The following is a 144,179-nucleotide window of genomic DNA, read 5'->3' as shown; positions in this document are numbered from 1 at the left end:
ATCGGAATAGAGAACAGGGAAAATCCTCCACCAATTGATATGAAAAATGAAACAAAATTCAGATTTCCTTTCTGGGAGTGAACTACACTGACTGCCTACACTGACTTGTCTGGCTAACACTAAGCAGAGAAAACTTCCATACTCTAATTTCTTATGTCTATCAAATTACTTGTGACCCCTGGCATTCAGCACAGTAGTATATATTACCATTATTATGTGCTAAGAGGCATAAAATCAGCTACAGGATGTGAAAGCTGATAGGAAAGGGACGTATTTGAAGTTAGGGATGTACAGAAACTATTGACTCACTCCCGGTTCAAGATAACAATTATGCAACTTTTAAACTTCAGGTCATGGTGCAGGAAAGTGAAAAATTGCATGATGAGACATTTGAATAAAATATCACTAATTAATGGTTTTACAGCTAACTCCAATAAATGGATTCTCATATACAACTAGTCTTAGCTTGACAAACATTACAAATATCACTAGTTTACACTCGCACAAAACTTCCTTGGATCAGTGGCAACCGCAAAGGGTTAATGAAAAAAATAAGTTAATTCTGATTTCATTTTATAGTGGAAGAGTGCTTATTTTCCTAGTTTGCAAACATAGCATAGATTTTGAAGACAGAAACATACCATGCCCAATTTTCTTTGGGGTAAATAAGGCTTTCTCCAAAATGTCAGTGGATTTTAGATCAACAAGTAAATGTATCTCCATCCTCAAATATAGTTCAACATGGAACACTTCATCCATTATGGTTATTTTCCGATGTATTTTAATTTTGACATTTTACCAGGCATTAGCACTGTATTCAATGTATTGAAAGCACTGGTACTTGCCTCTAAGATACTTTCATTTCGTTGCTTAACCACTCACACACCAGGGAAAAACACCTGAAGTTCTATTCAAAGATAGAGTCACACAGACCTTTTCAGTACCTTCTTCATGCTTTGTTATTGTTGCCCATCTTGGCAATTCTTAATTGTGGTTAGATGGAAGAAAATGTTAAAGAAATAGCCTTGAGATAAATGTCATCCTGCTCCCGCAGCAATAATTCTGAACAGATGTGTGAATCAAAACTTGGAATACTGGTGTGCAAACTGCTCAGAGAGAGATTCTCTAAACTCTGCTAGATTTCTGAAAACACTCTGGTGCTGCCTGCTTTGCAGATTAAAAGCCTAGATGTGGTGTGTAATTGCCAATTTATACTTGTTTAATCAGAAAGAGTGGCTAGTTTGGATAGCAGTTTGGAGACAGTTTTGAAAATTTGGTTAACCAAACTTAACCCACCTGATGAACATGTTCGCCCATCACTAATACTGTACTATACACACAGTTATACTTGAGCAAATTAAATCTGTATTTAGCTGCCCAGCTTTATGTCATATGTTCATACACAGATTTTTAAAATGATTTTAAAAACAAGCCTATTGTCTTGGTCATTTTTTTTAAGTAGTTATAGTAGCTCAATCTCCCCCTTGCTGCAATTCTGGGGGCCTATATGTTTTTCACTCTGTAGCCTACATAGGAATGTGGCACATTCTATTGGCATGCCTTCATGCATATACAAATAGTGAGGTAGGTTACATTTCTGTTTGAATATGAATGCTAAAGCAGGACAAGTTTTGTTCAGAAAATTTGCACAGATATTCTAAATGTCAGAAATACCGGAAAAGCATGACTTTTATTAACCTTTCTTAAGCAGCTTAAGTGAAGATTAACATGCCTTGTTTCAGTCTCTGATTTGAAAATGTGTTGTAATAAGGATTTAGCCCATGGAATTAATACCAGAAGATTATCTAGAAAAAAGCGCAAGCTTTTTACCCCTAGCATCAAATGACTCCTTAAAATAAAAATTAAGACTTTAAATGGATCATTGTGCTCATTTCTTTTTGCTTTCTGCTTTTTAGCAGAGATACTATAGAAAAACTGTTCTTCCACAAAACTTTGAAATCAGATAAAAGCAGAAGAAGCTGAAGTCATTAGGTTCTGTGATGCTCAATCACAGAATGTTCAACATTCAGAACTGGAGCTTTTGGAGATAGCTTTATTTGAAATGCTAAGCTTCTGGATGTTTTTCTGACCCAAAATCTTAGTGAAGTTTGAAACACCACTACATTCTGAAAAAAAAAAATGAATAATTGCTGCACAGCTCAACTAAAACTAACAGACATGCTGCTGATGGCTTCAGAACCACACCATCCCCGTTAGCAGCAATTTTTAGTTTCCTGATCTACCTTTTCTGTTATCCCTGAGCAATCAGCATAAATTGGAAGAGGCAAACTGCGCTCTGGTTATTTTGTTGCTGTATCAGCAGAATTTTTTACTATATATACAAACATTGAGATTAGACAGGCAAGTAAGATGCAGAAAAATGTATGTAAGAATTTGGAAGAAATAAAATAGAATAAAATAAAGGATTGGCCTTAGAGGTAACACAAAATTATTCTGTGAATTTGATTTTTTTTTCAAATTCAGATGATTTTGAAAATCATCTAATTCTATGATCTATCAAAAATTCTAAGATCTTAACCAAAAATAATGTTAAGAGTGATCGATTATAGATTAGTATAGGTTAGTAATAGATTAATACTACAAATTTTACCTTTGACTCTGCCAAAGTCATTGGCACCAGTAACGCTCCACAAAGTGCAGTGGATGATGCCAACTTTGAATGTGAAAATTTTGTGATATATTCTGTAGAGGGATCTACAGAGGCCCTTCATCACCACAGAACAAATGCTTGAACTGATATTTTACTCCTGGCATCCTAAATACATGCTCTTAGCATGGTATCACTAAAACTTTGAACTTAATCAGATTATAAAAATAAGCTACTATTGTATTGTTCTATTGTATTTTTAACATATTGAGTAACTATTATTGTTTACAGGCTTTTATTTTAAATAAATTAACCAAGCATTTGCAATTTTTAGTATGTCCATCTAGCACAGTAAAGTACATTTAAACTTGAAATTCTGTACTAAATTCTAAAAATCCATTTTTCCCATTTTTTTATATAAACAACATAAAAATAACTTAAATCTTTTGTGAACTATAGGAGACAAATAGTATATAGAATAATCATAGTCCAGTGAATAACTCCTTCTGCAATGACTTTGCTGGTACATTATCTTTTCAGCTTCAGGAACAATTCAACATTACAAAATAATCTAAAAAAATCAAGCAAAAATAACAAAGACATAAAAAACACGGCACAGATGGACCATCTTTCACAGAGAAAGTTGTTTCTTTTTTATCTCTCTAGCACCCTGTTTTATTTAAATCTCATCTTTTCATCTCAATCTCAGACAATCTTCTATATGGCTGAGTCTTGCAGGTGCATCCTATAAAACACCCTCTAAAGCGTTTTGTAGTCAGTTAACATGTTCAGTTTTTACAATTACTATTTTAGGATCAAGCTGTGGCAGCTGGAGCTTTGTAGAAAAGCCAGTGTTTGCACTAATGAAAAAAATCTAAACCAATGAGAAATTGAATTGATTACTGCAGACAATTCAGTCAAATAGGACAAAGAGCTATACTTTCAGGGTACCCATTTAACTGGTGATACAATGAAGGCCATACACAGATTTTGATTTCTGTTAACACTGATTCGTCAGGGTGACTTGAGACAATTCATTTCACTCTGTTCTGCACTTGTGAGATTAGTATACTTGACTATTACCACAAAATTAAATTACTGTCCTTTCACATTGAAATTATTGATCAGCATACTTTACATCCAAGATTCCAACCTATAAAATTTTTAAAGATTCAAGATGCAAATATTGTATTATAAAACATAATACAGGTACTATATATGATATAAAATATATAATATGCATTAACATAGATATAATACATATTATATATTTTATACATATTATATATACATATATGCACATATATACATATACATAATATATACATATATATATGCATATACGTAATATACACACTGTAGGCCTTCACTGAACATGTGAACATTATTTATCGCCACCCTGTGATACTGTTTCCAGTGTAAATGAACACCTTCAAAGCAAAAAGTTAGGAGGAAATAAAAACAAGGTAAACAAAAGCAAAGCGAAGAACCAGAGCAGCGTGCCTCTTGTGTGCAAAGACTTCCACAATTTAGTGATGGCTTCACTGAATCTTAGAAAGTATGTGTTTATTTAACATCAGCAGGTTGTTTTTCCCAAAATATTAGAATTAAGATTTTAATCCATGCTTCTACAGGAAACACAATTTAGTTTTATTGAAAACTGTATTTAGATGTTGGGACTGCTAATAAACCCTCTGTAGTAACTGATTTTTTTAGAGTGCTAGAACTGCAAAGTGCTTGGATTAGACCACGTTTTAGCTCCTACACTGGACAAATTTTTAGAGGCACTAAGTAAGGCATTTTAGGTGGCTAGAGGAACATAGAGTAGCTTGTGTCTTGCTTGCACTTCAGTTAAAATCTCACATTCCCTTCTAGGAAAGAGCTTTCCTCAAGGAAGGAATCCTTGAGTTATTTCTCAGAACACTGAGCGTTTGCTGCTCCAACTCGAATCTCCCCTCAGACTGGAAAAGGCTATAGGATGCATGTGCTGGACTTCTCTTAGGTATGAGATATGCTAGTATGTTACACACGTAGCAATTAAACACATTGGACTCTGCAGAGGCTAGTGCTGTTGGGTAGTGTGATCTGGATTTAGCACAATGAGATGGCTTGCTTTTCTTTTTGTGAACCTCTTTGAGAAGTGATGGGTGACTGAACTTCTGCTATACAGAAGTTCAAGATCTTTTAATTATGGTCCTTTTCAATAAATGTAATATTCCGTACCGCAAATTTGTGTCTCCTAAAAGTTTCTTGCAGACAACACACTATACTCTGAAGAAAAAGTATTGCCTCTACCAAATTAGGGTACAAGTTTCATAGCTTCAGAAGTTGTGGGTTTCACAAACTCTTCAGAAATCATTCTTACTGCTACATAACACAATAATTGAGATCAGATGAACCACATCAGCTAACGTTCCCTCCTAAAGTAAAGGAAGCTGTTGGCAGGATATTGCAAAGAAACAACCCTGGAATTTACTAATTTGAAATTTTCCAGCTTTGAAATTCCAGCTTTAGAATTTATATATTCCATTGTTTTTGCTGAAACACAAAGGCCTTACTTGGTGACATAGGATGCAGAGAAGGCAGAGTTGCTAAATGCCTTCTTTGCTTTTGTCTTTACTGCTAAGGCTAGTCCCCACGAACTACAAAGCCTGGACACAAGACAGATAACAAGGAGAGAAGAAGACTTTTCTCTGGTCAAACAAGATTGGGTTAGCGATTATTTAGGCAAACTGGATACCCATAGGGTCTATGGGCCCAGATGGGATGCACCCAAGAGTGCTGAGGGAACTGGCGAGGTTATTGCTCAGCTGCTCTCCACCATCTTCAAGAGGTCATGGAGAGCGTGGGAGGTGCCTGAGGACTGGAAGAAACCAACGTGCCACTCCAGTCTTCAAATAGGGCAAGAGAGAGGAGCTGGTCAGCCTCACCTCCATCCCTGGAAAGGTGATGGGGGAGCTAAACCTAGAGAACATCTCTAGGCAGGTGAAGGAAAAAAATGTGATCAAGAGTAGTCAGCATGGATTCAGCAGGGGCAAGTCATGTTTGATGAACCTGATAGCCTTCTACGATGAGATGACTGTTTGGATGGACTATGAGAAGGCTATGAGAGGAATACCTTGACTCCAGCAAGGCTTTTGACACAGTCTCCCACAACAGCCTCATGGGGAAGCTCCGGAAGTGTGGACTGCACAAGTGGACAGTGATGTGGATTGAGAACTGGCTGCATGGCAAAGCTCAGAGTGTGGTGATAAATGGGACCAAGTCTAGTTGGAGGCCTGTGCACAGTGGCATCCCTCAGGGGTCAGTATTGGGCCCAGTGCTGTTCAACTTGTTCATCAATGACTTGCACGAGGGCACAGAGTCCTCCCTCAGCAAGTTTGCAGATGACACCCAACTGGGAGAAGTGGCCGGCACTCCAGAGGGCTGTGCTGCCATTCAGAGAGACCTAGACAGGATGGAGAGTTGGGCAGAGAGGAACCTCGGGAGGTTCAGCAAGGACAAGTGCAGGGTCCTGCACCTGGGGAGGAATAACGCCAGGCACCAGTACACGCTGGGAACTGACTTTCTGGGGAGCAGCTCTGTGAAGAGGGATTTGGGAGTCCTGGTTGCCAACGAGCTGCTGGAGCAGGGGGTTGGACTAGATGATCTCTAGAGGTCCATTCCAACCTCAACCATTCTGTGAGTCTGTGAGTCTGTGAAGTTAACCAGGAGGTAGCAATGTGCCCTTGTGGCCAAGAAGGCCAATGGGATCCCGGCCTGCATGAGGAGGAGCGTTGCCAGCAGGTCGAGGGAGGGGATCCTGCCCCTCTGCTCAGCTCTGGTGAGGCCGCACCTGGAGTATTGGGTGCCGTTCTGGGCTCCCCAGGACAAGAGGTACTTGCAGATTCTAGAGAGGGTCCAGCATAGAGTGACAAAGATGATTAAGGGACTGGTGCATTTGTCAATGGGCCTGCCGGGCCTGTTTAGCCTGGAGAGTATTCGGAGGGGATCTGACCAATATATATGAGTACCTGAGAGGAGAATATAGGGAGGATGGGGCCAAACTCTTCTCGGTGGTGGCCAGTGACAGGATGAGGGGTAATGGGTACAAACTGAAACACTGGAAGTTCCATCTCCATGCGAAGAAGGACTTCTTGAGTGTGAGGGTGACAGAGCCCTGGAACAGGCTGCCCAGAGAGGCTGTGGAGTCTCCTTCTCTGGAGATCTTCCAAACCCGCCTGGATGCCACCCTGTGCCACATGCTCTAGGTGTCCCTGCTGGAGCAGGGGGGTTGGACTAGATGATCTCTAGAGGTCCCTTGCAACCTCAACCACTCTGTGATTCTGTGATATTGCATATCTCTCTGTGGGGCAGGCCTCTTTGAGAGAAATGGTGGATATTTGGATCTAACAGTTCAACAATTTTTTTTTCTTACTGTATGATTTTATTTGGGGATACTAAATCTAGCCACTGCAAAGTCTCATTAAAATTATATGTATATATAAAATTTGTTAACTCAGTGTAGCAAAGTGAAATGAATGCATGTATGAATCAGTGAGGAAAAAAAACTGTTCATACGTTCATGTTTATGCAGAAGACAGCACAGCTTATAAAGTCATATAGCATATTAACTTTTGGTTTGCTCTAAAGCAGTTATTCCTTGCCTCCAGCTCCTGAATTTACTACAGCTGCCAAACACTCTCAAACTTCTCAGTCTCAATCCCAGCACAGAAGAAACTGCAGCACTGGCAGATCAGATTTCACATCAATATTTTATTGGGATGCTTGCCAAGGCCTTATAAAAAGCATAATTACAGGCGAGACTGTTGCAAGCTGATGCTACAAATACCCTCCCCTTCTGTCTAGGCAACTAATATAATACAAGTGCTATGAGATATGAAATCTGCACCGATTTAATCCTATTTTCATTTTCATTTAACTAGCAAATTGTGGAAAGCTCCAGGTATTACTGGGGCTACTGACACTCTACTAATCAGCACAAAACCATTTGATTTATTAGATAAATTACCCATTTAGATGGGTAATTTATGCAGCTAATAAAGCAAAATGTTCTCTACAGGAAGCTATTTCTGCTGCAAACCTGTTACCTGAAACATCTACAGAGACTCTGCATTTAACCTTGTCTTTGTGTTTCCTTCTTTCTTCGCCTATTTCTTTTGCAAGGCACTGGAATGATCAATTCAAAATGTGTCTACAAAAAGATCGCTTATCTATTTACCCCCACTAAGTCATTACTGTTCCTAAACTATTTAAGTGTGCTTCATATTATATGCTATCTATATTATGCACCTATACAAGTGAATAAGCACATTATATACTTTGGTAGCAGCCTAATACCCCTGCAACTTAAGAAAACAGACAGAAACTATGATCTGACTATATTTTTTCACTTACTAATTGAAGGTGTACATTTTTTTCAGGTGCAATCAGCCATAAAGATCCAATTTTAACAGCTGAAGCTGTATGGATGATGAACAGTGACTTGTTAATGGAGAAAGGTACAACTGAAAGCAGGCCCAGCTGTTATCTTCAAGGCTACTTGACAATATAATACTCATCTGATTCTAAGGTGAAAGAAAAAAATAATTCTCTCCAAGCCAAAATGTACTACAGTTAAAATAGGCAAAAATATCCACAATTATTTTTTAGATCATTCATTAGGGCTATGAAGCAGCTGGTCAAAATAACCATATTACCGTTAATCTTGAAACACATTTTAGGGGAAGAATATGTCCCTGTCTACTTCCTGCCCATTTCATTATTTAACTTCTGCAAATAGGCACATGACTCCCTTTTACTAAAAACCTTCGACACCAGCATTGGATGTGAAGTGTTCAGTCAGACATAGTGCTAACTATAAAGGAGACAACTGAACACTGTTCACCTAAATATTGCTGGAACTGGCCCTCTGCGCATACTTGTTTACAGCTCTTTAAATTACCATCACCAAGGACTTTTCAAGGGCCATAGGAATATTATACACCTTCAATACTGCAGTTCCTTCACAGTATTGCTAGTAGTGGGGAGAGGTCTTCGTGCTTTCTCATTCAACCATGGAAAGCAAATATTCATCTATTTGAAAGGAAATACAGTGTTGTTACACACATAAAAGTATCTATAACATATTTACATGTATGTGTATATTTTATATAGATGGATAGATAGATAGCCACATATATATGTTCCTGAAATTTGGAAGCAAATAAATGTAGAAAATATTTCTTACACTAGGGTGAAAATGTCCAGGTGATTTAGGGAAGTAATTACTCTGCCATAGATAATTAAACCCCAAACTCCAGTGAACACATTCAACTTCCATTCCTTCCAAAGTGAGTTTTGAGCAGACGTCAAGGAAGGATGAGGTTCCAGAGATTCCATTCATACTGCTACATTGTCTCACACTAATGCTGCAAAACCGGATTTTTGAAGCAAAAACATATACTCTGGAATTAAGTAAATCTAACTTTTCTTGCTTAACAGCTACAGCTAATGATAAGTATACTTGCTTTAGAAGACTTTTAGGTGGCTTTCATTTGTAAGAGTTCAATGCCCCTATGCAGCAGGGCATGATGGCTATGCACCACTTAAGTAAAAATAATAATAATAATGTACTCTTTGTACACACAAAATTAATTGAAAGGAAATATGAATTTCAACTCCAGGGTTATGGTGATGTTCTGATCCACAGAAATTATATTCAAATAGTCTATGCAAGTACATGACCTTGATATGAAACTGCTGACTCACAATTGCATGACTCCCATTTTATTCAGAGCATGAAATGTATAGTCTAGAATTTATTATGCCCAATTTCAGCTACAATTCTCTTGCTGTTGCCTTGCCTTCAACTCCTTTTTTCTAAACAATTAAATGTTTAGAAAGCGTGTTTACAGCTCACCTATTATTGGTGGAGTTTGAGTAATGCTGAAGTGCTTCTCAAGTACTTTTCTTTATGGAGGCAAATGTGTGTGAGTTTGATCTTGCTGAATAGGAAGGACACATTTGCAGTTTCACAATTGCAAAGTCTGCTTGCAGTTCCAGAAATCCTTCTATTTAAGTGCACAATAAACCTAGCAACAGTGGGTACAGATTGGCTTTTAGCATGGGCATGACCTGTAATTGGCTTTCTTTGCCCCTGTGTTTATCACACACTGCCTCTGCTCCAGCAGCTGAGGGTTGTCACTGTCCTGACAGACACTCCACTCTCAATGCTGGGCTACAGCACCATTCAACCCTGGGACAAAGGGTTAAGGAAGGAGGTCATATCGAAGTCTTACCTGGTTTTGTGCTGTCTACTCAAGTGCATACTACTCATACTGAGTATCTTAGACGATGTCTGCATACATGAAAAGAGTGGTGAAGAACTGAAGTGAAAGCATGTGGTGGAGTCGCTATCCCCAGCAGTGTTCAAGAAATGTGTAGATGAGGCATTTAAGGACATGGTTTAGCAGACAGATGTTGAAGGGTTTACAGTTGGACCTGATAATCTTAAAGGTCTTTTCCAACCATAATGATTATATGATTCTATGATATGTGCATGATCATTCTTTTTACATATCTTTTGCTTATGGTAATGGAGGCAGCAACACGGCTATGAGATCTTCCTATTCAATAAGAGGTAAATTTATATTTCCTTTTCTACTGTGAATTTATAGCTTTCTCTAGTGGCAGGAAATGCTAGGAATCACAGATTTTCTGTCAATCAGAAGCTTAAGAGCTGCTTCAGGGCTCATTTCAGACTGGCAGCTCCATGCTACATGGGTAAATGGAGGACTCTGAAGGACTCTGATTATGTCCACTGAGTGTTCCCACGCTACAAAACATGGCAAATGTTATTGCATGGGCTATGAAGCTGGCTTTACATCATTACATTTTATGCCATTTTATGCACTTTTATGAACTAACACCAGGTGAAATTGTGTTTATTCAAGCTAATGTCAAATAGCTAGTCACAAAATTATCAAATAATAAATAAATAAACAAAATAAAACAATTTAAACCTGAGAAGACACTTTCTATGCCAAACGAATTGAATAAGTGTAGATACTAATTTCATTTTAAATATATGGATGTACATTTTAGAGTTTGCACAATATTTCTTAATTATGGTATTTGATTGACAGAGAAGAAAATCACAGTACTTACTTAATAGAAGATGAAAAATCCAGTTCATATTTTATTTACACAGTGACATACAGGTAGGCCCATTTTGGAGGTACTAAATGATGGTTCATGTTTTGAAAGATGTGGAAGGGAAAGAACTGAGAAAAAGACATTTTATCAAGGAATCTGCAGCCAGCTTTACAGTGGACTAGAATTACTGTTACTCAGATTTGAGATGAAAAGATGGAAATGTTTAAAGAAAAATGTGAAAATCAGCTGCTTGCAATACTTTCTAATTACTGCATTATTAATGCATTACTACTGTTAGATTACTTAAGAAAAAAAGCTTATTGAAAATTATCAGTGTCCCATCTAGAACAGCTGAGATGATGTTGGAAAGTAAGTCTTTCCCCTGAGCACACTCAAGATGAGGAAGCAATGGACAGATGAAGTGTGGAAAAGAAGCTATTTTAGTGATGGCTATTATTTCTGATGCCTTTGACTGTGTCAGGCTTTCAAATACCGGTATGGTGGACATTATGTATTTTAGAACAGCAGAAGCATGAGGAAAGCTCACTAGGCTGCTCTTGGGATTTCTCAGGAAGGCTCCACGGATTAGAAAATAAGAGAAGGGAAGGGAAGGGAAAGGAAGGGAAGGGAAGGATAGAGAAAGGAAGGGAAGGGAAGGGAAGGGAAGGGAAGGGAAGGGAAGGGAAGGGAAGGATACAGAAAGGAAGGGAACAGAAGGGAAGGGAAGGGAAGGATAGAGAAAGGAAGGGAAGGGAAGGGAAGGGGAGGGAAGGGAAGGGAAGGGAAGGGAAGGGAAGGGAAGGATAGAGAAAGGAAGGGAAGGATAGAGAAAGGAAGGGAAGGGAAGGGAAGGGAAGGGAAGGGAAGGGAAGGGAAGGGAAGGGAAGGATAGAGAAAGGAAGGGAAGGGAAGGGAAGGGAAGGGAAGGGAAGGGAAGGGAAGGGAAGGGAAGGGAAGGGAAGGGAAGGGAAGGGGAGAAACAAAACATAGGAGACTCAGGAAAAAAGGGGACTTCACTGAAAGAAACTGTAATGTTTTCCAAAGAACGAGGTCAGATCATCTTTCTCTTCTAATTTTTGTAGTAACTACCATCCCTATATTTACTCCACCCTTCCAATAAGTAAGATATTTCTTCTCTGTCTTGCTTTATTATAGTCTTAGTTTTCCGCGGATGTCCAAGGGACACAATAAAAACAAAATGAGGAAAAAAGGTGGAGGAGGATCGAGAACTTCTACAAAGTGTACCAAAGTGTTTGCCTTGCCTTATAGTATAAGAGAAAAATATAAGAAGGGAAAAAATGAGTTAAGGCATTCTGGATTTTCATCTTTCCAGATGCTGTTTGATATTTCTGCCACCTTATACAGCATGCTTGAGCTGAACCTGGCTATTCAAATCTCGCATTAGGAAATTTAATGTTGTTATGAAATTTTAAAATAAAATTAGATCCATGAATAAAATGCACAGCCTATACCATTGTGAATAAGCTGAAAACTAATCAAGAACACCATTCAGGCCACTTCTTCTGTGACAGAAGTAATAGATTACCAAAAAGTGTCTTACAGCATTGGCAAGCAACTGCTTCTCACACAGCAAGTACCCTCATGCTACAAGTATAACCCAACTTACTAGCCAGAGATTAGTGCATTAGGTCTCCAAATACCAAAGAAAACATTATTTGTAAGAAAGAAAAGAGTTGCATTAATATGTAGTGGTTCCTTTTAATCATTAACTTTACGGTAACTCCTAGTTTACTTCAGATGGACTTCTTTTGAATAAATCTTGTCATCTGTCGATTTCTGAATTTATATGGGTGTCAGTTCCATTTTACAAAGCATCTAGCTGAGTACAGTCTCATTGTTTTGAGCCTTAAGGCTTTAGTACTTTGCCTCATTTAAGCTTCTAGGTCTAGGAAGCAAATTAGCATAGTAATCCAGATAAATGCTAATTCGTGCTGAACTGCAATCCAAAAAGCTTTCCATAATACTCCACAATCAAATTCCTAAATAACAAGGATGCATGGGCTGCCAGAGTTCTTTGCACATGCTGCCAGATCTCTTAACACACAGTTTTTAGCCTACTTGGGATTTAAAGCTATATTCATACCATTTGAGTCTATTTATAAGAAAATCAAAATTGCCTTCTCTCATGGAAGGGAAGTACCACAGGATTATATTTTATTATAATTACTTGATTTAGTGGTTCCTTGATTTTCCAATCTTCAAAAGCACACTTACATATACCATTCTGTGGTTAATGTTTAGACCATCTTCTGGGCAGCTGCTTTCTGAAAAAGTTAGCCTAAGCCTTTCAGTTTCTTAGGCAAGATGACAATGAGCAGCATGTAAAGTGCACGTGAACTAAGGTGTGAAAGACTCTCGGCAACTAAGTCCACAGGAAAATCTGAAGAATAGAAAAAAATTATTCATGGAAAACCTTGTTCATGAAGAAAAATACATATTGCACTATCCTTGTTACACTAGAAATATTCTTACACAACAAAGAGCTGTTTTCTTCTGGTATGTTACAATCATTATTCATAATTCAGTTTAAAAAAAGAAGGTGTATCTTCCAAATTATTGACACCACTGCCTTTCATCTTTTCTCCTGGGTCTCCTCTTTTCTCCTTCAACCAAACTGAAGCACAAAGGATTTCCTTATTAGTATGTCAGACACAGCTCATTTATAGGAGTAATAGGGGTGTGTTCTTAAAGCATAGGACTAAGGATCCTGGCATCAGGCCCTGTCTATGCAACCTTTGGTAAATCACTTCTTTCATTTTGTCTCAGTACCCATCTCCATAAAATGTGGACAGCAATACAGCACTCTAGCTGAATATAAAACTTTCTCTGAGTGCTCTGTAGCATATGGAAAAGCTTGTTCTAGCAAGAATATTTTAAAAACAGAAATGCTTTATCAGTTGAGGCATTACAAGTATTTGATTCAAAATAAGGGATTTCATACTACAATATGAAAAAAGGGTACCTTAGTTTCATTTACAGTGTTCATTTTTCCAATGAGGAAAAAGGTATCTGTAAATAGTATGAAAGAGCTAATTTTTAGGGGGTCCAAATGGAAAAACCAAATCCCTCATATTATCTGATTTAGTACAGACATGAGAGTATTAACAAATGCGTGTTTTGGGGGAGTATTGACAGAAGAAGGCCCCCAAAGAGGGAAACTGACAGAGACAGATGGCTCAGCATGCATCATTTTGAAAAAAAAAAAAAAAAAAGGACTGCAAAAACAAACTAAACGAGATCTTTTGAGGTATATTTATTTATTTACTTTGTGCTCATAGTAGATTTGCAGCACTGTTGGGTCTCCTATCACTAATCACAGTGATTAATTTCTGTACTATTACAGTTCTCAGTAAAAGAAGCACCCTAAAAACAAATAGCTATTTGTTAAGTGTATGTTTGAGAGTATGTAATATTGTAATGAATGTTGCATGTAAGCGACATGACTATTACATTCTTTTTCATACACATTAGTGCCATGTGCTTTTAGCATAATGCTGTGCAGAACTTTGTCAAGAATATTCTTTAAATTTACTTTTTTTTACTTCATGTTTAATCATTCAGAACCATTAGGTTTGAGAGATGCCACTTCTAGTTCTTCAAAGACTAGTCTTAACACAGATATCATTTATTGTATTCATTAGTAAACTTGATATAAGAAATTGCATTGTTCTAAAAAAATGCAGCCAACATATGAAATTAAATGGGGATTTTGCCTTTTTTTTTCAACAAACATATTTCTTTCATTTATATTCATCCCAACAAACTCTGGAGAAGGTATCTTATAAATGAAATTTGACATTCACTAAGTGTAATCTTTTCAAAATAATTCCCCAAAAGAGTACAAGGGTTTTCCAGTTGTTTGTAGATAACTTCTGAGAGACAGGAACGTTTCTGCAAGTGGCCTGCGCAAAACTTACATGAAAGTTTTTCAAACAGAGGCATTCTGTCCTGAGGTGATCTTACTGAGACTTAAGAAAAATCCTTTCTGATTTTGCTGTTTGCTTCTGGTATGAATAACTTTTAAATGCCATTAAATTTCATATGTTGGCTGCATTTTTTTAGAACAATGCAATTTCTTATATCAAGTTTACTAATTATGTATCAGACTAATCACTGCGCTCGTCCTGGTATTGGATAAAACCTGGTCCTTATTCTGCTTTCTCTTATTATGATTTTGCATTCATCTATTTCCATTTCATTTCCAGCAGTTCTTATGAAATTTATCACATTTCCTCCAACCGAGTAGGATCACAGTTGGACTTTATGTCTGAAAAGTGTTGCTTAATTTAGAACATAGTTTTGAATGGGATATGCATATTACGTTTTGTTCGATATAATGATGAAACTCATTAATATATTTTTAACCAAAGATTACTACAAAAGTGGAAAAACTTGTTCAGCCTGTCCCTACCTTCTGTTTATTAGCTCAAGGACTTAATTAGTCAAGCATTCCAGGATGGTACCCAACAGCAAAGACAAATGCCCTGCTGGGAGCTTGGTGAGAGAACTGGAAGATGTTTCAGGTTTTATCGCATGTATCTCACTGGTTTGTCCCCGTAGAAATGAAGTCATCAAAAAGGACCAAAAACACAGTCCTGACAGGCAGATCAGATAACTGGCAAATTTAAGTGAATTTCATCTCCTTAAGCACAGGCACTCAACCCCTTGCTGCTTTTAAAAAGAAATGATTTATGGGAACAGCTCCACAGCTTTTTTCTTATCTTTGTGGATTAAAATTGCTCTGAAATTTGAGGTGCACAGCTGTTCCCCTCTCACTCCTTCCTCCATTTCTCCCTCCTACAACTCCTACATCTCAGCAGACCAGCTCCACTAGAAATAGTGCCTAAGAAAATAGAAACAAAGAAACAGCACTCAGAGCAAAATATGTTACACTAGAGATGGACTGCATGTTAACCTAAAAGTCAATGGCAAAGCCAAGCGATCTGTATGGTTGTCATTGAATTCAGTGCAATGGGAGGGATAAAAATCATCTGTGTCCAGTGTCTTCTGCCTTAAAATGAAAACTGTTAGTGAGTCGCGGGACAAAAAGGTTATCTGATGTCAGCTGTGATAACCTGTGCTTACAAGGGTCTTATTGGATTAGCAAGACATCAACACATCAGACAGAAGCCTTAGGGTCTGGAACCAGTTGTGTGTGGAGAGCAGAAGCTGCTGGGAAGTGACTGCACCGTGCAGGGCCTGGGAGTGCGATACCTCCTCTGAAACCAATTTAAGTGCATGCTTCATATTTCCTTATACTCATATTTCATGCTTGTTTATATTAAGTTCAAAACTGTAAGCAAGATGAACGATAATAAGAGCTCTAAGGATGGAGACTTTCCGGGCAATCTGTTCAAGCATTTGACTGCTCTTACAGTAATTTATTTTTTCTTATGTTTATAAATTTACTTGGTGTTTCAGTTCTTGCCCATTGCTGGCTGGGGAGCCCACCACTGGACACAGCACTTCCATTCCTTTGTGAATGGACCTTCTGAGAAGTCCATAGTGCAAATATTACATTTGTATTACATTAGAACTAGCATACATCAAAAAGTTGCGCTTTTGCTTCATTTGTCCTTGGAAACATTGGTTGAGACCAGCTAAGCATGTTTTCATCGTTTCTGCCATGCTTGCTGAATGTACTGATTAAAATATTTATAAAAAAAAATTAAAAATTACAGAATTGATTAAAACTCACTGCACTGTTTTTTAGAATGACTTTTTTTTTTTTCTGCTGCTGTGGTTTTGTTCTTATTGCAGAGAACATCTGCATTTTGACAGCCTTTCTTATTAGCACCTCTTTTTGTAGGGCTGTGTTTCAGAGAAGAATTTGTACAGGAAAGGCCACTTTTATCCACACTATACACTGGAACACTTATTTTTGGTAGTAACTGTTTGAGGACTGTATTGAATTATTTTTACCAAATTTTGGGGAATGCATAGCCATAGCTTTTAATCACTGCCTTGACTTCCTTGCTTTACAAAGCTAAGGAAAAACAACCAAAAGAGATGTTACTCTATGCAATTAATTCACACTTTTACTGATCATGCTCTGTTCCATCACATGCCAATGGCTTTTACCTACATATCTTAAAGTTGAATAGGCTAACCCAGCACTGTCAAAACAGCTGATCTGTATCAGCATAGCATGCTATATTTTTTTTAGCTTGTTTGATCTGACTGCTTTTTCCTTCATATAATAAGCAACTGAGTGATTCTGTTTAGCTAAAGAGAAAATAAATTATTTCACCCAATACATAAAATGATGAACAATCCTTATAAGCTTATTGCCTGGGTCCTAAATCTGCAAATGTACATATTAGAAGAAAGTAAGCTGTCATATCTACATATTTCCCAATCTCTCATTGATTTTACATCAAGGCAAGGAAGAAGATTTGCAGAGAAAAGTTTGCATGCATAATACTATTTAGAAGTCCTTGGTCTTTCTCTTCTAAAATTATAGATGACCATTACCATTCAATTGCAGAAATCATGATTTCAAGAAAAGCATTTTGTCCTTCTTTCCCTCTCTTCTTTCTTTTTCATCAGGCCACTTCCTTGAAATGAAGTGAAAAAGAATTCCCAGTGGAGCACCAAAAAGTGAATTGAGGTATGGTTCTCACAGAGGGCCTGCATACCTCTTAAATATATCAGAGAATTAGCTTGTCTTTCTTTTTCTTCTTCCTCCTTAAAGTGTTTTGAAACGACTAATACATTACCAAGAAGCGGCTTCTTACATCTCCCGCAGACTAATTCCCCCGGGCTCCCATTATGTCCGCAACCCAAAACGATCAGTTAACAGTGCATGTTAGTGGTAGCCAGGCGTGAGAGCAGCACCGAGAGAAGGGAAAGTAATATTTCTGTGCCTTGCCTCCCTTCTCTCTTAGTAGCATGTCAAACATAATTATGCTGCTGTCATCTGCACCTACGCGACAGGATTTTAGTTATGATATCTTGGCTGGCATGCAGCAGCTGCTGACAGGCTCCTGTGACCCTGTTCCAAGCAGCCCGTCTCCGCGGATGACAGGACCCTGGCTTCGATGCAAGATTAACCTCCCTTGGCTCACAGGATGCTCCCACACGGAAGGGATAAAACGCTAGAGGAAGGTGGGTCACCTTGCGGCCTTCTAGTTGCAGGTAACCAGTGAAATCATCTAACAGATAGGTGTTCACAATTCAAATTATCCTCTGTCTCCCTCTATTCTTTCCTCATATTTCAGATAGAAAAGGACTGAAAAAATCATCATATTTTAAAATATTTTAATGTCTTCTGAGAGACAAAAAATAGATTTTCACCAAGGCAATGCTGTCTGCATAAAATAATTTCCCCGTTGGTTTTCTAATTTCGTTTTGGTTTTCTAATTAAGTTATAAATTCATTCAGATAGGTTAAGGAGCCACAGGCCTTTCCCAATGCTTCAAGAAAAGTATTTTCATCCTTGAATATTTCTTTTTGTGGTTGGACAGAAACTTTGGTGCTTAATTGAGTAACAACTTCTGAAGTTTTAAAGAGACTGGCTGATTTTGCAAGTCACACACTTAAACATGGGATAACTTCGCCTTTAAGATTTGTGAATATTTGTCTTGCTTTTACAGATGGCATGTTCATTTCTGATAAGCAGCTTTCAGTAAAACAATAAGAATTTGATTCAATCATTTTCCATACTTATCTTCTGAAAACCGGAAAACTTTTAAAAATATCTCTAAGGTTCAGTGATACATGACAAGCTACCTTTTAGAGGACACGGTTTATACTATGTTCAGTGGCCTGCAAGTTTGCCACATAGCATAAATTGAGGAAAAATAAGATCCCTGGGAATGTCTCAAACCTAAAATTACACACGAGGTCAAGAAAACACACCTGACAGAAAGCCTGTATAAGAGTTGCACTTGAAATACTTACAGCTCACCTCAGATCAGTATGCAGGAGGCTGAAAAGCAGTTAGGACATCAGATAACAGAAAGTTCATGCTGGATGAGATCAGAAGCACGTTCTGAGCTAGTGTTTCAAGCTTATCAGAGTTGAATAACTGTCCCTGGAGAAGTTATTGACACTAATTCATGGCAATTAGGGAACCGTAGACAGCAGCGGGTCAGATTTTCTTTGGCAAGGTCATTATGCAAGAGTATAAAATACCAAAAATAAATATTGTACAGAGACATATGATGGCACAGCATGGAAGTTTTGCAAGCATGACTAGGAAAAGCCCACAAGAATTCCCAAGTATAAAGTCATGATCAGACTGTGTCATATGCAGACAAATTCAGACATGGTTTAAAATACATTAGAATTAGTAATATTATCTTGCATAACGCTCTGAGTACGCACGCTCTGCGTACACATGAATAGTACTTCACTCAAAAGATTGAAATATCATAAGATGTCTAATCCTTCCTTAACACAGCTTTAAACAGCATTTAGTAAGTGTAAGTTGCAAATATAAAGGTTACTTTGGCTAATTCAATCCACAGGCTGGATCACTGTACTTTCGCGGTAGCTCTCACATTGCAAGTAAAGGAAGAAATACTTTCTGTCATTGTTTTGAAATATTATAGGGCTTATAACAATGGGAACCTGATATCCTTAGTTTTCTCATAATAAAAATTAATAAATATTAATAATAATAGAGCACTCAAGGGGACTGATTAATGTGCTTATTACAGATGAAGTTGCAAAACACTTATGACTGAATTAGAAACCCTACATAAAGGGCAAAGACTCATTAAGAGTCTCATACATAATCATGGAAGGAGAAAGCTTGGAAAAAATTTAGATTGAAACCTGGAGGTGGAGCAGGTTGCTTCCAGTCACTTAAAGGAAACTGGAAACTATAAAAGTAAACTCCAAAGTTGAAGCTTGCTCTTCAGGGGGACAGAATTGGTAGGGTGGCTAAAACTTGAAGACCATAAAAATGGGAGATAAGAAGGGCTCGGCAACACTATGACCATTGAAAAGATGGCCAGGTAGTAGTGGGGTTACAGTTTAATCTCAAGGAAAAATAATGGCACTTTGGAAAATATTGATAATTGACAGTAAATAGTCTTCTTCTTTACAGGCAAAACTAGCCTTCACTAAATATAGGTTTTCCTCCTCTCTTCCAGGCAAAATAAACTCAAAATACCCATAGCTTACTGCCTTAATTATTTTGATGTGCTGCTGACATTAACAGTGGTCCACATCCTACAGCAAGACACTGACAAGCTTCATAGCTAATGCCATAGCTATAGAAATGAGTTTAGCTGGAATAAGCCTGCCAGCCCAGTCAAAAAAGAGATGCATGATAAATAATGGACTTATACACACACATGCAAAATTAGCTTCTTGATAACTTCCAGCTCATTTACATAATTCTTAAAAGTTAACTGGGCTAAAGATACACAGGAGTAAGGTTACACACTGCTATCTTTCCTTGCTATGTTTAAGGAGTTCTTGGTAGGCATGCTAACCTCACTTTCTCTCTCACTTGATGCTGCTTTAGATGCATTAGGAAATGATTTGTCAGAACAATTTTTTTTTCAATGAATTGGATGGGTAACTGTTAAAAGAGTAAGTTTGGGGATAGCAGACCTGATAAGAAGGTGTTATTTCTCAGTGTAAATGTTTCCTCTGGATTTCCCTCATTGGTTCACACTCATACTTGCTCACTGGAATTGTCTTGTTTTATTTTGTTCTTGTAAAACAACATAAACTTCTATATTTGTATTAGCATGATATAAGGAACCTCTTTCCAGAATACTCTTTGTCTAACACAGAACATGACCTATTTTTGAATGAACGCTGCTTGTAAAGTTCCTATCACCTTTGCTGCTGAAATCTTTTAAAAACTGTTCTCAGCATTGCAGTTAGTTGTTGCATAGCTGAGAATGCATGTCATTATCATACTAAACATAGCAAAATTTACTAAAACAAAAAAACTTTTATCACAGACCTACTTGCTTATTTCTTCTATGTTGTAAAACACATCCATTTTTTAATTTGCAACTCATTCCTACTGTAAATTAAATGAAAGTAGATAGTGAGAGCCAAGATTATGTTAATAGGACAGAAAATAAATAGGACAGAAATGATAAACTTGATTTTGTAATGTTTCAGTTCCTTAACAAAACCTTTTCTGAACAATTCTGAAATATTTATTATATTTTTGTCTATACTATTTTTGTCTATAAAAGTGACAAAATATAATAACGCACAGTATTAATCCAAACAAAAATAAGCCATTCTTATAATACAATAAGCTCCTGACTCTTCCAAATCATTGCAATTCTAGTATCTGGCAAAGTACTTATCCTTTAAAATGCCCGTGATTCCCCCCTTATTTTCTGAGATTTTTTTATTATCTTGGTCCAGATATGAAAACCACAAAACAATTCCAGTCCTGTATTCTTGAGAGATTCAAGATTCTGGTTTCTCTTTAGAAGAAACAAACAAACAACCACAAAAAACCCACCACTACCACCACCAACAACAAAAAGATGAAATAAGTAAACTATATCTTAGTCTTGAAATATAAAATATTGATGATATCCTATGCACCCGATCTTCCTACCATTATTTTTTCGATAACTTCTGCTTGGAAGAAATATAGGTGTTTTTTCCTCTTTCTATTCACTGTTAAATTAGCAGCAAGCTTAGTAACAGTCACCCAGCCCAACCCACCCCATTTTTTTTTTCTGTTAAATAAAGTGGGGTTGTCAGTGCTGCTATCTTGACGCTGGGTTTCTGCGTGTTCTCCATAAATCATATACTGCAGATTTACCATCATAACCCAACTTTTCCTTCACCCTCTCTCCTTCTTCTCTTCTTGCTCTCTCCTTCTATATCTGTTGAGACTATCGATTCGTTTATATCTATCATGTGTATTTTACTATGGGAATACATCATTTATATGGGAATAACTATATACTTCAGGTGAGTATCTTTTATGGTCAGGATAAGAATGACATTGGCAATTAATAATAAATTATAAATTAAATTTGGCTCAAGTATTATAAAATATGCCAAAGCTCTGGAGAATATATTTTTTTTCTCTCAGAGTTCTTATCATCAATGAAGTTAAATAAAGAACACTCTTAAGAATTACTCAAAGCTATCATTTTAGGCTAACAAAAGGAGAGCTGGTGTATTCAAAATGAAAGTTTGTGAGAAAACAGGAGGAATTTCAAACATAAACTGAAAGAGCAGATTTTGATTTACCTAAACATAAAAATGATAAATCATCTACTCATCTCATATTTCCCAGCTAAGAAAACCAGAAGATTCAGGATGTTTTTAAGAGATCTCATTTCTGGTCCTACAACCAGATCTGCTGAAATAAATTTGTTTTCACAGTGTTATCAGAAGCAATGTGGGTTCATTTTTTCTGAAGGTATTATTCCTTCTGTGATATCTATTTCAGTATTTCAATCTTGAAAATCAAGATTACCTCTGTAATCCTGTATTTATGTTGGATATCTAGTGGATATCTAGTGTGCTATATGAGATCAATATTTATCTATCTTTCTGTGCATTGGCGTCAATTAAGAAAAATGTTCCACTGAAGTCTGTTCTGACCGCCAATTTTTTAAAAAGTTCAGCAGAAAACTGAAAATTAAACAGAGACAGAGTCTAAACTGTCCTTACCTGACCATGAATGTTTTGTATCTGTCATGTGAGAAAAAGATTTAGTCTTTATGTCTGTAAATCTTTCTTAAAGCAGCAGTAAAAACAAAGATTCTACCTGACTAGACGTTTAACCATGGGATTTACTGAGCTCTTGATACAGTAAGTCTTGTAAGGTGGAATCCAGTGCTTTTCAATGTTAGAACGTTTGGGGTGGGTGCTGAGAGTCAGGATCCCAATGTTACAATCCCAATTGTATAGCTGGAAAGGTCATGCTTTCTCTTTCCACCAAAAAGTAAAGTGCACACAATATGGGAGAGAAACTACAAGCAAATTAGGACAAAATTCTTGTAAGCAAGATTAATTTAACATGCTAAATCTATGTATCTTAATCTGTATTTTTAAGGTTTCATTGTTTGCTATTGTTTGTAATCACTTAGAGATAGAATGTCAAAATAAGCTTGAAATGTCTGGTTCTAGTTGATTTAAGACAACTCCTAAATATTATTTAAACATGGTGTTTCACATTTAATAAGAAACATATTCTGTTTCCTTAAAACACACAAAGAATAAAAAATAAAACGTGTTAAGTAGAACAACAGAGCCCCTCCATTTTACCTACACACAGCTTGCTAAGCAGAGAGCTGAAAATAGCTAGAGCTGAGAGGGAAAAAAAATTGAAGAGTATTTTAACAGTGAAGTAAAAACCACAACTAATGACTTCAGGAGACAGGAGCTAGGTGGACAAGCAAAGCATTACAGTTTTAAATATATGATATTTGGCTTCACCTCCCAAGTAAGAGGGTTGGCGCTGATTCAAATAGGCTGGTCTGGCATGCCTGTGCCTCTGAAAGGGACCACACTGCCTGATGGAAACGACCACAAAAGCCACAGAAAATGCACAGTCTTCCAAGGACAACAAGAAGGCAACCAGGCCGGCAATTAGCCTGTGCCAGAGCTCAGCCTTGGCAAAGCCAAGGCAGGCATCAGAAATAGCTTGTTCTTCCATGGGACGGATGGACCCACCTGACCAGCATATGGGATGAAACAAAAGAGTCCTCGAATAACTTTGAAAACAGCAAACATTTTGAGAATAGACCACCTCCTTCTATTGCACTAGTATAACAAATGCTGTAGGAGGTATACACATAACTCTATGTCTTGAACGTTTTTACGGTGTTCATCAAAACCTAAGACAGCTGTCTGACACATCTTTGAATGTGAAACATAAGGCAGAGCATGGATTTTTATGTCTATTCAGTCTGTATCCTGGCAGCTCTTTTGCCATACATACAATCCACTTTTTCATCTTACTGGTTGCCAAACAACTCATATTTTAAGCATTTTCCCCTGCGTTGTGTGATAAACTGCACTGTAGGCTGGATTTCTTTGTTGTAGATATCTCTGGAGCCTACAGGCACTGTGGCTTCCATAAATATCTGTTTTAAAATACTGCTTTTCCCATTTCAATGTGAGTTTTCTTACTCTTCTCTTGTCTTGCCATTTCAGTCTAATAATTTAGGAGGAAAAAAAAGAACAACTGTTGATAAAACAAATGATGAGGAAGAATTGAGAGTTTTAATATTTTAATGTTGTTGCACCCGAATCTGACTGACATGTTTTCCATATCAAACAAAAGGCGAACGTCAGTGGTATTCACTGTAGAAAAACTGGGTTTGGTGTATGAGCAGATATAGAGCTTAAATTACAGACTAATCATTTTTAACCTCTGTGTTACATAAAATGAAACTAAGAAGATGATATACAGGATGGCCTTATCAAACCTAACGCAAAACACACCACTACCAGCAGCATGAAGCCTCTTTTTAATTCAGTTACATCCTTCTCCCATAACATCCTCATTGACAAGTTGATGAAGCACAGACTAGACAAGTGGACAATGAGGAGAACTGAAAACTGTCTGAACTGCCAGGCTTAAAGTGGTGTCTTCAGTGGTGAAAAGGCCAGATGGAGACCAGTCATTAGCGGTGTCCTGAAGCCAATACTGTTTAACACCCTAAAGCTGGATGACTGGGCAAAGTGCACCCTTGACACATTTTCAAATGATACAAAACTCGGAGGGACAATGGATAGACAAGATGGCTGCACGTCCATGAGGGACCATGGAAAGCTAAAGAAATAGGCAGAAAGGACCATCATGAGGTTCCACAAAGAGAACTGCAAGGTCCTGTGCTGGGGGGTGAATAACTCTGCTGTCAGGAAAAGCTGGGAGAAGACTAGCTGAAGAGTGTCTTTGCAGAGAAGGCCTTGAAGTTCCTGGTGGGCAAAAGTTGGTCATGAGCCAGCAATGTTCCCTCATGGCAAAGAAGACCACCAGCCTCCTGGGCTTCTTTAGGCATGGTACTGGGCAACCCATTCTACTTGATTTTTCTTTGAGCGTTTTTGCATCTGTCAATATCTGCAACATACTAATATCCACATTAACAAATGGCAGCATGAGTCTGATGCCACAACAAACATTCTTGACTGATGCCAGACAAAGGAACGATGTAGTCTTTAATTATGATAAAAACCTCCATTTTTTTTTCTGCATTACACTAGTCACCATCAGTACAAGCTTCATCTATGGGTGACTGAGATAAAAGATTGTTAAAATACACTCAGGTGTAGTTTTGACCCTTGATATAATGAATGTGGAATTCTATTAAGAATAATAAATTTTGTCCCCAGATGACTACTGCAGAATACAGTATTCTTAATCTTTTCTAAAGGAATTTTGAAATGTCAGTGTGAACAGGGCTACAAAAGAAGGTTGCAGGAACATAGTCTATAAACAGCCAAATAAAGTCTAGAAAGACTGTAAGTTAGACTGTAAACTCTAGAAAGACTGTAAGTAAGAAAGACTGTATGGTATAGTTACTTCTATGGTATAACATCCATTTCCCTGGATGTTCCCAATCTGTACTGAGCCAATTTTCGATCATGTTTCCTTATGAACAAATCCTCATTCTAAACGATATGCTTAATAATTAACTTTTGCACTTTATCCTTCATACAGTGTCATTTTTGTCATTCCAATATCTCACCCATACTTTAGAGATGCATCCTTAACTAACTTTAAAAGATGAACAGCAACAACAGCAATAACAGCAATACAGTTTTCCACTGAACTTTGTCTAGCTTCACTAACTATTTCTGCAAGTGCAGCTTAAGGTGCATTGAAGAAACTTGATTTCCAGATGGTAGAAAACCACACTTCGCAAGGAGAAAAACAGAAAGAAATCCCAAGCACAAAAAACCACTGTCTTACAGCTGGACAACCAAAACTGAATATATCAAAGGCACTAGTCACTTTTGAAAGTGCCGAAACAATTCTGCCCTCTGTCTGCAACCACCGTCTGGAAATATCTGCTCTTGTCTTCATTGTCCAGCTTGCCATATGTGGCAATTTGATGAGCATATCTGGAGCTCTACATACCATTAGAAGCTTTTTTTTTTTTCCTTTGCCTGTAAGTCCCATGCTCATCACTGCTAAACTTTATGGGAGAGTGAAAATACAAGAGAAGAAACAGGCAAGCTCTGAGGTCATCAGCCCCCATTTCCATACCTAATTAAACCATTACTTGGTACAAAGACACTTTTTGTTTGTTTGTTTTTTCATTTTTAAAACTGGCATAGACTGTGGATCACACGAATAGTCACCGAAGTTCAAAGGAATGGCAAGACATATTTATTTTAATCAGAGAATTCCAAGGCAGATGCACACTGGAAAAGCTATATGCAATTTGTGATTCTCAGAGTTTTAAAATTAGGGCCAAAATTTCTTGAAGAGGTAATAAAGGATGAGTCAGAGAGATGCTCCAATGGCCCATTACTGTACTCACATATAATAGCATTCCCTTTCAGAGAAGTGCCAAATTCAAAACAAAGAACAGCTTTGCAGAAGAAAAACTAGCTCACTTTACTTGGTTGAAGCCAAAACTCCACGATGGATCACTATGATTAATGTAAAGAACGTGGAAGTAGGGAAAACATGCTGGTTTTAGTTTTAGTGTAAAAATAAGGATCACAAAAATGCACATTTACAGAAATGTTTCCAGTCTCCTACTTTTGCATAAAATTTATTCTCACCTGACAAATTCTGTCAGTCATAGGTTTATTCATATAAATTACTGGCTTCTGGAGCTGTGAAAAATACAAAGTTCACCTGGCCAAGCTATCTTTTGAGAAAATGTAGCTTCTGCTTCTGACAAAAGTTCAGCATATGTCAACAGAATTTGCTCCCAACTTCATAGAAGTATTGAATATACATGAGGGCTATATTTTTTTTCTGCTAGTTAAGTTAGCTTTAGCCACTTCAAATAACAAACTTCAGCCCAAGCTGATGCATATTTTGATAAATTTGGTTTTTATATGGGTTTTTGCTATAGATGTTCAAGGATTGCTTGCTTGTTTTTAATATGAATTTAGACTAGTGATCTCCATTTCACGTTCTTCTGTCCCTGTCTATCAGTCCATCACTACAACAAGGAGTTCTGGATTTCTAGTGTGAGCACATCTCCTTTACAAGGTTTCACAGGAGCTATACTTAACCTTCTCACCCTTGAATCACTACCATGAATATATGGTATACCTGAAATCAACTGCATTTTCCTCACTCTGCACCAGTTAGGTTTTACGTAGCAAATCCACAAAGTTTATTTGATCTTATTTTATCTTGTCTTTTAAAAGCTGGAAATAAGCATAGGTAGACTCCAAGCTGAGTCTATGTGCATGAGTGCAGCTGTGCAGCTATGTTTATTTCTGGATATAAATGAGAGTGTGTGTACGTGTGTGCGCACGCGCAACAGATTTAATAGAAAGAGTATGAAACAGCACCCCTTAGTGTCCATTTGCATCAGTTGCAAAAAAAAGTGTACATAAAAAACCTCAAAAGCAGATTTGAATCAATCAAAGCCTCTGAAACCAGTTTTCCTTTGACATGAACAAAATCGTATATTAAAATAGTAAAATGGTAGAGAAGCACAAACTCTTAAGTTATAAAATCAGAGCTGGATAACATAAAAAACACAGCTATAAACTTTTATTCACCAGTAAGGTTAATGATGTACTCTGATGTAATGATATCAAATAGCTTTTATTCTAAAAACTCTGACTGATTCAGGATGCAAAAAACAAATATATGGACAGAGTTATATTAAAGAAAAAAAAAACCAAAAGTACAAAAAGTCTTTCTATTTCTGAGGAGAAACAGAGTCAAGTTTCCTCTTTCACAATTACACAATCAATGTGGTCTGAGATACTGCAAAAAAAAAAAAGATAGATTCAAACAGATTTTCAGTGCTTCTACAGCACCTCTGCTTTCAAAAAATGTTATATTTTAATCAGCTATCTTTTTCAAATGATTGAGCATCTTAAAAAGTACTAATCCTATAAGTAGTCTCTAAACCAAAGACCTGTCACTAAAACCACATCACGAGAACTATTGTTGAACCTCAGATATAGGTATATAGTACGATCACCTCTAACCTTAATTGATACGATATGGACTGTAAAATTACATGTTCAGAGATCTTCTCAGTATTTCAATAAACTTAAGAACATATTTTTTACTCTCCAAATTTACTACTCACAGTTAGATGATTGTACCACCTATATAGAAAGGTTGTTGTTGTGTGTCTAAGCCTCATGGTCAGGGCAAAAAGTCAGACCGCATTGCCTCTGTGGCCTACAGAAAATCTCATAATTTCTGAGCTCTTGGCATGAACATTGGCTAGAAGTCAAAGTAAAGATAAAAAGAGGGCAATCTGAAGAATCATCCTCCAAAATATAATTAAAAAATATTTTCCTCATTCCCAGGCAGTAGCATATTTCTCTCCCAGATTTAAAAACTCATTTAATGAGTATCCAAAACAGCATTTGTTGACACTACATTTCACAAACAGATTATTAATGCTAGATTTTTGTTGAATGTGTTTTGGCTTTTTAATCTTCTTCTTACTTGACAAACTACTAGATAAAAAGGAGGTTTCTTCAGCTTCTAAATTAAGTTTTTCTTTTTTTCAATTAGATTTAATTAATAATTTAAATTAATTTGCTTTGAATTTATGTAGAGAAACTGGATAAAAAAAATTGAAAACCATGATGACTAAAATCATGTTGAAAGCACACCTCTATTACACGTATATTCTGATGGGGAGGAGTCTAGATAGCTAATAGTTAGAAGTTCCCAAACAGCTGTTGTAACTTCACTTATATCCCAAGGCTTTCAAAAACGAACACCTAAAATTAGACCTGTAATCCTATCTCGTGGGGAGTGTGATCAAATCTTCAGAAGCAATGGCTTCCCCTTGATCTTCCACTGCCTTCAGTTTGCTTCCGTGGGCAATGACCAGCTTTCAGGGTCTATCCACTATACTTGCACTTGCAAACTGAAATTAGAAACAGAGGTATGCTTCCATGTCTAGGAATGAAGGGAGGTACTACTGCTAAAATGAGGCAGCTATATATCTTATTGTTACTTTAATAGTTAAATGACTTATGCTGCAGAAGCAAAGACTTATAGATGCAGCATACCATCATAGTGCATCTTTTGTTTGCACTTGAAAATACACAGTTTTGCAATCCTGAACAATTTGGAGCATTCAAAACCCTAATTAAGTCAACTTTAAAAAGAAATATCCATGAAATATGGTGTGACGGTCATTTTAAAAGTGTTTTTTTGCCAGCATCTACAAACATTTACGTGTTGTGATTAATGGGTTCTGATTACCTACCTTCAGCATGAATTATTTAAATCCTTAAACTGTGTTGTGTGGCTCCATGTCATTTCTAAATTTGCCCAGGATGTATATCATTAGGATACAAGGATTTATTCTTTCTCATTCAAGGTGAAATCTGAACCCTAGGTAGTTGATATCCGCATTAGTTAAAACATTTTATACTTGACATATTTTATGTATGAAGAAGGAAAGGCAGTTGAGACACTTAAGGTTCATGACAATGCAAAATGGTGATATTTTTGGCCTTTGGTATTTAGTGAATAATTCTCCTACAATGTTTGCTCAGCAAAGTTGCTATTTAGAGTCAGACATGGTAACAGATTTTACCTCCGTTGATATCAAACAGTTAAATCATCTACTCAAAATGTAAGATATAAGAACAATGTAGTGAATCTGTCCAGAGTGACACAATTCTCCAAAAGAAAGAGAAGATACGAGCTAATGTGAATACTATCAGCTGCTTGACAATGATTGATTTACTTTTAGTGAAATCGAGTCACAGATTCAAAATATGTCCATGTTGTTTATCTTGCATTACGTAAATAATTCAGTTGTCCTTTGCTAACAAATGGTGTGTAGGTTTTTAAGTCACTGTACATTTTATAACAGCATGTTAACATTTCCAAAGGAAAAAAAGTATGTCATATAAAACAACAGAAATCAGTGAATATATGAAGAATATTTAAAGTAAAGTAAAAAATAAAGAACACTGGGCATTCCCAGGCATGAAATAAATGTTTGAACACATATGATAATATACACAGAAAGAAGAATAAAAACATGACACTACTATGAAGATGTGTTGTGGATCTTCAGTTTCAAAAACATGCTAAGCAGTAACTTGGCTAAGGAAAATAAGAATCTACATTAAACAGACAAAGGAAAAAAGGCCTTTCATCCACAACTGCTTTGAACTTAGACATTACACACCTGCATGATCTTACCTCACTACATGTGTTCTTTTACATCTGCTCTTATACATTACTGTCAGAATACTGATGTGCGTCCCAGATATTTAACCTCTGCTTTACTGGTCATTTTCATAACTTTACCAGTTGTACCATATTTTGCTTAAACTTACAGCATCCTAGGTGACCTCCAGAGGTCCCTTCCAACCTCTACTGTTCTGTGTGATTCTGTGACCCTTTAGTGGAGGACCATATGATCTGTACTAGCAGATCTAAGACCTAAGTATATGTCAGGGTAAAAATACTTTTGTCACAATTTCTAGGTGTATATTTCCATTCTAATGGAAAACACTCTGAGTAGCCAAATTAAAAAAAAAAAAAAAAGAATTTCAAAATAATTATAAGTGTGACGCTGGGTTTGCTAATTTTGCTTTCTTATAAATCTTGTATAGTAATAAGCAGAATCTGGAAAATACTTGAGAAAGCAGCCTAAACACCAAACACCTACCACAAACCACCATCCATCCTCCACCTTTTGTTAGCAAGTTCACACAAGAAAAAAACAAGCAAACAAATAAACAAAATTCTTCAAATTTAACACAGACATTTAAGAACTAGTAGACAAAACCTCCACCTCCTAATTCTTGACATAATGACAAACTGCTTAGACATTGGAAGTAGTTACCAAATTTATATCTTCTTGAAAGCTACCTTTTACCCTGGGAGGCCAATATAATATATTGTGTGCCTCAGTTATGATGTCTTTCAGTATATGCGAATAATGGTGTAAATGGGTTTAAGAGAATTAGCATCAGCATGCCTTGAGATGTTAAGAAGTGGCAGATGTGATCTCTTCACAGTTCTTGCAAAAAAGACATCAATCCTCTTAGCAAGACATGTAGAAGGGGATTGCAACATAATGTATGGTTTGGATCACATTCTTGCTTTAACAAATGGACAACTTCTCACTGCCTCAAAATGTATTCTTCATTGAGTGCTTTTATGACCCTATCAAAATGTTCCGTTTTTCTAATATGGCCCATTAAGAGATAGTCATACTGGCAAAAAACTGATAGTGGAGCCTGATTAATTGAGAAAAGAAAGAAAAATAGGTGAAGTAGTGCCTTTTTGTGCCTGAATGTTTTTACAGTCTCACATCACTATTTCTAGAAAGTATAACCTATCATTACCTGTTTTTCTTCATAACTCCTGGAAATATTTATTTTAAAATTCTACCCTATACATTGAGAGCTATACAGAGTCTCCTCCAGGCTGAAAAATGTGTGCATTTAGATGCTAAATTTTTATTAAAAATAAAGTTTATTAATCTAGACCCCTTTAAAAATATAACAGTATTAAGAGAATGCTACTTTAATTAGCTCTCTTTCTTTTCCCTTCTTTTTCTATCAGATCTGCAATTGTCCAAATCTCTGAAGAGAATGTTTTAAATTGTATTTTTAAGAATATAAATATTCACAGAGAAAAGAGAAGAATTAACTAGTGAAGAATTTGTCATTTCTTTTGAGATTGTCCAGAATTTAAATCACGGTCATTCAGCCAGCAGTTCTTACTCCCATATTTGTTTTATTGAAAAAACAGGATGTGCTGACCTCTACTTTTTTAAAGAATGCAGGAGGATGAGCATTTGCCAACTGGAGGCATGGGTGTGCATGTCACTTTCTGCATGGTCACTTCTTCTGGGGAAAAATTTTACCATCAGGAAGGAGAAAAATCACAGATATATAGGGAAAATTATTTGATATTTTTCAAACACAAACCACTTAAGTCACCATGTCCTATCTCGTACATCCTAAGTAATTTGAATAAGGACTATAGGCAAATAAACCAGTCAAATGCAGTATGTAACATCTGTAAACAAAGTATGGAAATGCTTTTCTCCATCTCACTGCTCAGCATCTAGAATTCATTTCTTAACCTTCCTTCTCTACTTGTTTTTCTTTTCCTTAATTCCTTAATTAAGTATTTAATCTTACAGAAATCTGCACCACATCTAGATTGCTGTTCTGCCAGCACAGGGAGAAAGAGGATAAGAAATATAGTAATCTTCTTAATTTTAAAATAACTTAATTAAAAAGAAAAAGAAAAGAAAACCCATCCTTCACTGTACATCAATACTCCCTTGCCCAATTTGAAGTATGGTAGTTAGCTTTTCACCTGAAGATTCACAACCAAAATTTCAACATAGCAGTAGCCAAGGTTGTTGCTCCATCTGAGCTTCCAGCATGTTACATCAAAAGAATTTCTTGATGTTATTCCCTTCTTTCTGTCCTTTGTGAGAGACTTTTATGGGAAGGTTTGGGAAGGTTTATTAACCACACTTGACCTGTCCCTTTTTTCTCCTTAGACACTTGCTCATTTTCAGAAAGCAATGAGAGCTATAGGTTAAAAATAATAGTGATAAAAGGAAAGTGTTCCATGTTTGTCACACAGAACACTTAACTGGGGGGAGGCACTAACATGGGGAATGTTACACCCCACATTTATGGCCTTTATATCCCAAGTGAGTAAATGAGCCACATCCTCCTCACCTAGGGGGGGGCCTGGGCCAGGACAGAGAAATGCTGGTGAGCCAAGGTTAAGAACCTTGCACAGGTGCTGATCCTTGCACATGGTTTATGGGCAAACAGACCACTTCATACTGTGTGTCTTCTAATACTGACTACAAATATTAAACTAACTTGAAAGGTATATGGCAACATAAACCACGCTGATCCTTACTGATACAGTGAGGATACAATCTCCTCTCTGGTTTAGTCTAGCCTCTACAGTTTCTTCTAATTCATGAGAGAATGAAAATGGAAATATCCAAATAGTAAAAAATTATCAAAAAAGGAAACACTAATAAAAATAGAAAGGCTTTTAATTCTTAACTAGAATATAATGTAAATTGGAAATAATAAAAAGTCTAGATGGGCAAAAGCTTCAGAACCATATAAATAACTTATGGATGCTAGTCCCAAATCTGAAAAGCAATTTAGGAGCTAGAACCTTAGATGATACTCTTTGTCTCTTAAGTCCCTAAACATCTTTTTAAAGTGAGAGTTAGATTCCAAAATAGTAGGAGCCTTCTAATAATTTCAAGCTTCCACACTTTTAGATTTTTTATACATCTAAATAGATTTTCAAAAGTGATGCTGATTTTGAGTGTCCATTCCTAAATGCAATGCAATGCAATGCAATGCAATGCAATGCAAAAAAAAAAAAAAAAAAAGAAAGAAAAGGCCTGTGGACAAAAAGATCTGGTTTTCTTCTGAAAAACAGCCCTTATTAAATTGTATCACCGTAACCCTGATTTTAGATTCTGAAAAGCTCCAGCACTGACAGTATTCAGGGAACTATGATTCTAAGACTCTGTCGCAGCCTTGCCAGTAGAGTAAATTTGCACAAGGCATCTACCCAAATGGCTCTGTTTAGTTGTACAATGTTCAAACAATGAGGGCTGTGTTATTTTGGTATACTCTCCCCATTCCTCCCTCCTATTTTTGTATGACACTCATTCTTTGGCACACATGGAGCATCAGCCCATTTGCCTAACATGACCTATACAGAAATAAACTACCATCAGCTGATCTTCTTTGGCAGTTTCAGCAGATGGCAAAAAAGGTACATGCGGAATGACAAGAGGTATTTTGTAAAGCTGTGCTCAAGAAGCACCAGGCTCCCATTAGACTCAGTGAAACATCCTCTTTCTTTTGTTACAGTAACAAAATTGACCAGAGCTCATATCTGCCAAGAGGATAAGAAACATACTGTTTCTGATTTTACACAGATTTTACACAGAACATCAGAGCACTAATAACATAATGAAAAAGCTGATTTATCCCCACAAAAATCTCTCTTTATACTTTACCCCAGACATAGCTCCTGTTCTCAGCTGTAAAGTCTTTGCCACAATCTTTTCTGATTTCATTCCCACTGTAGATATAGGGAATTAGTATGGAAAACTGCTTTTGCAAGTTATACATTTTGTGAGCCTATGACAATTGTCCTTTTTTTTTTTTTTGTATGTGTGTCCACTCTTTTCCTCATGAGAGAAACTTAATTTATAACAAACTGCAATCCAAAAGAGAGACACACAGGCAAAATGTTATCAGTGCTGACATTGATGCTGACAAACTGTATTAATCCTTGCATTCATGTGGAATAGTCTTATTCTGCCTCCTAACACACGTGCACTCCCACTGATGACTAGGTACAGTTTGAAAAATAACAAACACTGTGACAAAAATTTGCCAGCACATGCAGAGGATTAGCTAAATCTGGCCCCAAGTCCCAAAGAACAACAATAATGATGAAAGGTGAGCAAGATGTGGATAGCATCAGAAGAGCAAGAAAGTTTTTTGAGCAATGATTCATACTAGGTTTCTTTTACTGAATCTAATAGCAAGCAAATAACTTTTTTCAGTCTAACAGTGGCAACATGAACTATCTGCCTTCTATGATATTCACTGATGTGAAAACATATGGCTTTTTTAATGGCTTGATGATTTCATGAAGCACTAGTAAATATTTTCTGAGTGGAATTGCAAGAAATACACACCAGATGGCTCTATGGCGACATTTGCCTGAAATGGAGCAGTGATTACACGTTCACTGCCTACATATACAGTACCTTCTTTTCATGCAAACACGACTGGAATATTTATTTTAAATCTCTGCATAATGAATTATGAATTCCTTTCCTTTTTAACATTCTCAGCTTGGTATAGTCGCCAAGATAGACAGAATGGCAGCATAAAATGCAGATAACTTTTAAATTCAGAACTTTGACTATGAAGAAAACCAAAATAAAGCTGAGTCAAGATACCCAGAACAGGCTGCACTTGTATTTTAGGATGCCGTTCTTGTCCTACTCCTTTGGTGCTGCAAATCTGTAAGGGAGTTCAAACTGAACTACCTACTATGAAAAATGAATACTCATTTGTAGCCAATGGAAAATGGGTAATCTATTTTCCTTGTCATTATAGGGATTTTTTTAGCATATTGATGTCTCTCATTCTCAGTCTGTGTAAATTTTTCTTTTTTTTCTTTTTTTTCTTTTTCTTTTTCTTTTTCTTTTCTTTTTTTTTTTTTTTTTTACTGTGCCTGTAAAACTGGGCTTGGTATATTTCGCAATGCAATAACCACATCCAGGGGCAGATGCAGTCTGACGCATGGAAGTTTTGGGAGGTCAGTGCTCAGCCCTTTGGATGAGGAGGACGTCATGGGGCACGGGCAGTCATAGTAGGTGGACCTCATCATGGGTTACCGGGTGAATGTAGAAGGGAATGGACTTCCACTTCCTGGGTTTGGAGGAGGCTGTGGATGTGGCACTGAGACACAGGCAGGACTGAGGTACTGCTGGTACCACCCCGAGGTTAAGGGGGAACCGGGCAAATGGAGAGCACAGCCATCTCTAGCTTGGACAATCAGACTGAGCCTTATCAATTTCCATCTCACTAAAAGGTTCGACAAAGTATTTCTAAAGAGAAAATCAAAATAGTGTTCAGAAATCTGTTTAGTCTTTCTAAAGAACTTAACTCAGTCTTTTCAGCATATTTTCATTTTTTACACAGAAACCTTGAGAGAAATAAGTAGTTGAGGCAAAAAAGGTACAAATAACAATACAAAAAACAGTATTTTCCACTTACTCATCTTGATATTTATGAAAATGCAACAGTAAAATCATAACAAATTGTTAATAATCAAGAGAGAATTACCAGCAACCTATATACCAACAAGAATTGGACTGTACTGTCAATTTTATAATAGTAAGTGAGGCACAGGTATCATTTACTCTGCAGTTAACCTTTAGTTCCTTAACGCCTCACTAAATAAGAAACTAGGCTGCTCTTTTTTAAGGTCTTTCTGTAAAAACATTACACAAATTAAAAACAATTATATTAGAATATTATAAAAATGTTTCATTTTAAGCTAGAGTATTACAAAAATATTTCATAATATGTAAAACCATCAAGAAGAGCATACAAAATATTTCAGAAATTATTTTTAAAAACAATATTAATATTTACATAAAATTTCCCAAACTTTTTTTTCTACAGTATTAACATCATTGCTAAGTTCTGATCTTTTAGTATTATATAAAAAAACACATAGTTTTGTTTCAGAAAAAAATTATCAAGGCATAACATGACCAAAATGTATGCTGTCCCTTTTTTCAATTGTTTTTCAATTGTCATGCAGAAACTGTCAGCAAACATAAGCCTGGTGGCTCTTTTTGTCATGCTACATTTCAGACTATTGATAGTTGACTAATCCCTAGTAAAGCATGACAATATAGATTATAATCAAAATCATGGAATCATAAAATTAGAAAAGATTTTTCCCTCCTCTAATAGATCAGTAATTTTAACATCCTTGACAGTCATTTTTCTAACATGAGAGGTATTTCATAGCACTGCCAGTTATAGCAAGTACTTATCTATCCTTACCATTATATTTTTGTTAATACATAACCTTGATCTTCCTTGCTATTATCTAAACCCACTATTTATTCCATGAACACAGAGAACAAGTCATTCTCCACTATGCACAGCAGTTGTTTATATATTTGAGGACTCAAGTTCCCTTTCCTTTGTCTTTTGTAAACACAGCCCTGCTTAAAGACACTTCAAGCATCTGTCAGCAATAATTTTCAACAGTGGGCACTACCAGGTTTACTTATAGGTTCCCTGCTCTGTGCAGCCTGATATCCTCTGTTTTCAGGCTAGTGCTGTCTGTCACAGAAAAGTTCAGACTACAACAGAGGTTTCTATATCATCTCCTGCTCACACCACAAAGTGTTTTGGTCCAGAATCTCTCTGCCTTATCAGATCATATTTCAGATAAAAGAAAAAATCTGAAAAATCAGATATATTTTTCTTCATGCACCTCACTCAACTGAAATGAATTTTTCATTAAACTCACTGGAGGACTCATAGGATAGGACAAAAGCAACAGAGCCAGAATGATGGTGACGTCACTCATGGTCAAATAGTTGGACAATGTTTCTCTGAGTCAATAAGACTACATTTAAATGTGTATACTTGCCTTTATTCAATGCAGTGCTTGAGAAATAAAGAGAGGAAAGAGGAAAGAAATATAATGAGTTTATTTCCTTTGTTTCACTCTTTCATTTCTTTTAAGTCTTTTCAGATACACTTGAAAGACTTAACAGACACAATGGAATCTTTTGCTTGATGTAATTAAGCTATCCATTCTCTAAATAGAACAATAAAGTTCTGCTTGACTATTCTATTTGCTAAAACAGCTACCATATTTGTTTCTTGAAACCCTTATGAGCCATTCTGCCTAATATGGTAATCGGATATCCAGAATTATACCTAAGATGTGCCTCATTAACTTTGTACTCTTGGAAGACAGTATAGTTTGGAAGAAGTTTTAATTTCTCATTGTCCTAAAAACATCACATTGAGTTCCTGCCATCATTACAATTAGTAGGGCCTCTTGCATTGACAGGCTTTTACCAGTTCAGTTATATTAAGTAGAGCTGTGCAATTATTCCACTTTCTTTCTCACAAGGAAAAAATGATGTTACAAATGGCCTACTGAGACAGCCAAATGCTGGTACATGTCTCTATTCAATCACAATTTCATTTTGTTTCATTACTGCAGCAAGTGCAAACTACTCTATGAAGTCATTGAGGGGATTCAACTGACAAAAGCAAGCTGGAATTTATGACAAGGAAACTTTATTCCCAGCCTTCTGAGAGAGGTCACAAACAAGGCAAGTGTAGGTATGAAGAGAAAAAGAAAGTGTCTAGGGACCAGGAAAAGCTTCTTGGAGACAGAGATTTCTGTACAGTATTTTGTCATTTTCACATGCATCTCTTTCTCTGTGTTTTCCTGACTCTTCCTTCTACTTCCTCTCATACACAGGATTCAATCCTGTATAGCCTAACTGCAAGCGTAATCTGTGAACTTGCTAGTGAGCCTGTGTTCCTACACCAGAGGCAAACCAGACCATCCCAATTCCTCCAGAAAAGAAGCATTTTCAAGAAGACTTCTGCAGTTATTTGTTAAGTGCTGAATCCCCTGAGAAATGGTTAAGAATCCCTAAAACTAACAGGTAGCTAAGGAAATGAAGTTCTGGTCTTAGCTGTGTCACACTTCAACAAGGCACAGGATATTCCTAATGACCAGGTCTTATTAAGGATCCTGAGAAGAATGGCAATAACTCAGTAAAGGGGGATCAAAGCAAACAAAACCAAATTCCCAAGCCACTGTTTAAAAGAAGAACGACAGAAGTTTTGTGCTAGGAGCAGGGAAAAGTTAGCCTTGAGTCCTCATTTCACTCAGTTTTGTGAGACTGCTTAAAGAAAAATATGCAAAAGAACTGCCAGACACTAATCACAAATGGAAGGTGCCAAGACAGGAGGAGAGTCAGGCTGCAAAAACACTGTACTCTGCCAATTGCCTAACAGCAGCAGGAGATGGATTTTATCCTGAAAACCTTACATTGATCTAAATTAAATCTAGAGATGTTAAGATGACTAATGAAAACCTGTGCATTTTGATGCTAATGCACAGAAGATGACTAATGATCCACTGTGCATTTTGAGAGCTCTCCTGTTCCTAACTGGAGGTCAAAGACCAAGCTTCCCTTGACCTGAAGAAAAGACATCCAGACACTTTTATCACAGCCAGTCATAGTTCTCATTTTATTGACCTTTTACACCTTCTGTTAACAAAAGTAGATGGCACCAAATGCTCTGAATATTATGAAAACAGTAGCAAAATCAAAGCAGGCAAGTATGCATAGGGCTAAATGGAGACAGCTGGCACTAAGATTGGGTGGATGCCACAAAGAGTCTGTGGACTGTTGTATTAGTATTGCATTGAACTACGTGAATTAAGAGATGAGACAAATCTGGCCTTCAGTGCACTTCAGTTCCTTACTTCAGTTCCTGTATAGGAATTAAATTTCAGCATCCTATAGGAGGGATCAACTAGTGCAAGGCCTTATAGACAGACCTTTGAATTGGCCCTGAATTCATTCCTTGTCCCACACAAGCAGTATCACCAAATTAAGCTGGTCAAATTATCTTATTCCAAGATTGAAAAATCCTGTAGGGTAGTCGCTGATGGAAGTATCTGCAAAATATTTTAAAATTAGAAGTTTGGAAGGGCAGAGAAAATGAAACTGCATATTCTTTTGCAACAACTAGATTCAACACTCATTCTTGTAGCAATGAAATAAATTCACCATTCTTTGTGCAAATGTTAGTGTCTTGGGGTAACAGCAATCCATGCTGTTCTCAACAGAAGGCAATGATCTAGCTGAAAAAAAACAGAAAATCCAGAGTCAAAACTGTAGCTGAGAGTCTTGATTAACAATGAAGGAGCATTCAAATGCCTGTAGCATTAGGGGTTGGGCCTAATAATAAACAGAATGCAATACCATATGACTTATATTCCTCATTGCAGCATCTCATCACTGTGACACATGATGTCTAAACTTCCAGTGCTTCGTAAAACTGTGACACAACCACAAATAAAGGGAACTGCAGATAGATAGAGAATACAACTGAGGTGCTTCTCCCGTGCACATGTACTACCTCACTCATGAGAAAAATCTGTCTGTTAGAAAATCAAGATCTCACTCCTGGCTATGATGAAGGAGATCTAAGGAGAGGAGAGAGGGGAATAAATATTTCGGAAGTTGTTCAACATTTACTTTCTGCCTGAAAACAGAAAAGGAGTGGAAGAAAGATGGAGAGGGAGAAGAGAAAGATGCTTTCTTTTAGAAGATAATGGCATGCTACATTGTAACAGCAAGATGAAGCCAACATGCTGCTGTTTCACCTGAGTTAATTATAAAACCCATAACCTGCAACTGCCCAAATTAAAAGATTCCTTTTCAGTAGCTCTAGGGGCTCACCTGTCAAAGACATATACTATTCCTAAAGCTCAAACACTGAGGTATAATAGCTGCAGATACATTCATGTCAAATCCATTTACATTTCATATTCCTTTTTTAAATAATATTCATACTCTTTTTTTAATACTGCAATCAAGTATTCACTAAATTATATATTGAAAATCATTACCTATGCAGCTTCATACACGAAATATATATCCTTGCAGAAATGCTAACATGTTTGAATGTGCACTGCATATTCTGTTAAGTACATGCTGAAATACATACCTGGAAATGTACCGATTACAGCAAAAAAAAAAAAAAAAGGCTATATGTTTAACAATCTGTATTAAAAGTTGTGTTTTTCTGTGTTAGAGAACAGCTGAAGTCAGTCCTTTGACTTCGGGCACACGACTGAGCCTCACTTTTCCCTCTCAAAGACACTGATCCTAAGGCCAAGAAGGAGGAGGTATTCATTACATACTCACATCAACTGCACATTCTCAAGTGGTATCTAATGTCTGTCTGTTTTTTGTTTCAGGTGTGAAAGCACTCTTTGCTGGGTTTCACTGAGCTGCAAATGGCACCTGGTCACCTGAGTTCAGAAATAATAACAGACTAGGTAAAAATGCCATTCACACCATTCCCCTTATGAATAGTTAATCTGACTTTCATTGAACTTGCTTGACAGACTGCTATGAGATAAAATCCTCATTAGTTCAGGAAGATAACTCATGACTGCTTCTTCTGGTCCTGCTGTAGGAGCAGAGTATTACATGTGCTACACAACCTATCTGCAAAAAGTTATCTTAAAATATATTCCTCCATCCTTACAGGTACAGTTAAAGGTATCTTCTGCCAAGAACACCCTCAGGATAAAAAAGGTGTTTAATTTTTTTCCTTAGTTAGCACTAAATTAATTTGTCCATGAGTATGTGACTCTCATCAGCATGGCAATTCTTGAACTTTGAAAACATTTCTGTTTGACAAAACTGCTTAGACACTGAATAGTATCAAACAGTATTTTCAGTTTGAAATGTATCACAGACGTTAAATTCTCCTTACTACACATGATATACATTTATGCGAAATGAATAGTACCTGGCTTATGGCATTATGTTGCTTTTGAAAAGCAACAACAAAAAGCTTAACTGTAACAAGAGATATCAGAAGAAATATTTAAGAAAATGAGTTGATGATGATTTATTCTGTGCCACCAGGCTGTGCTAGTTTATCTAGCATTATCCGATGAAAGAGAGCAAGAAAAATTGCTTACTGAAAAAAAGAATTATCTTATATAGACATTCATTTTATTCTGCAGGAAGCTAACTCTTCTTAGAAGGCAGCATTATCTTTTGTCTTCCATTTAATGTGCATATAAGTTGCACACATAGTGACATAACTTATCAGGCCAATGGCTTCTTGGCCAATTGACACGGACTGAAGAAACATCAGTAACTGTACTTCACACTGAGGAGCAAAAAAGTTTGGAACTATGGGCTTATTTCTCTTCCCTGCAGGTGATAAAAAGACACCAACCGCACCTCAGTTGCTCATAAGATAAAATATGCTGCCCCAGAAGAACGCGAAGTCTCTCCAAGTAGCTCTGTAGTTACTAAATGTGCTCTAAAATGCAGCTGCTGTGACATTTGCCCCACATTTTCCTTGTGCTGGCACCGTCATCTCTCTGACTCTGAAGTTATACTCCAAACACAGCACATGCCCAGCTTTGTGGCCCAAATAGGCTTACCCCAATCTTGGGAAAGCCCTGTGGTGGCCAAGGTGAGCATGAGACAGTTGCGAACCCAGGGTGGGCCATGGGGTCTCAGCAACTTCAAATCGGACTGGTTCAAACCCTCTGGTGTAATGTGGACAGATAGAACTCAGAGTTCAGACACAGTGGACAGAGAGAACTCATTTGGTCATCAGTCAGGACACAATAAACTTCATGTGATGAAAATTAGTTCAAGATAATGATAATTGTACTCAAAACCAAACTTCAGTAGGAATAACTCAGTGAAGGCAAAAGGAAAGAGAATCTTTTGTACTTGATAATTACATTCCTTTTACTCATGCTTGTGATTAAAATGAGTATAAAAACAAAAGAAAGTTTGCTCTAAATCAGAAAAGCATTAACAGCACTAGATTCCCCCATCTAAAACCCCACAACGATAATGGCACACACTGAGCCTAAAGCAAGGTCCAATAAACTGGGTTAAGCAATGCATTACTAGTTGGAGCCAGTCATACCCAAAGTGTTCACTCCTAGCAAATTACTCAGACATAATTTAAAGAACTGTCAGTCTCTGGGTCCTACAGAATATTACGACTGCTATTAATATGGTACTTTGGGTAATCTATTTGTCAGGATACTGTGAGAGCACTTACAAGGCCTATAGTATAATGCTATGAAAATGCAGTACAATAAATTATCAAAATAATTTGGTTGTCTGACAGTGTCCAAGACACTTTATGATAATCCACAGTTTGTAGATCTTGACTGTCCTCATACACCACAGTTTAAGCATTGATGGGCTGACGAATATTGTAAGTTTTTCAAAGTTTACTGGCTACGGATGATGGTAGGCATACCAGCATGGTCAGGCTCCAAAAATAAGCCCCTAGAGCAACTAACAGCAATAACAATCCCAAACTTCTAAAGGCAGCAGGGACGTGCAGCACTAAAGCATGGCAGAAAGGGAAGAATTATTCTCATGATTATATAGAAAGTGTCAGTCATCCAAAAATCTGCCTTGAACTAAAACATCAGCCACAAAGGAAACTCATACTACAGAGAAGAGTATGAAAGGCAAAACCTAATGCATTAGGCCTAGCAGACATTTGGTCAGAAAGATGAAAAACAACACAAAAAAAATAAGGGAAGTAAAACAGACTATAGCATTTTGGTGTTGTTATTTAACACTAGTGTACAAGTAAAGTCATTATTTACTAACCTCACTGAAGTTTAGTAAACAATCATTTATTATTGAAGGAGCTCTTCCATATTTGTAAGACTAAACTATGTATCTTCCAGGTTGATGCTTCTAAACACCAAGATTACCTGATTGCAGAGTTTAACTAGACTTTACCTTAATTATTGTGGGAATTATAGTTTCAACAAAAACTCTTATTATGTTTTGATGTGTTTACAACTTTCGCCTCATGAAGACTTAGGGCTAAATGAGTAGGAAGATTAAATGACTTTCCTATTTCTGTGGTGAGTTGATGCTTCCAGTCAAGCTGAAAACACAGAGAAAAAAGGAGGAAAAGTTTGCATGATATTTTGTGGTCTGCACACTGATCCTTAGCAGAAGAATGGTCAGTTCTCTTTCACAAACACCAGCATGTCATTACCCAAGAAGAACTGTGAAACATTACTTCATGTGTTTATGGTGCAACCATTTTAATGAATTAGAAGTATCTTAGGATGTATCCCCTTCAGAAACCATGCCTAGTGAAAGCATTTATGCTCACAGTATGCAAAAAAAGTAGCACTTACATTACTTTAACATTGTCATCTCCTACATCTAAGAGTATTTCTAAGAGACTACTAAGACATCAAGAAGACATAATAGTCTTCAGGTAGCTCGGACCATACCAGAAAAGCACCTACCTTTAACACGGTTTCTGTGTGTAAGTGATCTCAGCTTGGTTTCAAGGTTTCTTCTGTGTCTTGGATGAACGCCTTGGAACTGGCTGGATTTAGTCAGTCCAGTTCAGTTCAGGCTGGATACTCACCCATACCCTTGCAATGGCTGTGATATTGCATACTACCACTTTCACATGAGGTTTCTCTGGTGCCGAATAATAATTCAGCCCAAGTTGTATGCATTCCTTGACTAACAGCAGCAGCTGGATCTTTTTCTGCTCCAAAAATGCTCCCCAAATTCTGGTACTGAGAAAATAATTAAGAATGTTCTTATATTCTTACAAAGTAAAAGCTAACATAAGAACATTTCTTACTTTTTAAGAATTTTTCTTACCTTACAGGGATTTCTATGGAACAAAGTTGTAATGCAAAGCAAGAAATAAAGGTTCAGCCACCAAACAGTTAATCATCTAAATGGTATAGAGCAAACTCTCTTTTTTTCCTGTAAGATTTTTGTTTTTCTGTTTGTTGTAAGCCATCAAGAAAAAGTTCACCTCTCATTACTCATAGTGATGCAGTATTCCTGCCTTTTTATTCATAGTTTTGTGCCTTTTCACAGCATGTTTCTGTTCTGCCATCTCTACTAACTGAATTTTTTTCCACATCACTCACTGCAGCTCTGCAATTTTCATAATCATGTTGCTTTTCTCCATAATTGATTTTTTATGAAAATTTTTAGTAAGAACTAGTAAGGAGAAGAGAGAAAGATTTTTCCCTGAGGAAATATTAGCAAGTGTTGGAGCTACACCTGCTAATTGAGCTATTTCTTATTTGTTATTTCTGGAAAATGAAAATCATGGGAATTTTTCAACCATGGTCGGAGAAGTAATGAAACGGTTAAGTTGGCAGTGTCAGCTTGATAAAAATTTCCAACACCCATTGCTTCCTCTACTGGTTCCAGAAAGAGGATTGTGTCATGAGGCAAACTGTTAATCTAGATCATGGCATTTTCCTAAAAATGGCTGCAAATATGATCCTTTCAGTTCAATCCCTGTTGCTTGGGTTAACACTGATGACAACTACCACTTAACCTCTCACTGATGTTGAGACCAAACTAAGCCATCTAAAGCAAACTCCCAATGAACTCCACAAGAACCAGATAATTTCCCCTTGTACAGCCACTTCATATGGGCCACTGGATGCTTTGCTCTGTGCTGTCAGTTATTCGGGTCAGAGATGCATTTACTGGCTTCCTAGAGATACCATCAATGGTGAGGCAACCCAGAGGTCTCTTTCACACTGCACTGCTGCCACCTCCAACTGCAGCCACCTCAGACTGCTGCTCTTCCCAAGAGACTCTCACCAACTGGCATTGCTTTTCCTCAGTTACTTTTAACTCAGAAGAATTCAATGTTGGTCACAATTATGATCTATGAGTTACGGGTAGACAGATGGGATGCCTACATGAATTGGACAGGAAGAAATTCTAGCTAAGTCAAAGACAAAGGCAAAGTCTGGATTCAGTTATTTCATGTGGCTGAAATATACCTGGTGATCTCAGACAAGCATCTTACTATAATTTTACCCACATGACTCTCAATGCAGGTAATCTGCATCCTTTTAGAGAATTATTCTCTGAAAATGAATTCTAATTTATTTATTTAAAAAGGAGAGGGAAACATGGGTCAGGTAATTATAGGCAGGTACTAGGGAATACAGGATCTTAGAGTAAACATATATAAGCACACATGCACAAACAGTACACACACACAAGAGTGATAAAACACAAGGGCGTTTTATGAATAATCAACCAGTGATACACCTGAAAAAGATAACCTGCCTTCTGTTTTCTTTAGAGATCTTCTTTAGAGAGGATTCTCCTCTTCTCTATTTTCATTAATCCATGGAGCTCAGAAGCCATATAAGATGCATGATCCCACCACATACTTAAGCAGCTCTGACCAGTCACACCAACAGGCTGCTATGACATAAGCCTGCTGCTCAGAAAAAACATCGTCTCAGCAAACAGTGAAGCACATCCAGCATCTATCCCATGACAATCTATTAATAAATTATTTCTTTTTGCTGCCTTAACTGAGAATAAGGTGAAGAAATTCCGCTTGCCTCAAAATATATTTCTTTCTTGAATGCTGATCCAACCCAGAAGCCGAGCAACATGAGAGAATGCAGCATGCAGATAGATGCCTCCTTAGTGTGGAATTTTTGCCTCTGGTCATACATTTCAATGGATTTCTCCCCCGTGCAATGTCTTTGCCAGTACCTCTGACATTCAGTTACATCTGGAAACCTTTTCAGTGGTCAAGTTTTATATTATCATCTAAGCCACATTAGGCTGATATTTCAAAAGGCTATTCAATATTAAGAATCGAAAAGATTTTATTGTAACAAAATCTCAAAATTCAGTTAGCAGAGTATATACTTGCAACCAAAAATATAAAAACTAAACAGTAAAAGACCCAAATTATCATTTGCAGATGTCTGAATTTACCTATTCCTTATCTGAGCTTATGCGAAGAATATACTCCTTTCTTTTATTCTTCCAGCTCTACTTGGCCTATTTTCATGTTTGACCAAAGTAAGATCAGATATATGTGATTAACTAACATTTCTTTCTTCAGTATCAAGGCATCATTCTACTCTCATTAGATGCAGTGAAGCTCTAGTTATTCTCCAAGTTTGGAAGCTTCAACGTTAAGACAAAGATTAACCATTTTTCCCTGAATCCTTGAGCTATTTCCAGCACTCCAGAGTATCAATGCAGAGTCATTTAAGTAGATTAATTTGTATTTTCATCATGTTTGTGCTATACTGATTCATGTACTCTAGATGATGAATAGAAATTTGTTTGATTTTAAGAGTTTGTCATTACAAATAAAATTCACTACTATTTTAAAATTAAGCAACCAGTATAAATCCTACATTTTGGCTGTTTGTCTAACAGCTATCTAACTGTGTTGTTATGATTACTCAGAAGAATTTTGCACAGTGATGTCCTTTTATCGCGCTTGGAAATAAGGAGAGGAATGGGTAAAACCATAAGTTTAACAATATTTTTCCTGCTTTATTTAGTAATCCCTCTAATTTACATATAAAGTTGATAAGATAATAGCTTTAAGAGATAGCTTTGCCAGTTGTTAAAGACCATGATCTTTCTTCTCCTATTTGTTCAGAATATGTGACAAGCACTGTGATGTCAGGACAAAATTTTTCACTCCCAACTTGTAAAACAGAGAATGGTCACTCTTCTATAGATCTCCTACAGTATAATGAATGAGGTGTGTTTTACAATTTATCCTTTTGCAAATCTGAAGTAATTTATTCATGATATCACAATGAGTTTAAGCAACAAATTACCATGCCCAGCAGGCTACATAGGTTTAATGTCAAGCTGAGTAATGTCAGTGGAATACCAGATGCCTTGCATCAGGTCTCTGGAAGGTTATAATTAAAAGTATAACTTCCAAGATGTAATCTTTGATTACATCTCATTGTGCCTAATGAAACGAGCTAATGCTGCTCACAATAGTTGCAACCATTACTGGGGCAAGACCCGGCAGGTACTTGTGCCAGCAGGGTGGGCAACAAGGCAAGCCCACAGCTTCACCATACCCAGGAACTGGCAGGTAAGACACACAGTCTGGCAAGTGAGTTTCAGTCCCACCTTGAGGTGAGATTGGAGAGGTACAGATGTCCTTAATGCTCTGTTCGTACCAGTGCAGTACCTGCAAGGTACTCATCAGGGATCAGCATGCCTTTGCTTCTGTAAAAGTTTGGGTGCTATTTCATTTATGACTGCTGCCTGGAAGGAAGATTCTCCTCACAAAACTACCCTGCCACATGATGCCAACCCAGCTACAAGCTCCACTAAACCAAGGGCACATTGTACTTTCAAACGGTCAGCAAAGATGTCGTGTTACCTAGCCACTAGACACCATGGCTAGCCAAAATCTTATTCTCATAAATACAGACACGAAATTCCAGTGGCCTGAAGTTAGAAACCATTCCCCCTTCACCATTTTTTTTTCCGTAATAAAGACAATTCTTACTGAAAAGCCTTGCAACCTTGAGGTGTTGAGTTTATGGGACTATTTTGGACAGAATATTTAAATATACCTCCGTGCTCCTCAAACTCTGCATCCACTATGTGAAAGACTTAACTGGATTGCATGGGAAAGCCTCAAAAAGATCAAAAATAGGTTTAATAAACTATTTATCTATAAAGTAAACCTCCCTTTTAAATTAATGTTGTTAATACTTTCCAAAGAACTGAATAATTCAGGCTTGAATAATAAGGGCTTGCAGAGCTTTTCACCTGTAGTTCAACAGTGTGATCATGCATCAGTTTAACAGAGGTGAAAAGTTATTACCTGTGACATGCTGTAGTGTCTGCAGAAATCAGGTAAAACAGAAGACTTCTTATACCTTCAGTCTCAAAATTTTCTTATTACATTCATTTACTTGTTTTCCAATTAAGGGTTGTGTTTTGGTGAACATGCAAATTCACCACTAAAATGTAAATCAACTTTATTATATATATATATAATATGCCATTAGTTAAGTCTTGACAGTTATGAGTAAATAGCATAGCTTTTCTATATGTAGATGTACATGTGGAAAATTTACATATGTATATGTATATTTTCTATATATATTCATAACTATATAAGCAAAGGAAATACTCTGAAATGAATCCTAAAGAACTAGGTACTTTACGATTTTAAGATCTAAATGACAGTTAAAATTCAGAACAGAATTTTCTAGGGCTGGTGTAACGTCTGCTTGTCATCAACCTCATCAATATCTGACCGAGAAGAAGAACTACTCAGTAAAAATAATTTTTAAATTCTTCAGTTGGTTATTGTGTGGGAGCTATGAAATATAAGATAACCAAAAGTTATAACCTTGTTGTACAGATTTTTTTCTGTTCAGTGTACAGTGTACAATGTATTTTTCAGTTCTTTTTGCTTATATCAAAATCACTCAGACTTCAAATGACTGTTTCTCAACCATCAACAAAGACTTGAATACTATACCAATAAAATTGGCTGGATCAAGTGAGTAGATACTGGCTAAATAAAGTTTCATATCTTTTTGCTGCGGAACTGGATTGACACAGATCTGAAGGCAGGCAGAGTCTTCCTTGTAAAATCCAGATCACACACAAAGAAAAACAGGGAAACCAAATATAACACTTTTACTTTCATTTATTTTTATTTCAATTTTAATCTATTTTAAAACAGGCTGAAAGGCACTGGGAGACCCCATGATCTCAGGCTCCCTCAAACCGTCTGTTTCAGCTTCAGTCCTAGCCACGGTGTCTGCTGTCTGAACCCTTTGAAGTATCTACGGATTGGGCTGACACTGCCCTTAGCAATTCAAGGGAGGAACCAGTGGTTTGAAGGAGAAAAAAATCTCTGCTCACAGCCAAGTTTTGACTTATCCGTCAGCTTTGGTCCAATACAAAGCTACTTCAAAAGGCTTCAAAGTGCAGACACAATGGCTGGGACTGAAGTTGACTTTGGAGATTTTAGGATACAGGACTCAATAACATTTTCCAAAATTAAATTGTAAATGGACTAAAATGAAGTCATATAATTAAATAGATATTCAAACTACCTTCATATCCCTTTGCAATCTACTGATAAAATGTGCTATAGAAGAAGTAGACATTATATAGCCAACAATTGTTTGACTGTGTTTCAGTTTAATTTAATAATCTCTGTTCTATCTGTGAAACAACATGAAAGGTTATTAAAAGATAACTGCTTGCTTCAGGTGCTGAGCAAAGTTGGCTTTGCGCCCCACTGCTAAGCTGAAGGTGAGTCATATTGCTTTTCATTTTGTTACACAGAGAGTCTCAACATATTTAAAATCTATTTTCAGATTTATGAATTACTTAGGATGATGATCCCAATATTCCTGAGTCTTCTAACTATAAGAATATACATCAGGGCTTTAAAACAATGTTTAATCAAAATATAATACTTTTATATACCTAATAAATAAAAAATCCCAAGGTCTTGCTGATATGTGGTGCATTTTGACAGTTAATACCAGATGGGTTTCAAAGCTACGCATTTTCTCTGTATTTTTTCTTTTGAGAGGAGAACATGTATGGGAACAGGATGTTTTGCGACAAGCTGCTTTGGATTGCCTGTGGATCCCTGTTCTGCCTGATCAACAGCAAAATATGAATGCAGCGTCCATGACAGCACTCTAATCCATTAGGTTACAGAAGAAAAAAAAAAAACACCACAGAACAACAACAAAAAAGCCCTCTTTTTCTATGTCTTTACTTGTCCTGGAAAAGAGAAACTGCATTAAGCATCTATACCAACTGAACTGACTGCATTCTGCATTGATAGCCCTACAAAAATGTGGAAAGGTCAAGTAGCATTTTTTATTCCTGTGACCAAATGATTTTTATATAAAGCAAGGACAGTTCAGGAAAATAGATTAGAATAAGCTCCATCTGGAATATTGCAAAACTTGCTGATTATTGTGTCCTGCAATGTGGGCGCTGGTACTTTTCCTGGGTCAGCAGAACAGACCTCAAACATCAGGTTTCTCAGGTATATAACCAGGTGCATAACCATGAACCTAGCGTGTCTCTTTCTATGTCCCCCCTCCCTTTTTTTTTGTTTCCCCTTTTGTGGCATTTCTTTTGGCTGACTACCCTGTAAGCTAGTAAGGACAACAGTTTTCCACAGTGTGTCCAATAGCAGTAGCAGTCTTGCTCCAGGCACCCATGGCCCCCAGCAGGGCATCCATACAAAATCACGGGCACCCAGGGATCTGCTGTCCATGTCTGATGCACTCTGAGTGCTGTGGAAAGAACCAGTAAGAACTATTCCAGACTATTTTTATGTTAGTTAAATAAAATAATTACATAATTCATGCAAAACCTACTAAATAGCTGAAAAGCATTTGCTCGTGAATGACAGAAGTGTTGCTCTCACTTCTCATCACAAAGGCTTCTGTCATAGGCATATATATTATTCAGAGGAGTCTCAGTTATTACAATTTCAATCTGGAAAAATCTAGTCCAAAAGTGATACTGCCAAAGAATGGGTTTCTTCAGGCTGTCAGGCTTCTCATCAGAGATGGTGCACCACATATGACAGAATCCAGTCAGCCCAATTAACATAGTGCAGTCTAAGGTTGTAATCCAAAACATTTCGGAAGAGTTGTGAGAGCATATTAATACAGTGCAAAGGAAAAAGTCTGTTTATTTCTAACATGCCGGGAATCCTGATGGGTGATCTGTAATCAGTATGAGACTTGGCATCGAAATTTGTGGTTAAATAGATTAATGAAACTATCTAAGAAAGACATTGTAGAATTCCCTTCAGAAAAGCAGTTGTTAATTAACAGGGATACTCTCATAATGCATCCTTTCATTTTCCCCACACAACTTCTTCCTGTAATGACAAACATTCCCATGCTTAACATCACTTGGCAATTTAGTGCAAGAACTTAGGGCAGGAAGCAAATCAAAATGCTTCACATAGCTGAAAATGAATTCATGTAGATCATGTAATTATCCTCACTGGAACCTGTCCAGGCTAGCCATTATGGCTAAGCCATCTCTCTGATCCAATGAGTGAAATCAGTTCAGAGCGCTTCAAATTCTAGTTGGAAGAATATGACCTCTGTTTCTGTGGACAAGGTGTTGGCTTGCATCTTTGTGTTTTTCAATCTTCAGGTGCACATTTAGCCTAAGAGCTGTTAGCCTAACTGAGAGCATTTTAGAAATATACAGAGTAATTTCTGTATAAAGAATGAGATGGGGGAAATTATGGTGTATGATGTCATAAATACCACTACCTACTGGAGGATATCCTATCCCCAACCATGTTGCTATCGGTCACTGGCAGCATCATTTCTATACATTTTGATAGGACGATTGGTGAAATCCTTACACCGCCTTACAACATATGCACACTCAAATCATGTAAGATCTCAAACACGGATGTCTAGCTAAAATGTCTGAAAACAGCATCTGAAACACAGCAAAGAAAGATAAAGGATGTGCTAAAAACGAGACAACATTAATGGGTTCCATCTGTAATGCAGTACAAGCTTTTAAATGTGAACTAGAGTGTAATGTATAGTTCAGCTTAGAAATGAGTTGGTGGAAAAGTGGCACCATATCCTTTTCCTCGATCCAAAAAGTGAAGCCTGTTCTGCCTGTGCATCTTAAATGGTTTCACAATTCAAGCTGCAGGCTGGAAGGAACCTGATATTTAATAAATTATGAGCACTGATTATTTTATGACTTTTAAGTCTATATCCAATTAGTGGTATTAGACCCGGGATATCTATATGATGAAGATATTCTAATTTCATAGCTTCAGAAGTATTAGTTAAATTCTAATTCTAAAGATAGTCTGCTCAGCTTTAGTTTGCTTAGCTTTTGTTTGCTTAGGGTAGTTTGCTTTTACGATAACTGAGGTCAAACTTGGATTTCAAAGACTGTTACCAGGACAAGCTGAAGGAATCTAGTTTGATTTCCAAAAGTTATTTGGGGGTTCAAAAATACAGCAACTCAGAGATTTTTTAAAAAAATTCACATAATCAGTTTGTTTAGATATGAAATTTTTTGATAGCACTCTCAAACACCAAAACTGTTATGCTTCAAAGTTATGAATTACAAACATAGTTGTTAATAGAAATGCTTAGTTCATATACTGGATGCTAAATTAGCTCAGTCTCTTTATACTGTAAACTTTCTGTAGTGAATCTCTTTTAGATTTTAAAATTTTTATGTAATTACAGAATTACTGTTTAATGAAGTAGCTAGGAATCTGTGTGGCAACAGGTGAGCCTGGATTTATTTTTCTCCCTTCACATTTATTTTTGGAAAAGAAATCTTAGCATTTTGCCTGTGTTTTTCACATGATTTGCAATTCAGCTTTGTTCTACAGAAGGTTTTGGGTGTTCTTCTGGGTCTCAGATAAGATCTCTATTGGATGCCCAACTAATTTGCACCTGAAATCAATAATTTATCCAGGAATAACTTCTTAGCTCCTTCTGTCACTTGATAATCACACTTGCCCTAGCTCTCAAAAAACAAACACACAAAAAAACCCCAATGCAGCTACAAGCCTTTTCCAGTAAAGTAATTCCCAAGTCTCTCAAAAGAGCTGTGCATGAAAATAATCAACTAGCTTTTAGAATTAATTCTTAAGTCTGGTGTACATTAATTTATATTTCAGTTACTCAAGGTAAGCTAAACTGAAATTATCTCAGCAAACACAATGCCAAAGAATGAGGCAGCTATCTGAAAATAATCCTGAATAGGATGTTAGTAATTCTGACTAGCAGCAGAACAGGATATTAGTACCTGCATTATACTGAACGCTGTTCCATGCTGAATAAAGCATTCTTCGTCCCTCAGGATGTTGTTTAATATCATTCATAATTCAAATTTTGCTATCACTGCTGTGTATTAAACAGCATGATAGGAAAAATCCTCCAGAAATTTTTCGAATTCTTATAAATAGTATTTCATAAAAGAACTGTAAGAAAAAAATTCTCATTAAAACTCGGATTTTATAATTGCAAAATTAATTTCATCTGCTCACTGATAAGTCATGAATTCTGAATTCATTTTTGATTTTTTTGGAATTAAAAAATAAACGAATTTCAAATAAATACTGAATACGAATGCTGCCTTCATGTCTGCTTAATTCTCTAGGAGATATATTCTTCTTTTAGGAGATATTTTCCTCTTTTAGGAGCTTTTTTTTCTTCTTTGAGCTGGTAAAAATGAAGCTCATATACTTTGCAACATTATCAGTAAGCTGAAACACATACGGATCATTAGGCTGACTTTCCTTTTTTGGGACTAGAAAAATAGTAAAGTTAAAAAAAAAAAAACCTTGGAGAGTTTTCCAAATTGAAAATCATTATGTTCAGATAGTTCCTCAAGAGTGTTACAGACTTGAACTGAAGAAAGTGTCACTGTTCCCCACTGCTTCCTAATGGCAGAGAGGCAGGAGATATCACTCTAAAGAAAAGAGAGATCATACAGACCATTTCTTAACAAAAACTGAGACAGAAGCAACTGTGATTATCTGTATTTTTGTGTTACACTAATAGAAGAGAGAAGAGTACGGAGTGAAATGAGTAAAGAAGATGTAACAAAAATTATTTAGGAAAGTAGAGACTGAAGAAGGCCCTGAATATTAGATATCTATCTGAATTTTTAGAAACTCTTTCATGTTAGAAATCAATTCAAAACATACTGAGAACAAAATCTTTAGCAACACATCACCTTGTAGTAACTACACACCAGGGTAGAAAAATTAAGCATATGGCAAGGGCATTCCTTGGTGCTTCCGTACCCTTAAGCTTTATGAAACTAGGAAAAAAAAAAAAAAGTATTTCCTCTTTGTGTTTCTTCTCTCTTACCAATGGAAATTTCTTCTCCCACACACAAAACTACTTTAAGTAAAGACACTGAGTTTTCTGAGGACAAAACCAAAAATACTACCAAATAGCACGATACTTTCCATATGGGAAGAAAAAACTTGACCAAGATGCAGAAACAAGCCATTGAAAGAGAAATAATATGATACGATGCTGTTGTGTAACAGACTTCGAAAGAAAATAAACCTGTATTCTTCTCCTTATCCTAGTCTGGCACACTTCTGTTATTCCAACATGTTGCAAAACACCTACACTCAATGGAATGGAAATAAAATTTAAAGCTGGAAAGAGAAAGTCAGAGTTTTTAGTGCAGAAGAGTACACTAATTTCAATTATGTCTCAACTTGTTTTCAAGCTCGAAATCAAAGTTCAACTTTTTGTCAGACAGATGTGAAAAATAAGTCATTTTAGCTAACCAATCAATTTAAAATTGTTCCACATCCTATAATCTGTAAGCACTTTTACCTATTGTATATCACATATTTTTTAAAAGCTGATATTTCTGCCCAGCAGGTGAAGCATATAGAAAAATAAACTGAAATACCAAATACCCTGGAGCCTATAAGACTCAAGGTATGTTCTAATTAAGACATTAGGATGACTCATAAAAAATATGCACAGTATTCCTAAATGATAGGACTGTATGTAAAAGATTTTCAGAGCAAGATACCTGCAGAGATTTTAGCCCTAGAGGAGGTTATCAGAGCCTAAAACATCAACTGCACTCACCAACTGCATTTGCAGTATTCACGTTCTGGTTAAGAGCCCTTCTCACTAACTTTTGGGAATGTCATTTGTTGTTCTTACAAACATCTTGTACCTTTTATTAGCTTTGGTTAATTATCAAAATATTGCCTCTTTGCTGGAAATTCTCCAGGTAATTATTCTTCTAAGTCAACTTCCTTTGGTTTACTCTAAGATTTCAGCTGTGTTTTGTTGAAGTCCAAGGGAAAGTAAAATTATGAAGTAAAACAAAGACACAGCAGAAAATCATTAAAAGACTCCCTTTCTATTACATAAAATTCAGATGAGATTTGAGGAAGAAGACCATTTCATTTTGCTTACAGCATGTTGTTCAAAGTGACATCAGTCACAAAAGGAAATTGTAAAGCGGATTGAAGGAACAAAGATTTGTTCTAGAGAATAACCATTACTCATGCACAGGAAACAAAGCTCAAAAATGAAAAAATATAATTAGTCTGGTCCAGTATAATACAATTCATAAATAGCTTGATATCAAATTAAATATCAGTATTTTGAACAAAAAATACAAAATATTTTGTTCTTTGTATTATTAGAACAGGAAATAAAAAAGGCAGTTAACGTAACTGTTTTTAATGCCATACTTGTAAGTATTGCAAAGGGGAAAAAGATAGTGTTTATTCCTACTGGTAAAGAATATCACCACTTTCCTTCTGTCTTACTATCTTCAAGCTTTCTCGTTGATCAGTCTTGGTACAACCTATTTGATTGATTCTCTTTGGGATATTTTGAGAGATGGGACTTCCTTTGGTTTTGGCAGAAGGGTCACAGGTCAGATAAAGAAACTTTCTGATGCAGTGGTATTTTGCAGCTCTCTGAATTCTCCCTTCTGATTCCTCTTTCTAATTTACTCTTTTCAACAGTTCCGTGTAGTATGTCTTTGTTTTCCGAGCACGGATCCAGTTTCTTGCATAGTGCAATTTCAGAGTCATTCTGAAATGTTTAGAGTTATGGTATATATTTCTAAGTACGCATGTAACCAAAAACTTTATCCAATTTCTAATGCATCTCAGCAGTTTTAGAATTAAACTGGCAAGTCTTCCCTACAAGCTGGCATGTTTTCTACTTTCCCTGAATGCCTGATTACTTCCCTCCTGCTATTGGTGACCTTTAACTGGATGTTATGTGAAACGAAACTTCCTGTTCCTTAGTCATTGTGCAAAACTTTAATAACCTGCCCCTTTCTATATCTTCAGGTGTCCGTCATTGAGCTTCAGCTGGCAATTCTACTATTTTGAAAGGTGGTCTTTTTGTTGATTATTCTTTCAAACCATGGTTAGAAATGTCAGAAGAGCAAGCTACTGGCTCTATTTTCACAGTGTTTGTCCCAGTAACAACTTTTGTACCTTTCTTCTTCTCCAGAAACTGCAGACATTGTCTTTAGCTGGATATAAATATCAAATACTTCAAGAGGGCTGGCAAAAAAGATGGCAAGCCAGAAGTCTGCATAGGGTATAAATATTAGAGAGTTGTGGTTAACCATTAGCAGTTATTCTGGATTTATAAAGATGTTATTTGACATCTAAGGATAAATATAAGATTATGTAGCCTATATAGAAATATATGAGAATTATTTCAGGACACTTAAAGACAATCCTGGCAAAAAGTGTTAAGTAAACACCCCACTAGAAGACATTCTGTAGTCATAAACAGAGCAAAAGATCCTGTATGTACTTAAACAGTGAGGACTATATTCTGTCTTCAACATTAACATATCACTCAATGTGACAGTGAACTTTAAGAAGCCAGATGCACTGTAACATAGAAAGGGAGCACAGTTATGCTGTGATCATGCATTCCTACACCTGTGGCTTTGGAAAAAGAAAAGAAATGGTAGGTTTCCTTGAAATGGGAGCAGCTATATTTCATGACCAGTAAAAACAAGCCTTAAAAGATTAAGGCTAAAAAAGGCTTTTTTTTTTTTTTTTTTTCCCCACTTCCTCTCAGATTTCAGTCAGGTTTAGTGTACTGGGCACTGTATAATAGCTTGGAAGAAAAGGTCCAGGTATAAATCACTTTGCAAACCATGTACTGGCCCCCACCGCGTCACCATAACATTGTGGAAAAAGGCCACATAACAAAGAAAGTCCACATAAGAAAGTTGCTGCAAGAAATTTTAAATATCATGAACTTTTGTTTCTTAACATCAAAAATCTGTCCCATATTGTTAACTGAGGTAGAAAAGGAGAGAAATAAGAGATGCATATTGGGCCTAAAATTGTGTTAGAAGACTTACTGCTTCAGCTTGTCTTGCTGTCAACTGTACTGCTATTGCCACTACCAAATAAGTCAAGCTGGAAATCCTTTAGGAGAAAACATAACAGTAATTGCCTGTAATTGGCTTGAAAGGGAGAGGAAAAGAAACTTCTACCAAACATACGGCAACTCAAAATAACTAAAATAATTCTCATCTGCTCCTGAGGATATTATACAGTACTTTACTGCATGTTCATAGGAAGCTCACTCCAGAACCACAATTATCTCATGAAACAAAGTAAAACTTTCTTAAAATCCTGGAATTGTCATATGATTTGAAATTAATGAGAGCAAATTCACATATAGAAGAAAACGGAACTCACTTGAAAGATTTTTTCATGCAAAAGCAATGGCTATACTAGTTACAAAAAAAAATGTATGGAAAATGTCTTTGTTTATACCTAACTCCCTAACCTCAAAAACTCAGCCACAAAAATCTCCCACCATTAATGAGGTTATGAGCTTTTTAATCAAACAAACAAGATAGAAGGCTATTGTTTGCTTCAGAATGGTTTGATCTTCAGAAGGCAGTTTTTAGCAGAGAGATTAATTTAATTTTTAGTATTTGTTTAAAATTAATATTTATCTTATACCATAAATACTTGAATATATGAATACAGGCAAGATAGTTTAAGTTTAGTATATTTCATTTTAGGGAAAAAAAAAAGAAAAGAAAAAGTCCATTTTGCACCACATAACTTATACAGAATCTTCAAAGAAGTATAAAGCTTTGTCAGCCCTGACTTTTTCCTTGAAATTGTGAGCTACCCTTGATGTAGTGTCTATCAGAGCTGGCCTTTGCCCAAGTATTCAATTCAGCAACAAAGGGAAAATATTTCAGATACTGGGATCAATTTCTATTCCCTTGCTTGCCTAGCATGAAATTAGTAACTGAGGGCTTAGCACAAAGAAGCATCAGCATTTGAATGCATCAGGGCATTCTGACCTTTCCCATACACAAGATATAATAAACTACTTTGTGTTTTTTTTTTTCAATCCTGAAATAATAATTCAGTTCAAACAAGATGATTATTAAAGTTGGTAATCGAAATACAATTTCACAGAAAACACGAAGCATCTATTTCCTTTCACAAGTCATTTTACTCATTTTTTTTAAAAAAAACATTTATAAACCTTTATAACAAAGGTGTTCAAAAGCTACTTCTTCCTGACTGATATTTAGTTCCTGTCCAGCAGAAAAAAGTTAACACAGGCCTTTCAAACTGTTGCTTTCTTACCAATTGGGTGGCTTCTGGAGACAGTATCATAAGCACCCGAGGCAAATACACATATTTACAAAAATTTAAAGGAGGCTGTTTAAAAGAGATGGGGTTGAGGTATGACATAATTGTGATATGACACATTAAAACTCATTAAAGAATTAGACAAGCTTAGAGACAATTAGGAGTAATGACTCTAAATTGTTGAATCTTGTCTTAGCAGTACATCTTAATTAGGTAACCTAAGAAGAAAGTTACCTTCCAAAATCTATGGTATAATTTTTACTAGTTAGTAACATATTGTCAGGTTGTTAGAGATGGTTCTAAGACACACTTATTAAGAAATAGATTTGTAATCTCAAAAGTAAACTTGTTTTACCACGTTTAGAAGCCCAGGCCAACACTAAATTTAAAGAAAAAAAAAAGAAAAAATTAGTTGTTCAGAAAGATTCCTAAATGCACATTTAGATGTTTCAAAAAGCAACTTTCAAAATAAACCGAAAAGCCTGCACCACCTATATAGTACTGTTTAAAAAATGTAAAGATAAGAGGTTTGCCTTTCAGTGATAGCTACAAGTAGCTGTTATGGTTCAGGTTTTGTCAAGCTAGAAGATGAAGCTAGCTGATTTTTACTTTTTATCTGCCACAACAACCCTTTTCAACAAGTGGGCTGTTGGCTGAAGTAGGCATGGGTACCAGGAAAATCAGGGAACTCCCCTGTGACCAAGCCTGGAAGCAATGGTGCCTCACCAAGAGAAACTATCACATCCTTCGGGTCACAGCAGCAGAGTAGCTCAACTGCTGCCATATACCACATAGTGAGAATTGATTATTTGTGCAGAAAGTTATACTGGCCCTTGCCTCTATAGGATATCCCCACCAAAAACATGCGCTTTGGTGAAGAACGAGGAGGACAATTTAGCTCAAATAAAGGATAACAGAAAGAGTTATATCAAGTAACCAGTTGTCATGGAAACTAACAATTTTTAGGAGAATTTGAATATAACACAATAAAATGGTAAGCATAGCATCTGGTGTTCAAACTGTTACACTAACCTTTGTTTCTTTTTACTTATAGTTAGGCTTCAAACAAGGCCCTACAATAAATCTTAATATCTTTGAACAGTTACATTTTAAGTACCGCCATCAGTGTGATCTGACCTTCCTCAAAACAACTTACAAATCATTTAAAGCTGTATAAAATTAAAAATACAAAACACATCAATCTTGAAAAAAGTGAACTTTTAGAAATTACAGACATATTCAATGTTAGAGCTGCTTGAGAGATAACTGTAAATCTAGAACATATTTATGAACAGAAATGGGGATGGAAGACCTCCTTATGAAACTGAAAAACAAACAGTTGAAATGGTTCCTATTACCATATTTTCATGCTATACCTAAGCACAAAATTATGGTAATCAAACTCTGCTTCTACATACCATGGCACTAATAGATATCACAATTCAATGTAATTTTACTAATAAGAAATTTGGTGTATCTTTGGAGAACAAAGAGAGTATTTTGCCTACCTCCTTTTAGCATGTGGATTCAAGTTAATCAGTCAAAATGATTAAGTTAGAGTATTAGGGTTAAATCAAACTGACCTTTTAGACAAATTATGAGAAAGATAATAATAGCCAAAATCTCTGTGGAGAAATAATTACAAATTGAGAATGGTGATTAAGGCACTTATGGAGGAGATGCTATTTCTCGATGTCATTGAAAGGTTGCAGAAATAGTTTTCTGGTTTCACAACTGAAAGAAAATAAAGAAGATATTTGGGTCAAAGAGAATCTTGCCAGCTGGTTTCATTGAAGTCACTGTTTTGTAAGCCTATGAAAGTAGGGATTTCACTACTGGCTAAGAGATTCTGTGAGGAACATTGCTCTGTTCACCTTCGTCTGCACACAAATTAAAATGCTGTTATGTTTTTGATTCATTCCTTCCATGCAAAGTCATATATTGTATACAGAGAGAGAATCCATACTTCCTTTCTCTTCATTCATCCTGAAATTATTTTAGTCCACAGAGGAGTTGGATCAGTGAAGTCCTCTCTCTGAAATTCTTTTATAAAAGGAATTATTCTTATTTCGACATTGTGAGGATACAATCATGTACTTTTCTTCCAGACTGAGTTCCACCAGATTTCCTTTATCTGGGCTACCTTCTGAATTCAAGGTTGAAAACATATTAGCTTTCTCTACTGGCGTTTAAAATAATTACAAATGGGTTTAATTTCATGCATTAGCACATTCATACACCCTTATCACTAGTGTAATCAGTAGGTACATTAACACAATGTTCACAGCTTCTTATACAGGTATTCCTTCAGGGCAATTACCACCTTCTGTCATTTAGGTATTGTTACCAACAAGATAGCCCATTAAAGCCAGAAAAATATCAAGGAATTTCTCCTGTTCATTACTAGGAATATCCTCTAGCCATTTAAAATGAGACTGGGCAATTTTTTTTTGACAATACACTGAATAAAACATTCAAGAATTTAATTTCCTGGTGTGGAAGTGGGAGTGATAAAATGATCTAATGCAGCATCTATCTGTCCCATATCCATAATTTCATGATCACAAGCAGCAAAAAAAACCCAAACAAACAAACAAAAAAAACACACACCTTAAGATAGTCCCTTCCTAGCATTCTTAGATTTTTTCCCTTATTTTTCTGCCCAACCTTAAGGCTATTCGTTTCTCAGTATGATAGCACATTTTAAAAATACTTTAACAGCAGTCTTTTCTACTGAATCTATCTTCATTTATCTCTATTATTATCCAGTTATATATCTCTAAAGCACTCGGCTCCTCTGCAAGCACAGAGAGCAATTCACATCATATATCATTTCACACAGTCAGCTGTGACATTGCATCCTTCAGGAAAGGAGAAAAGGGAAAAGTTTCCTGCTGTGATATTTTCCCTTGTGAATCCTGCTGAATATACAGCTGCAACCAGCAGGTAATAAACCTCGTTATTATCTGGGCATCAGACATCTTCAGAGCGGCTGTATCCACAAAGGCGCAGCTTATATGTAAAGTGGATAAAACAACAAATACAACTACAGTTGAAACAAGTATTGCTATCATCTTTTTAAAAGAAGTCTAATGTTAAAGGGATTCTTCATTTTTTTTTTAGTTTTGAAACTTTGAAAAAGTTACCTTTTTCACTTATATTTAAGATTCCTCTACAATGTGCTTCAGTCTCTGTTTTCCAACCCCCAAACTCTTTTGTTCCCATTAAATTTTAATGGTGGATATTGTTCATCATTTTATGTATACTTACATAAAAGTAAGTTACAATTCAGTAAAAAAACCCACAAATACTACTGATAAAGTAATAAAAATGTTTTTAGACAACAGAAATTCTATTCTTTGACTCTAACATGTGCTTTATGTATTCTAAAATGTCTAATGATTACTCTCTGCACTAGATGCAGATGATAATCGGGAGATGTCCTTACTTAAGAAATTATACTTCTGAACAGATAAATGTTGTTTTTTTCTTTATAAAGTCATCTAACAAAATACTGTAATAAATACAAAAAGCAACCTGAACTAGGTTGCTTTTATTGCATTGTTTATCCCAAAGATGTCAAATCAGAGAAAAACAACCACAAGCAACAGTTACTCAGAACAGGATCAGCAAAAGCTTTTATTTTCAATATGATTTTAGAAGTTTCCCTTTAATCTTTTCTGACTTTCTTTTTTTTTTTTTTTTTTGGCCATGTCTGTTAAGCCAAGCATTTCCAGCATAGAAATAGAATCTGTGAACTGATATATAAAATGTTGCTCTCACTATTTTAGTCATCATCACAAGGCAAATCAGGTGACATATCTATACGGATATCTATAAATATCCACATCTATATGGATGTGGAATGCCCCTCTGCTGGCTGCAAAACTGAGGAGGATGAAGGACAGTCCAGTGTCTGAGAGTGTCTGATTTTGTTTTTAGAATTATTCCCTGCTTCTCTCCATCCTCTAGTTTCTTCTGGAACTGTGAGTCTCTCAGAATTGAAAGTTCACCTTCAATTGCATAACACATGTTTAGCACCTGATATGCACACATATTTATTCCACTGACAATAGCTGCTCTCAAGGTAGGCAGTGGCTGCTTTGCACATCAAGTCACCATTGCCCAGCTTGGCCATTCCAAAATACGTCATGGCGAGTGAAAACATTGGCTTCGATTCACTGTTCCTTGGAAAGAGGGATACTCTACAGCAATGAGCTATCAATAAGAAGTAGACATGAGCTAGCCGGCATCTGTGGTCTAGAATAAATGAACAGCTCTTTAAAAAATAGCTCCTGAAGATCACTGTAATTTATGCTAAACACATGAGTGTTGAAGAGCACCATTATTTGAAAGCATTTTTTTCCTGGGAAAATCTTTGTGAGCCCTCTTAGAGCACATTTCTGTGCATAACTTGACCAAGGGTTAGGCATGCCTGGCCCTCCTGATTGCCTTTTACAAAGGATAAAAAAAATGGATTTGGGACAAGAGTGGAGAAGAGTGAGTGTCATTTATGTTGACTTTATCAAGGCTTTTGACACCGTCTCCCACAGTATTCTTGTACCCAATTTAGGACAGCAGAGTCTGGATAACCAGATAAGCAAGAAGGCCTGGGTGATCATGCTCAGAGGTGGTGGTCTACCTGAAGGCTTTAACAAACAGTATCCCACAAGAGTTTGTCTCTGGAGCCACGGCTTCCTGACAGCCTACAGGAGTCTGTGCTCTGTGATCCTTGTTAACTGCGAAGAGTAATTAAGCTTTTTTTCATCTTGTATAATAGCATGAGGGCTATGCATTATTGGCTTAGCGCTAGCCTTAGGTGATCCCGTTGCTGTGTATCTTCTCTGAGGTATTCATTCACTATCCTCATGCAGCAGAATTTGCCTTAATGAGAATATCCTCACATGTCAAAAATTCTAGATTTTTTTTTCTAGAATCAGACTTCTCATTCCTTTCCATTCCATTTTTAAAGCCGTAATAGTTTGTTATTTCCTGTTACAATGTCACCTGTTTCCAACACCTTCGATATCCCCTATCTGAGTGCAAAATTTACTAATGTTCAGGCATCATCCCTGAGACTACCATATAGAAAATGAATATTCAGAAGATGCTGCCAAAGGGACCTGAATATGAAGTAAATGGCTAATATATCATAACTCATCATAAAAGCAAGGGAAAAAAATTGCAGGAACTATGAATCATTATAAATTTAATTTTACACTCACGAAATACTACAAAGTTTTAATTTATTCTTTTTTAACACAGTGACTGGCCATGAACTCAGTTTGCTTAATTTTCCCTTCACTATACATTGTTCAAAGGCACTGGGGCTTGCCAAAATGATTTTTCTTCCATTTCGTCTGTCAAGTCTGAAAGAAAAAAGTACAGTAGAAAATAATTCTAATAATTTTGCTAGCATTATTTTGCATGGTTTCCCATGAAAATTTACTGTGAGTTTCCAATTATATGTTGAAATATCAGTTTGATTACATACAAGACCAATCAAGCATATTTGTCAACAAAATGAAAACAGTTTTTTGGATAAAAAGAAGCAAATGCCTGCATAATATATGCCAACAAACACATGTTTCTATGCTGTAAATAGTTGTTATTAGTGGCAATTTAAATTAAAATGCAGTTCTGTTTTCTGAAGTTCAAGACACGCTACACACTAAGCACAGCAAACTTTCAGAGACAGTGGCACACAGCAAATACTAGACCAATGCTAGACACTATTTGGAGGAGGAGGGGGGGATGATAGAGAGTTTTTCTTTCTCTCTCTTCATTGCTCTATTTTATTCAATTTCAACAAAGCAGCCTGCAAATTTATACTGATGGATTTTGAAACCATGACATTCAAGTGGTTTTTGAATTAATCACAATAAATTCATTCACTGTTTCTAACAGTATGATTCCCCTGTGGTATTTCAGATAAATCTGAAATAGCAATAGATCCACCAGCTTAGATAAAGAGATAGAACAGAGTGATATATATATTTGGTGGGGAAGAGGTGGAAAGAGGAGGACATTTGAATAGAAAGCTCACAGAACTGCTTCTGAAATAAGTGGCTCATGTTTTAATTTTTGAAGAACAAGGAGAAAAATTACACGCATATTCCAAACTCTGTGAATACACCTTCATTACACCACAGCCATGACAGCTCCTAAACTGATAATGAACATCTAATGTTTTTGCAGAGTTAGGTACATTTTTAATATATTATCCAAAAAAATCTACTTGCTGTTTTACCTCTTCATGAAGAGCCTAGAGTGATTCATGAACATTAATGCAAGTAGCTGAAAAAAAATCCTACTTCTTTCATCACATTGTAGTTTTAATCGTCATAGACTGAAGGCAAAGAAAAGTTTACTCTTTGATGAAGATAACACAACTGTTCAGCAATGGCTGTGTAGATAAATTTCATATCATGTGAGTACTTTTCCTGAAACAGAAAAGGAACGTTCTCCACAAGCGGAAAAAAATATAAAAATTCTCATGATGTAAAAAATAAGGTATGGAATCTCAGTATCTGAAACCTTAAAATTCAATACAGAGAGAGTGGTCAACAAAACTTATTTCTCTGACACACCATAGCATAGGAAAAATCTCTCCTATATATAAAACAAAGTAGATTTATTCCTACCTTTAGCATAAATACATGACATATTAAATACATATTAAAAGAAAGAAAACAACGTTGTTCCACTGTTCCATACTATTCCATATAAGGAAGAAGTAAGAGCAAATATCACTGCTGCTGAAGTTGCTACTCAACTATAAAGGAGAGAAAAACAATACTTGGGAAAAAAATAGGCTTCCTAGTCAGGTGACAGCGTATCCATAAACAGCTAATACACGTTTGTATCAGAACCACAGACACTGTAAGTATGTAAGGTTCAAATACATTGAGGCCCACAGCCTCTCTGTATGGCAGGAAATGTATTACAGTGAATTACCATTTCAAGGCTAGAATTAAGTCCTAGATCTTACAGCAGAACTTTTCTGATAAACCCACAACTTAAACTCTACCAAGAATGTCACTGATTGCTTTCCCAAAAGTCTGCTGCAAATCTGGTATGATCAGACTGACAAACATCTTGGTATAAGGCATAATGAAGTACAGCCAACATAATTGGATATGGGAATGCTCTACCGATCTGACAGCTATAAACACGGGAAACAAGTTATGAAAAGCATACAGAAATAAAACTGAAGCTGACTTGAATATAAACTTCAAATAAGGATTTAATAAGACAATTATGGAATGTTAATTAAAAATGCCAACAAATTAAACACATTTATCATGATTTAACAATTCAGTATGTTGCAACTGATTATTGAAACCACATTGTTTATGCTTAGCAGTACTGCAGTTGAGGATGAACATTTTATTCTGATTCTGTGGTAATCCACTCATAGCTTTTTAAGTAATTGCCATTCTAAGTCTAGATGATGGGAGCAGTGTAAATGATACAAAAATGTTCTTCAAGCCGTCATTTGATTATGATCATGTGTTGGCTTTAGCCAGGATTACCAGTCCCTTATTACTTGCTTTATCTCACCATGGAAATATCAGAGTTCTCTCTACATGTATTTATGTGCAAAATCATTTTGTAAACTTTATGCCCGTGATCAACACTATTTTGAGTTTTATGGCATTCAGGAACATTCAGGAACAAGATTTAAACTCTGAATTCTGCCAGTAAATCTTACAGAAGTATGATTTTTCTAGGAATAATGCCCTGGTATAGCTTAGTGTGGCCCAGAAAGGAAAAATTTAAAACATTTCTAAATTTCTCTACTCCTTCAGAATTGCTTCCTTGCTCTTAGATAGGAAGCTCTACCAAAGCTCTACCAGATTATCAAGCCCTCATCCTCATTATACAAGCTATACCTGTGTTAACAGGGAATTGAAATAAATATTCATTCTTTCACATACAGTGATGTTTAGAGGCAGGAGTGGAAGAACATAGACACTGTCTATATGAATTGAAATAGTCAGTTTTGATCCCAAAGTCTTTTTAAATGTCTTATTTTTCTGTAAGAAAGCTATATACCTTTGGGAGGCAAGAGTAGCATTCTGCAAAAGTCTTCAGTCTAAGGCATCACAGGCCAAAGTTTGGAAGTCTCAGTAAAACAGCCAAAAAAATAAAACTGAAAGAATAAACCATAACTTGTTCCTCTACTCATTTCAGACAACTTATAGTGAACATTTGCTAAAATGCCTACATTACTTCAGTGTTCTGAAATTCACGTTCTAAAGTTGGCATAGATATAGCCAAATATATATAGATAAATATATATATATGTATAGATATACACACACATGCAGCTATTAGCTATATATTGGCAGCTATTAGCTATATATTGCATATACATATGTAGAAACACATACATAAAGGGAAAAAAAGTAACAGAACTTCAGCAGCCTAACACAGTACTGTGAAAGTGTGAGGAACGCCAAAACTGCAAGTTGCTAAAGGAATGTAACCACATTTCATTACCAGCCTGACAAAGAATCACAGAATGTTTACAGTTGGAAGGGACCTCTAGGGATCACCTAGTCCAAACCCCCTGCTCCAGCAGGGACATCTAGAGCACGTGGCACAGGGTGGCATCCAGGCGGGTTTGGATGATCTCCACAACCTCTCTGGGCAGCCTGTTTCAGGGCTCCCAGTAAAGAAGTTCTTCTTCACGTGGAGGTTCAACTTCACCTGTTACCCTTCGTCTTGTCACCAGCCACCACAGAGAAGAGCCTGGCCCCATCCTCCCTACAATCATCCCTCAGGTACATGTTAATCAAATCCCCCCCTCAGCCTTCTTTTCTCCAGACTAAACAGGCCCAGCTTGCTTAGTCTTTCCTCATATGACAAATGCGCCAGTCCCTTAATCATCTTAGTGGCTCTACGCTGCTCTCTCTCTAGAAGCTCAATGTCCTGCTTGTACTGGGGAGCCAAGAACTGCACCCAATACTACAGGTGCAGCCTCACCAGAGCTGAGTGGAGAGGCAGGATCACCTCCCTTGACCTGCTGGCAATGTTCCTCCTGATGCAGGCCAGGATCCCATTGGCCTTCTTGGCCACAAGGGCACATTGCTGATTGTTAACCTGTTGTCTACCAGGACTCCCAAATCCCTCTCTGTGGAGCTCCGTGGAGCTGCTTTCCAGCAGGTCAACCCCTAATCTGTCCTGGTGCCTGGGGTTATTCCTCCCCAGGTGCAGGACCCTGCACTTGTCCTTGTTGAACCTCAGGAAGTTTCTCTCTGCCCAACTCTCTGTCCTCTCTAGGTCTCTCTGAATTGCAGCACAGCCCTCTGGAGTGTCAGCCACTCCTGCCTGTTTGGTATCATCTGCAAACTTACTGAGGGTGCACTCTGTGCCCTCGTCCAGGTCATTGATGAACAAGTTAAACAGCACCAGGCCCAGTGCTGACCCCGGCGGGACACCACTGGCCACAGGCCTCCAACTAGACTCACCCTCTGGGCTCTGCCATCCAGCTGGTCCTCAATCCACTTCACAGTCCACTCATCCAGTCCATACTTCCTAAGCTTTCCTATGAGGATGTTATGGGAGACCGTGTCAAAAGCCTTGCTGAAGTCAAGGTAGACAACATCCATGTCTCTCCTATCGTCCATCCAGCTGGTCACCTCATCGTAGAAGGCTATCATGTTCGACAGACACGACTTTCCCTTGGTGAATCCACACTGACTACTCCTGATCACCTTATTTTCCTTGATATGCCTGGAGATGTTCTCTAGGATGAGCTGCTCCACCATCTTTCCAGGGAGGGATGTGAGGCTGACCGGCCTGTAGCTTCCCGGCTCCTCCCTCTTGCCTTTTTTGAAGACTGGAGTGACACATTGGTTTCTTCCAGTCCTCTGGCACCTCCCCCGCTCTCCATGACCTCTCAGAGATGATGGAGAGCAGCTGAACAATGACCCCTGCCAGTTCCCTTGGCACTCTTAGGTGCATCCCATCCAGGCCCATGGATGTATGGGTGTCCAGTTTGCCTAAATAATCCCTAACCCAATCCTCCTCAACCAGCAGAAAGTCCACTTCTCTCCAGGTGATCTCTCTTGTCTCCAGGCTCAGTACATGCGGACTGGCCCTAGCAGGAAAGACTAAGGCAAAGAAGGCATTTAGTAACTCTGCCTTCTCTGCATCCTCCGCCACCAAGGCACCTTCCCCATTCAGCAGCAGACTAACATTTTCCCTAGTCTTCCTCTCACAGCTGATGTATTTGTAGAAGCCCTTCCTCGTTGCCCCTGACATCTCTTGCTAACTGTAATTTCAAATGGGCCTTGGCCTTCCTCGTTGCATCCCTGCATTCTCTGACAATGTTCTATATTCTTCCCATATGGCCTGGCCCTTCTTCCACATTATATATGTGTTCTTCTTCTCATTGAGTTTACTCAACAGCTCCTTGCCCATCCTCTCAGGTCTCTGCCTGCCTGCTCGGCTTCTTTCTTACAGGAATGCACAAATCCTGAGCTTGGAGAAAGTGGTGCTTGAACAGTAGCCAACTCTGCAACTTTCCTTCTAAGACTCTTGCCAAGGAGCTCACTGAAGAGGTCAAAGTTAGGTCTCTTAAAGTCCAGTGTTGCAATCCTACTTCTTGCCCAGCTTCCTCCTCGCAGGATTGTGAATTCCATCATGTCGTGGTCATTGCAGCCAAGACTACCCCCAACCCTCACATTTCCCACTAGACCATCTCTGTTTGTTGGTATCAGGGTTAGCAGCGCCCCTCCCTTTGTTGGCTCATCAAGCACCTGCGTCAAGAAGTTATCTGCAATGTTCTGCAGGAACCTCCTGGACTGTCTGTTCCCAGCTGTGTGATTATCCCAGCAGACATCAGGGTGGTTGAAGTGCCCCATAAAAAACAGGGTCTGGGATCGTGAGGCTTCTTGCAGCTGCCTGAAAAAGGCCTCATTCACATCCTCTCCCTGGTCTGGAGCCCCGTAGCAAACTCCCACAACCATGTCGCCCCTGTTGTCCTGCCCTTTAATCCTCACCCACAGGCTCTCAACTCGTGCTTCGTCCTCCCCTGTGCTGAGCTTCATACATTCCAGTTGCTCTCTCACGTAAAGAGCAACTCTTCCACCTTATCTTCCTGGTCTCTCCTTCCTGAAAAGCCTAAAGCCATCCATGGCCACATTCCAGCAATGAGTTATCCCACCACATCTCAGTAATTGCAGTGAGATCAGGGCCCTGCAATCACACATGCATCTCCAGTTCTGCCTGTTTATTTCCCATACTGTGTGCACTTATATAGAGGTATTTGAGTTGGGCTCCCACTGTGCCTCTCTTTCTAGCTGGGACAGCTGCAGCTTGACCATGCAGAAGTCAGAAGTTCTCTTGCTTTCCCGTCTTGCCTCTTCAGGCTTAGCGCACCCTTCACAGGCTATGGAGTTAGGCGGCTGCGAGTAGTATGGCAGGCCATCGCCTACCCCATAACCTGCTTCCCCGGTGATACCCTCCTTCTCCTCTCAATGAGCCCGGCTAGCTCATGTCCCAGGACTCTCTTCCCTCTTTGAGAAAGACGGATCCTTTTAGATTCCATCATGCCTGCTGTTGTGTAAGGCTTCCTGTTACTGAAGAAACCAAAGCTGTGGTGATGACACCAACCATGGAGCCACATGTTAATGGACTATATCCTCCTATTTCTTTCTGTATTGCTGCTAGTACTGGGAAGAATGGAAGAGAATATGATGTGCGTGGCTGATTTCCTAATTGTCTGCCCCAATTCCCTAAAGTCCCTTTTGATCACCCTCAGGCGTCGCCTTGACGCTTCTTCTCCTCCCACATGTAGGATCATCAATGGATAATAGTCTGTGGGTCTAACCAGGCTGAGAGGTATCCCGTGACATCCTTAACCTGGACCCCAGGAAGGCAGCAGACCTCTCTTAGGAGAGGGTCATGCCTACATATCGGACCCTCTGTGCCCTGAATTGAGGAATCACTCACAACTATAACCCGCCTTTTTTCCCTCATATCTGTGGTGACAATACACGGGGTTCATCTTTCTGATCATGTTCCTATTTTTGGAGAGGAATTCTCGCCTACCCTATCTACTGAGTGCCCTTCCTCCACACATGAGAAAAATATTTTTCTACTCCAAAACATTTAAATGAAATAACTATTTCATCATCACTAACCACTACAAGATTTTAATTCTTTTCCACTCACACTTTGCTTTCTCCAGACTAATTCAAAGTGAAACTTGAAGGTGAAACGAGGTGAAAACATCACCTTTGCTAGAAGAGAAAGAAGTTTGCAGTACTTGCAGTCACTATACTTGCTACAGACCGTTTTATAATACTCTTCCTTCTGTCTGATGCTTGCTGTTCACCCACTGCATCCTTATCAGTATCTTTCATAATAAATGATTAAATAAAATTTGTCAATGATATAAACAAGAACTGCACATTCTGACAGAGACATTACAAAACAGAGAGTAATGTTTAGGGTTACTTTAAAAATTTAGACCTGTGTCTATTTTGAGTGTATAGTTCTTAACTAATTTCCTTCATGAACTGTTTATGCCACAATTGCAAGTTACACTTCCAGATTACCTTTAGTCCTACAAGCAAGATGACACATTAATCTCATGGGCACTAGCAACTTTTCATTTCCTAGAAAAAGGTATCAGGAACAGGTGAATATGAACAAATTTGTTGACCAAACAGTATTGTCTATCATCACACAAAAAAATCATTTTGTTGTGCTCAGAGCATCAGTGTTTCAAATTTTAATTTCCCTAATGTGGACAAGACTAATTATTCTGTCTCCTTTCCTCCTTCACAAACTTGAGCACTACAAAGAGTCACGGGACAATTTTGGCAAGCTGTGAGACCTGGATTTCAAGTGTTGGAATGTTGGTTTTTTTTTGGTTTTTGTTTGTTTGCTTGTGTTTCTAGCAATGGTATCTTGATTGGCTTTCTAACAGAAAAAGAAAAAATGAAGCAACAATCATTGGTCCAAAATATTCAATAGTCATGTTTCTATTTTTAAAGAGATGTAAAAATATGGTAAGAAGCAACCAGAAAAATGGACAAGGAAGCATTTAGATGCTTTGAAATTTGAGTACTTTTAGAGGTTTATATTTGGGCCATATGGGAAATGCTGATATTCCATCTTATTCTTGTTATTGATGATCCACAGACTTCTAAATACTTACCCTTTTTAAAACTGATAAACTTTAAGATAAAAGTCTTTATCAACCTAAAGCAATTTAATTTGGAGAAAATAAGTAACATACTTTTTATAAACTAATCATAGACTGCAAAACATTTCAAAACATTTGCAAAGGGAAATATTTTAAACTGAAAATAGTCCATGCCCTAAAGAGCATGAGAATAAGGAACAGTCATGAATATGGGTTTGACAATTATGCAGCAGTTTAACATCAAATTAAAGAACTTTGGAATGACCAGTCACAAGAACAGCAATGTAAAAGGTGACATTGTTCTATATTATCGGAATACAATTTATCAAACAGCACCCAAGTGTTTTTCTTCACTGATTGAACACATGAGCCAAGTCAGATGAAAGAAGAGAATCACCCTATCAGCAATCAGGCTTACATTTCCCAGAGATAAACCCTGAAAAGTGGAAAAGCTGCTCTCACCTAGAGAACACTATCCTGAAATAAAATTTCTGAATAATTTGCAGAAAGCCTTTCACCTAGAGTGTACAGTATCATAATACACTTATTAAGAGACACAAGAACAACATAACACAAGAAAACAACAAAGCAAGTGACTGGTGGAATCCATGGTTTTAATTAACAACTGTTTCAGCCATACCTCATTAACCATGGAATAGAGTGGAAGAACAGCACTATCTGTACAAGGAAGCTTTATTTTCCAGGCAGTAAAGCATTCAGAACTGCCATAAAATAACCCCTTGCGATAGAACAAAGTGTTGATTTTACACAAACTGAAAACTCTCTTAGTTTGTAAAGCACCATGGGTAACTGGTCTGAAAACAGGTGGATAAGCACAAACACAGTGAATTGTTTAATGACATCACCCCTTTTGCTAGCTAGATTCTTTAACCTGAGCAACAAGGTTTATCAAAAGATGTCTATCCTGTCTTCCCAAAGTCCTAGCACTGTATGCTCTCACCAGTAAGTGAACTAGTCAGTATTCACTCATGCACTAAGAAAGGTAACTTCAGGCATTGCCCTCTGAGGGTATGAGAAAAAGTTCTTTTAAAAGGTAGTAAGCATGACTCTTCTGACTGGTGATTACTCTAGATTCATTTTTTTTTTCTGAATCGACAAAGCCTTTATTTTGGACTTTTAACATCTAAAACACATCAGCAGCTCAGGGAAATACACTATGCTGTCACAACGTCATTTCTGCTAAACCACTGTGTGTTGGACATCATAAAATACCAGCCCTTGAAAATATTAGGCCTATAAATTTACTCCAATTTGAAGAAGTCATCTGGTTTGCTTGCTTTCATACTAGAGTATGATTAAGCATATATAACTCACAAATCTATTTACTTTTACATCCTTTTTTTTTCAAGAAAATGAGAGAATTAGCTGCTAACTAAACAGATGTTATAAAATTCTTCAAATTTAAAAACAAACATCTTGCCAGGCAAACACAGGAAATACTGAAAATATTTTTATAAAACTATTTTCTCTTTTTTTCCCCCTTGCTAGCACTTTTTATCTATCAGTTCTTTTCAAACATTCATTTTAAATGTCTTTTAAATATTTTTAAATATCATTTTTAAAGACTTCAAGAATCTTTATATACATGAAATTTCAAATCCTTTTATAAACTCATTTTTCTTTAACAAATCTAAGTTTCTACCTTCTCATAAGTTGAAAGAGTAGAAAAACAGACCCAGTACACAGTTCTCAGCAAATCTATACTATTTTAGGTATTTATGACATTCTATTTTATTCTAGGCATATTTTAAAATAATAGGAGCTCCTACCGGATCTTCTGTTTTGTGGTTATTCAGCAAATCAGATAGGAAATCATCATGAAGGCTTTCTCTCCGAATCAGTGTAAATTCACGTAAAAATACTGCTCCTTGGTTTTGGTTTCCACAAACCTAGAAGGAAAACATTAGATCAGGGAAAGCACTATCTGAATTCTGCAATTGACATACTCTCCAAATAAATCAAGATGGAAGACTAGAATGTCTGTTAATGATATTTTGTCCTAGATTACTAAACTAATTCTGACCTGTCAGCAAGGCCATTAATGAAAACAGAGACATATATTTAAAGAAAGGAGTATCAATTAATAAGTGTATTGTTTACAGAAGATTCAGCCTAAGTATAGGCACCTTTTTGTTCTTAACTGTGATCTATAAAATAAGTAGCTTCTAAATGGTGAAATGAATTAATATTCAGAGTGCATTTTTTAATCTGGGGGATAGATCATATTTATCCAGCAGACCAATTGCACTACCTGGTGAATTCAGCATATATTATTTCCAGGGGTCTGAAAAGAAGTAAGTAGTTTGAGTAGGAAACTCAAATATACATGTGAGCTAATAATCACACTTAAACGTAGCAAGGCATAAAGGCTGCTTTAGTGTCTAGTGTCTATTTCTTCAGTAGGTAGCTAAGCAGTATCCTGTGAAAATGTCCACGGTTCCACTATAGCCTTGTTATTGGTATTGATGTTAATAAATCAATGTTGTCTCCCCACATACCCTCCCCATTCCATTCCTTTTTATTAGGTTATCCAAACAAAGACATCAAAATGGATTTTTTTGAGGTGTAAATTAAATTTTGAGTGATGGAAAACAGTGAACTTACAGGCTTTTTCCCTCCCTTAACAATAGAAGCTCTCGCTATTCATTAAACCCACTATAAAGGGTTCCATCGCTAGGTTATTAACAAAAATAAAAACTGTATTATCATATGGAAATCTAGCTGGTTTTTCAGTTTTCAGCAGTTTGCAATGTATTTTGAGCATGACTGTTTTAGCGTAGGTCTGTCTTATCTAAACAGAATAGAGCTTAAAGGAGTATATTTTATACTTTCATACTTTCATACTTAGAGACCATAATATTAGTTAGGCAAGGTTAGCAATAAAATATTTAATGTATGTGAGCTACTGATTTATCATCCTACACTACAGTATGCCAGATACTACTTAGTAATTCTAGAGTTTCTGGATTTATTTTTCTTTCCACTGTTTCTCCCTTTGGAAGATGAAGTCCTATAATCAGGAATGATAAATAGGTTATTTCCTCATGTATTTAAGATAAGCATACAAGTTACAAATGGACTGTTATTACTCACAAGCACTGTACTACTAAATTTATCATCTTAAAAAGAAAGTCTATGCTCTGTTTTTATTGTGACTGCATTTTGAATTCATCTGCAAAACCAGATGCCATCCTGGTTCTACTTATCCAATCTGCAAATTTCAGAGAAAGAGAAAACCTGGGAGAACTACGAGTATGACGTGTGGTGTTCAGGGGGAGGATGAAGTCCAGATTTGCCACTCCCTACTACTGAGTTGGTTTTGCTGTTTGGGAGGAGGCAGAACTCCCTGCCAGCTGGAAAGTGAGATCAGAACTGTTGCAAAACTGATTCAGCCATAATGGGGTGACGAGAAGATGAGCTAACAAAAATAAAGTGGGCAAGGCATGTCTTAATAAGAATGGGAAGAAATGGCAAATGGGGAGAAAAAGGAGTCTCTGAATTTGGCTTATATGTATAACAATTAGTAGAGCAGATTATCATTTTGACATAGCCAAAATAGTGTGTAGTACTAAAATACACCTTACGTTAGCACATAACCTTTTTGATTGTTTTAGTTGTTTTCAGTTCTGCTGTACAAAAAGAGCAAGCTTTATAAGTTCAGGGTTTCAAAATTTACACAGACTCACATTTTGTGGCTAAAGCTGAGTGATACGCCCACTGATATAGCTCGTATGTTATTGAGTCATGGCAATGAATAATCCTCTGGGGGTATTAAAGGAAGAAATATGCCCGTGTTCAAAAGAGTAAGAAGCCTTGTCACAAGGTTTTTTATAACTAAAATTATGGCCAAATAATTATTTTACTATTCAAGAATGCCCCCCAAAATAGCTTATCTTTCATAAAAATATTTCATCCCAGGAGTAGAAAATGCTGCTTAGTAATAAACGTTAATTCCAGAGAGAAAAGTACATTTTAAGTAGCAGGCCCTACTTGTGATTTAAACACATAAAACTATGTGCTTAAGCTTACAAGCAAATGTAACAGTATAATTACGTGCAATTAAAGTTTTTAACGATGTTGTACTTCTAATTCATAAATCAGAATAGAAATAGTGAAAAAAGCCACTTTCTCACAAATGATATAGCTTGCTAGTTCAAATGATAAATATAGAAAACATACATAATCATAAAAAGGGAAAGAAGAAGACATTCACTGCTTTCCTTCTAAAAGCAGTAAGCTCTAGTCTTCACAGTTTCTAGCTCATTTTCAAAAAGGAAACAAACACACTCAAATCCTTCATTATCTACGTAAGTTTATCAATAGCTCAAACAAGGCTTTATAAAGAATTAATTCACAGTATTAATAATAAGAATAAGATATTGTTAAGCTTTAAAGCTAACCTTTTTTTTTAAAAAAAAAAAAACAGTATTAATGATTTCATTGCTGATAATTACACGGCAAGGAAATGGATGCCAGAAGTGTTACAGAGGAGGAAGAGACAGCAAAAGAGAAGCAGAAAGGAAAGACTATCAGAAAAATGAAGAAGAAAGGAAGGAAACAGGGAAGGAAGAAAGGAGGAAAAAAAAAGAAGGAAGGAGGGAAGGAGGGAAGGAAGGAAGGAAGGAAGGAAGGAAGGAAGGAAGGAAGGAAGGAAGGAAGGAAGGAAGGAAGGAAGGAAGGAAGGAAGGAAGGAAGGAAGGAAGGAAGGAAGGAAGGAAGGAAGGAAGGAAGGAAGGAAGGAAGGGAGGGAGGGAGGGAGGGAGGGAGGGAGGGAGGAAAAAAGGAAAGAAGGAAGGAAGGGAGGGAGGGAGGAAGGAAGAAAGGAAGGAAGGGAGGGAGGGAGGGAGGGAGGGAGGTTGGTTGACCATATTTGCAGCAAATTGTGGCCTTTCAATAACCTTTAAGCCCTGGGAATGAGGTCTTATTAATGCATAGATGAAAATCAACAAGACAGCACCATAGTTTCCCAGCACAAGAAAGGTATCTGAGCATTCAAATCTCAAACGGCACTGGAAACTCTGCTCTGGGAGATCTGCAAAAATCTAAACAAGAGATTTCTTCTCTTTTTTTTGTGCAATTCCTGTTTCTCCTAGCTGGGGGTAAAGAATGAGTTGTTCCACTAGAACTAGGAGTGTAAATCCAAGGCGAATTTGTGGAGTCAGTGAAAACAAATATAGAATAGAAAAAGAAAAGAAATAACACAAGAAGATGAAACAATGGATCCCAACCAACAAAGGCAAAGGCACTGGAATACTGTCCCTCTATAGAGGCAGTCTTATTAGCTTTATAGTATAAAAATAAAACTACTAACAATTCTGTGGTCAGTAAGGTATAAATAGTGATATCATACATTTAACAGATACAAGCACAACAGTACAGCCCAGGAATCCATTGCAACCAATCATGGTTATCTTCAACAGCATCAATCTCAGTCTAAGGGATTTCAAAGGATCCCACTCACAAGGTAAAAATACCAGATGTGGCCTCTACTATTTATTATGTAAGGATTTAAATACATCCTAGCCTAGAAGTAGCTTCAAGGTGCTAGTCGATCAGCCGAAGCTTTTTTATTTTGGGTATTCAGCACTCAAAAGACAAAGGAAAACTATCAAAACTTGAGACAAAAGATATACAGTGTAATTTAAAAAATGCTTCTTCTGACAAAGTTATTTGACAAACCAGGTTCCTTAAACACTCTTTTTTCTTTTTTCTTTTTTTATTTTCTTTTTCCTTCCTTCAAATGCCTCAGCAGTGGCAAAAAAGGTTACTTTAATAGGAGTAGTATATATGAGTCTCATTTTTTTTTACAACAGAAATAAAACAAATCACAAAGCACATGACAGACAATAATGCACTAAATATCAGAAAGGTAGAAAAAGTACTTATATTCAGAGATGAAAAATGTAGGCCTCCAACTAGTCAAGTGGTTGTGCAATACCTCTTTTGGTTTAAACTGTAAATAGTATAGGAACTTCTATGTATATTTCAAAACTTAATCACTTTCAGTAAAACACTCCAGCTTAGTGAGTAGCCACTTCCAATAGAAAGAGTACCTCACTCTTTTATATGAGGATAAGCGAGAGGTCTACCGCATCTTGACCCAACATTACTTAAGAAATAGGCTGCTAACTGCGCTTGATTAGTACCACTGTTGCCACAATCAAATGTTTAGCAAAACCTCATAGAGTGTTCTGAAATAAGAACATTATTATTGCTGCATTTCATCTTCCATCTTTTTGTGCTACCATTTTATGCTATGATTTTGATCTAAACCTTCTTATTCTCCAAAATGGAATTATGATGGGAATAGTTGAGTACAAGCCCAACACCAGAGCCCATTTTGGAAGCAATTAAGGTCTGCTTCTCAATCTGAACCCTTTACTTCATTCAATCAATTTTTACTTTTAGCCAGACAAAGACTAGAAGCATTCATGTTTATTGTGATTTCAGAGATTACTTAGAACCCAAAACATAAAATCTGATTTTTAGGCAGAAGTAAAGGCATTCACCTAATAATAATAGTACCTCCAACATAGGCTTTCCTATATTTTTTTTAACATTCAGATCTTAAAGACTGTACTGGTACTATGAAAATAACCATTCCTCTTATGTCTCCATGTGAGCTTGTTCCTTCTATAGCCAAAAATTGATTCTGTTCGGATTAGGTCAAAATAAACATTTTTCTTGCCAAAACAATATCAACCTAAGGCTTGCACGTGTGTGTGTATGTGTGTTTGTGTATGTTGTGAAACAAAATGTTCTGTTTCATTTCTGGACCACTGTAACAAAACTAGAGATAACTGAGAGCTGTTGTCATAAATATGCCATAGGTAATAAGGACTATGGTCAAGCACCATTTCACTGTAATATACGAGAGTAGATATGCTTATGTGAGAGTAGATAGCTTTCAGGCAAGTGTCTTCATCACTTCTGTATTGGGCGTTCTCCTGCTGCAGGAGACCACATGAGCATTCACGATAAAATGCAGATGATGACTTTTACAACTTTTATGAGTTTTACATGGCTTTTATGCAGTTACTGCAAGCAGCAAGATTAAACGAAAGGAACCTAATTCTCAAGAAGAAATCTATGCTTTTGTCTCACCTTCAAGCAATAAATCCTTAATCTCAAGTTTAGCATGTCTCCAGGCAGAAGATACTTTTCCACTAACAAATAACAGCAAATCATTTCCTGTTAGTCTGGTTTTGAAGGGCAGTTCTATTTCTTCACACAACACCTTTAGAGTTTAGATTACCAGCTTTCATTATCTTGGGTACTTAATTGGCACTTCCTGCTCTACAGATCTTATATTTTATTGCTTTGATCCTCTACTTGCTAAGTTTTGTATAAAAGGAGAAAGGATTGTTTTACTTTAAAGATGAAGTCAAACCTAAACTGGCACTTTTCAGTTCTTCAATTTCTTCTTCAGACATTTGAATATAAGAGCGCATACCCTGAGAAACATAAATTATAATCTCCACTCACCCATAGCAAAGAAAATACTTTACCACTGTGGAAAAAAAGACTTTCTTTTGAGGCCAGAGAATCAACAATATTGTTTTCTGATTCTGGTCTTTCCAATCTATGATGATATAGATTTGGGTCTCTAAACTAACAAGTCTGTCTCTCAGGAAACTAGCTACTGTTTGTAGTGGTTTTGTACGTTAGAATTTTAAAGAGAAAAAGAGGTTCTTGTTTGGCTTCTCTAAAGATACTTACAAAGTGCCTCGAAATACAAACCCAAAGAGCAATTTATTTCCCAAGGGAATGTTTTATTCAATAGTGAAATGTTCCCACCAGAAATCTTTTTGCTGGTCCTGAAATATATTTAATCTTTTTTTTTCCTTCCCCTTCTTTCCACAGAGAGTGAATTCATGATTCTCTTAATGGTAATGCCCTGACTTCTTTTAAAACTTCTGTGAAGGAAATGTGGCTTTGTGCTAATTATTTTCAGTTCTTAAACAGGCACAATAGAGAAGTCTGGTTAATGTATTCATTGAAGGAATTAGTTAAGCTCCATTTCAGTCTCTCATTATAAATGAACAAAAGAAACAAAAAGTGATTTGCACTCGAGAATTACAGCATGAAGTGTCCCTCAAACAAATCCACCAGCTACTAACATCTTGGGCAGACATTAGCAATGATGGGGATAAATTTGTAAAGCACACACACGCCTACACTTGACCCACTATGTACCAACAAGAGAGAAAGCCAATATGGCCCAATTAAATGGAGTGGCAAAAATGCAGAATGTACAAAAACACACTCCTGCTGCCAAGCAACCTTGGCCAATAAACAGAGAAAGGAAAGAAAAAAAGGAAAAAAACAGAATAGCAGACTGTGGGAAAAAAAAATCCTCCTGATTAGAACCTCCTTTCTAGCAGTACTCATGAGAAAAGCTTCATATGCAAGAGCTGGGATTTCGTATATAAACATTACCTATTTAATCATTTACGGATTCTCAGGTTAGGACATTTAAATGAATATGTCCGTCGTCCTCTAGTTACTGAAAAAAAACCCCACAAACAAAAGACTACTGTGGTTTGAGGATACTGTTTGTATTCAAGCCATATTTCCTTATCAAAACTTGCCAAACACAAACATAGTTGTTTTTGTTCATGCCCTAAAAACACTTTCACAGAGTTCAGTAATTGGCTATGGAATCTCCAAGATATTTTACAGTACTTCTATCATATTAATACAAAAAAAATCACAACAGTCACTCCAGTATCTTCAGACAAATAATAGTTTTTTCTTTACAGTACTGCTAGACATCCAAATATTATAATTTTAGGAATACCCTAGCAGATTGTGATGGAAAATAATTGCGTTATATTATTTTCTGCTTAGAAATCATGCAGTGTTTACAGCAACCTAAATACTTCAGATGACTTACATTGGCATTAGTGGCGTTAGAGAACAGTACTAGCACTACATTTTCGTCTGCAATTCTATCATCAGGCATATTTTAATTACCTCATGTCTAAGTAATTAAAAATTAAAAACTCAATTCAAGTGAATATGAGGTGTTTTATTGGATAGATAGCTAAAATGTTTACATCAATATAGTGATTAGCTTTGCATTTCATAACAAGTTCTATAAGCTTTTGTGGTAGTTTGAACAATGCTGGAATAATTGCCAGGACTTTTTCATAGCTTTGAAATATTAAAAGAATGAATAAGAAAAGTTCTAGAATGAGTAACTTCATAGACATTTTGTATAAATCTTCCCCATGTGATTGTCTTTGCATAAGAGGTCTTGATCTATAGACTCTTTGTAATCTTTTTCTTCACATTGGATTTTGTGTTCTCTATTTTTTTAAATATAAATTTGATGACATGTTTAATGCATCTTGCCAATGGTAAGACTGGTTTTAATCACTGTAGCGTCCTTTGAATTTTGAACGGTATGTGGATGTAGTGGTTGGGCTTTATTCCACTGGAAAAAAAAAAAAAAAAAAAAGAAAGAAAGAAAGAAAAAAAGCTTTATCTTTATAGGGTGGAGGTTTCCCTTTTTATCTCCTCATATTTGGTATATCAAAATTCTGTCACATATGTTATCAATGAAGACAGTTGGTTCAGACTCTAGCAATCAGAATTGCTAACTTCTCTTAGATCTTTACGCACTAAATAAGGAGCTGAATGGTTTCTGGAGATGATGATAGTAGGGCTGGGTATTTGACACATACTAGCAACTTACAGGCCAGATACTCAGCTGGAGTAAATTAGCACAACTTCACTTAAGCCACTGATTTGTACCAGCTGAAAAATTATACCTGCTTTAACCAAAATACTTTTTTTTAAATCACAGCAGAACTTTCTAATTATTTATTTGTCTTGCCATGTATCTTTCTGACAGTGCTATTTAGCAAGTCATGCATGAGCACAGAAGGAAGTATCCCATTCACACTGCTTTGAACAGCTACAGTCAGCCATAAGAGAATTTCCTAGGATGTCAACTACACCATACTAGCTTTTGTAGTATCATTACTAGAGCTTATTTTGTTTCCTTTTAGATACACTTCCTAGTCACACAAGATGGCATTTCAAAGCATTTTCAGAGATGCACAGTTTAGAAAAGACAGGACACAGCTATTACCAGGCTATACAATTTCACTTAAAATTCCTGCACTAAGCCACCGAGGTCGTCTGCGTTACTCAATAATAAATTTTGGACAAAGTAAAATGCATCTTCCAGAAAAAAGCATCATCTCAAAATGTACACCACCGTTAGGTATTTAGCAAGCATGATACAATATTTGTTCTAAAAAAAGCATATTGTATGATAGAGAATCATTATACATGGCTTCTCTCCTAAAATGCTTTTCATTCCAGTTCATATCTCTTTGGTAAATATGTTGGATAACTTAACAATAATTGTGAAACACTTGAGTGAAAGAAATACCAACTCTGGAAAATACCATATCCAGCAGCTACTCAAAACTATCAGATTCCTGCTTCCATTTAAGTCTGAGATACAGGTATTCAATAGCTGAAAGTCTCTGAAGAGAGGGAGACAGACCAGAGAACTGAAGAGACTCTTAGGAAGACGAAATGCCTGCCATGCAGCTGCTCTGCAAGCCTGTTCAACTTCAAGGAATTTGAAACTGACTCTTTCTTAAGATTCAATCTGCATTTATTGGCAGTAGCGTGGCACCCATATGCACCAGGAAGTTTTTCTCATCCAGGCTTGATTTTTATTCTGGAATAAAATATTTTGATTCTAAAGGCTTGGATACTAAAAGGTATTTTTTTACTTTCGATTCTTTCAATTTCCCTTAATCCGGAGTAAAGTGCAGCACTCCTTTGTAGGCACTAACTTTAAATATAATGAAGGATGCACAGAAATATATATATATATATCTCCAAAATCTAGATGCAAAGACTCATGTAGTTGATTCAAACCTCTTGACAGTTTTCAATAGCAGTCATCAGTACTTTACTTTTTGCTGTTTTAGAGAAACTATCTAGCTAAATGTTAATTATGAATTTTCCACTAGTTTATTAGAATACCCCAATACTATTGATGTAATAGAGTATCTGGTCAGATCTAGTGTCTTCTATCATTAGTACTGTGCCTCTTCCCTCCGTATAGAACCCCTCTGCCCCACGTTCCAAGCTGCGTAGAAGCTCTGCAATTCAAAAAGCGCAATATTGTGATCATGTTCGCCATAGGTAACTGAGCTGTGAAACTCATTAGCCAACGGTGTGGTTAAAATGGCAGTATTCAAAAAGAACTATGTCAACAAATTTGCATGAAAAGCATGCAGAATTATCACACAATGAAAACATATATTGTGATGTGTAATATATATTATGTTCCAGGGAATAAGACAATCAGTGATACCTGAATGTTCTCTTTGCAAAAGAAAATCATTCTACATCTGCTCATTCTGTCTACTCAATTCACCTAAATCACTAATTTATCAAGCTGTATAGGTACCACAGCACAGCAGTCTGTTTCAGGATGTAATCCATAATTTCTTCATTAGATATGGGAGAAGACTGAGGATCTTATCAATGTGTATAAATCTCCAAAGTGAGGGTATAAAAAAGATGAGGCCAGATTCTTTTCAGTGGGGTCCAGTGACAGGGTGAGAAGTAAAGGGCATAAATTGAAACACAGGAATTCCACTCTGAATATGAGGAAAAGCTTTTTTACTGTTGAGGGCTACTGAGCACTGGAATAGGGTGGCCAGAGAAGCTCTGGAGTCTCTATCCTTTGTGGTACTCAATAGTGACCTGGACAGGTCACTGCACAACATGCTGTAGGTGACGCTGCTTGATCAGGGCCATTGGACTAGTTTTTTCCAGAGGTCCCTTCCCACCTTTGCCCTTCTGTGTCTGTGATTATACAGATATGGCCATGCCATCATGAACCTGGAAGACAGCAATGAGCTAGAGTATCCAAGCAACAATCTAGGAATCTGTTTTTTGTTAACAATAAGTAATACTGTTAAAAAAATGACTTGAGTCTGTTTACAAAGTCATGCAGTATGAGTCATCACCTTCCCTGATACCTTTAGTAGCTAAGGGAATCCTCTAAGGTGACCTTATTTTTTCTTACAGGATCTGTGATTCTTCTGACATCTCAAAAATGGAAACAGGAAAGCTTTCTGGCTCTCACAGACAAAGTTTTTTACACTCTCCCATAATCTTAAAGTCTAAGGAAAAAAACTAAAATAGTGACCCTGAAGCAGCCAGCACTCAGAAAATTGAAATGATTCCAAAAAGAACTTTAGAAAATCAGTCCACTGCAATGATCGCATTCACACACAGAGAACTCTAAGTTCCACATAAACAATATGCGGAACAAGGAAGTTTTGCACTGCTAGGTCTATATTCTTGAAAAAAAAGAGCTATCATTGTGAATTCTTTCCAAAATTTCCTAAGCTCCAATATATTCCAAACCTTAGAAAAGAGAATTGAGAGACTTAGCAATGTAGCTGCCAAAGCAATGTGACTATTTCCTTTGCCTGAGTGATGTCACTATCATCCATCTCATTGGAACTCTGATAATCCATAGCAGCAAGAAAAAAAAACAGAAAAAATTGAAATCTCACACAGCGATAATTGAAAAGATGGATGAGAAAACATGACATAAGTGATTCTTATAGGAGACAAGAAAATTAGTACTTTTCTTGTCTCAGAATCCATAACTTTTGAGATAGATCAGAAGCAATAAATAAATAAATAAAATTAACCTAATGCAAGTATCTAAGAAAGAACCGATACACTTCTGGACTTCTTTCAGATATACAAAAGATGAATAGAATCTATGTATTCAGAAGGACAACATTTACTTTATGACAATAGTACCATATTGACAATGGTACACGATATAGACAGAATAAGAGAAAAGAGGGATTTGAAAGCAGTAACAGAAAGGAAACAGTTTTGTTAGACAAGAGTATATCATTATATGGACATTATATTTGAAAAACAATAAACACTGCAACACAGTAAATTAAACATATAAGTGGATTTTGGTGGGAAAAATCAAATAACAAGCAGTGTTCATAATAAAATTTTCTATCTTGACCCTTGGAAATAATCCTTCAAAAATACAGTACACCATGCTGTTTTTCTCATTTGCTCAAATAATATGCCCAACACTGTTTAAAAATGTGTCTTCAGCTGATTTCACTTTTTTAGAAATGTTTTTTTTTCTTGTCAATAAACTTGTATGAAACAAAGCCATCTGCCTCGAGATACGTATAGCTCCCTCCCACCCAAACTGCCAATGTGCTCAACACATAAATACTACGCTAAAAATATCTTTAACTAGTTTCTGCACAAATGCTCATCATAAAAGCTGTAGATAAAGAACACTGCAAGCAGAGAATTTACAAGAGACCACTAAGTTCGGAATTGCTCTCAGTTTTTATTTATCTGCTCGTTTTACTAGAAGAAGAACCCTTTTTTTTTTTCCTCACTCAGTGAAATGCCATTATTTAAAAGTTACTGGCTGAGGTAAAGGATTGATAAAACTTTTTTTTTCCACATTGTCTGTTTAAATGCAGTTGACTAGTAGTAATAACAATAAATTTTGTTAATTTGATTTGATGATATTCACAATCCTCTTCATTCTAAATCTACTAGAAACCAAGGCTTTATGGTTACTTATAGTCCCACAAATTATTATGAAAAGTCTTTCCCACAATTTCCACCATGTCTGAGCCTGATTTCTTCTTCCAATGAACTTCAACCTAGTACCAAAAATTTTTTAAATCTCTAAATAGAAAATAGTCAGTGATTTAATTCAATTTTGTTCTTCAACATATATATCTTGAATACAACTTGTAAATTGTCAGAAGACAAAATCACAAAACATAAGATTCTGTGGTGATACAGGGAGTTGTAGGGCAATTCAAAAACTGGATGAGTTTCACATTTAGTTCACTGGCCAGTTAGTCTAAGGTCGGAATGGGAACAGAAACAGAGTTGCAGTTCACTGCATTATCCATATGAGACACTTTGCTGAATCAGACAGAATCATGGAATCATAGAATGGTTGAAGTTGCAAGGGGTCTCTAGAGATCATCTAGTCCAACCCCCTGCTCCAGCAGGGACACCCAGAGCACGTGGCACAGGGTGGCATCCAGGCGGGTTTTGAAGATCTCCAGAGAAGGAGACTCCACAGCCTCTCTGGGCAGCCTGTTCCAGGGCTCTGTCACCCTCACAGGAAAGAAGTTCTTCCTCACATGAAAATGGAACTTCCTGTGTTTCAATTTGTACCCATTGCCCCTTGTCCTGTCACTGGCCATCACAAGACTTTGGCACCTTCCTCTTTACATTCTCTCTTCAAGTATTTGTACATAAGATCTCCTCTCAGTCTTCTATTCTCCAAGCTAAACAGGCCCAGTTTGCTTAGTCTTTCATCATACGATAAATGCTCGAGTCCCTTAATCATCTTTGTCATTGCTGTACACTGGACCCTCTCTAGAAGTTCCCCATCCCTCTTGTACTGGGAAGCCCAGTGCTACGCGTGATACTGCAGGTAGAAAGAGGCTCTTGAATGAACATTACAGTGGTAGGCCTCCTTCTCTTACATTTTTAATTATTATAAATTAAATAACCTTTTTGCTTATTGTTAGAATTAGAAGTAGATTTTGTATATATATTGTATATATATATACAATCATATATACATATATACATATAAGATATAGTCTATTGCTTGAATAAAAAGTGCTTCCATATCGTAAATTATAAGCAGTGTAAATCCGATAGTGAAACTTAATCAATTTAAGCTTAAATAAAAGAACAGTCATGGGAAGTTATTTAAAGCTTTCTATTCAATATATGGAAATAATCTGTCCAATCAGAAAATCCAGACATGGTTTGGAAAAGAAATTGTCCTGTAGATGTCTATTTCTTTTCTTTTCTATGTATTTCTATGTATTATTACCTTCCACCACTTCATTCCCACATACCATACACAGAATTTTTCTTTCTTTGCAAAATTGTCCATGGTTTGTACAACACGATGTACAATTTCTTGACATGCTCCTCCGCCCCATTTAGCTATGTGTTGTGTTAAAAACAGAAACTAATTGTTATATGATGATAAGGAATTGAAAAAAAAATCTCTTTTTGACACATTTAGCTATTTTGCACACACCTTTCTTAATATCGGTGGTGTGTGTGTGTGTGCGCGCACATGTGTGTGCGTGTGTAGTAGGAGAGTCATGTATTCTGGTACAGCCCTGCCTTAGGAGTACTATCAACAAAACCTAGCTTTTAAAAATGGAACTTAAAATCAGCTTGTAAAGCAATGAGGCTGTGTACAATGTTGGGGACTGTAATAAATGGTTTAACATACCCCTCTGAGACCTATATTCACATGTGGGAAAACTGATTCCACAATAGGAAAAAAAAAAAAAGTGACACCTATCCTAGGGCTTTTTATTCTGTGAATAAATATACCTCAGCTATATGACATAATTATTTGAAAGAAAATGGCAAACAAAAAATCAGTTTTTTGCTAGAGCCAAGGTCTTGCAATGGCCTTGGTACAGCCCATGTTTTTCCCCTTGAAGGATAATTTTTTATCACAGACACAAGCAAAAGTCATTTAATTATAGCTTATTATAGAGTGTTTCTTTCTTATAGTTCATTTTGAAGAAAAGGAATAAAAAAATTAGAAAACATTTTGGCAAACTTTAGAAAAGCATTGACAGATGTCTAAAAAGTCTTGGTGTGCTCCTGGCCTCTTATCTAATCTATGAATATTAGTGGTACCTGTACCATTTAATCCCTAAAATGTGTTTCTCTGAAATATTTTAATTTAAACTAAAGAAGCAATTTACAGAATATTATGAACCACAGACATCATCACTTATCTCAAATATTATACATGCTTAGGCACCTGTGAATGCTCTTCCACAATTTAGAACATTAGAGGTCTCTCTTCCTATAACTTTAATTTTACGAAATAGGAAATGTGACCACTAGAGTATATTCATATCATTAAAACAATGGAAGAAACAGGTGTTTTCCAATAAGAATTCAGTTCCCAATTGCACTGTTCCATTAAACAGATTTCCTTACTTTTCTCTTGCCTGACAATGACCCGGGTCAAGAGTTTTTTTATTTGTTCATGTGACAGCAAGAAAAGTTTCAAAGACTGCTCAACTACTGACTCAGTGTTCTGTTCTCAAGAAACTGGATCACTTAAGTTTTATTTAAATCAGTATTATCTATACTAATGTAGCATACATATCATTTATTCTCTATTATCTGTGATAAGGAGTCTTCTGTTTGATGAACTTTTGCAGAGCTTGCAAACTGTTTCAGAAAAGTAAATGCATCCCTTCACTTACTTACAAATTTCAGATTTCAGATTTCTAAAGTACAAACCATAAATAGTTTTGAAGTTGCCTGGGTATTTTGTTTCCTGTTTTTCCCATCAGTTTCATTTCTTTCAGGAACAAAAGTTGATAGAATCCCACTAAGACAGACAGACTGTCCTTATAGCCTTTCAAGATCAAGAGGAAGAAGGAAATGCTGCCTCACTATAAATTTTCAAGAAATTTCCAGCTAAATTTTACAGATTCTGGTAGCTGAGATAGTATTTATATATGAAATATTGTCTACATATATCTGTATTATTACATAGATATACTATTATACTACATGATTTTATATATGTACTATTATATATAATAAAGATAATATACATGAATGTGATAAATCTTTAACAGATTTAGTCAAAACAAATCTAGAGTTAAGAAATTACAAGACTATCTATCTATCTGGACTATGTATAAACTTGGACAGGGCTCACTGAACCAGGACAAACTTGCAGAGGAATTATATTCTCAGATAAAATACAGAAAGAGGTTACATCAGTTTCATCTTTAGTACTATTTTAGCTTTCTTAAAAAAAAAAATATTTAATTAACTCCTCTCTAAAACTATTTGATATCATACAGAAAACTGGTATGAATATTCCTGAACAAATACAAACTTAAGTTAACATTAATAAAAGCCACATATTTCAAGCTTCACATCTTGACTTGAAACATATTTGAATTTCTATTAGGGAGAAAAAAAAAAAACTAATATTGATTCCAGGCTTTCCTTTCCTTACTTAATTTGCAAATATATTCTACAAAATTAAATAAGGAAATAAAGTTATAAACAAAGTCACTACTGGATAAAAGTGTAAATATCCAATATGGCAGTCATCTTCACAACTAAAATAGATGGACAGATGTTTGTGTGCTACACCAAAACAAAGGAAAACAGATTGCTAAACAGCTAAATAGTAAATCGTGGGTTTTTTTATGATATAACAGGCACAATCACCGCCATTTTTTTTCAAGTAAAAATATGCCAAATTTTGTCCTTTAAATTTTCAAAGCTTCTGCTTTTTATTTTCTCCCCCACAAAGCTATACAAATCTATTTGTGGAACAGATTTATTTGTGGAACAGAAAATCTTAACATTTGGATTCATATCCTTAATGCTATTTGTGTGAGATAAAAGATCATCCATATGTACGCAAAACGATAGGCTAGTAACAAAGATCAGGCTACCAATGTAACTCTCCTGGCTGCTTAACAGCTATCCCGTGCCTTTCAAATCTAGTGAGTTCATTGATACTGAAAACCTTTGAAAGACTGAATATGACTGAAAATCTTTTGCCCTGGAGAGATTCTTTGCTTTGGTAATAAGAGGTCGTTATTTAACTGTGATTTAGGAGAAAGGCTATTCAAAAGTGCTTTGACTGTTCTACAGCTTTCGTCTTATCATATTGGATAGTACTGTATTTGCAGAGAATTAACAAGTCATTTCTTCTGTTTTGATCATCTAACAGCAAGTCATAATGTAGAATGATTTTTGTTTGAACCCCCAATTGAATTCTAATCTTAAAGTAAAAGCACATTCTAACTGACAGTAGCCTGACATCACAGTACAGGGCTAGATTGTACTATAGGGGCAGATCAGAAGTCAGCAAGACAGGGAGAGGAAGCATTTGCTCACCACATTGCATGTCACTCCTTTTGAGAGCTAAAATATTAAACGAAGATGATAAGAAACAGAGGCATGCAGTCATCATTTAATAAGAACCAAAAGAACGTCATGTGAGAAGAATGGGAATTCAATTTCAGCACTTTCTCTCAAGAATTCTGCATGGAGAACGTTATCTTTTTAGGTAATATACTAACCAAAGAGCACAGAAGAAAAAAACCCAAACAAAAAAACACTGTTGCCAAAAGGACAACGCAGTTCCAAAGCAACGGTGAGACACTTGTAATAATTCATCTTCTCTTTTCCCTGAATTTCTGCCATGGGGATCTCAAACACAGGGTCTCTTAGGAGAAAGAGATGCCAATTGAGCTCCTCTTGAGCAGCCCCTAGCTATTAATTCATGAAGTGTCAATGAAAGGCCGACTGTTTGCCGCGTCCCTCTGGCTGGCTGGCTGCACCAGTGGGTGGTGACTATGGGATGATGTAACCCAAAGTGGCCGTCAGCAGTAGGTCATGGTTCATCTGGTTCCACTAAGGAATTGCAGCTGTGCAATGTGCAGCCTTGACTCTGGAGAAGATTAGCCACGTGTATGAAAGCATCTTGTAGCTCTTACTTCTATCTTCCCCAAAGTAAGACACAGGAAAGGAGGAGATTATGAGGAACCATAATGGGTCACTGGTATGGCTGACATCCAGCTTCAATGAAACAAGGGCCATTAAACAAAGTAATCCCAATGTATTAAGAACTGCAGGTGAAAACTTAAAGAATATAAGTACTAAGTCAAACAAAAAGTTTGAAAATTGAAAGGCCTGTTCAAATTCTCTAACTACAAATACATTCTGTGAGCTGTGATACATCAAATTACACCATAAAATCAAGGTTGCAAAAGAGGAAATATTGGCTTTTCAGCAATACAAGAAAATAAGAAATAACAAATTAGTGGAAAAGATGGTGGAAAGCTAAGGCTAGGAAACCTGCAGTTGAACACTCCTGTCTGCCACTCCATGTTTCATAAGATCACAGGATAAGTCAGGCTCTTTGATGGTGTAAAAGCAATATAGTTTCAATGTACAAACAAGAACTTCTGTGTCCAGAGAAGTTTTACTCTGTCACAGACAAAAGACTGAACTGAGTCTGCATATGGGGCTGGTGAGAAATTCCTCCACAACAATTTAATTGAGAAAAATACAAATACAGGAATCAGTACAAATATCTTATAGGGACCATCTGATTTTACCAATACTCATAAAATCTGAAGCACTTTGATTGTATTATTTCACCTTTATGTGTAAAGCAAAAACAAATAAAAATAACATTAAAAGAGAAAATATTTGAACTTAGATCAGCAACACTGTTGCATTTAGAACATTTTGGTATTTAGACAGAATTATTTTTGAGAAAAGACATTCAGTATGAACTTCTTACAATTCTGTTTCACATTGAAAAAAACATGTTAAGTACATGCGACTTACTTATAAAGATAACTGACTTTTTTGAAGATGCAGTTTATACTAGTGGAAACATCATAGCCAAGTACACTTACGAAAGGAGTTCATAGCAAACATAAGCTTCTACACTTTCCTAAGGCAGAGATTGTAGAGGAGCAATGTAGCATAATTGTAAATAAGATCCTGATCACTCAAATGCAGCAAGAGGAAGAATTGTGTATAAGCCGAGGAGTCTGCAAAAGAGAATACTGAGGTGTTGCTTTTTTTCTGCTTTGAACTTTGCTACTAGGAAGAGAAGGCAGCTCCTAGGTTATCAGAAGAAAGGAAGGTTCTAGATGCAGACCAGTATCTTTAAATAGCCATCTGCTGGAAGCTAATTATGTCTGAACTCTTTCCTGAAAGATGAGTGCTGAGAAGAAATACTATCAGATGAATCTGAAGATATGATAGAGAAAGCTGCACAGAAACTGAGATTTCAGAAACCTGCACAACACAAGGGTAGTGTCAAAAGAGCTGTAGAACAAAACTTGTATGTATAGCTGGGCATCAGGGCTGTGGCTGTGTATGCAGCTAGCACACTTAAGTCATTAATTTCCTCTGTGGTCAAGTAACTTCCTAGCTAATCACCTGAATAAATGAGAAAATGCACAAATTCAATACAGTGAAATGACTAAACAAGATGATTCCCTGAACTCCTAGCAATTTTCAAAACAGCGCATTTGACAATTTGATGCAAGAGTGTTTCAGATGGGAATTTTGGTCTATCCTGAAGATTCCTCGTGGTGGCTTCTGCTGTGCATAGAGACCACAAACCGCATAGAATCAATGCCCTGATTAACATCCTTGGTGCAGAGCTCCTGTCCTTCCTTCCACACATTGCTGTAGATGATTCCTCTGCAGAACTGAGCAGTACCTAAATGAGACATTTGTAAATAGCCAACAGAAACTGTTCCTGCTGACGCATAGCCATGCAGCACAGGCCTTGTACAAACTTAAGACAGGAGATGTTTTGTACACTCTTTAAGATAGTCAATAGCAATGGACTCTGCATGTGCTGGAATAGTCATTTAAGATCATGAGCCAGATGGATATAAAAACAGGACAGAACAGCAGTTCATGGAACTACCTGATGATACCAGGGCAAAGACCCTTGCAATGCAAATTCCTGTCCCCATCTAGACAGTAACTGATCATTGCTGTCTGGGAGACTTGACTACCTGGACAAGAAGTACTTTGTACAAGGATCACAACCTACTGGGAGCATGTAGTTGCAATCAGAAGCAATACAAGAAATCTTTTGGAGGAAAGAAAAATATGAAATGTATTTCACAAATACATGTGAAAAGAAAGAAAGGAAAAGAAAATGGGATGATTTGTGAGAAATCAAAACCAGTGAAGAGATACATAGAAATGCACATTCATAGAAATGCATATTCAGTAGGCTTGTAGTGGAATTCTTTTGATTATCACAGAATCACTGAATGGTTAAGGTTGGAAGGGGCCTCTAGATATCACACACTTCAAACAACTCCCCTGCTCAAGCAGGGACACCTAGAGCATGTGGCACAGGGTCACATCCAGGCAGGTTTTGGAACATCTCCAGAGAGGGAGACTCCACAACCTCTCTCGGCGGCCTCTTCCAGGGCTCTGTCACCCTCCCAGTCAAGAAGTTCTTCCTTATATGGAGGTGGAACTTCCTGTGTTTCAATTTGTACCCATTACCCCTTGTCCTGTCACTGGCCACCACCGAGAAGAGTTTGGCCCCGTCCTCCCTACATTCACCCTCAGGTACTTAAACATGTTGATCAGATCTCTTCTCAATCTTCTCTTCTCCAGACTAAACAGGCCCAGATCACTTAGTCTTTCCTTGTACAGTAGATGCTCCAGTCCCTTAATCATCTTTGTCGCTCTACGCTGGACCCTCTTTAGAAGCTCTATGTCCTTCTTATACTGGGGAGCCCAGAACCGCATCCAATACTCCAGGCATGCCCTCACCAGAGCTGAGGAGAGGGACAGGATCACCTCCCTCAACCTGCTAGCAACACTCCTCCCAATGCAGGCCGCGATCCCACTGGCCTTCTTGGCCACAGGGGCACACTGCTGACTCATGGTTAACTCGCTGTCTACTCGGACTCCCAAATCCCTCTCCATGTTGCCGCTTTCCAGAAGGTCAACCCCTAATCTGTCCAGGTGCCTAGGGTTATTCCTCCCCAGGTGCAGGACCCTGCACTTGTCCTTGTTGAACTTCAGGAGGTTCCTCTATGTGGGCATAGAGGGCATCCTCCCTAAGTCCCTCTGACTCTGAAGGCAGCACAGCCTTCTGAAGTATCAGCCACTCCTCCCAGTTTGGTAGTATCTGCAAACTTGCTAAGAGTATGCTCTGTCCCCTCATCCAAGTCATTGATGAACAAGTTGAACAGCACTGGGCTCAGTACTGACCCCTGAGGGATACCACTGGCCACAGGCCTTCAACTAGACTTGGCCCCATTTATCACCATGCTCTGTGATCCAGCCAGATGCTGGCCATTCAGCCAGTCCCCAATCCACCTCACTGTGTACTCATGCAGTCCACACTTCTAGTGCTTCCCCGTGAGTTTGTTATGGGAGACTCTGTCAAAAGCCTTGTCCAGGTAGACAACCTCCATTTCTCTTCCATCATTCATCCAGCAAGTCACTTCATCGTAGAAGGCTATCAGGTTCATCAGATACAAGTTTCCCGTGATGAATCCATTCTGGCTACTCCTGATCACCTTCTTTTCCTTGACATGCCTAGAGATGTTCTCTAGGTTGAGTTCCTCCATGACCTTTCCAGGGATCGAGGTGAGGCTGACTGGCCTGTAGTTTCCCGGCTCTTCCCTCTTGCCCCTTTAAAGACTGTAGTGATGTTGGTTTCTTCCACTCCTCTGGCACATCCCCTGCTCTCCATGACCTTTCGAGAATGATGGAGAGCAGCAGAACAATAACCCTGCCATTTCCCTTGGCACTGTTGGGTGCATCCCATTTGGACCCATAGATGTGTTGGTGTCCAGTTTGCCTAAATAATCCCTAACCCAATCCTCCTCGACCAGTGGAAAGTCCTCCTCTCTTCCCATTATCTCTCTTATGTCTAGGCTCCAGTTATCTCTCTTGTCTCTGGTTCATGGGGACTGGCCTTATCAGTAAAGATAGCAGCAAAGAAGACATTTAGTAACTCTGCCTTCTCTGCATCCTCCATCACAAAGGCACGCTCCCCATTCAGCTGTGGACTAACATTTTCCCTAGTCTTGCTCTTGTTGCTGATGTATTATTGCATATTGTATATGCTGCTGATTATTAGAAAAAAAAATATTATGAAAATTAAGAACTAGTGCTTTAAACACTCTTTAGCTGCCAGAAGACATAAATGGAAAAAGGATTTTGAACCTATGTACAGTAAGTACATAATATACCAGCTTTCTCATGACTGGTGGGAGGCTGAATAGTGTTTAACTTTGGAAGAACACACGTCTGTTTAATATCAATCAATAACTCTATAGCACTGTACATAGAAATTCAAGTAAATTAAGATATAGAAACTGATTTTGAAAATCCATAGAAAAATAGATAATTGACTGGAAAAAAAAAAGCTGGAGAGAAAAGAAGAAAAGAGAAATGAAAAAATACAGAGTGAAAAAAAAATGACAAGTTTTGCTTGGAAAATGGATGAAGTCAATAAGAAATAGGAGAGATTTCTGTTCAACTATGAAAGGATCCTGGGCAATAAAATGAACAAAATAATGGTGACATATACAAAACCAAAACAAACCCTTTTCTGAACAGAGATTTTGTGGGGAAAGAATTATTCAAGAACAGTGGAAAAAAAGCTGTTGGGTAAAGATTCATGCATTTAAAAATATGTAGCTGAAAACCATTTTGAGATTTTTTTTAAAAAAAGTTTCAAATGGAATTGTAGAATAAATCTGCCAATACTACTACATACTCATTTGGATACAGACAAAAATCTCAATATTATTACTGGAGAGAAAACTATTGGCAAGTCTTGTATCACCAGGAAAAGCTAATATCCTGAACCTATATTTGAAACGAAAATAGATTGAACAATGATGGGCCCATGTCTAAATGCAATAGTTAGGAGAACTTTTAATGAAACATTTAGCCAACTAACAAAAAAGGAAGGTATTCTAGATGTAGTTTTGGTAAGGAATGAAGTCATCCTGAATAAACTTGGATGAAGCTACTGTGTGTCTAAATGGAAAGATAATATATAAGCTGGTAGCATAGCCTTTTATTGCAAAAATGTCAGCCTGCAAAAAAATAAGGGAACCAGTAAGTAAAGTCAACCAAACTAGAGTTCAAAATCTCAAATGGTGTAGAAGCTTAAATTTCCCTGAGGAAAATCTACTAAAGCCCTTAAACACATATAAATCCCAAACAAGCAGGAAAAGCATCCACAGCTAACATAATGAGGCATTGTATCTACAGGGATATCAACAAAAATATGTGAACCTACAAAACTGAGAAAGACACTGAATTTCAAAGAAAAGTAGGGATTAGAACTGCACAGATTAAATGGGAGCCACTAAAATCAAATTGGGTTAAGTCCTGTGGTAGAAATTAAACAAAAACAAAACAAAAAAATGGCTCCCTATAAATATTGATTTAGCTCAAACACTATGATAGGTAAAATAAGGGATGCTACAGGGTGAAAGAGGAATCAAGCTTGAGGTTAAGGAGTTTCAGACTAGAAAAAGAAATGAAGATAGGACTTGATCTAAATTTTATGCCAGATTACCTGTCTTGAAGAGGTGGGTAGAAGCACACGATGACTAATATGAAGTGAAGGTGTGTAAATGCAACTGCTATAACCGATAGGGAAATACAGTTCAAATTCCAGCATTCCAGTTGTGGGGGCAGGGAAGAAAGCGAGGAAAGAGTAAATAAGCTCCATGTGAAGATAGTGAATGAACTGGTATATATCATATCACATGTCTGGCATCCAACAATTCTGCCGCCTCAGTTAATTAGGGGACAGGAATCTGGGAAGACAAAGTTCCTAAAGGCCACGTAAGCAATATTTTTTGATATTTTACACATAGACTTGGCACAAAAAGCAAAAATGTGCTGATGACACATGGTCAGTACAGAAGAGTGTTACATGATCTTGAGAATCAATGGAACAGAAATGGAATGACATTGGTACTACAAAGTGAAAATGAAACACAGGTATCCTATCCCACAAAGTTCATACTGCAGAATCAAAATTCCAACAACTTCTGATCCCACAAAGAAAGAGCAATACAAAACTCTATACTTCAGAGTAAATCTTCAGAAAGATAACTAAATTTGCTACTTTTCCTGGAAAACTCCAACAGTCTAGGGCTTTAAATTAGACCCAAAAAGCTGATAAACCATAAACCACAAAAAGGCTATAAAAAGCATTTTGTTTTCACTTCTAGATTCACTTATCTTCTCAGATATTTTTATTTTGGGGCAACTGGCTTCTTCCCTACCACGCACTTTTTACTGTAGTTTTCTATGTATTATGCCCAACATTCAACTTCTGATTAACCTTGAACCAACAACCGCCAACAACAATGTATATAAAACAGCCTTATGGAAACAAGAAGAATGAAGATCCAGGATCTTTCTTTGCTGATTTGACAGACTATCTACATCATATACGAATGCACCTTAACTCATGCTCATGCTTCTTGCTCTCCCTTCTCTTCCATATCTTTTTTCAGTCTCCTGTCACTTCATCTATGTTTGCCAATAGGAAGAGATAGTTATCCTACTCTCCAGCAGTTTTTCCCACTTTTCAGACTCCAAAAAATCATTAAAAAAAAAAAAAGAAATGCAAAACTCCCAGTCATTAGCAGCTGGAAGCCTGCTGATATACTGCAACAAGCTAGAGGACTCCGAGCACAGGTCCTTGGGAGACAAATCAAGCATCGCCACTCAGCATGTAAAGGGAAAATTGATGGCATCTATTTGGTGGCTGAAAAGCACGCTGACAGAAAAACATGATGATGTATCACAGTCCTCTCCCAGGAATTGCCTCTTGGCTTTTGACATGATGATATTTCCTTAAAGAAGTCAAGACACTGATTTCTTCAGAGCTGGCAGTCAGTTGCTTTGGTAAGATAGATTGACAGGGATTCTGCTTTTATGGCCGTGACCAATTTCTAAACAAAATAGTAGGAGGTAGCATTTAGTTCAGTTACAGGCAATAGCTCATAAAATGGAATGCAGAAATAAGAAATAACTAAGAATTTTAGAGAGAGGCCAATCCCAAAAATATTGAAAGAGTCACAATAAAACTATAATTTCTAGCTGAGTTACACCAAAATTCATTTGCCAAAAGTTCGAATAAATTTCCTCAAAAATAGATCCATAGGAACATCATATGTTCTTTTTTGTTAGAGTTTTACTAAAGAGGGATCATATGCTCATAGCCATTACCCAGCCATTCCTTGATGTGACAATAACTATTCCATTGAAGAAGCAAGAGGATAATACCATAAGCAAGAAATCCCCTTTTACCCCACCAAATTGTGGTAGGGTAATTTACCCTACCTACATGGGATGTATGATGATATATTATCATTTTTAGGAGAGAAAAATAGTTTATATTAAAAAGGCATAGTTTGTAAGTATACAAATCTATTTTCTGTATTTATTTTTTGTGAACTTTGTTAAATCTCTTTCTTTAGACTGTTCTTTGATTGTCAGTTCATCAGTTACTGCTGTAATCCACCTCCTATTCATTTTCATCTGCAAAGTCAAAGAACATATCACTTGTGAAAATGGTCTAAATTTAACATAATGTAAGGTTAAATTAAAATACTTTTAAAGCTGCGATACCAGAAGATGCCTACAATCAGGCATGCACAGGCTTTATATGGGATTTTAATGTTTTCAGGGCTGACTGGAAAATTGGAATGTCAACATTTGCTTTCGTCTTGTATCAAGAACAAAATTAAAATATCAAAGTACTGTGAGGGGGAGGGAAAATTCTGATATATTTTGACATTGCCAATTGAAAAGCTAACTGACATGAAGAATTTTAAAGTGACTCCTGTGTCTTAAAATGATCTCATGCCTCCACTCTTCCATCATAACTGGGTCACTGCACAATTACAAGTCCTATGTTGCCTGCTATACTTCAGACATTTATTCAGATTTAGTCTATGAAGGAATTCTGACTTACAGAACTAAATAAGACCTTGATGAATTCAAACTTCCAAAAGGCTATGACAATTCAGCAAGAAGTAGTGTCAAACTGACTTGAAGATAAGTGTCCCAATAAATTAGAATAACTGCATGAGGTGGCTGAAATATCATCATATAAGTCTTAGACTTTCCTAAAAACAAAAAACAACAAAAAAGAAAACCCCACTAAGTATAGAGAAAAATGAAATATTTCTGTTTGTTTTGTAAAAATGGAATCTCACACATCATTTCTGCCTTAATTAACTCACTTTTGTCCGGTTTATCACAGGGCTTTTGAATTCTGTGGAATTACAATATAAAACAGTTCACAGTTCTACATAAAAAAAAATAGTATTTGGAAAATTTCCATAGTTTTTCCAAAGCAGTGGGTATGTGCCAGATCATGCCTCCTCCCTTCCTGCAGGCTCTGCAGGCCATTTCTGCTCCCAACTCCCACCATTTGCTCGATGCCTTTTGCAAAGAGCTATCCAGGTCTTCTCAAAACAAGACCGGGAGGCAGTAAACACCTTCTGGCCTTGAGGAGACACCTGAACAAGCTGCTTACTACGTGTCCAGCACAGTCACTTGAACTACCAGAACTGCTGTGTGCTTCTCATTTCTGTAGGAGTATTTAACAGGGTTGCAGAAACGGCACGTTTCCTCCTGGCTGTTTCCTGCTAATAGCCTGAAGGCTGCCAAAGTAACTCGAACCTCTCCCCTCTCCACACCCAATCCCTAGGTCACTAACCTTCCCAGCACTGACAGCAAGGACTGTCTGAGAAAGAATGACAAATCTAAACTGTCCTTGCAAGCACAAGGAACAGCTGGCTGGAGACTTGTTCTGTGGCAGGAAGACAGCCCTTCTGTTATTTTTAAGAGCTTTTTGATTATGGGGCATATTGGAGCTTTACACTTTGCAATAAGAAATGGAACAAAACAAAACAAACAAAAAGACAACAACAAATCTCCATCTGTTTGACTTGCCCTCAATTCCCCTATTCATTTCTCCCACACACACCCACACAGGTTTTATATCTTTATGACATCAGGGAATGCTGTCCCAGTGATGTAGTACAGTACGGTACAGTACATCTGGTGGCTTAGGTAATAAATTACAGGACTATTTTTTCCTCAGCTTTTAAATAAAATCATTTTATCATCTGCTTCTTCCTGCTAACAATGCCATGGATGGAAATGGCTGCTTGGCTTTGTAAGCTTTCCCACTAGCTCATGAAGCCTGGCATGGGAATTTCACAGCTGTGCCATACACTTTTGACAGTGTGAACAATGAGACCTTGGTTAAGTTAGGAAATTTCATTTTTCACTCCCCAGAAGTCTCTATTTCCCACATTTTGCAAAGATGATGGACAGCTTGGGACAGCAGCCCTGCCCGCTTGTCTGGCAACAGAGGTATTAGCAAACAATAAAAATCAACCTCTTTGTTTGGGAACTCCCAGCATCTTTTCAAAACACAGCTGTAGCAAACTCCAAAGCACTCAGGACCTTTAGCCTAATGTTTCCCCTTCCAACCCCAATCCCTCCCCCCACTCAAGCCAGGCTCATGACTTACAGGCAAAAATTCCTATTTATACAGATTTAAGCACTCAGTTATTCAAATTGCACAAATATGACAAACATTTGCGTAGACATTATTTGCTTGAAGTTTAGAGAGACTTTATTTGAATGCCTGGCCACTTCTAATAGCGATGCAAAAACCTTTTTTTTAGTTGTTTAAATTCAGTCAAACCTTTGCCTTTTTTTTTTCCCAGAATAATATTTTTCTTTGGTTATTTAGAATTCTCTGTTGCAAGCCAAATGAGGAAAGTACATTACAACTTCAGCTGAGCCCAGGCAGTATCATCTGGCAGTTGTGTAACCAGGACATCTGCCACCAGCAGTACGTATGGATGTGCTTTGATTCTTGGGCCTCTTCAGATCATCCCACAGAGGAGACAATATCCTAGATTTCACAGCAGAATCACTTTTGAAAAACATACCAAGCTGTCATTCTCTATTTTCTATGGATACATGCTGTTCTTTTCTAATTTCTTTCCTGTAACCTCCTTTGCCTTCCACATCCCTCTCTTACGGCAGATGAAGATACCCAATGCTATGTCTCCAGTCAGGGCTGAGAATTTCTATCACCACAAAATCACCCTAGGAATCAGAAACAGTGCAAAATGAAGCCATCCCCTCTTCTAAAACCAGTATTTACAATGCAAGGGAGTGATAATTATAAAATACAGAATAAATGTTTATTCTAACACTATTTAATGCTGAGCATGAGAAAAAAGTCCAGTACCAAAGTTCATGTCTTCATATAGCTCCTTGATGATGAAATTACTTGAGAGATTGATGATACTTTTGTCATGTACCTCAGCTTAGTAATCAACTCTAGACTTAGGTGTTTCCTGTGCTAAAAACAACCATAAAGGGCACTCTGTGTTACCCACAATCCTGAGAAATTTCTGGAGGAATTTTCATTGGTCACATGGTATTTATTAATTAATTAATATTAATTAATTCAAATTCCCTGAGTCAAGCCAATTTCAACCGTGACACTTAGGAAGCCCCAAATGTTCTCCTTTATAGTTGTACATAGATAGGAATATGGGACCAGTTCAGTCCCACTAGGGCAGACACAAGTTTATTTCATCCAACACTAATCTAGAAGAGTGGCCCCTAGGAGATACTTAGGGAACAGTAGAAATGGGATAGGTATTCTCCTGCAAGGAGAGCTCTAACACAGTTCTAATCTGTGTTTGGAATCTCCCCTTTTAAATTAAAGGTATAGTTAATTAATAGACAGTACAGGAATACGCTATTTCACTATGCAATTTATTATTTCACAAATTCCCTGTGACTGTATCAGATATTAAGAGTAAATCTCTGGTAACAGCTTAGCAATTTATGAATGAGTTACATTTTTTTAAAAAAATGCAGATAGCATTTAATGATAATGTTTGTAATTATATTGCTTGTAATAATCTCATCTTAAAATTTGAAGCCATTCATTACCAGAGAATACAGTGCTTAAAAAAAAAAAAAAAAAAAAAAAAAAAAGCTTTAAAAAAGGTCACCTGCAAGTGTGGTACAAGCGCTACCACAAACATACGAACAGAATGAGTTCAAGATTTTGGAAGACATTTTGTTTTCTGAAAACAGTAGCTAGGCAGCAGACAAAGTCTATTTATTCCTTCCCACTTTGCAAGACTATTATTATCACCATTCATAAAGATGCAGGCTTAATTCCTGAAATACAATAGTGCCAACTTTCACAGTTCTCCCTATTAGCGTAGCATGTTCTATAGTTAGAAGGCTGCCTGTGACAACTTACTCTACAATTCTTTCCTTTATTCAAATAATAAAAGAATGAGAGAAAAGAATGAGAATAATTTAACTGAAAGTATTCCAACTCATTAGAACCTGACACTATTACACTTTGGAATACACTGTTTTCAGAAGTCCCATCTATTCAGAAGTGTTGAGTATAGTTGGATCAAATAATCCATTATATGATTGAAACAGCTCTTGATCATGCCGTTTCTATGTTTGTCTCTGTTTTGAACTCCCTACGGTTCCAGAGTATCCCCCTTTACCCCCATTAAAGGCAATCACAGATTGAGATTTGGCTGCTTTGCCTTTCTATACATACCATGTAGATCATGAGTAATGAGGAGTATATCATTTAGGGGTGTTCCTAACATTGGGATCCTGTCCAACTGCCATGTGCTGTGTTAACGGAATGTTAAAGCAAGGTAGGTTAAAGTTAGACAAGTGTCCTTGGAAAGTTGCTAGCACAAGAGTCTGTTTATTCCTAAAACATTCTTAAGCAAAAATAGAAATATATTTAACATAGTGTCCTAGATTTCCAACACACATCTCCAGAGAGAGTGTCTTAATCATTTTGCATCGTCGCTGTTCTCAGTCATAGCGTCTAGCTGGTTTGATAACCTCTCTTATTCTTTCCTTCGGCCTCAACAAGAATATTAAATGGCATCTTTATGACACCGAAATAAAGTTCCAAGGTTTTCCAAGTTTATAAAATTTCTCAAAGTACCAGAAACAATAAGTATTCCATTTGAAATCAGCTTAACCCAAACATTGCTAGTATTAATAAATATTAAGTACACTTTAAACCACTACTCTGTGGCGGGCAAGAAGGTCCCGAAGGAATGGCATGTCAGCATATCAGTGAGGCATTGACAAAATCACTTCACCGTTTTAAACTGGTCTGACAAAAGGAGATAAGAAAAACAAAACAAAACAAACAAACAAAAAAATTAAACAGGACAAAGCTAACAGTTAGCTCTTGCTTTCCTCAATTTCCTTTTACAATGGCTGTAGTTCACAAGTTCATAAACTGAATGAAGCCAAGATATAATATAATGTGCTAATATAATGTGCTTTATAAATCAACATTTGTTTTCATTTTGATACTTGATCCTATATTCTTAAATAAAGAGGCAATTAAGAAAAGGATGTTATGGCATTGAGAGCTCACAAGTGTTGGTATTTTCTGTTTTTCACTTACCCACATTTCAAAATTAATCAGAAATATGAGTGCACACTGTCTTCTAAAGATCGAGGATTGATGGCCAACTTGAGCAGCATGCCCTCAGTGCCCTTCTTCAGGCCACTGAGACACATGTCAAAAAACATGGCTTCAGGGACAGATCCTGTGGGACTTAACTTGTTACAACCTCTAGGTAGAGTATGAGCCCAAACATCCAACCTTTTTTTTTTTTTTTTTTTTTTTTACTCATCTGGTTGTAAACTCATACAGACTCTGTTGTCCTAAATTGGGTAGAAGAATATTATATGGTATAACATCAAAAGCTTTGCTAAAGTCAACATAAATGATACCCACTGCTCTCCACTCTCAGTCCCAAATCCAGCCATTTTATCTTTTACATAAAGCTATCAAATAACTCAGCCGTGACTTACCCTTGGTCAAGCAATGCTGTCTATTCCCACTCACCATCTTCTTCATATCCCCAGAAATGTGCTTTAAGAGGATTTGTTGAATGATTTTCCTAGGGATCAATGTAAATTTAATCAGCTTGTAGTTTCTCAGATCATCTTTTCGACCTTTGTGTGAGAATGGCTACAACATTTGTCTTTTAAGTCATTAAGACTCTTGTTTGGTCACCATCTCCCCTTCAAAGATTATTTGAAAAGATGGCCTTTTAATGAGATTGACCTCCAAAACTCTCAGAAACTCTCAGGTCCCATGTATTTCATGGGTCAAGTACATGTTGAAATGAAGGTCAAGTAGATGAGGCACCTAATTTTGTAGGAATGGTGGTGATGGGTTTGCAGTTGGACTTGATGACCCAAAGGTCTTTTCCAACCATATTGATTCTATGATTCTATGTAAGTGACGACCGGCATGATTCTTCTCTTTGTACCATATCCTTAAGCATAAAAACCTGGGAGTTGGAGCTAGTGAAGACTGAGGCAAAGAAGGCACTGCACACCCCAGCCTTACCTCTGTCCATAGGAAGTTTGTTCTAGGCCTGAGTCATTTAAAAAGAGTAGGTAAGATAGATAGACATGGCAAAAGGAAGAGAAAGTGATTTCTCCTTCACTTGTAAGCAGCTAAGTGTGCCCAAAAGGCACAAAGAGACAAAGCACTGCAGGGTATCTCTGAAGTGACTGAAAGTAGCACTTCCTTGGAACCACAGAGACCTGTAAAGAGTTTGCTACTGCTGAGTTTCTTGGAGGAAAATGACTACCTATAAAGACTAAAAGGAGGAAGGAACTGTTTTTATTAACTTTTTTTTTTTTTTTTTAATTTCTACTCTTACTACAGTCTTTCATACTGAGTTCTCCTTGACTTTTCGTTACTTTAAAACCTGTATTTATTAGTATTATTCTTTCCTTGTGTTTTTTAGGTTTAAAAAGTTTTTAGGAGAATTCAGGAGAAAATCTATGCACATTTACTTCAAAACTGTCGCATATCTCATTACTGTCATCTAATTGTTTTTTCATTAGTTCCTGTTTCTTCCTTACTTTTTTTTTGAAGCAACTGATGCTTATCTTTTTTCCTTGATTGGGGAAAGGAGTAGGCAAAATCACCTCATGTGCTAATTTCTCTATTCTGCATTTTAGATAATGAAAATCATTTTACTATCGACTAAAGATATGCCTTAAAAACCTTTAATTAATCAGCTTTAGGACAACATAAAAGCTTTATAGTCTACTAATAAAACAAAATTCATTTTCCATTTGTAAAATAAAAAATATTTTCCAAAACAAGAAGTTATATTTTTACAAGTACGCTTGAGCTTGCATTGCATTTGAGTCCTAACCTTATTTACTTATGCTGCTTGTTTGCTTTTCTATATGCTCACAAACATAATACTTTAGAGAGTTGTTATAGAGAATAATTCTTCAGCTTGTTCACTTAACTGGTACAGATTTGTTGCATGTAGCTATTACAGAAGAAAGAGTTAGCTTAGGCTTCATGCCAGCTTAATCCTTGGCTTTTGTTCTAAAACACCCAGCAGCATGGATTTCAATTAGTATTAGATGTAGGGATGTTGCTTCTGCAATAGACACACCTGTTTGCCATGAAGTGGATTGAACCCAACAAATTGTATTACATATTGCACTAAATTTCATGGCTATCTCATGTAGTGATAATTGACTTTATGCAATCATTCAATAATATGCTTTAAAAAAAAATTAACTTGAAAATACTTTGAATCACTAAAACGGGAAAAAGCACTTGCTATAAGTTCATTCTATATTGATATTTTGGTGATACGTATTTTGGTGATACAACATCTTCTTGTTTTGACTTCAAGAGACTGCCTGCAGGAAAATGTCTGGATGGTTTCCAGCACTTCAGTACTCAGCCAAGTAAGCCTTAGTATATATTTCATCACCTTGACATCAGTTCAAAATACCACTGAAATAATGCAAAAACTATATCGCATAAGCTCTTCATGAATAACCAGAACTCCAGGTCAAAATAAAAATTAAAAAATAAAAAACTATTTTTGTTTATAATAGAACGAAACCTGTTCAGCAGTTTCCAACAATCCCAAACCTTTTTTGGTCAATCATTGGATATCTTCCTTTTCATAAGACAACTGAAATTTAAAAAATAAAGTAAAATAAAGTGCCTCACGATACTACTGATTCTATCAATACAAATTGATTTTAGAACTTACTAAGGATCATTTCTCTTACAAGTAATGTAACATTGCTGCAAAGTAGACAGTTTAAAAAATACTGAAATTGCTTTAACTAAAATATATTTTCCTCTGTCTATAGAGACGAGAATGTAAGAAATGTAGGAAGAATCAGACCATGGGATGGGGGAAGGGAGAGTGATTAGCTGCTGTGTTACAACTTTCATTAGCATGATGCTTCGCTGTTTTTAATATCTCATTGTTTAGGAGATCTAAAAGGTACAGTAAAATCTTTGCTAAACAAACCATCTCTATCCTTGGTTTTATGTGGCCTAAAACAGCAAAGAAAGGCCACAAGTACCATCACTCTATAAATTATTTTGCAAAAGTACATATGAATGTTAAAAGACAAAGATTGATACTGAATGATCAGAATATCATCAGAAGAACTTCAGGTTTTGAAAGCACAGTAAGACATATTATAATGTCTCCCAGTGTCACTGATGTGTACTAATTAGATTTAATAATGAATAAGATTTTAAAATAGTCTTATACTGAAAAATTCTGCTTTCAAAAAATCAAAGATTTAAGAAAAAACATTAGAAGACAGTTCTCTAGACTGATCCAGACTGACGGTTCTTCAGAAGAGTGCAGTCTTTCTCTTTGAATTTTTGCTTTTGTAAAGAAAAGAAATATCAAAATGTTTCAATTTACATTCAGAGTAGTTTGATAGATTTTCTGTGAAAATGTGGCATGTTACGTATTAGCATTAATCAAGTTCTTATGAAATGAAAGGCCATTTTCCTACCAGATCTGACTGGCTTTAATATAGATCAGATGAAGGGATGGAGGTCAGTGAGCATGTGCACATTTTCCTGAAACCTACATATTTTGGGGAAGTTCCTCCCCCGAATATTTAGTGACAAATCAGCAATTTTAAATTTGTGAGCTGTGATAATATCAAAATATGTTTGCAAATTTACTGAGTAAGTAAGGAGATTGAACAACATTTGTCAAAATATTTCTAGCCTCATTGTTTGTAATTTATTTCATTTATTAAATGGACAATATTAGATCTGGTAGCTACAGCAGTTATCCCAGTTTAATTTCCATTCCTATTCTGTGCAACACCTTTGCCATCTATTTATCCAGTCTTCAAAAAAAAAATCTCAGTAGGATTAAATATTTCATAGTGAAAGATAATTATATGTCAAACAGACCAAGATAAACATCTAGTTTAGATATAGAAAAAAAAATGTTTTGAAAGTTAAGAGCAGTAAAACAGCATGCTCTCCTCCCACTGACCCATCAGTCTAGCACACACATGAACAGTTTTCTCTTTTACCCTTTTATGTATATTATTGGTATGTATATTATTGGGCTCATTTCATGAGGAAATTTGAGAAACTATTGTATCATCTGCAAGATTTAAAAAACAAGAGAATTAATAGCCAGTTTTTGATGCACATGGAAATCTGTAAAATAAGCCAAAAATTAAAACTGATATATTGTTATAAGCAAATACATGCAGGATACAAAGGAGAAAGGAGAAGAAGGCAAATTAAGTAATTCATTTTATTTACTGATTTAATTGCCAATAAAAGAAAGAAGTTTTCTCACCACAAGTTATTCTTAAATGTCAAGAACTCTTTCTTTGCCATTTTTGTAGTGTGTACGGTCAGCCAGAGAAATTATGTGAGGTAGATGATTTTATCAGAACCTGCCATTCATGCAGTTCATTCTGTCTCCACAACCAGTACCACCTGTAAGTACTCACTGACTACCCTTCTCACTTTTGCACTCTCAGAAACACCAGAGCCAGCCTTATTGGTCAGCTCTAAAAATGGCTCAGCTGCAAAACTAATGTCAGTTATGATTCAGTCCTAATTTCGCCTGTCAACAGCCATGTTCAACATCCCAGATATTCCATCTTGTTGCCAAGACCATTTTGTAAATGAAATCTCTCTTTTGAAAATCACCATATGAATATGTCAACAGGTCATGAAATATTTTCATTACAAACCTTGAAGAGAAACTAAGCTCTAAAGCAACAGTTAAAAAAATGTCTATTTCATTAGGCCTGAGTGTGAAATCTTGCTGGAAAACATTTACTTTGGCAACTCGCTATTCTGTTGGTGGCCCGCAAGTATCCTGACTAGACTATCCTGGTGGGAGGCACTAGCTCCAGTGAGGAAACTGTAGCAGATGAGCTAATCATTTTGAGGATCACCCTAGAGCATGATTGTGCAGTGTACAAGTACCTAGGCAACTGCAAGGTCATACAGAATTAGGAATTTATATACTACTTCAAAGTAAAAAGTGGAAAATTTTATGCATGTATTATTATATTTACATAAGGATCAAAACGAGTCTTAGAAAACCCACATGAGAGAGGAATTATTCTCATGCTAATAGTGGGGATAGATGTGAGATAACACATTGGAGACAGGATTCTTCAGCCTCATCACAACCTTTCAAAAAAGTTCTTTTGCCGTTTTAACCTTCATTGTGGCCATTTTGATACTCAGCTTCCAGTCTAACCTACTTGGCACCTAAACCTCCTGTGGTATACAGAAATCTATCATTTTAAAGATGCAAAGTGTGTTCATAGTCAATTGCCTAAAGCACAAAGGTCTTGTTTCCCAAATAGGAAACAGGTCGATGGGTGTGTGAGACACAGACCGGGTTCAATTGTATGTTTAAGAGGATAAGCCCTAGACCATGACACAGAGGAAGAAAGGCTTCAGAAGTCCCATTACAGCCTTTGATAGCTGTCCACAGAGGAAAGTTTTCTCTCAGTCATCAGCATCTTAACCTTTCTTAACTTTCTACAATCCAGATTTTCAGAAACCAATATGATTGCTACAGACATGAAGGTCTCCAGAGCCCTTGCCGCAAGATCAGAGGTCAGCATAGAGAACAGAGTGGAAAAGGATCTGCAGATTAAAATATCACTCTTGAGAATTGCAAAAGAAAATACCTTCTTACAGTCATATCCCTCTAAGGATGACTTCAGCATAACCCTCAAAGGGTTATGATCGTAAAACTAAGATTTAAGATTTGTGAATCTAGACCTTGTGAATATCCTGCACAAGTGTGTAGGAGATATACCTTCTTCTTAGACAGATTTGTACAATAAACTCAAATGCCATGATTTATCCAAAGAAGAACTCTTTAGCAGGAAACAAGACAAGTGACTGTCAAGATTCTTAGCTTCTTCAACAGGCTTCTTGAGCACTCTTGTCCCAAAAAGAGAAACACTTACTTCACTTGCAAATTTAACATGTCACTTTGATGTAAAGTATCCAGAATCTGCAGATACTCTATGAATTTTCATAGCCTACCAACTATTACATGAAAAAATAAATAAAAATCATACTACAAAGCTTGCAATTTCACTTATTTGTGAATGTTTTTACTTATAACCGATTTCAAGTAGTTCTTTGAAAACCTTCTAAGTCCTTATACTCAGCCAAAAATTTAAAAATGTGATTTGAGGTTTTCTTGTGTGTTTTTTGGAGTTTTGGTCTTAAGTCAAACTGATCAAATACATGACCAAACTAAACAATCTGTCAAAAGTTTGAAATACAACTCCTTCCCTCTCTGTACCAAATCACCATACCACCAAAAGGATTAAGTGGTTTTACATTATATATTGAGAAGGAAATGATAGCTTTTCTACTTCTTTAAGATGAATTTTGATAGTTCCTTCAACACCCAAATGTGAAATTACAGAGGCACTGGCCTCTGTGTATAACGTATATAACCTATCATTATAAACAGCCCCCGTGCCACTATAGTGGCATATATATAGTGGCAGACTGCCATTCTAACTCCCATTTACAGAAACATCTCCAGAAGAAACACTGGGAACTGCAGACCAGGGAGCTCAACTACTTCCATTCCTGGGAAGATGGTAGTCTGTCTTTAAATAAGAAGACAAAAAAAAAAAAAAAAAAGGCAAGAAAGAGATCACTGAAAACACAGATGAGCACAGTCTTGTTGAGAAAGTACCCACATCACATTTTGTAATAAAGCATCCTGCTTCATTAACCTACTGGAATTGCAGAAGCGGGCTGGTAACCATGTAGATAAAGTCAGATCAGGATTTTCAAATATCCTTTCACAAGGTTATATGTGAAAGATTATAATAAACTCAGTCACTGAATTAACTGAATTAAACTGAATTAAATTACTAAATTAACTGAATTAAACTAAGTTAAATAAACTCAGTTACTTGGGACTGGAAGAAAGGTCTTTTTAGCAACGGTGGGCTTGTTAAATGGGAAGGAGGGGAAAAAAGGGGAAATGCAGTACTCTGGTGCTACACTCAAGATCTAAAGACTCACATGCAGGAGTTTTTTTTTCCCCTCCTGGCAAAAGGAGCAGCAGCTGCTAGGAAAGCATTATTTAGTATCTTCTTAAATGACCTGGAGAGGAGAAGACCTGTGCAATCTCCAAATTTGCAGATAATACTAAGCTGTAGAGGGTACAAATGCTGCATCCATGACAGAAACTATGGAAGGATCTCATGCATCTTGTAGGCAAGAAGCAGTGCAAGGCCGTGGTGAGAAGCAACTCGGATCAAACAGTTGCAGCTCATTAATGAGATCACATTGTCAGTGGTGCCAGGTCTCTGAAGTCATCAGCTTAATGTGTGGAGTAGTTAAGAACCAGGAAAATGCTGGGCCTTACCCAGAAGAACACTGAGGAGAGAAGGCACCTTTTTGTTGCTATTACATACGTTAGTGTACCCATGTCTTAAGTGCTGTAAGCAACTCTGATCTTAGCCTCTCAGCAAGAGATAGTCATGTTTGTTATAGGGCAATACAGAAAAAAAAGATTATGTAATACAATTAAAAATGGAAGCGAATTCCTTAAGATTATTCCCTGAAAGAAAAGTCCTTTCTGAAATTTTGTTTGCTACCTTAATCACATATCATTCTAATTGAAGAATGACTAGCCTCAATTCTAATATCTTATTTATAAGCAACAATTACTTAGTTCAATTAACTTATGTGGTAATTATGTTTCTCGAGCAATTTGGGACAATCTAAAAATCTTTCTATTAGATACAGAGATATTTGCATTCATAGTATAAGTACTTTGCTCTTAATTAATGCTTGTCATCGTACATACTAATTAGTTCTTTTATTCTACTCCAACTTCAACTGAAAGAACTCAAAAACTGCTTGTCTGTGTGTGAGAAGCTAACAAGAAGCTAAAGAATTGCCATATACGGTTTTTGTGTTAGAAGAATTTGAATGACAAGACTAAAATATAGTGTCTGCATGCTACATAATAATATTTTAATTTTGGGGTGCTTGCTTCACACAGGGGTACTTTTTATGGAGGTACCTCACTTCTGTGTAGTATATGAGAGGAGCTGCAGATAATCCATTTTGCCTGTACTCTCACAGAAACCCTGCTCATGAAGAAGACACACACTTTACTCAAATCTCACTCACACCTGAAGTACAAGGCCAACAGCAGAAGTCCTTTAAGAAGTAAAACATGGCTGCTTAACCTTAAAAGGATTTTTTTTGCACTAAAGATTTATAATAGTCAGGAGAGGTTTTTTTTTTTTGTTTTTTTTTTTTTTTTTTTTTTTTTACGGGGGAGGGTTGCATGAAATGTTCATATTAAATCACACTCTTGCCAACACACATGAAGTCAGGTTCATAATAATGAAGATTATTCATAGCTCTACCAGGTTGATGTAATGCATGTCACGAGCATATATTATAGAGGGTTTTATGGATGAATCAGCAGGGCAATTGCTTGAGAGTCCAGAGGCCAGAAGAAAAAGCCCCAGTAGACTAAGTTAATTAGCAGTACAGGCCATTTAATGTATGGGTGGGAGCAGGGAGGGGACCATGCTTCAGCCTGTCTGGAGCCCTGGAGTATCTAATGCTACTTTCTGTTCACTCACTCTGTTCTTCACCCATATCAGAGTAACTGTGCTGTTGCTGTAAACAAAGGACATCATAAATTTTACACAACAACATAAATTTTAGAAATACACTACAATGGTACAGTGTAAGTTTGCTGCAAATAATTAGCATTTGCTGTAAACTAAAAGGAAGGATTGCTTATAGATACAGATAAGCACTCAACAGAATAAAAACAAGCAGCTAGAAGGATTTGTCAAAATTAATATCATAGATTGCTGTTAACACCAGTTCCTTGTGTTTCACTATTTTCCTTTATTAATGAAGGTAATTAAAAACAAAAAAAAAAGAAAAATGATGATGCAAGAGCTATATGCTATGGCTCTTCTCATTTGGAAGGAGGGCCTCTGTACATCAAAAATATGCGTATTTGTTTTAGTAGTGAGGATTTTTTCCCCTCAGTCAAAATTAAAGCTTGCCATAAAGACTGCTGTGTGTCCTCTGGAAAGGATTTGAAAAGCTGAATAAATAGAAATGGATCCCAAATCAGCCTATGCCTGAGGATTCCTGTATTCTTTTGTCTTTTATCAGAATCTAAGAATTAGGTGAGAAGAGACACACTCAAACCTTTTACACTTTCCTGGTGATCCTAGTTACTACAACTGATCGGGAATGAATGACGTTCAACATTTTACAATACAAAGTACACTGCATTTTAAAGGATTTTCACCATAATCCACCTGCACATAATATTTATAAGGCTTGTTAAATATTTAATAGAACTTTGGAGCACCATGATATATAAGGTCAGAAGTAGGCTTGTTAACTGCTTCTAAATATTGAGAATGTTTTATAAAGTGAGAGTAACAGAAGGCAGTGGACACAATGAGAAGGACTTACTTACTTAAATATCAAATGTTTGGGCCTGACTTAGCTGTCTGTAAAACACAGATAGAAAACAAAAATACAAATCTCTCAACAAGCCTGAATATCTTACAGAGATGTTGACTCTTATCTGACCGATGCTTATACCCTTCAAGTTTTGCTTGTCTTTGCAAGGACAAAATTTAAAGAAAAAATATTCTCACCTTCGTAGTTCTTCACAAGTTAAATTTCACTTTTGTGTGTTGAATTGTACTACATGCATGTTCAGATAGTTTTCAACAAGTGTGGACAAGATGAGCCCACCCGGTCAGCCTAACTACATGCATATGCTCCTGTGAGCATTGGGTTGGTTGCCCAATTAGGCACTTTGGGAAAAAGCCAAGAAAGAAATAAAGAGAGGAAGGAAGGAAGGAAGGAAGGAAGGAAGGAAGGAAGGAAGGAAGGAAGGAAGGAAGGAAGGAAGGAAGGAAGGAAGGAAGGAAGGAAGGAAGGAAGGAAGGAAGGAAGGAAGGAAGGAAGGAAGGAAGGAAGGAAGGAAGGAAGGAAGGAAGGAAGGAAGGAAGGAAGGAAGGAAGGAAGGAAGGAAGGAAGGAAGGAAGGAAGGAAGGAAGGAAGGAAGGAAGGAAGGAAGGAAGGAAGGAAGGAAGGAAGGAAGGAAGGAAGGAAGGAAGGAAGGAAGGAAGGAAGGAAGGAAGGAAGGAAGGAAGGAAGGAAGGAAGGAAGGAAGGAAGGAAGGAAGGAAAGGGAGGGAGGGAGGGAGGGAGGGAGGGAGGAAGGAAGGAAGGAAGGAAGGAAGGAAGGAAGGAAGGAAGGAAGGAAGGAAGGAAGGAAGGAAGGAAGGAAGGAAGGAAGGAAGGAAGGAAGGAAGGAAGGAAGGAAGGAAGGAAGGAAGGAAGGAAGGAGGGAAGGAGGGAAGGAAGGAAGGAAGGAAGGAAGGAAGGAAGGAAGGAAGGAAGGAAGGAAGGAAGGAAGGAAGGAAGGAAGGAAGGAAGGAAGGAAGGAAGGAAGGAAGGAAGGAAGGAAGGAAGGAAGGAAAGGAGGGAGGGAGGAAGGGAGGGAGGGAGGGAGGGAGGGAGGTAGGGAGGGAGGGAGGGAAGGAAGGGAGGGAGGGAGGGAGGGAGGAAGAAGGGAGGGAGGGAGGGAGGGAAGGAAGGAAGGAAGGAAGGGAGGGAGGGAAGGAAGGAAGGAAGGAAGGAAGGAAGGAAGGAAGGAAGGAAGGAAGGAAGGAAGGAAGGAAGGAAGGAAGGAAGGAAGGAAGGAAGGAAGGAAGGAAGGAAGGAAGGAAGGAAGGAAGGAAGGAAGGAAGGAAGGAAGGAAAGGGAGGGAGGGAGGGAGGAAGGAAGGAAGGAAGGAAGGAAGGAAGGAAGGAAGGAAGGAAGGAAGGAAGGAAGGAAGGAAGGAAGGAAGGAAGGAAGGAAGGAAGGAAGGAAGGAAGGAAGGAAGGAAGGAAGGAAGGAAGGAAGGAAGGAAGGAAGGAAGGAAGGAAGGAAGGAAGGAAGGAAGGAAGGAAGGAAGGAGGGAAGGAAGGAAGGAGGGAAGGAAGGAGGGAAGGAAGGAAGGAAGGAAGGAAGGAAGGAAGGAAGGAAGGAAGGAAGGAAGGAAGGAAGGAAGGAAGGAAGGAAGGAAGGAAGGAAGGAAGGAAGGAAGGAAGAAAGAAAGAAAGAAAGAAAGAAAGAAAGAAAGAAAGAAAGAAAGAAAGAAAGAAAGAAAGAAAGAAAGAAAGAAAGAAAGAAAGAAAGAAAGAAAGAAAGAAAGAAAGAAAGAAAGAAAGAGAAAAGAAAAGAAAAGAAAAAGAAAGAAAATTAAACCTGCAAAGATTTTTCCAATTAGGTTTCTTAGATAGTTGTGCAGATTAGAAACTGAATTAATTATGAATTAAAGTAAGGCTCAGACTGTTTTACATGCCCTATTTGCACTTAAGTCTCTGCAAATATTATTCCTGCTGATAGAACAGATAGACATAAATATGCAGGAGAAGGAAGTATAGTGAACATGAAAAGGCTGTGTTTAAATCCTTGGTGTAGTGTACACTAATAGTGTAGTGAAATCTTAAATAGGAACATTTTATCAAGGTCATAGGTAAAGATGTAATTCTGGTCTTAAACAGGTAACATCTTGGAAATTCTGTTGCATATGAAGTTTAGGATTAATAACTCATTGGATTACCACAGAGCACAGTTAATTAGCACAAATACAAATTCTTATCTTCCATTCAATCTGAAGCAGGTGCACTTGGTAGAAATATTCCAGGTGATTATTAACCTGATAACAAAATATTATCCAATTTGTTTAAATTTCTGGTAGGTGTTCTACCTCCTCAGAAGTTAAGTTAGGTTTTTTCTCTGCTTGATGTCCTTGAAACATTTGTTCAAACCGTATGATACAGGACTTATCCTTTAGCTTAAAGGAACCATATACTGGATAAATACATGCTGTCATTTAGAAATACAATGAAAACATTTTGGTGATATTATCCAAATCACATAAGCTGTGACTCCGTGGGTTGCATTAAAGTTTTTCCGATATTTGAATACTGGCTTGTTTTGCATAAAAGTAGTATGTACAATCAATGTACCAGTATTTATGAATCAATATTCCTTTGCCTGGAGGGGATAAAAAAAAAAAAAAAAAAAAACTCCTTTGTCCACTGATGTAGTCATAAAAATTTTGTGGCTCAAAATATATCAGAGTAAGGCTTCAAACTCATAATTAATATCCTGAAATGTCAAGGAGGTCTCACGTCCTCTAAGGCACAGAGACTGGGGAAATCACACTCATATCCTTCCAGCATGCAACCCACAGGAATCCGTAACCAAAGGACAGAGGGAGAAACTCTTTTCTGATTGTTCCCAAATAGTGTTTCAGAGACTCTAAATAGCTATCATAAATCAGGTTTCTTGAGAGCTTGAACTGACACTATGTTTTCACCAGAACATTCTGAGAATTAGGGAGTTATTATCAGCTACTCTATGTGTTCTTGCACTAATCATATCTTGGAACAGGACTAAATCCATCTCCATAATTTTGAGAATATTTATGTGTTAATATTTCCAAAACATAAATGTCTACTGGAAAATAATTAATGACAAAAACAGAATCTAAGACAGCAAGTACACATTAGGGATTTAAAGGGGAACTATTTAATATAGGCAAAGTATATGAGAGAGGAGGAAGTAAATAATATTTAAAACAAAAACAAGGGAAGTAAATTGTGCTGTATGACTTTATCATACTCTGGAGTGATACATTTATAGTGTAATGAGATGTTCAGTAACTTGTTAGATATTTATTTCCTGGACTGAGAATTTTGGCTCGCTGATGAATTACTGAACAACTGTTATATCCTTTTTCTGTACCCGGGTCCATGAACAAACTGAAAGATAACTTCAGCACCCGAAGAAAGGCATATTTTCTGAGTGTGCCAGCTGTAGAATCTCCAGTAGTATACACAGCTTGATCAAATTTCTATAGGAAACAGGCTACAAATAAAGGAAAGAAAATGGACATTCCTGAAGCTGGAAGTAGCTTTCACTTACACCAGGGAAGATTTTTGAAGCACTGCTACTTTCTCCTTATTGTTCTCCTTTTGCCTTTATAAACATTACCAGTTCACTGATTATCAACATATGTCAGTGTTACATGCTTCTCTGTGTGTTTTTGAACTGGCTGGTCTTTATAGCAGATCTGTGCTCTACTTTTTTCAACATCTTTTCCAATGCCTCACCCAGTTCATACTGAAGTGGTCACTTGTGCTCATTGCCTTTAACTGCTTTTTGTTCCCACAGCCTTTCACAGAATAAACTTGCATTTCCTCATGGAGTCTTAAGGGAAAGCACATTGGCTCAGTGCAGCCTATCCCTTGGATAGGAATCATCCATCTTTCGTTCCTCAGAGGAGGCTGATGCTTTAGTTTACTTTTTCAGAAAGCCCACATTCACCACCACTAGCATCATTATACAGCCTACTGAAATTTTCAGCCTTTGTATTTTCTTTTCCAGCACAATTTTGAAAATTAAAGTTACAGAGAAATTATGGACAGTATACATGTTTCTCATCTGGCAATAAAGATCAGTCATTATCATTAAAGCAATCTCTGCTTTTCAGTTTATGAATATTTCTCCTCCAGGATGAATATTAGTCTCATTTTGAAAGTTATTGTTTTGCAGAGTAGTCTTTTCTAGCTCCATGTGAGCCATGTTTTCATAGATTTCAGTGTTATTCCAGGGCACTTAAAAAAGAACAGAAACCCTTGGGGCTGGGCACAAGGCAAAGCATACTAAAGGCAGGGTATTTGCCTTGCAGAGCTGGCAAGGAAAGGAAAAAGATGGTTGTGACAAATTTAAAGGGACTAACAGTTCATCTACTTTTGCAGCAGCACTGACTGCACTTGATCTGAATAAGCATGCCTTAACTCATCCAATAAGTGCAACATACATATATATCTGTCTAGCCATGACTGAACAAAAGTTGAAGAATTAAAAAAAAAAGATATTAGTTTTACAGTTCTTTCCTACACACCACTTTCTTGTTGCTATTGCTATAGTTATAAAATACTTAAATTTGGTGGATCCCCTAGATAGGCCACAAAGGTCAGAGAGGGTTAGTACCTTGAACAGCTCCAGGACTGTAATCAGTTCCTTTTAAATGCACTGGATTAGGCTTTGGAATACTCCCAAGAGCATATTCCAGGATATACATTTTTTTTTTCTCATGAAACAGGCCCAGGAACACTTTCAGTTTTAGCATATCCCTTAAACTTTGTACCAAAGGCTGTACAATTAAGTATTTTCCTTTGTGAAATCTCCAAGTCATTTCATCATCTTCATCCAAGAAAGGTTTCTTATACTGCTTGTAAGAAACACTCTTCTTTGTTATTAATTTTGTTTTTGCTTTAAAAATTGGAGTCATTCTCAATTCAAAAGTTAGAGATATTAATTAGGAGCTAGCAGTTTTACTTATGCATGACAGATGGCAAACGGGACAACACTGTGGCCATGAAAGCCTGTGGTTTTGCATACTTTAAAACTAGTATATGTTGTATCAAAGCTCCAGATGATTCAAACCTAGACAAAAAAAAAGACTGCTGAGGGTGCTGGCTGATGTCATTGCAAGACCACTTTCAATTACCTTTGGAAGGCCATGGTGATCAGAAGTGCTGGCAGACTAGAAGAAAGCCAACATCACTGAAGTCTTCAAAGGGGGCAAGAAAGAGGATCCAGGGAACTGCAGGTCAGTAAACCTCCCCATGATCCCCGGAAAACTGATAGAACAGCTCATCCTTTCAAAGGACACTCTTTCAAAGCATGTAAAGAAGGTGATCAGGAACAGGCAGTATGGATTTACAAAGGAGAAATAATGCTGAACCAACCTGATAACCTTGACTTAAGAAAGGCTTTTGACACTGTCTCTCATAATACCCTCATAAGCAAGCTAAGGAAGTGCAGAGAGCACGAGCAGTGAGGTGGATCAAAAATTGGGTGTATAGGAGAGGTCAGAGGACCATTATCAGTTATGCAAATTGCAGATGGGGGCCTGAAGTTAATGGTGTCCCCAGAATCCATACTGGGTCCAGCATTGTTCAGCAACTTCTGAACAATACTTCTGGATGAAGAAAGGTGACTGCACCCTCAGCAAATTTGCTGATGCTACAAAAACAGAAGGAGCAGCAGATACCCCCGAGGGCTGTTCTGCCATCCAGAAGGATCTTGACAGGCTGGAGAGATGGGCAGAGAGGAACCTAATGAAGTTCAACAAAGGAAAATACAGAGTCCTGCATCTATGCAGGGCTAAGCTCATGCACCAGTACAATTTGGGCACTGACTGGCAGGGGAGCAGCTCTGCAGAAAAGGACCGGGGTATCCTTGTGAACAAGAAATTAACAAGTCAGCAGTATGCTCTTTTGGCCAAGAAGACTGAAGGTATCCTGGATTACTTACAAACTGCATTAGGCAGAGCACTGCCAGCAGGTCCAGAGAGGTGATCTTTTCCCACTATTCAGCCTTGGTATCTGGAGTACTGTGTCCAGTTCTGGGTTCCCCAATATAACGGACATGGAGCTATAGGAGTGAGTCCAGCAGAAGACTACTAAGACGAATAATCATCTAAAAGCATCTCTCTTAGGAGGAGAGAGCTAGGACTGTTCAGCCTGTAGAAGAGAAGACTATGGGGGGAATATTGTGGGTGTGTATGATAAATATCTGATAGGAGGATGTAAGCAGGACAGTGTCCTTCTCTTGCCCAATGAAAAGAAGAGAGGCAGTTTGCACAACCTGAAAGACAGGAAGTTTTGTTCGAATCTAAGATAAAAATTTCTTTACCATAAGGGTGACTGAGCACTAGAGTAGGTTACTCAGAGATACTGTGGAATCACTGTCTTTCTTTGGAGATATTTGAAAACTGACTGGATGTGGTCTTAGATAATGTGCTATAGGTGACTGAGCAGAGGGATTGAACTAGATGATTTCCAGAGGTCCCTTCCAACCTCAGCCATACTTTGATTCTGTGAAATGCAATTCACTTTTATCCCTGTGAAAAAATAATGTCTCAAGTTCTTTGGACTTTCATGCAGTTTCAAGAGATTAATTTAGCCCAATCTCTATGTAGAAAGTGAAACTTAAATATATTAAATATAAATATAAATAAATATGAAACTTAAATATATTAAATTGTCTTCTTTTGAGAAGCAGTTGGCCAATTATTAGACCTTATTTCAAGGAGTCAAAATTCTATGAAAGTCACATCTCTTCACTAGGTATTTTGCTTTGTAATAAATTCAGCTGATCATACAAGTACTCCTGGTTCTTTTTTTCATCTGTTAAACAACAAACTAAACAAATATTCTAACTTTATCAGCCAAGTATAGTTTAAGGAATTCTATAACATTATTTAGGTTCATTCCTAGTCCTAATCAAAATACAATATGACCTGTCATAAGTAAATCACCGATTTATTATAATTTTAGGTGATGCCAATCTTTAACTTCCTTTCTTTTTTCTTTTTTTCTTACATTTTAATAGTATAAAAAAGATACAGGCTTGCACAGCATTGAATTTCTCAAGACAAGGCGGAACAACCTTTTTGCAAATGAAAGATCAGGGAATAATTAGCCACCAAAAAAAATTTCGTTCAATATTGACCTCTGACTTAGTGACAACAATAAAAAGACATAACATACTGTTTGAGTAATTAGAGATGGCAAGTTGTATGGAAAAGTTGTATGCGAAAGAATTTCAAGGAGATAGGTGACAGAGGCCAGCCAGAATGTCCTGTGGGAAAAGGAGTATCAACAGGGCATGCTGACCCCTCAGACACACAGTCACATGCCTGGGCCGGGGCCAGGGTGTCACTACACCTGGACTTTGAATCAAGGTTAGCAATGAGCTCAGTATACTTGCTGCACATGTGTATAGCACATAAAAACTACATTTAGTGCCCTTTCAGCATTCCTCACCATGGACCAATGCTCAGTGGTGCTGGGACTCTCCTGCCTCATTATTGCCTTGAATCAATCACTGGGGAACCCTTGTTCAGATGCACAGGTAATAAATGTTCCACATTGAGCTTATATTAGTGCACTTTGTGTTTGCATGTCTGTCTCTGCCAGGAATCCAGGTGGCATCCCCCCATCAACTCTTACACAAGTGATAGCTAGGCACATACGTATTTAAAGTGATGGCAATTGTAGTTGACTGTCCAAGCTTTTCTTCTTCTGACTTTTGAGCACATCATAACACAACATGTTCAACTTATTAGGGTGACTACTTGTTCTGGTAAACACAGTTCAAGGCCCACAAACATTATTCATCCTTTTCCATCCTAAGAGAGTATCCCAGTTTTGAAAGCGAAGTTCCCTGACTATAAAAGAAGTATAAAAACCTAATAATCTATAAATTAAGGCCCAGAAGGGTTATCATCTAATCTGAGGTTCTGAAAGGTTATAGAATGTCATTTATCAACTATCTACCTACTCTGGCTGAAAAGTGAGCCTACCATTAAGAAAAGCATTTCATTCCCATTTTAGAAAGTTTAAAGCCATTGAAAGGTATACTATTAAATGAGCTTTTTCCTTACTAAATTCCACATTTAATAGCAAGAAATGTAAGTGTTTATATGACTTCGGAAGTTAAAAACTGTGCACTGCTGATCAAAGCAGCATGGTTCATGAAGCCACACTGAGCTTTAAACTGCTCTGAGAAAACCAACCCAAGCAGCCCAGTGATTCAGCCTGTTTACAATCTTAGCTGTTTCAGAAACATTAATCTCGCATGTCAGCATACACTCTAAGTCATGTAAGAAAGTTTGGAAATTCTGCCCACTTTCCTTCTAATATATTTGATAGGCTAGTGCTGATATAAACTTCTAGGAACCTCAACATATTTGAATTAAATTCTGAAAGTGCATGAAATCCGTTGATGGATCACAATCATATTTTTACATGATTCAAAAAGCATTCAAAATGCTTTTGACCATATGAAATTGGTATATAAGACTAATACTAAAGTCTCACTGTAAAGGCACTGGGAACTGCTCTAGGAAATTCAATAGGCTTTAAATCGGTTACTAGGCAACTGATAGCCAAGTAGGAAAAAAATTTATTTTTCTACTTTTAAAATTCCAGCAAGATTATTTAAAAGGTTGAGAAGAAGATCACAAGTCTTTAGCAGCTCTTCCGGGCAGTGAATCCAGTGCTTTATCATTTGCTAACACAGCAGATCTCTAGCACTTAGTTTTACATATTTCCTGTAATATCTTTTTTTTTTCTTTCTCTTACTGTATTTATCATAATTTTTAAACATATTTAGACATTATGAGTTGAGCTTCATTTTAATTATTCTCTTTGAAGGACTCCTCTCCCAAGAATCATAAGTAACTGATGCAAATAGATAAAATAATAGCTAATTATCAAAATTGATGTTATTCTAATCAATTAAGCATGGCTATAGTAAACATCTTTCCTAGCACTTCTTTTCCTGTCACTTAAAGAAGTAGTCTTTTATGGTGTGTTTGCTATAGGTTTGCTAAATCTGTTCAAAACTGCAGGCCGCTGCATTGAAATGGCACCTCTGACTCTTTTCTCTCTCTCTCTTTTTTTTTTTTTTTTAAATATCTAGTCTAGAGTAAAGGGTTAACATAGAAAGTTTAATCCCAAGGAGCTCACCTCAGATTAGTTACTTAACTAGTTCACTTTCACAGCATATTTTCTCATGCTATGACTACATTTCTTCACCATTCCTGTCCTGGATATATGCCATAAATTTCCAGTAATTACAAATAGTGAAGGCCAAACCCAAGGAAGTAACTGCTCCCAACCCAGTATAGATAGCTACCTACAAGACTAACAGCATTTATTGTTCTACTGTAGCATTCACCTGGGAAGTTAAATTCAACCTTTTCACTGTGTGGCCTAAAAGTCACCAGAGAACAGACACGATGACAACAGGTTGCACAGGTTCCACAAAATTCACAAGTTCCACAAAATATTCTACAGTTTTCATGAAAGAACGTACTTGTTGGGAACACGCACATTTGTTGGAAAGCATGATCATAATCTCATTTAAAGTACTTGATGAATGTTATTGATACATTTAAGGAGTGACATGAAAGGAATTATTAAGAATTTGGTGGAATAAAAATAACTGAGGAATTTCCTATCTTTATCGTATTTGGCTTAGTGACTGACAGATTGTAAAATGTTCCCACCAACCAGGAGAGCTAGTGAATGCGTAGGACCAATGAACACATTTTAGAATATAATCTAAGGGACATTTTAATCAATACTTTCTTTAGCACTGATTCTCAGTTTCTTGATAAATTTGTTATTTCTCTTCCTCTTCATTAGAAATTCATAATTTTATTAACCGATGCTTTCATAATAACTTAAATGTTAGTAAATAACTAAGTCAACATTTGATATTTAAATAGGAAAAAAATATAAATACTTAAAAAATGCTTTAAAGTGAATCTTTGAAAACTCTTCTGTTGTTCCTATGCTTATTCCTTATACCTGATGCATTTCTTTCAGTCTGAAGAATGGAAAAATAAACTTTTAATTTATTCTTTTAGGTCCATTTGTTTTGAGCAATGACATTCAAAGGTGCCATACCTGTATTTTCAGCATAAAGGCATTTTACTTTCTAAAGTAAAGTGTCTAATCATTTTTATTTTCTTAGAGTACCCTGAATTTTAGGCGTCAAATTGTTGTTAAGTCATTTAGGATATCATCTAGGATATCAATCAAGGATAGTATATAGCTGTGGATTTCTTTTTTTTTTATTCTGAGTTCTGGAAAGTTACATCTAATGGGAAAGTGTATAACATTTTCATTATAATTCCTTGTTTTGCATGCAGAAGTAAACATATCAAGTCCATATATAAGTAATCTGTATTAGAGGGAGATAAATAAGAACCAAGAATCACAGAGCTATAAGGGCCGCAGTAATGCTCTATATTTTCTATCTTTTCCTTTCCTAATGACTTTCAGCATTTTTGGACTGCTACCGAGTATTACCATTTTCATAGAATTGCCTATTGCAATTATTCCTGGGTGATGCTCTTTCATATACAGTATTACCAACTCTGAACTCAGAAATGAACTCTGAATATCTGTCTTCCCTCTCTCTTTCCCGCATAAAAGGGACTTTATACTTACCCATATTTAAATTTCATTTTCTATTTTATTGCCCAACCTTCTCAATTTCTCTTGCAGGCTTTCACACTTATGCCCAGCTTAAATAATTTAGTAGCTGACACAGTCTCCTAATTATACATAATGCTTTCTAAATCATTAGGAATTATGCAGAGCTGAAAAACTCCATTGATGATCTTGCTGTGCTGTGAAAACTGACCATTTAAACTGCAACAATTTTAGTTTTTCAGTCAACCATTTGTTTATTCAAGGACCTTCCCTCTCATGAACCTATTTTCGATAACATTAATTTGTGAGGGCTTTTACCACTAGACAAGTTAATTGGTTACACAACAGATTTTAACGTTCCTAAAATATGCAGTATGTGTCTTCATTTTAAAATACTTTAATAAAAATAATAATGAAAACCAAACCTTATGGAACCTTACAATTCATAAGTTATTAAACAGATTACAAAACAAAACATTTTTTAACTTGGCAAATAACATCCCCCTCTTTTCCTTTTTTGCCTTTTTTATTACAGATTATATATATGGACTTGGGAAAATTTAAAATGATCTAAGTTTCCTTTGCATCAGTTCCAGAGTTTTAAGTGAATAATTCTCAAGAGTAAGACCAAACCAAACATCTGCAAACTCTTGCAAAAATAGTCAATACTAGTAAAAGCTCTGAGAAACTTATTTTTAAAAATACATGTAGTTTGCATAGACTGGATTTTTTCTTCCGGAGAAATTCAAAGGCAGAACAGCTTGTTCCAGAGAGATTTGGGAACTCTACCCCCAGCTGGGTGCTGTGCTTTGGATATCCATCTTTCACTTGCCATCTTCCACTTTCATCTTTTCACATCAGTCATTTCCCTTGGAACAGTTCTGTGAAGGGACAACTGCTATGCCATACTCTCTCCATGACCGATAGGTTGTCTAGACAACTCCTTTCTGAATCTGTGCTGTCAGAGGATAAATTAGATAACCATAAAAGTGTGAAAAAGCCCAATCTTGTTGAAAAGCTGTGTTCAAAGTACCATGCTCTAATATAACAGCAATTATTAATAAATGATTCTGGACTATGGTGAATCTAAGGCTGCTCTTTGCTTTTACATAGACACCAAAATCAAAGGCATTATTTTATTTTGTTAGTTTTCTGCAAAACCAAGATCTCTAACTAACTCCTCTAAGGAAAAGCAAGATAAGTTTGACTGTAACTATTAAGTTCCAACCTGTGTCAGCCAAACCCACCAAACTTTACAGAGCAAACACGTGTATTTCCTTTCTGAATGGTTGGCTAAAATGCTTGAAGATGTGAAGATCGTGTTTATCTACACAGAAAGTTAACTCTGCAAACTCTCAGACAAAAAATTCAAAGCATTGCACAAGTTTTAGTAAATTAAATGTTCATTTCAACTTCGCAAGAGCTTTGCTATGTCAAAGCGCTTTGCCAGACTTATGTAGGTTTCTTTTCCCCCTCTTCTTACACAGGAATTCTTGGGCAAAAATTAAACAGAAACATAAGCCTCTCTCACTCCAGTTTTCAAGACAGTAGATCAGACGTCTAGTTCAAAGAATCCAGCAATGTCCATGAAAAACATTAATTGTATTCAACAGGTCCTACTTCCCTACATTCACTCCAGATGTTAAGAGAAAAATAGGATTAGAAGAGGAAGTAGGATTGATGGAGACACTATAGAAAGAAAAGTTCAAGGAATCCCCACACTAAACAGCCCCAGTGGTAGAAGAAAGTAAGCAGATCACAGTGGCTATATTTTGACAATATGAACATAATTATGGGAATTGACTGGATCAAGAGAACACAGACCAAATACTGCAGTAAGAATTACAAAGTTGCACTGAAATATATTTTAGAGAATCATCATCTCATACAGAAAATGATATGAAGAAATGATCGTCCCTTATTTCTTCAGACTGAACAGTGCCATTGATGAGAGTACTTGCAAAGAATCCTGACATTACTAAGAATGAGCATGTCTGGCCCTAAATGCACCATGAAGAACACTTAATAATCTTAAATCACGCATGTCCTGCTTACTGTATGGTCTAAGAAAGGTATAAACATTTGCAACCTTGAAAGTAAATTGAACCACAGTAAGTTATTCTCTGCTAGTGGAGAAGCTGAATGATACTTATTGACAAATCATTTGGCAGGTAATGCACTATAGCTATTCATAATATAGTAGCTTATAGAAAAATTCCATCACTCCATCCATTTCTTTTGGGTATTTCACAAACATCAATATTTGTTTTGCATTAGCAGGTTGCTTCTCTTTCATTTATTCAAAAACATTCATTTCTGTTCTAGCCTTATTTCTTAATGGTTTTGCAAGCATCTCTCAGGAAGAGCTGCAAGATTCCTGTAAGTTTTAACTGAAAAGCACTTTGGAAAACTCAGAAGCTCCAATCATACTTAAATCATACTTGAATCATACTTAAAAATTTCTATAAAGAGGTGATGCTGATGTGAAAGAACTGCTTTCATCTCAGGACTTAGCTCTTAGCATTTAGCTCATACTGGCCTCTGTAATTATTCACAGTTTTATTCCAAGAAAGAGATTGCTTAGGTGATTTATAATCTCTCCCATTCAAAACAAAATGAAAGAGAAATCAGCTCATCCCTCCTAATTCCTTTCCCTTTCAGTTCTGATATGCTCAACTGTACTTCTTGTGAGTTGTTTTTAATAAAAGTGACTTGTTTGTTATGGAGGTTTTTGACTGCTATTGAATAGCATTACAAAAATGATATAAAAATGTTGTAATAATCGTATATGAGAAATAACCTTTCAATTTAGAGATGTTGGCTAAATTGCTCAGTATAAACCACCAAGCAGATCTCACATAAATTAAATCCCTTAAAGAGAGGGGTAAAAAAAAAGTGATAAAACTTAACAAAAGGACAGTTTTATTTTGTCAAAAAGCACATAACAGTAATGATCAAACTTCCAAAGATATATATAGAGGTTTTTGCCTGAAATATGTAAATCCTTTCCTGCACATCCAATTTCTTTAGCATTGATTTCTACATTACACACCTGCTATACAAAATTAAAGTAAGTTTCTGTTTTAAATCTGAATTATCCTATTTCAAGCACTGTTAACCGGATAACCACAGATAACCACAATAGCAGAAAGTATTTAATGAGCAATAACTAGACAGTTGCACTACCTTCTCTTTGTCATCATTATTCAAAATTCTTTTCTTCTCCAGGTGTACAGTTTACACATGCTTATCAATCAAGAAATAAAAAACAATTCATAAATAAAATAAAGGAGAACTGTGATTTCACCTATTATTTCAAAACAATATAACTTTTTAGCCATTGCATCACTTTTCTATATACTTTCTATGCAATTGGATTATGAATATGCAGAAATATTTATCTAAAATTTCATTATTTGACCCTTACAATGGTAAGCTAAAGGATATAGAGGATATCTAGAGGATATAAGAGGATAATTAAATTATGTAGGTTGTATTTACAGCATTGACATTCAGAATGCAAAAGGGGCAGCAGCCAGTTTTTAGTGCACTCCAAGAGCAGACTTTGTTCCTTGTTTTTGTGGCAGTACAGCAAGTACTACAACTGGCTTCACCATGAATTAACTTATCCTTGTTTGGTATAAAAGTGCTTATCCTCACAGGAGTTACTTACTGTATAAAATTAATACTGGGGAACTATTAACTTGTCTGAAACTGTCAGTTCCCAGGAAATTACACCTTTTGTAGATAATGCCAGTCCTGTTGCAGCTCCCATTTTACAGATTAGCAACTAGCAGTGTTGAGATTGCCTCTGCCTCCCTCTCTCCCTATGACTAGTGAAAAAAGGAAAATATACACTGGGCTGCCATCTTCAGACAATTGGTTGACTAGAGGACCTAGCAGACCAGAAACTCTTCTTTCAATCTGCTCTCCTTTGGTTGCAGAAGAGTCACGGGAAGGAAAACGTGATACTTAATGACAGAAATACAAACACTACTGCAGAGGACGTATATTGGTATGTTTGTTATGATGAGAAATCACAGAGATAATTTACTTGAGTTTCTTATACTGAATACGAGCTCTCATGAGCACATCTTCAGCAGGGATAGAACAGTATTGTAAAACATTCAGTTAGGTTTGTAGAAGTGAATTGAAATTAATATTCCCCAAGAAGTGCTTTTTTTCAGTAGAAATGATATAATATGTGATAGCATGACAACATCATCAAACAAATAGGATCTGGTTATCATAGAAAATTTCATCTGAGGTTTTTTAGAATAAAAGATTCACAATGGGCTTGTAGCCCAATGAGGATTATTCAGATAAACTTGTGATGGGCTAGCAGATAGCTGCTATAAAAATAATATGCAAAAATATGTCCCTTGAACAAGAATGTGATCTACTCACTTCTCATTTTTCTTCACTTCTAAGAAAGTGAAGTTATGTATCCAGCTGCACATTCCCCAAAACAAGGGGATCGATACAATTATATTAAATTTATCTATGATTCATTTAGCATGCAATTAGTTGGGTATTTTCCCAGATGCAAACAAAGTAAGCAGTATTTGCATATACTACTTATATCCTTCTATTTTTTAAAAAAATCAAAACATAGGAAAAATATATTTAAAAAATCCAAAACCCAGGAGATAGAGGAGCAGAAGTGCATGTGAATAGTTTGGTTTACTCTTTCAGAACCTGGACGGAAATTAGAGTAGAGCCTGGCTCGTACTCAGAACACCCACTCAACAAAAGAGGTTTACAACAGCCAAACAATCTGCCTAACAGCAAGAGGCATGTTGTAAAAGAGGAGGTTTTGTTACGCGACAGCCAGGCTTTTCAGCAAAATGGCTTTTAAACAGGGACCCAAGCTCAAGAGGATTCCAGAGTATCTTTTCTCAAGTAGTCTGAACCACTTTTCAAAATATTAAGACACTTTGAGTGAAAAATATTAAAAGGCAGTTCCCAAATAAAAATATTTTTCATTTTACATATATAATAGAGGAAAAAAAGCTTCCTGAGCTTGCTTAATGTCAGGGTAAAAACACATGCAAACTATGCAAAATAGCCGCACAAGAATACAGACATGATATACAAGTATATCATGTCAAAAGACAAATATACCGTAAGACCATATGGTCAAGGAGAAAATGTTTTCCCTGTCTGTAAGTAAATCACAACACACTATTAATTATATTAGACCAGCACTCAAATCCAAGTGATACTCTTCCTAAAATAAGTCCTTAGAGCTAGTTATTACTGAGAAGACATTCTGCCAGACTCTCCAATGGTATAAAACAGCAGGAACAACATTGAGTCATTAAAGAGTAGGCCCAAAACCTCTGTGGTAGTACCTCCATTGAAAAGCTTCATGCTAAAATATTCTCTAGGACACATCAGACATCAAACCTGTACTCATCATGAGAATAAATCGTACTTGCAAAGGAATGTGATATTTTACCTTTTTAAATTTTATATTAACACACAATTGTTAAATTCACTCATTCACTCTGAGCTAAAAGACAAATGCCCCTTTACTACTGTTACTCCCATTAACCCTGAAAAAGAATGAAGGGGAATTGACTCTTCTGCTTCTTTCAAATCCTGACAGAAAACAATTTGTTAATTTTCCCCCTAGAGAACAAATTATGCCATTCCAGGTAACATTATTGCACAGATGTTACCGAAGGCAACAATCAAGCACATGCAACCTTATTGCTAGTAATTTAAATGTCATCAAGATTCATTTTGAAACATAACAGCTTGTAGAGGTGGTGAGAATAAAATACATTTTTAAAAACATACATTGGACATAACACAATTGCAGATTATAAAGACGCTTTGAACAATTCACTCTGCAATGGCATGTAACAAGCATTTTCAGACTAGAACAGCTACTCCTGTTTAGTGAACATTTCATATCAAATATTTACAGCTGCAAGAACCAATCAGGTGAGACATTAGTAGTTCTTCACTCTACTCTTCAGTTATGCACATTTTACATTGCAGATTTAGCTGTTCTAAATTTTACTTCCATGTCAATCTTTCATAGTTATATTTTTAATAATTTATTTACTGTCTGCTCCTAAGTCTGAAATCAATGAGGATCCACACTGGGATCACGGAGTTTGTGATAAACAGGGCAGGAAGGAGGCTGCCTCTTTTACATAAGTCTGGGGGAGTTTGGGAACTTGCACAAGCGCTTCTGCTCTGCCCTCATTCCAGAAACAACAGGAGACACATGCTATCATTTTTTAATGACAGAAAATAAAACTGCAACTGGATAGTCAGTGCTGAAACAGCACTGCAAACATGCTCACACATCACATGGATGCAGCCTTTGCACAATCTCCTAATCTACTTATTTAGCTACTAAAGAAGTTCTCCATGGGGAAATATGCAGGAAGGATAGGACAGAGATTTAGAATATCAAGAGATTCAGATAGCTGAGATTACTCCACAGAGCAATGACATATCTTTCTTCCCCCTTCCTCCTTTCCTGCCAAGAGTGCACAAACTTGGCTAACACTGGTGAAACAGGAAGAAGATTTGGATAATTCCATTAAGACTATTTTTTTGTGTCAGATTAATGTAGCATAGAGTCTGCAAGCCAAATCCTTGCAGGTAGCTTTGATAGTTACACAGAAATGTAGGCGTGAAGTTTGCTTTATGTTTGAGTAACAAAAGAAGGACGTAAACAAAAAACTATTTGAAGGAAATATTTAAAATTTATTTAAAATATTTAAAATGTGAGCTTCAGAATGAAAGGAAAAACTAAAGAAATACAAAAATAAATAAATAAATAAAAAATCCGTGACAAGCATATAAAGCTAAAAACTAAAATAGAGGTACTCACAATAAATTTCAGCACAACAGAGATTTTCAATTAGGAAGCTCATATGGGACCCGCAGAGTAATTTGTTAGAAACTTAAGACTGGCAGTTACATATGTGGTTTTTCTTGCTGGAATTGTTCTTGTAAAAATTTATGAGATACAAACATTCTTCTCTTGCTTATTCATAAAAACAAAACACCACAAATACCATATATGTGAAGGCAAACCTGTTTTGGGTTTACTTGCGTTTAGAGGTTTTATTTTATTTGCACACAGATGTTCATCTGTATAGAATTAATTCTTTTGAAATTAAGATATTGTTGACTTTGGTAAATAATAATGTTTCAGTTAAATGATTTTTAACAAAAAGATCCTATTTTCCAAAACAGGTGCTGTTCATACTTTAAGATAATAATTTTAGAATTTTGAACAAGGCTCAGTCAGGCAAAATCAGTATCATTATAAGAAATATTTTGAATTGAGTTAGCTCATATTGCAGGGCATTTGCTATTCACTGGGAAAAAAAACCCAGATGTAATGACCGGCTTCAGATCTTTCCTCAGGCTGCAGGCATCACAGAGCCAGGCATCACAGAACAAGCAATTTGCACAGAATAGCACAAAAGCATTTTACCTCAACATCTTCCAACACTGAGTGATTTAATGAGCATGTGTCATCCTATGTTACAACTACACTTGAAAGGAGCAAAACCCACTAAAGATGGTCTCACCCTCTCCATATCCAAGATGCCGTACTATTCATGAATTTTCTTCTACATCTATTCTCTAAGCCACAAAAATCCTGGTTTTGAAAAGGTCTTTCTTATTCTTTTCTTATTCTCTTTCTCTTCTTCCTTACTCTGCCTTTTTTAGTGATTGTTAGAAGCAAAGTCAAAAGGGGTTGAATTGTGCAGAATTCCCTCACTTCTCTGCTGTACAGAAGTTTGGCTCCATGTAAATTCTTTTGCTGACATACAGAGAAAACAAAAGGGAAAAGCCAGCCCCTCCATCTAAATGCAGAGCAAAGAAGCATTGTGGTGGCAATATACACCAAGCACACAGAACTGCGGAACTGGGAAAAGGCATGTTTGAACTCTCTGTTAGGGACTCAAAAAATGGGAAGCTTAAAAGAATGGAGGATATTCAGTATGTTAAATAAAAGCCTTCACCCTTCTCAGAAGTTTCTTTTCAAGTTGTGTCTTTCTGACTCAGCTGAAAGAAATCAGAATTAAGATAATCCAGCTCCCTTACAATTCTTTCTGCTTCACTTGAAGGCACCTTCAGTTTGTAAAATCTATACATTCCCTTCAATGCAGTTGTACTCAGAAGAGGTATACCAGATATTTTATCCACACCAAACCAAATCCATCAGTACTGCATGACACCATAACCCTTTCCATATATGAATATCATATAACATGATGTTCCTCAGAAAACAATTTTAGACTGAACAATGCAAGAAGTAAAAGCAGACAAACACATGCAAAATAAGACTGCCGAAGGAAGTAAGCTTGTGCTTTTGCTACTTAACACCAGTACAGATGATCAATGAATTAATTCCATACTTTCCTGTACCAAGGGGCTCCACTAAATCAAAGTAATAGTAACATCTGTGAAAGGAAGAGTCAGACAGAACAGTCTGTCTACCTCCAGTCTTTTCTATAATAACCTTTTCTGAAAGTCAAGAAAGCTTTAAAACCAACAGAGTAAGGCATTATATGAATTGACTCCAAATGCATTTTTTTTTCTTTAGGTTTACAAGAAAGTCCAAGCAATTTGGTCAGACAAAGGAGAAATTTACAACAATGTCCAGGACTTTCTCCTGCTCACTGTATCCTTGCAAGCAACTATTTTGCTTTCAGTGAAATTAATGATTTTCCAGGTGGCAGAACATTTCTGCTTTGTTCAGCCTTGTTTCATGGACAAGCTTTACATTACTGTTGGTCAGTGAAACTGGATTCTCCCTTCATAAGCCAATCTCTGTCTCTCCTCTCTGTCTTCTCCAAAGAAGTTCCTTGAATCTTCTTGCACCATGAGTGCTCAGCTGAATCCCAGGTGAGCGCAACCTCTGAGTTGCACTGTTTCTCCAGAGAATTTAATCCCATGCAGTCTTTTTCAAAGAACATAACTGATCCTCACCAAAGTTAATAAATAAATGAATAAACACATTTAACACCATCACAATATATCCTCCAATATCCTCCAATATCTCAAAGAACTGTTTCAAAACTGACATATGTGACCACTCAGTTAAAACTTGAAGCATGATATGCTTTTTAGATGTACATATAAATTCAAGGATGTAACTCTCTAGGTGTACACAGACAAAAAAGAAACAGATAAAAATATTAATAGAATGTGATACTGCCCACTGTCCAAATTCAGGCTACACTTGTGTTACTAAGGCAAAGCAGGCCATTGCTGAGTAAGATTATTGCCTCGGGTAAAATATTTAGAACCTTAAACTCAGAAGACCTAACACAACATCGGACTCTGCTGTATTCCATCATTTGTCAAATGCAGGTGCTTGATGTGGGAAAGATGCTATACAATCTTTTGAATGAATATAGTACTAAGACTTGAGCAGTGAGCATTAGCAGATGCATTAGAAGATTTTTTGAGAACAATCTAAATGTTTGAATGGACAAACAGAGTTGTCTGGCAGAAGGAGGTTGCAAAGGCATTCCCTAGCAGTATACCTTGCAACTGTAAGCAAACTAAAATCACAAGTGGCTTCCAAGCTGGGACTACAGATTGTACCATAGTGTGTTCTTGACTTTGGAAAAATAGAGTTATGGTAGAAAGACACAAGAAGAACATAATGAGTGCAACAGGAGCACTTACAGATAATTTCCACTGGCTACTGCCAGTTCCAAGAAAACAGTGTTCAAGTTACGTGCTCATGTACCTAACTCTTCATTTCCTCATCAAGCATTTGCTGAACTCATTATCTTGGGAGATTACATTATATTAACGCAAGGCCTTAAATGTTTTTCATTAAAGCAAGATTGTCCTTAAATTTATAGTAAGTAAGAGTACATGTTCAGAAAAAAAGGTACCTTTTCATCAAGAATCAGATATTTGCTTAAGACATTTTTTTGCCATGTAGCGAGCAGTGTGTCAAGGAAAAGAGAGGGCAGAATTTCACTGAATAGGTAAGTATGTGTATATTTAGAGTGTTTTAAGTAAGCAATTAGGCAAACAAGGAAATGAAAAGCAAAGTTTATCATTCCTTTTGATAAATGAGTTCTTCATGAAGAGTAGTATTGAAATTATTTGATTTTTGCTATTTAAACTACTTCCACATAAAGGAATATAATCTTTGGAAGTATCAGTGAAAATTCTTCCAATTGTAAAAGTTAAAAAAGTGATTTTTAAAAAGCATGCTTGTTTGTCATAGACATGTCATATCTTGCATAAGGTAGTGCTTTAAATTTTACTTTTTTTCTGACAGTTAGTGACAGATGACATATGCAGCTGGTAACACAGGAGAAATGACTTCAGAAAAACAACTTGTAAATGTTTTACTATGAAGTGCTGCTGTAGGCTTTTTCTTTACTCTTGTATATTCACCATACATTTATGTAAGGTTCACATTAAATCAGATCAAGGACAACACTCTCTAATGCTTTTTGTTGTGCATACATGCTCTATAGTGGCCAACCTTTATTGTATTAAGTCCCCTTCTGAAAGTACCACTTCCATACATGTGTATATTGTTATTCCCATTCAATCTCATTTAAAATAGCTACTCATATCAAAAGTAATTCCTCCTCTTCTCATGGAATAGAAATTCAATGACAGTTTTTTTTTTTTTTTAATTTTAGCTAGCTAGTGTTAGTACTTTAGTATTTTTAAGTAAGAGACTTATCCTATGCCTGGAAATTTCACTGTTTAAGAAAAGAAGTGAAGCTGATGAGTGAGCATGCCATCTTGTCCTTTTACTTATTTGCAGAAAAACACTCATCATCCAGCCACAGAGGGTAAATACCATTTTCCAAAGTGAGACAGTTACTTTGCCAACCAATACTTCTCTAGGTTCACTAAGAATTATTTGCCCTCTAAGACTTTAATTCCTCCAATTTCTATATGCTAGAGATAGTTCACGCAGCAGTTCTGAAAACAAGACTCTCTTACTTTGTACTATGTATTTTTGCTTAAATTGACTTGATACAATTCATATGTGAGAAGGTATATACTGCTCTCTGCATTTCAGTTACAATTGAATGTGACTCAAATTCAGTGGCTTTTAATATATAACTTTGGGATAAAATCTGATTAACTTACACACATAGCCCAGACTTGAAAAGACACAGATGTAGGTCCAAGAGGGCATTTTTGCAGGATTTAGGATTCACTAGCAAAGACAGAAGGACAAGACTACACTTGTCTGCCTTTATTTATGGTAAAGTAAAAATAACATTCTTAGACTTTTTCATTTGCGATCGCATTTATATAATATACTTCTTCATTAAGAGTTAACCACATCAACTCCTTTATTTCCTTTCCTTAGGTGGACTTAGTGCATGGTAAAACAGATCAGAGCATATTGCAAATCAACACAAAAACCTATCTTGGAACTATCACAGGAGATGCAGTTCCTCAGCTCCTTGATATGAAAGTTTTTTTTTGTTGTTGTTGTTGTTTTGATTTTGCTTAGTCCATTCCCTGACATAGATACACACAAGTACACACAGGGAAGAGAAATGGTTCTTGTTCTGTCAGGTACACATCCAATCCTATAAACAAACACACTTTCCACAAGGAATGATACAAACGTAAGAAAGTAAGAAACAGATCCATTAGTAGGATATGGGAAAACAGTGCTGAGTTGCAGTTCCTTGGAGGATAGGTGAGAAGGCTGATGAAAGGATAGTCTTCCAAGATCTTTCTCCTCTGAAAGATCTTTCTGTGGTTGCCAAAATTCTCATATTTCCTACTTCTTCTGAATGGTTTTGATGACCATATGACTCTTAACAGTTATAAAAATGACATTAAGACACACATACAGCTGCTGGCTGTACCCAGTTCAAGTTATTGCTTTATTATCTGTCTTATTCTTACTCTTTATTTCTCTCTTTCTCTCTCAGAATAGAAAGAATTCAAATGAGAGAAAGTGTCAATTTTAGTACACAGCCTCTATTTTTTCGAAAAAAAACACATCTGAAACAAAACATTACAGCATCTACGTGCAAAGCCATAGTGCTTATTAAGGTACTTAAATATTACTGATCAAGAAGTGACATTTTCAGTGACTTGTCCTCCTTCACATAAAAAGTTTTAAAAATAAATTGGTTTCCTAAAATATATTTTCATTAACCAGTTAAGCACATTTACTTCCTGGAGCAGGACCATTTTACTCTGAGTAACTATGAGGAAATCTAGCCACTGCCTTTAATGGCAGAAGTTTCAAATTTTTTCAGAAGCCTACTCACATACTCCACATTGGACCACTGAGGACCATCCAATGAAACTACAAACATTCTTTCAAATGAACTTAGAACTCAGCATTTTAGAACTGCAGACTGGAAGTTTTGCTACCTTGAAGTGTAAACAAATCCATGACCATACAACTGCCATACTGCAAGGAATTACAGTAAAGACTGAAGGATATCACAGATTTGTGCATTATAGCATACTCCAAGAGGATATGTCATGAAAGTATTAAATATGAAATACATCAAAGCTTCACAAGTAAAAATGTTTTCAGGAATTTCTTTAACTTAAGCCGGCAAAGAAAAAAGGTCGTCACTAATTCAATGGGCCAAACTTTGCCTGGGTACTGTCAAAAACTTATCAGGAAAGATCCCATCACATTTATATCATACTGTTAAGATATTAAACAAATTACACATAACCTCACAGAAAAACAGTCATAAGCTATAATGGGTTTGAATAGTCACTTGCATATTAAATTAGCCACAAATCTCATCAAGCTGTGATGCAAATGCTGAGCAAAAATTGTTTCCTTAACTTATACAGGAACTGTCTAGTGTATCTCCAAGTTTCTCTTATAGTCTTCATGACTACTGACCTAGAGAAATAAGATTTTTTACTTCATACAGTGGGTATCATTTAAGATAAACAAATGCCAGACCTCAGCTTCAGCTTAAGCCTTTACCAAAATTTAAATTGCATCTCACATTAATGAATGTCTGTAAATAAAAAAATATATATATTTTTAATGATTCTCTACATACATATGCTTGACCTACTGGACCAAATTTTCAGGTCAAAATTCCTCCCTTGGACATCTTTATTTGATCTGCTTGCAATCTAACAGAACCTGCACATGTTTATGTGAAGGCAATTACGTACTTAACAAGCAGGCTGCAACAAGACATTGTTTCAACCTTTTAAGAAAATGTGGGGTACTTATCCACATCTGTCATGTTATTTTCACATAATTACATCATACCTAGAACTCTCATATTCTTGCTATTTTGAAAGGTGATCTGTTTAAAGTATTACTTAAGTAATGTTACACAAAGACAGAAACTGCTGTCATTTAACAAATGATTGTCTTTCAGTTTTCACTCAAAATCATGTAATGTTGCTTGCTACATGCTGAAATTTGTCATATCATAAAGGGATGTGGACAAGAAATGCTACACCACAAAGACTCAAATCTGTCTGTGCCAACTGGTGACTGACCAGGCAAATTACACAGTCAGATAGGCAGACCTTAAGTTCCTGTAATCTATTTTTATTTTCTTCAAGTAATATATTCATTTCAGTGGCATGATTATATGCCTTTATTTTATAATAATTCCTTGAGGATTTGTAAGGCTTGAGGTAGCATATCTAGAAAACATTTCTGGTTTCATATCCATGGATTTAGTTTGCATCAGCCAATCGGAAGATTTTCGGCCTTGCCTTCCAAGTTACTTTGTCATTAGGAGGATTATGGGTTAGTGAACAACTTTTATCTTGGGATTTTTGTGAGTTGTGCCATCAGTTTTATTTCAAGAAAGTGAAACACAGACTCAGACACAAACTTAGTTGAAAGGATTTTGTTCACTTGTTGAGAGATATCACCTGTGTGATTTTACCACTACGAATGTAATTTGTTGTTAAATAGTTTTTATGCATACAGATTTGAGTATTTTCTTTTCCACCATGAAAGCACCAAGAACACCAAATCAATAAACCCTACTGGACCATGTCATAAAAGATTAGAGATGCTTGCTGTTATTAGAGCATAATAAGAGCATTGATAAATTAAACTAATTAACACTGTTTTGGTGTGACTTTAACACACAACAGTCAATAAAACAGCAGAAAAATAAATACATCCAAGGACTAGCATGAAGAAGGAAAAGCTAACCAATTTTGAAATGAAAACTTCCAGATGATACACATTATTACAGGCCTCTAATTTGGAAAGATTACTTTGAGGTGATTATCACTTTTCATTACTGTTACTCCCAGTTATTTCACTTCATTTTGGGTAAATAATTTCTTTTAGCTTTTTAAAAGTTATTTTTTAACATTCCAAAACAAAAGGCAATTTTAAGTTACAGCATTCACATCTGTTCTGAAAATCTTGACATATACTTTGTATGTGATCAAAAAATTAATAGAAACTGAGGTTTTACTGTTTGGGTTTTGATGAATCTGCCTTCTCCAGATGAAAAACACATATATTGTTCAAGAATTCCCAACTGGCTATAATCATGACTGCCCCATGCCAGAAAACACAACATTTTCCCTAGATCAGCATCTAAAAAGACATTCAGGAACAACGGTCTATTTTCTTTCCTATAAGCCATGCAGCAGCGACAAGCCTAAGGCATTGGGTCAGCAGAAACATCTCTGGCTGGGCAACACCTCTGAACTCTACAGTGCCTGGAATATGTGAGAACATCTTCCAGGTGGTGGAAGCACCTCAGTATACTCAAGCATGCTTTCCACCAGGACTGCCTCATGGCTACACTCCAGACCTGGAAGGCTTTGTCCATCAAAGCATACCATGCATGACAAAGTTCGATTTTGTCATTTTTCATCCAACAGAGTGAGGTATGCATTTACCATACTCTCTTTTCCGTTCTCTCTCACAGTTATTACAGAAATGGAAATTCAATTTCCTTGGGTGACTGATAATTCCAACAACAAAAGCTAACCCACTGCTTTGACCAATGCCTATTCTTGAGCAGAAGAAAGATTTGTTCCACAGATAAACATTCAGAAGAACTATAATCTAGCTAACCAAGCTGAAAGAGATATAAAGACTCCTGAAAAGACTTCAACATGGTGTTTAGGTGTCCACTGCAAATTCTGGGTACTGTTGCTCAATGTCTGTTTTATGCACAAAAGAAAAAAAAAAAAGTATATGCTAGGTGATAGGACTTTTAGCCTACAGAAATTTGCCTACACATAGCTTCCAGGATAATTTAGCATAATTTTACACACAGAAAGATCTGTAATGCTTCATAAAAAGGTTAGCAGAATGCCATCCAATTTTCGATGTAGGTAGATACAACAAACTAGAACTCAGTATCAGTCAACCCCAGCCTTCCAAAATTACATTCTAGATCTTCAGAAATGATAAGTAAATGATGGTAAAATTACTATGGATTGTTTTTATTAGCATCCCTTCCTTAAAACAACAGGGGTTCACGTTTAACACACTCTCCACAATCATGACAAGTGGAAACATTTTTAGTGGAAGATGAGAATTCACATTCACCCAGTTCCACAAGAGGGAGCTTAGAAAAAACAAGTCAAAGAAAAAAAAAAGTAAAGAAAATTTCCAGAGAATTGTGATAAAATTTATGATAACTGGCAACATGACTGTATTTTCAGGAAGATGATTTAACAACTTGTTCTTTGCAATTTAATGACTACATATAGTTAAACAGATTTTACTACCCACCCTAAAGACAGGTGATATGTCTCTTACACGAAAAGCAGAATAAAATTTCTGAAGTTTATGAATGTATGCGTTTATTCTGCCATTGAGGTCATTACAGGAACATAGGGACAAATATACATATAGCATAAGAACAAACTAGAATGCATAGTTTTACAGAGAGAAACATCATCAATATATTCTATGAAATTCATTTCCTAAGAAACATGTCATAAATAACAATAGGTCTTTTTACTAATGCTGCATTATTACTGACAGATGAAGTAATCATTAATTCCTCCTTCCTGTCCAAATGCCTTGCACTGAGGTCATTATCACTTTCTTAAACCATGAGCTTGTTTTATTGTCTTTCCTGAGAAGACTGCATGGAGACTACAAAAGGTCCATCTATCCCATGTGAAAAAAAAACTATATATATGAAATTGGCATTAAAAGTCAAGCTGTCAAGCTTTCAAAAGTCAGGACGTACCAAAGCTATGACTGAGTCTACAACCTTAATTATGCTTCCTAACATATGTTATATTTATACATAAAATACAGCAATATAGTCTTTACCTTTATGCCTTTAACTTTTGCTTTCAAGTATAGTGTCACACACTACCATGCATTGTCGCATACATGCTAAATAACACTTTTATAGAAGATATACGAGAAATGCTATTTACATAGAAGTTTCTCTATAAGCTGTGGTTTCTTACTCTGCAACTTCAAAGCACTTCCAAAAAAGCTGACAAAAATTTATGTTAATTCCATTTCTGCATCTGTATGCTGAGACCCTGGCAGCTGGAATTGCCAGGTTTACTGTAAAGCTCCCTATTTTGAACTATTTCCTGTTTAGACGTCCAGTCCAACCCAGGTCTACACTGCAAGCCATGGTGGAATGGCTGCACCTGGCAGCTTGCCAGTATTAGTTTTACTCTCATTGATGTGGAGAAAGATGTGTTAATATACCTTTGATACTATTGTTATCAATGCTGAGCAGACGCCAGTTAAGTGTGGATGTGCTTACCTGTTCTGCAATTTTATCAGCAGTTGAAGTATAACTATAAACTAATGGCACTTACATAACACAATAGCATATGAAGAAGCAGCCATAAAACTTTATGAAGACTTAAGAAAGAGTAATTTTCCATGCTAAATATTAGGTTAGTATGGCATTAAAATCTTCAGTGTTAGTCATACACCCAAGAATCCCTCTTCTTTCAAGGTCTTCCTCCGCCTTTGTGAGTACAGTCATTTACCATTGCCACCACCAAAATTTGCAAGGCTAAGTAAGCAAAAAGATCTAAATTAATCAAATTCAGAAGGAGACCATGTTTTTCAGAAGAAAATTATATTTTATTCCTGATGTAACTGTGTGAGAAAAGACTACGGCTGACTTTTTTTTTTAGTCTTTAATAGCTGCAAATGTCCATGATTTTCTTTAAAAAATTATTCATGGAATAAATTGTTAACACACGAATGGTCAGTACATGAATGGTGAACACATAAATTCTTGGTTGTTTGGTTGGTTTGCCCAGTGTAAGCCAAACACTGTCACATGTGAGCTTCTCTATGAGTCTACGAGTCCAGGTTTGGGGAGGTCTTTCATTTGTTGGGTTTTTGGGGTTTTTGTTTGTTTGTTTGTTTGTTTTGTTTTTGGAGGTTGCAAGGAAGAAAGCTACCACATCTTGGAAGCTTAGAAGTCCATACTGAAAGCTGACTATTACTTTTGTCTAACCTCAAAGAACATATATATGTGTGTGTATATAAGTGCTTTTTATTAATTCCTGTTTAACTAAAATTGCCTACTACTGCCCCAACATATGTTCTTTAGAGATAGATGAATTCAAAGAGTTATTAGTCATAATGGTGCAATAATTCATCATTAAGGGGTACAGAGGTCCATAAGCTACAAACTGCTAGACATCTCACATGGAAAAATATTACTTTATGCTTTCACTGAATACCTGAATTATCATGGCATTTACCATTGTCTAATGTCAACGAACAAGATTCTGGGCTTGCTGGATTGCTTCTTCATCCAATACTGTGATTCCTATGCCATAGAAAGATGGTATACTGGGTGAAATTCTGTATTTAAAATGACAATGACTTTGTCATAAGCATTCATGAGACAGGGATACCACAGAAACTATTCAGCCAAAAACAACACAGGAAAAGGAAAAAGGAAAATCTCAAATGCATTTCTGTGGAAAATACACATTTTACAAGTTTTTTTGTTAAGCATGTAATTCAGTTTTATGTGTGATTCATAACTGATGAACTATTGGCTGTTCTTCATTTCTGCATGAATTCTTCTCAGTTACAATATTTTTAACAGTTTCCAGTCTCACTCCAGTATTTTAAGCCATGACAGCACTGACTCTGGGTATAACTTGTCTTTCAGTATCAGTTTATATATTTCAATATGCTTTTACATCCACTATTCAATTCAGACTGTAGTTTCTCACAAAAAACATTTGCTTTTTTTCCTTCAAAAATAGATCATTTGCAAAAACGCACAGCTGATGACAATATATACAAAGTACTCAATAATGTTCCTATGGAATAAAACTAAAAATGAATAACAGTACTACCACTTCAATATTTTAAATGTATATATATTGAATTTGTGCAAGTGACTATGATCACAAATGTATTGCTTCAAGGATAATATCAGGCTTATCAAGTTTACAGTTTAAAAGAATATTATTCTGCCACCATAAAAACTCATCCTTATTCTTGAAAGTCAAGATGCTTGTTCATATGTTCAATTCTGTCTTTCATGGTGCTCTCAACTGCCCTGACCCGACCATGAAAGGTGAGACTGCTCACATCATTTTTATTTAGTTTACTTAGCCTTAAACACTACATTGTGACACTGTAGACCTGGAAGCATTACAACTATAAAACTTTCTAACACTTCTGTGGCAGCAGAACACAAGCTGGGGAGGAAAAAAATAGAAGACTAAACCTACTTATTAGGATAATTCCCTCTGTTTAAACACTTCAGAACTACTTGGATGGACAAAACATCAAAATAAAATTAAATTAAAAATTAAATCCTTACAAATATTTTCCAGAAATAGGATGTTGAAAAAAAAACAATACAACGTCATTTACAACTCCATCTTAGAAGTTCATCTTACTAATTGTCGCTAAACATAAAGCAAGACCCTATTATGGAAGATAAACTTTTACTTAGGAGCCAGTGCTGCTGCTGGAATTCTTAAAAAACCTAATCCTCAAGTACCTGAATGGTTCTTTGTGTTTTTGCACATGCCTGATAAGCAAAGCAGCCACAGCATAGCAGACTACCCATACCTGCCTATGAAGCCACTTTGCTCATTAACATCTGCTACTAATAAAACCGCTTGAGCAGGTCACCAACCAACAGGCGTGTTTAATCTACCAGCTATATAAGCAGAGTGACAGCTGTAACTAACAATGCCACCCTCTTCTAGCTCTGTGCTTTACATGCGTAGCATGTTAAGTATGAGGAAGGTATGTGCATACAACGGTTGGACTTTGACCACATTATGACATCTCACATAATAAAATAAAAAATATTCCAGTTGAGGTAATCAAGTATACTCTCAATTTATTGGCAGATGCTGTCACACATATTATTTACTGTTGTATCATCACAGTGCAAAAGTCTTAGATCAACTCTGGATTAATGCTTGACAATGACAGCTTAATTCTTTTCATCTGCTGTATACTCCCCATTACTGCTAATTTTAGATGGTATTAATATTTACACTGGGAGTTGACAGTGAGTCTCTACCTTAGTGGTGATTATCCAAAAATAAAATCAAGATGTTTAAACTGCAGTGGAAAAGACTGATGATTATTTTGACTATGCTGTTGCACAGATGAAGTATCTGTGCCGATAGAATTAATATTTTGCATTTAGACCACCTTTGGGCTAAGTTTCTCTGGCAAGCTTTGTAAATCCTGAAAGCTGTGCATAGCTGTGCTCCTGGTTATGAGCTAATACCATGCCCAGCCTGTGTACTTCCTTGTGAAGCAGGCAGTCATGTCACTCAAATCAGCACTGCAGTCCCAGCCATTTGAGTTTGTAAGAATTTACCAAGAAGCAGTCTTTAGCTTGATCACATCCACAGGCACTTGACTCATTCTCCATGCTGAATACAGTCCTTGCAGGAACTTTTCTCTATAGACTTGCATGTCAAATGACTACACCACTGTGGACTTAGAAGACTGTGGACATTATCAGGGTCCCCATTATCAGAAGAAAGCTAAAAATGATCAAAATAACTCTGGATAACACTAATGTATCGTTAAATATGTACCTCACTCTCCTATGATAATAATGGAAAAGTACCTGACATGCTCAAGACATGCAAATAACTTTGACACAACTTGGGGAAAAGAGTAGAGGTAAGAGGAAAGTTCAAACATTTAGTCTTACCTGTTTTCACTAAGGAGCAAGGTTTTCCTGCTTACTGAACTTACGGGAGACCCAATTCTGAGTAGCAAAATAGCCAAGCTAACAGGGAACTGCATTCCAGCATGTGAGTTACCAAGTCTGTTTTTAATTGCCACATGTGCTATCCATTATCACCTAGCTGGTCATATGCTTATATTCACTGCAAGCTCAGTTTTCTCAAAACCAGTAATTGTTTGCAGTCAAATATATTTCAAATAGTATGCAAACTTTTCAGAATTAGATATAAATTACTAAAACCAAGCTTTCAATAACTTTGCCCAAAGAGGGAAGATGTCTGTGAAATTGCTTAAAGAGCATTTTGAGAAGTACATCAAATGAACATAACTACGCTACGAAGCAAGATCATGGTCAACTTCTTTCTAAAAGACAAGTACAACAGTTGTAAATGAACTGATAGCATGAGCTATTCAAAGTAGCAAGGTCATAGATAATTTTATAAGGGAATTTTCGAGTGATTGACAGCTTCGCCATCTGTCTGACTTCAAAGATTTTAACATGTTCTGAAATGATGAAAGAGCAGTTAGGATTTCTATACCATTAATGGGCTATTATGAACATAAATCAAGTATATAAGTATGTTTTGCTTTGTGTTGCAAGAAAAAGATACATAAGCAGACTTGAAAGATGCTTCACATTTGTGCATGACCTATTTGTTCACAATCTCACTCTCCTTCATCAAGCTATTAGTTATTACTGTAGCATAATTCAACACTGTTGGGAGGGAACTGAAAAGTCAACCATGGGGAATGCATTTGCGTTGTCTGTGAAGCTAGTTACTCGAAAATAAATACTTTATTAGGGCTCTGGTAGCAGACCTGGTGAAATTATCAGTTTCAAATATATAACACTGTGACCTTCCCCTCATGGGGGGCATGGCTGTCATGTATTTCACCATCGACATTCGGAAAATTTCGGACTAACTTTGCTTTTTTTGTGATAGTAAAACAAGGCAGAGGAGGGGCTTTCTGTATGATTCAGCTTTGTAACATGGGAGAAGAAGAAGTAAGTGAACTTCACCTGTGCTGTCGAGGTGTCCTAAACAGGATCAGTGTCAGTCATGCTACAAATCATAGTGGTAGTACAGATAAAAATAAAAGAGGATAATTTTGTACATCCGTTTGATTACTCTCTGGTCAGAGTTTCCTTTTTCACTTAAATGTCAGCTTTGTTTGACATTGCTGAGAAAACAAATTCAAACTTTTCAAATTAGTAGGTGAAGAGAAATCAGAGTTATAGCTCGAAAGTCTAGAAGCATATTCCAGAAACTTACAGGAAGATAACTGAAAAATCACCATTTTAAACAAAAGAAAACAAATCCTACTTGAAATACATATTTAAAAAAAAAATATGGGCTTAAATGTTTATAAATATAATTGACATAGCAGACAGACGAAGCCTGCTGCAGTATGGTAAGCAAATACAGAATTTCTGACAGGATGATACAGTTGTTTATCACAGAC

This window comes from Tinamus guttatus, unplaced genomic scaffold (genome assembly GCF_059628265.1).
Source record: "Tinamus guttatus ecotype Peru unplaced genomic scaffold, ASM5962826v1 Tinamus_guttatus_pri_ptg000450l, whole genome shotgun sequence".
Lineage (NCBI taxonomy): Eukaryota > Metazoa > Chordata > Aves > Tinamiformes > Tinamidae > Tinamus > Tinamus guttatus.
The sequence above is the reverse complement of the archived record's forward strand: the minus strand, read 5'-3'. Positions refer to the sequence as shown.